This window comes from Mus caroli, unplaced genomic scaffold (genome assembly GCF_978045245.1).
Source record: "Mus caroli unplaced genomic scaffold, Mus_caroli_1 scaffold_1, whole genome shotgun sequence".
NCBI classification, from domain to species: Eukaryota; Metazoa; Chordata; class Mammalia; order Rodentia; family Muridae; genus Mus; species Mus caroli.
The window spans coordinates 157,670,691-157,814,869 of record NW_028227256.1 but is presented as its reverse complement, the minus strand read 5'-3'; the positions used below and the strand labels follow the sequence as shown (position 1 = coordinate 157,814,869).

At 43.9% G+C, this 144,179-nt stretch overlaps 2 protein-coding genes across 3 annotated transcripts; one reads left to right on the top strand and one right to left on the bottom strand.

The window, feature by feature from the left end:
* The first annotated feature begins 32,614 nt into the window (after positions 1–32,614).
* Positions 32,615–99,462, top strand: Tnn (tenascin N). Its single transcript, XM_021168992.2, has 22 exons — positions 32,615–32,699; positions 38,317–38,758; positions 39,960–40,334; positions 41,131–41,394; positions 45,609–45,794; positions 47,071–47,160; positions 55,411–55,674; positions 58,683–58,946; positions 59,663–59,926; positions 62,314–62,577; positions 64,475–64,738; positions 66,627–66,890; positions 68,924–69,187; positions 70,680–70,943; positions 75,210–75,473; positions 78,525–78,655; positions 80,146–80,278; positions 80,699–80,850; positions 87,265–87,361; positions 88,229–88,396; positions 96,007–96,170; positions 98,409–99,462. The coding sequence occupies exons 2-22, from the start codon at positions 38,350–38,352 to the stop codon at positions 98,544–98,546; spliced, it is 4,683 nt and encodes a 1,560-aa protein (XP_021024651.1). The 5' UTR covers positions 32,615–32,699; positions 38,317–38,349; the 3' UTR covers positions 98,547–99,462.
* A 6,463-nt stretch (positions 99,463–105,925) lies between these two features.
* Positions 105,926–143,959, bottom strand: Kiaa0040 (KIAA0040 ortholog). Of its 2 annotated transcripts, none has more exons than XM_029482016.2 (2): positions 143,602–143,959; positions 105,926–109,479 (listed from the first exon to the last, which is right to left on the bottom strand). In XM_029482016.2, exon 2 carries the CDS (start codon positions 109,346–109,348, stop codon positions 109,049–109,051), a length of 300 nt encoding a protein of 99 aa, XP_029337876.1. In that variant the 5' UTR covers positions 109,349–109,479; positions 143,602–143,959; the 3' UTR covers positions 105,926–109,048. The 2 variants fall into 2 exon arrangements, with proteins under 2 accessions (XP_029337876.1, XP_085698575.1); XM_085842449.1 differs by lacking the exon at positions 143,602–143,959 and adding an exon at positions 140,739–140,854.
* Between the last annotated feature and the right edge of the window lie 220 nt (positions 143,960–144,179).

Here is a 144,179-nt window from a genome sequence, read left to right as displayed (position 1 = left end):
AAAATCTGTTTAAAAAAAAGTCCAGGACTGGGTGTAGGGTGCAAGCCTTTAATCCCAGCACTGGGGAGGCAAAGGCTGAGACTGTGAGTTCATGGCCAGCCTGGTTTACAAAGCAAGTCCAGGACAGCCAAGGCTTAGAGAAAGCTTGTCTCAAAAATCTCTCCCCCTAAAAAGTCTAATGGGTTTCAAATACACACACACACACACACACACACACACACACACACACACACACCCACACACACACACATGCTTATTTCTGGCAATCTTATGATTGAAAATTTTCCACATCCCCTATAATTTACATATATTACTTTAATACTTACGAGTATACAGAGGTTAATTTATAAACAACTGGTTTGCATCATCTAATGACTATCATTTCCACATAACATATTTTAATTATTTGATTTTGTATTTTCTGTGTATGAGTGTTTTGCCTGTATTGATGTCTATGTGCACACTACCTTGTGTGCCTGGTACCCATCGAGGCCAGAAGAGCAAATCAGGTACCCAGGGACTGGAATTACGGATAGTAAGTGCTAGGAATCGAACCTGGGCCTCTGGAAGTGCTCTTAAGCTCTGAGCCATCTCTCCAGCACACACCCATCGCCATGTTTTTAAAGTGTGTTTTTCAGTGGTGAAGGAAACGGTCATTCCTGGTACCAATCAGCATCCTTTGTTTATCCCCAGGGACAAGGCTGTCAGTGCCATGCCCAAAGCATCAAGAGATTAAATTTAACAAATGTTTGCTTCCTTCACATTTATTATAGTGCAGAGTCATCCACCCTCTCTTTTGTCTTCATTCTCTGGCTCCTCTGCTGTGTCCACTCTGCTGTCTCTATGGTTTATAACTTACTCCAGTACAGGATGGATGGTTTCCTTACTATCTCTGATTAGGGAGGACTAAAGAACTGTTCCCTTTTTAAATTTTGTAACGAGGAAGTAATGGAACTAACTTAGTCCCAATTAAGAGTGTCTATGTGGTTTGTTCTTAATCCATGTCTGTGACCATGATAAGTCACCAACATCCTTGGCTCTCCTGTTCCCCATCTGCCCTTGTAGAGCTTTGCAGGGCTGACTTTTTCTATGACCAGGCCTTTCACACTAGAGCTGGGTGTGTCTGCATTCATAAGAACTAGAGTTCTTGGACAGAGGAACAAACTCCAAACAGGTAGAAAGTGGGATTGGAGAACACGTGGAGGATAACAGAAACGTGCATGCACAGTCTTTCCCCCTCCCCCTTTCCCTCTCCCCCTCTCTCCCCTCTTTCCTTCTCCCCTTCTTTTCTGCTCTCAGCTTGAAAATGGTGTATATAGATGAAACCACTGTTCTCATTATGTATCTGCCTTTGTTTAAACCCCACCAAATAATAATTCTATTGGTTAACTAGCATGGCGGCAGTGATCCCGGAGGCTGCCTCTTGCTTACGTGCCTGTGAGACTCCTCCAGGAGTTTAGTGCTGTGAACCATTTTGGACACAGGATGGCAGTACGACCACATCTGAACTCTAACAGCCAGGGTCTCTAGGCAGATTCTAGGTCTCTTCTGTGTTTGTTTCCCTGCTCCTACCACCCCCCCCCCAAGCTGCATTCCAAATAAAATGATAACACCGTGTCTATCATTAGATAGGATTCATGTCTGGGATTAATTTGCTGCCTTTGCCAGCAAAAGAGGCCACATATTGTGTAGGGGCCTGTGCTCAATAAAAACTGCAAGGGAAGCACTGTCAGGAAGTTAACATGAAGCATTTTCCTTTCTTTCCCAGACTCTCAACTTGTCACAGATTTTTATTTGCTATTTAATAAAGAAAAATGAAATCATTAAATTCAATTTTAAGCCATTAGCAGGAATTGAACCACTCATTTCTAGATTATGAAATGCCAGTTCACAATGCAAAGTATGAACATTTTAATTGCATGCAGAACCACTGAGATTATACAATTCATATTTAATAATGTGTGACTGCCTATGCATCTCGTTCCTACCAGAACAGTGTGAATAGTGCATAAAACTAACTCAGCGGCTTTAATTTCTTTTCTTGATAGGCGTGTACTCATGCTTGTACTCAATGGGAGGTTAGGGAGGAGCCAAGTCGCAAATAAATCCACGTCAAGTGGAGATGTGTTCTGGGGAATGAAGCAGGAAAGAAAGAGAATTATGGTGGGAATCTCTGTGAGGTTATATAATAAGAGAAGGACTTTCGTTGACATTTAAATGGAGATCTGGAGGACATGAGGGATCAGGCCTAGAGGTTTCTAAGGGAAAACATTCCAGGCTTCAGAAAGAATAACAGATATAAACATGTAAAGGGTGTGCAGTGGGAGATGCTTTAACAAAGTTAAATAAGGTAGAGAAAGCAGAAGAGGTCAGAACAGCGGGGCTCCTAGCATCCCACAAAGGGCTTCGAATTCCCAACATGAACTGCAGTAGAGTTCAACACCTCCAAATTGCTTATGAATTGATAAATGGCCTCACCAGGAACAGCAATAGCTGTCTTCTTTTCTTACCTACAGTACTAGCCACCACTGTGAATTCTCTGGTCTCACCTCCTACTCTAGCTGCTGTTGGGCTGACAAGTCCTAAACAGGCAATTTCTAGTTTAGTTTACTTGTATTAAAAGGCACCATGCATTTTACATCAGGTACCTCTCAATTTTTGTCCGTGGATTTCTCTGATGCTGGCTTGGATATCCAGTGAGCCAGAAGCCTGTTTGTCACTCACTCATGCACAGCTTCCCATGTCTAGTGAATTGACACTGGGGAAATACCATAAAATGGGGTATGGGGCGCCTGGGAAGGCCTCAAAAAGGTGCTGAGCAATGGTGACCTGCAGTGGCTAACTTGATACTAATGGCAGCTTGGTATGGCTTCTCCATTCTTTCTCCCCTCCCCCGCCCCACCCCCCACTGTCCTCATCACTTATTTTGTTCTTCACAAATTACTTGCAAACAAACTTTTATTTTGGATCCCACTTTGGGGAGTGGAGAGGGAAATGTAGGTGAGAATTTAGAATATCCCATCCAAATGATTGCCCTCATCCCATTGATTGTGCCGCGACTCTTTCATGTCTTTTGTTCCTATTCTTGGTCCTGAGTTCAGAAAGACTTCACTTCTCACCTGTGCTAGTTAACTGGATTTGAAACTTCTCTTTTAGCCTTGCCTTTATACTTCTCTATGGTTTTGTTTTCATTTTTGAGACAGGATCTCTGTACTCCTGACTGACTTCAAACACTCCTTGTAGACCAGACCGACCTTAATTGTATGGTGAACTTCCTCCCCCTGTCCCCTGAGTACTGGCATTACAGATGTGTGACACCATACAGACCTTCCCCCTATTTTTAGTTGACCCATTATTTCTCCAATATTAGCCCCTACCTTCTTCTATTGTCAGAGACAGTACTGTCACAACACTGCTTGTTTTGGGGAGGTAGTTGCTCAAAATAAAATCCAAAGCCCCTAGTGTAATATCCATGACCACAGTAGAACTCCACCTTCCTATCACTTTCCCAAATGCCTCCGACCACACTGGGCCTTTCGTTTCCCAGCTCTTCCCTCGGGTGGTTTCCCTCAAAGCCATTCTTTCAACCAAGCTTTCCATTCAGACCAGCTCAGTTCACACTGGTTTCTGTTGACCACGAGGATGAGGAGCAGGTGAAACGGTTAGGATGAGAGTGTGGTATACAGGGCGTGTCCTGTGTGAGCACTGTTCCATAGATGTGTTTTTTAGCTAGTCTGATCCTGCCTATGGGTCCTGAAGCTTCCCCACCCCTCCAGGGTAGAACTATTGCTTTGAATTTTATAAAGAGAAAAGAAAAATCTGTTTTTTCAGGTCTCGTGGTAAAATAAAGTTCTGAGTGGAGCAAATGTAGGAAAAGCCTTTTAATTGGTATATTATTCATAATGGCTAATATCTAAATATAGTCAAAGCATTATACACTGGCACCTTTTGAAGTGATGGTAATGGGTAAGATAGTTTCCACCTAGCATGCCCAACTAAGACAGAGCTTCCAGGAGAAGCTTGCATATTTGTTTTGATTGGTTACAGATAATAGGCATGAAAGAGGTTTCTCTTCCTGAGTCTCATTTTCCATCTACATAGTCAACGCTTTCTTGACTTGAGGCCTTGGAACTCTTTCCACCTTCTCTGGTTGTGTCCACAGGGCCACTGAACACAGTATTCAAGTTGGCAGTGTAGGACAGGGCCAGACTCATGGGCACATGGAGCTGAGCCGTCATCCAGTCCATGATGTTCCGCAGCTTGGCCTTCCTGCCTCCCTGACTCACAGTTACAGTAATCAATCTATCTATCTATCTATCTATCTATCTATCTATCTATCTATCTATCTATCTATCTATCCATCTATTCTCATGCCACTCATCAAGTATATTTTAGGCAGGTGCTCTGTCACAGAGCTATACCCTTAGTGCCACATTTTTTTTTCTGTTTGTTTTTTGTTTGTTTGTTTTGGCAGGGGGTTTATAATTCTGCCATGATTCAGATATACCAGGTAAGTGGCTGCTTGAGATAGAAATGGTTTTAGAATAACCTTGTTCAACTAATGGGGCACAGCTAAGTAGTTCATTCTAAACCCTTTTGTCCAACTCCTCGAGTTTGTAATCTCAGCCACCACGCCTGGGTGTAATACACTGTTCGACTGGGTGTGACACACTGTTTGCCTGGGTGTCACATACTGCCTGTTCTTTTCAGTGTGAGCAGCTTCTTCCTCCTAGACTACTTCCCCATGCTCGTTTGAGCTTTTCTTTATTTCCCTTCATTAAATTACTTTCTTATAGTCCCGTAAATGTTGCCACAACATCAACAACTTTTTTTTTTAATTTTTAATATTTTTTTATTACGTATTTTCCTCAATTACATTTCCAATGCTATCCCAAAAGTCCCCCATACCCCACCCCACTTCCCTACCCACCCATTCCCATTCTTTTGGCCCTGGCATTCCCCTGTATTGGGGCATATAAAGTTTGCAAGTCCAATGGGCCTCTCTTTCCATTGATGGCCGACTAGGCCATCTTTCGATACATATGCAGCTAGAGACAAGAGCTCCGGGGAACTGGTTAGTTCATCACAACATCAACAACTTAAAAGGATAGAAATACATTCTCTCACAGTCCTTCTGCCAGATGCCTGAAATCAAGTCACCAGCAGGGGCTGTGCCCCTTCAGAGGCTCCAGGGCAGGCCGTCTCCTTGCATCTTCACTTCTATTTCCTTCCTGGAAATCTCAATAATTTCCCTCATCCTCTGGCCCTTTTCTCTGTGTGTGATTGTCTGTTTTGTTTTCTCCCTTTGATTAGAACCCTCTCATTTGGATTAAATGTCCATCCTAATCAAAACAATCTCATTTCAACCTTTACCTTGATTATACCCAGAAAGACTAATTTCACACAGGCTTACCTTCTGAGGTTGGGGAAGGGAAACCAAACACGCCACAGTCACCTTAGACTTCAAGGGAAGCTCGTCAACTTCTCTTGTCAGCTGCTTTTCCTCGTTTACAGCTCCCCCATTCCTCTTTTCTTAATTAACTCCCTTAGGGCTGATTCATAATTTATGTGCACAAGACCTGGCAGTTTTAAAAGCATATGCAAGGTAAGCACATAAAAAATTAGAATTTTTCACAGAGGTAATGCCAAGTCAGGGAAGGAGGGGCGGGGAAACTGCCATGGTCACATACAAGTCTGACAGTGTGTTTGCAGTGTGTCTTCAGCTCACTGGAACTTCAGTTCCTAAACACACACACACACACACACACACACACACACACACACACACACACACATTGCTTTCACATTCCTAGTAGAGGGGATGCTCAGAAAGAGTTCTGGATAGACGATTGAAATTCTCACTTGTTATTATGTCCTAACTAGATCATCAACCTTGATAAGATCAGACCAGACTGATGCCAAAGCCTCTCTTCATTGCTTTTGAATTTCTTCCTCAGTTCTCACCTATATCGATACAACCTGCTAACCTGAGATTTTGGAAGTGCCCTTCTATCTCTTTGCACAATGGCAAAAATCACACAACCATAGAGGGGCAACCTACATGTTTTGTCACTTTCAGAGAAAGACCTGAACAAAAGTATCCATGGGAGGTTAACAGGGGGAGTGAGGCTTCTCTGTGCCCTCTCCTCTGCTCTGAAACAGAGCTGTCAGATATGTATCTGTTCCTCTGATAAGAACACAAAGTCCAGAAGTCAGAGATGAGACTCTCAGCTTGGTATTCCTCAGATCAAGTGCTCTGTCCTGCCCAGAGCTAGCACTAACAAGTCTTGTAGAGTGGTGGCAGTGTTGACGTTCCTAAGCGTTCCCCAGCTGCCTGAAAGCCCAGCAGATGTGCTCCCTGGGAAACCCTCTAACACAATGGTTCTCAAGCTTCGTAACACTGCATGAAACCTTTAATACAGCTCCTCACGATGTGGTGACCCTAACCATAGAATTAGTTTCAATGCTACATCATAACTGTAATCTTGCTACTGTTATACATTGTAATGTAAATATCTGTGTTTTCTGATGCTCCACCCAAAGGGGCCAAGACCCACAGACTGAGAACCTCTGTTTTAGAATGTGTACGGGAGCTTAGAGAGACGGGGATACCAGGACTTCCTGGCCTCTGTGAGTTTCAGGTCACCTCAGCGGAGTTGCTGCAGAGGCTCACAGTGTTCCCTCTGCGGCCTCTGCCTCAGACAGACCTGATTGTCAGGCTGGTTCCAGCACTTGCTTCTGCCTCTGCAGATGAATGGGTGACTCTTCTTACCCGAGGAAAGTTGACATTTGGAGGGTTTGATTCTGACTCAGTGTCCTTTCAGACACTCTCCGCCAGCTGCTTGTGGCTCCGTCTGAACAGAATGTTTTGTGTGGTTGCAGAGTGAAGGCCACACCCATTTCCCCTTGCAATGTCCATAATGGGTTTTCACTTGAAGGAATAAACATTTGATAGGAAAGCAGCTTTTTTTCCCCCACATTGTCTTTCTCCCTCCTTTTCTTTCTCTGCTTCCTAGTTCTTCTAATCCCAAACCTAACTGATATAAAGGCAAATCATTAGACTTTAATGTAAACGCACCACTTTCTGTAGCTATGAGGACAGAACTACCATAGAGCCGTAAGCTAGGAATACCTGAAGGTAGAAACATGTGCAAGGCCACAGGGAGATGTCCCCATTCCTGTACTTGAAGGTTCATCATTCATGTGACCCGTTAGGCCCAGAGCAGTAGAACAGTATCTTGTGTGTATCATACCCATGGCCCACACTGGGGCCTGGAAAGAGCATGGGGACAGAATGTCTATTTTATATTTCATGTTTATCAAAGATACTCTCCCCACAGCTTTCTCTTGGGGTCTGATCTAAAAACAGATAAAGAATTTCTTGGATTTGACTTTCCCCATCTCTATGCTTGTTTCTGTTGGGGAACTAGAACTGTTCCAGAGTTTCCTGGTCTCGTGGATTTATCAGTTCTAAATAAAACCAGGTGAATCTGTAGCTTGACACATTTCAAAAAGGAAACTGAATTGTATTTTGAGACCTTTTCCTCATGTGCTCTGTGCTGCAGTAGAGGTCTAACCTTGTCTTCCGGTGTCTCTCACTGATTGTTGATTGTTTTCTGTCATTCCCAAGAATAGACCTCTTCCAACAGTCTCACAAGTCATGGGCCTTAGGCACGTGGAAGCTGCCCAGCCTTCCATAGAACCCCTTTGATCAAATAAGTTACAAGACCTCGCTCTCCTTGCTAGGCATCTGCTTTGAGACCTGCTTTGAGAGTTTGATTTTTCTTCTTTGGATGCAGTTCATTCTGAGTGGGTGCTCTCAGCGTCTCTGCTGTACATAAGGGGAGAAGGGGAGGAAAAACAAATAACAGCAACCACTTAAATGGTTCCACCTCCACAAGTCCTGTCTTCTCAATGTTCTTTCATACCCTATATAGTACTGAGAAATATACAGTATGTTCCTTAAAAGATACACGGAGATTATGAACAATCATCATTTCATTTAATCCTTTCATAAAATAGAGGGTAATGCTTTATGAATTTTGACTCCTTTCTATAAGAATGCTGCTTTGCCTGTCCCTCTAGAATGTGAAGTCTGTAAGAACTGAGCCATTGGTGGCAATGACTTTGCCTTGTTCATTTCTATACCTCCACCTTATTGATCAATTTCTACCACATACTATGCACCTAAGATCTCTTTAGGAACAAAGTCGGATTGTATTTGCTCTAATCTTACACATCATGCTGGTTGGTGAAGTAGAAATTGTCATCCCTTCATACACTTGGAGTCTATCCTTGAGGTTTGATGTCAGACTGTCTCTCAGGCTTGTTTCATTGGGATTGTATACAAAGCCCCACTCCCTGCTCTCCTCTGTGAGGAAACCAATGGGCCTGCTCTAGCAGAAGAAGAACACATGCCCTATGAAGCAGAATGGTGACCCAGCTGGGAAAGCTGATGTCATGAAAATGAGAGACTAGGCCCACCCATGTGGGTTCTTCCCTGCTGAGCCCATCTATCTGTGTGGGCCATCTATGGCTACCATGGAGGCATAAACTTTATCCCCTTATAGTAATAGACTGGGTTCTGATTATGGTTGCTCTGAATGCTGGGAAAATTCGAGGGAGGCTGGCATCAGTCCTTTACTAATGATCTTATTTGGATAAATACATGCTAGTAATCTTTGCCGCCTCTAAGAAACTCTAGACTACTCAGATTACAGACGTTGGTTTGCTGATCTTTCTGTGCCCCAATGAGGCCAAAATTTTATCATCTCCATTTTCCAGATGGTGAGACCAAAGCACACATAGTAACTCAGTGCTGGGAAAGCTAACCCTGACGTTGTGTTTTCCCTCTGACTCCCCAGGTCTGTCAACTCGTCTTTAATATCTGACGGGGAAATGATGAGTTCTGTGACTCTAACATTATTTTCTTAACAACATATATTCACTTGGGCACCATGAGCAACAAGCACTTTGGAATTCAGGACCTATCACTTTCTTCTAAGAAACAGAGGGACGTTAGGGGGAAATGAACTGGTAAAAATCACTGAGCTTAAAAGGGTGTTTAATTTTAATACTTACTGACCTCTGACCGGTATATTGGGGCAAAGCTCAGGTCACCACTGCCCTTAGTTTTCAGCTTCAAGTGTGGGATGCAGTCTGAGTGGCAGGCTCTGCAGCTGACTATCATAGCTCTATTGTTTCCTTACCATGTGTGCTGAGTGCCTGCGTGGAGTGCTCCCCACCATGCTGAGTTATTGTGAGGATTCAAGCCTTGAGTCCATTTCCTACTTAGGGCAGCTGCTGCACAGTGAGGATCCGATCCATGATCGAGGATGATCACTAAGACAACGTTTTCTCTTTGAACTGCAGTCCACAGGGATCCTTTTTAAAAAGTTGTCTCATGGCATAAAACAGCAATTTCTATGACTAATTGATGTCTCATTTACCAGATGTTATTCAAAAATGAAACGCTCCAGGCATTTCCAGAAAATAGGAGTAAGATTTAGGAGGAATGCTCGACAAAAAGTTAATGAAAAAACCTTTAGTATGACTATGCCAGATGCAAATTATTGCTTCGGAGACATATACTATGTACCTGGGCATAGGCACATGCAGACAGTATTATTTTCTGACCTCAAAACACATACTTATTTTTATCTTAGCCAGGAGGCTATGCTGGGTCTTCAGGCAGAGATAGTTTTCTCTTAGAATACTTCTGGCACTAATGCCACTCAAACATGTGTGTGTGTACACAGGTATGTGGAGGCTCCAAGACAGCATCTCCCTATCTTTAGAAATGCTGTCCACTTCCTTTGAAACAAGGTCACTCACTAGCCTAGAACTTGCCAATTAGTCTGTCTGTCTGTCTAGATAGCACAGAGATGCTCCTGCCTCCTCCTCCTCCTCCCAGAGATGGAATTACAAGCATGGGTCACCATGCTTAGTACTCTCACTTGGGTTTGGGGAATTGGACTCAGATCCTTGTACTAACGTGGCCGTCCTTTATCACTGATCCCTTCCCTCCAGTCTGTATATTGTAATTTATGAGCCTGGGAACTCGGGGTCAGTTCTTTCTCATCCGTAGCTTTACTAGATACACCAGTAGTAGAAGCTAGCTTAACTAGCTTTACTAGCTAAGACAGAGCCCACCTCCATTGTGTGTTTCCTATTCTCCATGGTATTGATACCCTGAGCCTTAGATCTCACTTTTGGATTCACTGTTAAACTTAACTCCTTCATGAGCTCTGTCCCCTGTGACCTTCCTATGGGTAGTTTGGCCTCTTTCACGACACTGATTGGTCATCACCAGTGAGCTAACAGAAAAAGAGGGGCTTTCTTCTTTAACATGGGGCATCCTGAGGATGTCTAAAAGGCTAAGCTCAGGCTTCCTATGCTTTCAAAATCTAGAGGCAGTCTCTCTGCTCTCCAAAAGTTTCCTCTGCCTATTAACATTGCTTCCATTGAGAAGAATGATCCAGTACAAAGTTAAATTGAGGTCTAGAGGAAAGATTGGCCATAGTTTCAATTAAAGAACATTTTGATCAACTATACTTATCTTCCTTTTTCTTTCCTCAAAGTTCCCAGGGCCAATCATTTCCCAAGGGTTACAGATCTGCCCAGCACATCTCTCAGTGGAATTTTGTAGCCTCTGACTTTGTCCAGGAACTTTAAGATTTTCTGAAAGTGACCATACAGTACGTGCTATCAAAGTGTATGAGCCAGTACATTCTCCTGAAGATGACCGTGAACACCCAGCCAGTTGTCAGCCACCTGACTGTCATTCTGAATCGCTGTCCATCTCCTAGACGACAAAACAGATCATCCTGATGTGACATACATAGTTCCAAACACATGCCATCTACCAAGATGTCACTGCATACCTCGCTGCACAGTCAGAAACACATACTCACCATGGACCCTGATGCCTCCTGCAAAGATACAGCTCATCTCTCTCCCCTGCTGTGGTTATGTCTAACCAGGTCCTTCATGTATAATTACTTTTGAAGCATAGCTTTAAACTTCTCCCAAAACCACAGTGGCATGGTAGAAGGTAGGGCTGCCAACATTTAAAAGAGTCAGGATGTCTGCCTTCTTTTTGCCTTGGGCCATTTTCTTTGTTTGTGGGACATTGTAATGGAAAGGTGAACAGACATTTTTCTGCTCTTGTCTGATGGCTTCTCTGGAATATAAACCAAGAATCCCAGGGTTCATTGTGGCGCCAAGACTCCATGACAGAGGTTCCTCACAGAGGCTGTGGGATAAGCTGCAATTGGTTTTGGACTTGGCTAGGCCAGCAGGATTCTTGGGGAGCCTGTCATTGTCACTGGCAACATGCTTGTAAGAACTAAGTAAAAATAATGACAGCCCTGGAAATTCTGGAGTTTCCTTCCAGCTTCTTCAAGTCAGTGGTGCTGTTTAAGCGACATATGTCAGAGGCAGATATATTCATTCTCTTCACAAATTTTATTCATTTGTTTTTATGTGTATAAGTGTTTTTGCCTGCATGTATGTTTGTGCACCACATGTGTGTCTGGAGCCCACAGAAGCTAGAAGAGGGCATTGGATCCCCTGAACCTGGAATTATGGATGGTTTCTGACCTGCCACGTGGATGCTGGGCATTAACCCTAGGTCTTCTGGAAGAGCTGAGAGTGTTCTGAGATGCTGAGTCCTCTTTTCAACCTCATGGTCCAGACACTTAAAGGATTTTGTTTCTAAATTCTCCTACAGGGTTAGGAGGCTCAGCTCACAAAATCTAACACACGTACAGTGACTTTTACCACTGATCACAGAGGTGGTGAAAACAGTTGATTTTTTTTTGTTTGGCATTTAGTGACCTCCAAAATCTGGCTCCAATTTACCATTTCAACAAACTACTTCCTTCTTTTAACTCTTGCTCTGATCAAAATACCTCTTTATTTTCATATAATTTCCCAACATTGTAGTCTTTCTAACAGTGTGCTCCCAGACTCTTCTTTCGGAAGTGTCCGTCTACCAAAGACTTGCCTGTTCTGTCTGGTTTTTCTTTTCTTATTTTATGACTGTTCTTGTGCATTCTGATAGCTTCAACTGCCATTGCTACATCTGTCTGTCTGTCTTCATTCACACATCTCTCCTGAACTTCAATTTCTCTGCAACTTCAGATCCTTAGCATCTCATTGGGTATATTGAGTGTATCACTGGACACATCCAACTGATTTCCAAGACTTAACTGACTTTTGTCCTGGAGTCTCATCTACTGGTAATACTTCTAGCTCAAGTGAGTGAGTCCTAAGGGGGAGCCTGGGATTCGCCACGGTATTACTGTCTCCCTTCACACCTGCCTTCTTATCTCAGAAGCTCTCGCTCCAGTTGTTTGGAACCCACATGAAGACCAAGCTGCATATCTGTTACATATGTGTGGAGAGGCCTAGATCCAGCCTATGTATGTTCTTTGTTTGGTAGTTCAGGCTCTGAGAGCCCCAAGGGTCAAGGTTAGTTGACTCTGTTGGTCTTCCTGTGGAGTTCCTGTCCCCTTAGGGGCTGTAATCCTTGCTCCTATTCTTCCATAAGAGTCCCCAAGCTCCATCCACTCTTTGGCTGTGGGTGTCTGTATCTGTCTGAGTCAGCTGGAAGCAAGCCTACCTGCAAGTATAACAGAGTATCAACTAATAGTGTCAAGGATTGGTGCTTGTCCATGAGATGGGTCTCAAGTTGGGCAGGTTATTGGGTGGCCATTCCCCCAGTCTCTGCTCCATCCTCAATTCCTGCATTTCTTGTAGTCAGGATAAGTTTTGTGGGTTGGTTGGTGTTCCTATTGCTCCACTGGGGTTCCTGCCTAGAGAGAGGAGGCAGCCTCTTCAATGCAGTGAGTCACAGCCAAGGGTGCCTCTCCAATCCCAGGTCTCTGTCTCTTCCTGGAAATTCTCCCTACCTTCTTCTCAACTTCTCCCCCCCAATCAGTTACATCTGTGAGTGTGTGTGTGTGTGTGTGTGTGTGTGAGAGAGAGAGAGAGAGAGAGAGAGAGAGAGAGAGAGAGAGAGAGAAACAGAGAGAGAGAGACAGACAGACAGACAGACAGACACACACACACACACACACACACAGAGAGAGAGAGAGAGAGAGAGAGAGAGAGAGAGAGAGAGAGAGAGAGAGAGAGAGAGAGATGTAAAAGTAGAAGGAAGCCTATAAGAGGGTGAGGAAAGGACTTACAGGGAGGGGAGAGGAGAAAGAGGTAAAATATTATATATTTACTCTTATACATGACAGAATAAAAAACACAAGGAGATTTAGAAGGAGAGTGAGATTCATGAGAGGGTGAAAGAGGAATGGGCTGGGATGAATATGAGCACAATGCAATGATGTATGTGTATGGAATGTCATAATGAAAACTAATATTCTGTGTGCTAATTAAAAATTAATTTAAAAATCTTCCTACATTAAAAATATAATATTTGTTTTTTAAAGGAATCTTCAGTAGCTTCCTGTTGTCTAAAATCCCACACTCCCAGCCCAGTGTTTAGCAGTAGATATTAAATAGGACAGTAAAGGTTCCAACTTGTATGACAATATCTGTACTTAAACACAGATTACATTACTTAAGTCCTCAGTAAAGATAAAGCTGCTTTGGAATGTTGTTTTTCTACACTTACACTTAAAATTCTGTGGTGCTAAAATATCTACTGACAACATCATGCCATCTTCTCAGTGTCTCCTTTTATTTGTTTATTTTAATGACATTATTATTGTTTCATGTGTGTGTGTGTGTGTGTGTGTGTGTGTGTGTATACATACCACTGCTTTTGATGATAAGCCTCAAATTCATACTTAGACCCTTCCCTTTGGCTTTTAGGTTATCAAATTTTTCTTCACTTGAAAAATTAATGTATTTAATAGGAATGCAGAGTCTATGAAAGGTTTGTACTACCCACCTATAGGAAGAATGGAATACTTTGACCAGTTGTGGCTTCCTGTGATGGTCTCTGTCTGTTGTAAAGAGAAATGTTTTTTTTTTTTTTTGGTTATGGGTGGGAACTATAATTAGTTGTGGATATAAAGATAAGTATTTGGAAACTATAATGGTTTAATTAAATGGCAGTAGTTGATTTGCCTCTAGGATCCTTGGTCTTACCAGCTACAGGTAGTGGATATGTTTATATCATGCCTGTAATGAATGCCCTCCTATTGAGCAGGCCTTAAGTCCAATTAGGATGGCTATTCGTCACCCACTGGATTTGAATGCTGCTCTTGTTCCCTTTAGAACATCTTGCTAACCTGGTCATTGTTGATGTTCACAGGTGTTATAGCTGATGAGGACTATTGATTGCTTTTCTCCCTTAGCAGTTTGCATGGCTCCTTCTGGTACCCTGAGAGCTTGTCCTTAAGGAGAATGCTTCCATGTCTGTTCTAGCTCAGTTCCAAGTCCTCTGTCTGAAGTAAGTAGTATCTGCAGTAACAGGGTTCTACAGTAACAGGGTTCTACAGTAACAGGATGCCATCTTCAATTTCTGGGTGACAACCAAGGGCCCTGGCAGTAACACACACACACACACACACACACACACACACACACACACATATTGGTGGGGTTTCTCTTGGACGCCTCTGACTAACAGCTTGAAAGGGGGTTGTTGTGCCCTGTCCCAGCGGATCTATCTACAACATAACTTTTATACCTAAGGCTGAAGGAATGTTGTAGAAGAGGGGACAGAAAGACTATAAGAGCCAGAAGACTGGGATAGGACATCTGCTGAGACATGGTGTCTTCTATTTATGACAGGGTCGCTATACAAAGGAAGCTCAACAATATGGTTGTCTAAACAGGCTTAAAAATGACTGCACCAGCCGAGCGGTGGTGGCACAAGCCTTTAATCCCAGCACTTGGGAGGCAGAGGCAGGCAGATTTCTGAGTTCGAGGCCAGCCTGGTCTACAAGGTGAGTTCCAGGTCAGCCAGGGCTATACAGAGAAACCCTGTCTCGAAAAACAAAAAACAGAAACAAACAAACAAACAAAAAACAAAAACAAAAAAAAAATGACTGCACCAATTGACATGCCATTATTGATGGGGAATTCTCACAAGGCTTCACCTCTAGAACAACAGCTACAGGACTTGTGGTTGTTAAGATAGGAAGAACCAGTCTTCTCTGTGGATTAGCTCCCTGATAAGTTAGCCAAGGTTATCCCAAAAGGTCATCCTTAAACACGTATGAGCAACATTAAGTGATTTCAGCAGGCTGTATATGTATATGTGCACACACATAATAAAAAGATAAGAGATGATGAATTTGAGAAGGAATGGAAGGGACACAAGAAGAATTAGAGGAAGGTGGAAGGAAAGATACAAATACAGTATTTAGATAGAATCCTCAAAAAAAAAATGAATTAAACAGTTTGAATTATGCACAAAGACCTTTCCCAGGCCCAGAAAAGATGGGAAACCTACACCACCAACTCATTTACATCAATTATTTTCTTTTAGAATGCAAGAACTCTTAAATGATGTTTTTTTTTCTCTTCCAGGACTTAAAAAAAAACCAAACAAACAATAAACCAACCAACCAACCAACCAACCAACCAAACAAACAAAAACTAAGCCTGTTGGACACAACCTGGTGTCCAGGTCTAAATTTCCACCCCCTACTCTCCATCCCTAAAAAGGACCAGTTAGCTTATTTTACTGTTTACAGTTAAATTTACAAATTTTCCTGTTTTTTTTTTACTTTCAATTTTCATTTTTTCTTTTTCTTTTTACCTTTTTATTTTATTTTTTAAAAATTACCCAGTTCCCCCCTCGCAGAAACCCCTATCCCATCCCCCCCTGCTTCTATGAGGGTATTCCTCTGTCTACCCACCCACTCCTGCCTCCCTGCCCTCGATTCCCCTACACTGGGCGTCTATCGAACCTTCATAGGACCAAGGACCTCTCCTTCCATTGATGCCTGACAAGGCCATCCTCTGCCACATAGGCAGCTGGAGCCACATATACTCCTTGGTTAGTGTTTTAATCTCTGGGAGCTCTGGGGTGTGTGTGTGTGTGTCTGGTTGATTGATATTATTGTTATATAGCTATGGGGTTACAAACCCCTTCAGCTTCTTCAGTCCTTTCTCTAACTCCTCCATTGGGGACCCTGCACTCAGTGCAATGGTTGGCTGTGAGCATCCAACTCTGTATTTGTAAGGCTCTGGCAGGGCCTCTCAGGAGACAGCTATATCAGGCTCCTTTCAGCAAGCATTTCTTAGCATCCACAATAGTGTCAGAGTTTGGTGGCTGTATCTGGGATGAATCCTGAGGTGGGACAGTCTCTGGATGGCCCATTTTCTGGTCTTTATAAGATGACCATGGGTTCAATGGAGAAGAAACTAAAAAACCCCTTCTTTGGCTAAACTGAATATAAATTCACGTGTCCCTTTTTAGTATCTGCTTCCTAACCTTTTAAAAATATAAAACCATGAAGTAGGCTTAATGAATCTAAAGGCCCAGTAACACTTCTACCAATGAGAGACACTCATCTGAGCTTTGGAGTGAGGTGGAAGGCAGAAGAGCATCATTGGTCCCCTGACTTTGGAGGTGTATGTGAAGCATGGTGTTCCTCTGAAGAACTTGCTGCTTTGATGCCACAGGCCACTGGGATCAACGGTGCCTGCCTGCAACTCCGGAAGCTCGGGGTTTCCTGAGAGGTAGAGGCAGATCTGAGTGCTGGCCTTTGGACCATGTTGTCTTTGATCTGTGCCTTAGCTTTCCTGTGTCCCTCAATGGTTTTCTACATCCTGTCTGAGCTAAGGCTGAGTCTTCTGCCTTTCATACCTTTGTACCTGGCTTAGTTTCTGGATCTATAGCTGCTAAGACAGACAGCAGCCTCTGATGCTTTGTAACGTCAGGCAAGGCATCTTATTCTGTGAACAGAGTTGTAATTTTTAGTGACTTAACTTTCTCCTGTACAGTGGTTTATTGAGGATGCGTGCAGTTACACGACTACAAGTAAGGATTACAAGACAGGAGAGTATCTGGCAGTCACTCAGCACCATCACCATGAGAAAAATTCCAGAGTCCCTGGTGTCTATTGCATCTGTAACTTCATGAAAAATAACTTGATGGAGTCATTTTTAGGTGAGGCTGTTCCCCACTCCATAATCTGCAAAATGATAGTTTTTCAGGCCATATCTTGCCTCAAGAGACTTCTTTAAATGAGAAGGTTTTTTAAATTATTTTATGTGTATGAATTTTTTGTATGTCTGTGTGCCACATGCATGCCTGGTGCCTACAGAAGTCAGAAAAAGATGTCAGACACCGTGGAACTGCAGTTACAGATGTTTGCAAGCCATCATGTAGGTGATGGGGATTAGACCCTGGCTCTCTGCAAAAGCCAAAAATACTCTTATAACCACTGAGCCGGCTCTCCAGCTGTACGAGCAGCTTTTGACTCCATTCTGAGTACAAACAGTGAGACAGGATGACTGGATGTTGGTGGGCACACCAGCAGCAAGGCACCCCCTGCCAGGCACAGAATAATAACCAATTTATTCCTAAAAGTAAGTAGTGCCACAGTATAAATCTCTCAAGGTAAACTAGGACCACATGAGCACATGGGTCTATTGAAATCATTTCAGGAAAATGGTGCCTAAGAACTTACAATATACCAGACTACAGAAAGACTACAAGTCCCTCATCTAGACCCCATGACACTGTCAAAGGTGTACACATCAAGAGACTGGCAGTCCTGACTAACCCGGGGCCTTCAGCCCAGCTTAGGCCACTCAGTTGACACTGCTTCGTCAAATTGCCACGTGGCCACGCACCTGCTCACCTGTCTGGATGTGTCTGTTCATCTGTCTGTCTGCCCACTCATCATCTGCAGGCTTTTCTGCTCTGTTCCTACTTCTGCTGCTTGCCTCAACCCTGAGGCCTAAAACACTGAGTTTGTAGACTAAAAAAAGAAGAAGCCAACCTCAGGACTATTGCTACATCCGTGTTTCCTGAGTTCAGTTTCAGATATTGGAGTATTTTACATCAGAGACTTTCAGATTCAGGAGACTCACCTATCGATGTCTCTGGTAACATTCTGAATTTAAAGGTGATTCCGAGGCACCCCTATTCTACGCATTTCAGGCAAGGGATACTCAGCCTGCACCGCAGGCCGAAAAGCTTTCACAGTGGGAGTTTGTTTTTTTCCAGATTTACAGGGTAGAGGGTCAAGATCCGGGTTAACTTCTTTTGAGGCTCTTTCTGTAGTTTGCCTGTGGCCAGCTGCCTTCGTGCCGTGACTGAACAGGCTTCTCTGTGCCTACCTTTACCATACTTTCCTTTTCTTATAAGGACACCAGTTATGTTTGATTAGAACGTACCTCAATGGCCTATTCAAATTAGTTATATCTTTGGAGACCTTACCTCCAAATACAGTGACATTCTGCAGGACTTAGAGTTGGATTTCATTTCAACATAGAGATGTGAGGAGCCTACGCCAGTCTCTGAACTGAACTTCAAAGGGAGAGCTACTCCCAGCAGTCCCAGTGAGGCTTTTCATAGAATTTGGCAACCTGAAAATTGAGATGGTGGGACAGACCTAATAGAACATATGGATTTGGTATAAGACAGAATAATTTAGGCACTGTTGGATGCTAACCAAATAGACCAATTGACCAGAGTAGAGAGAATGGAGAGGCTAAGTGCGTATGGAGCCTTGGGAAAGGAGAGGGGATGTGAAATACCCAAGGAGCAAATACATATTTTTCTTTACAGATGTCCAGTTCTTTTAGCGTCATTTATGGTCTCTAGATATCCATTTGGAAAAAGTACTGACTACTTTTTTTTTAACCTTGGACAAAAATGCATTTTAGACATAGAACAGACCTACATGTGTTAAAATGCAATTTAAAAACCTCTGTAGAACAATATAGCTGACTATCTTCATGACCTAAGGGTAGGAAAATGCTTCTTAAATAAGCCACAAACAGAACAAACCATAAAGGGAAATGATGATAAAGTTGAGCAAATTAAAATGAAAAACATCTGCATAATAAAATACCAGGCAGAAAGGAACAGAGAAGTGCAAATAAGGAGAAAAAGCCAGCGATGTGAGAATATACTGCGCTCCATGCAAACAAATTAGCATGAGATGACACAAAAACCACCTTAAAATATAATCATTAGTTTGCTAGCACTGGATATAGGGGTTTAAATACCAGTTTAGTACGATGAGAAAAATCATTTCAAACTTGTAATTTTCAAAATTAAAATGTTGGAGAATATGAAAATAAAATGTACATCAGAAAAGAGGTTATATTTAAGCTTCCTATAGACATGAAATAAAAATATAAAGAGAGCCAGGCACGGTGGCTCATGACTGTAATCCTAGCACGCTTGAGGCTAAGATGGGAAAATTGCCTTGAGTTCAAGGCCATCCTGGGACGTACAATGACTTCTAAGCCATCTTGGGCTACAAAGTGAGACCCTGGGGTAGAAGAGGAAGTAAGTAAGAGAGAAAGAAGCACTGGAATAATAATCCCATTCAAAACACTGTTTCTGCACCTGATGCTCCAGCGTGCGTTTGTGCAAGTGTATGGAGGTCTGAGGTCAACTTCGCAAGTCATCGCTCCGCTGCTGTCCCACTCATTAAAAAGCAAGCAAACCAACCAACCACAGGGTCTCTCACTGGCCTAGAATTCCCTGCATTCATTGGCTGGCTGGCCAGCCAATCTGAGGGCTCTTCCAGTCTTTGCCTCTATAATGCTGGGATTATAAACAGGTGGCACCAAACCTGACTTGTCTTTTCCCCACATGGGGTTTGAAACAAAGTCCTTGTGCTTGCATGGCACACATGTTATGGGACGGAACTGCCCTCCAGCCCACATGCTTCTCTCTCGGAGGGGAGGAAGTCTGACGGATAAGGCAGTATATGAAGAGACTTCAATAGTGTTTTACTTCTGAAGCTAGGCAGGACTTTAGCACCTTTTGTTCTCTACATCTTTTCACACCTGAGATATTCCACAGTTTTTAAAGGGGCTGGTTTCAGCTTCAGGCTCTAATGGGAATGACATTCGACAAGGAATTTTGTCTACTTTTCGACAGTCTACAAATTTATACAGTAAGAGTTTTGATATCTGAAGGCAAGGATGGATATGGGACAAAATGGAACTAGAGGCAGATGGGAGGAGACAAGGGTGGTGGTGTGTCAGTCTTCAGAGGTACCTACTGGGCTCCTGTTTCTCTGTCACTCATGGAACTGCTCCTGTACCACAGATGGCCTCATATGGGTGACCTCAGCAGTTCCACAGGAAAATCATGTCATTACCGTGGCTTTGCCCTTATGTGGAATGGAACAGTTTCTATAGTGTAGCCTAGCTGTACAAAACAAAATGACAAACACTGTCTATTAGGGAGAATTAAGGTTGTCTTTTTCAAAAGTGTGAACAGCATGGCCTTGGGATGAACATTGGAGTTGGGAGCCGGAGACGAAGCGGATAAGAAGATGATGGAATTTTTCTATTGTTACAGCTGTTAGTCATCTTCAGGGAATGGTAGTGAAGTCTCTCATCTTTCTAATTTACATTCTTAAAGTTTGATAGGTATTGCTATACTTTGGTATAAAAGTTCTTTCTATCACTAGAACCAACTTAGAGGGGATTTCCAGTTGTATTTAAATAATGATAAACAGGCAGCCTTACAAAGGATGAAGGCTCTTTACTGAATTCCACACTGTAAATATTCTCACAGTGACCTGATTTTTACGTGACATCTCTGAATGTGGCTTTTGAAAGTCCAGCCAGGCTGGCTTTGACACACTATTTCAAAGTTCCTTTCTGGGGAGGAAAACCGTCAGGGCAGAGGAGACTCCTGCATCCAGACTCCTCCCACTCCCCTTCAATTAAAAGTATTGAGATTTCCTTGTTCCACTTAGACTATCAAAGCTCTTCTTTCACTGCCAAGCAGTTTAGAGGATGCCTAAACTCTGTTCTTGTTTAGAAAGGAAGGAGAGGTTTATTATCCTCTGGATGTCAGCAATGACCAGAACTGGTAACAAAATTCGCCTTATATACAGCTCTTTACAAATCATCACCTGCCACAAGGACAGGTATCTTTGCAAGGCTTGGGAAGCTTCTAATCTGAAGAGCTGTGCTGGTTAAAGTGACCTGAGAACAGCTAACAAACACCCTAACTCCATTTTCTTGTGAAGCAAAGACAGAAATGACCATAGATAATGAGAAACTTCAGGAAATTGTCAAGATTGATTAATTCAGGGGATCAAGAATGCCATAAGGAATTCAGTTGCTTCCTCCTCCTCCTCCTCCTCCTTCTTTTTAAATTTATTTACCCTAAAGGCTTTAGTGAAGAATATATCACAGGTATATAATACTCTTCACTGTAGCTGAGTTATAGATCCAATGCACTTTTTTGATCCATAAAAAAAAAAAGAGTGAGGTTACATTGTTTGCAGAAAAATAGAAGCAACTGCAGATAATCATAATAAAGAAATTAAGCCAGTCTCAGAAAGACAAATATTGTGTGCTTTTTGTCATTTGTGGGTCCTAGATTTTGTACAAGCACATGAAGTTAGCAAAAATTCTTTTTTTTTTCTTTTCTTTATTTTTTATTAGATATTTTCTTCATTTACATTTCAAATGCTATCCCAAAAGTTCCCTATACCTTCCCCCACCCTACTCCCCTACTCACTCACTCCCACTTCTTGGCCCTGGCTTTCCCCTGTACTGAGGCATATAAAGTTTGCTAGACCAAGGGGCCTCTCTTCCCAATTAGGGCTGACTAGGCCATCTTCTGCTACATATGCAGCAAGAGACACGAGTTCTGGGGATACTGATTAGTTCATATTGTTGTTCCACCTATGGAGTACTACTCAGCTATTAAAAACAATGAATTTATGAAATTCTTGGGCAAATGAATGTATCTGGAGGATATTATCCTGAGTGAGGTAACCAAATTGCAAAAGAAGTCACTTGATATGCATTCACTGATAAGTGGATATTAGCCCAGAAACCTAGAATACCCAAGATACAACTTCCAAAACACAAGAAAATCAAGAAGGAAGATCAAATCGTGGATACTTCATTGCTCCTTAGAATATGGAATAAAATATCCATGAAAGGAGTTGCAGAGACAAAGTTTGGAGCTAAGACAAAAGGATGAAACATGCGGAGACTTTCCCACCCGGGGGTCCATCCCATAATCAGCCACCAAACGCAGACACTATTGCATACATCAGCAAGATTTTGCTGAAAGGACCCTGATATAGCTGTCTCTTGTGAGACAATGCCGGGGCCTAGCAAACACAGAAGTGGATGCTCACAGTCATCTATAGGATGTAACACAGGATGTAGGAGCTAGAGAAAGTACCCAGGAGCTGAAGGGGTCTGCAACCCCGTAGGTGGAACAACAATATGAACTATTCAGGTTCTTCTATATTTCTGCCAAGTCATCACCCTTTTTCCTGCTTAGGACAGGAAAAAGGACATAGCTGGAAGATGGCAGCTATGCTTTAGGCAACCATGACAACACTATCTAGCAAGAGAATTAAAGCCATTTAAAAAAAATAAATTAGACCTTACAAAAGAAAAAAAATAAATCTTTGTACTCCAAAGAATGTTATAAAGGAAGTAAAAAGATAATTCAATAAATGAGAATGGGTATTTGTAAGTTATTTTTCTATTAAAAGTTTAGAAGCCAGCATGGGTGTACCCAAGTCTTGAAAGGCTGAGGCAGGAATGTATTGAGTTCAAGGTCAGCCTGGGCTATGTAGCAAAACCGTGAAAACAAAAGACCAAAACACAGCCCTAGAATATTTAAAGAAGTTATGTAATTCAACAATGAAAATACAAATAATAAATTTTAAATGGGCAAAGGATTTAAAACATAATTTTTTTAAAGAACATACATTAACATCCAGTTTACATGAGTAATGTTCAGTATCATTAATCATTGCACAATGAAAATCATAACTACAAGATTTCACTTCACATCCACTAGAATGTCTAAAATAATAATAAAAAGACAGAAAATTGCAAATACTGATAGGTCTTGTAAAAACTGAAATGCTGGTATGTTGCTGGTTGAATTGTAAAATGGTGGGGCTACTTTGGAAGACATAGAATTAATATACAGTCCAGAACAATTATATTCCAAGGTAAATAACCAAAATAGACAAAGATACATATCCACAAAAATCTTTATACACAAATGTTCACATCTACATTACTTATAATAGCCCAAGTTGGAACTAGCACAAGTATTCATTAAGGAATTAATGGGCAAACAAAATGTGGTGAAAATATAATATAGTAAGCAGTATATAATATAGTAAATAACATAATATAGTTATTCTACCATAAGAAAGTTTGCAATTTTTATGTATGCTACAAGAATGAAACTTGACAACTCTGTTAAATAAAGAATCCAGACATAAAACAACACATATTCCATGATTCCACTGATATGAAGTGTCCAGAAAAGGCAAATCCATAGACACAACAGACTAGTAGGTGTGGTAGGCAACAGGAATGAGACACAATGCTAATATGTTTGGGGTTTCATCTGGGGTTCTTGACATGTCCTCAAATTAGCTCATGGTAATGGCCATGCAGCCCTATGAATGCATGATTGCTTCAAACCACTTATATCACACTTTCAGCGATTAGTGTAATAGAATATGAATTGTACCCCAGTAAAAATCATTTACATGACTATTGCACGGCTTTGGGGAAACAGGACAAAAATGTCAATGGGATAACAAACATTTTGTTTTGTAAAATTTTGAAAACTATTTTGTGATTGTGAATCTTATTCATTTTAGTTGATCCCTTCCTGACTCTTAGTCTTATGACTTAACTGGGTCTAGTGATCCTCAACCCAAATGGTACATTTTAGAACCACAAAGGGAACTCTTACAGAGCATTGTGCCTGGCTCCCATACAAGCCCAACTAGATTAGTCTCTGGTTTGCTACCCACAATGTTGCTGTCTAACTTGGTTAAAATCTCCCAGAGGGCTGGGGAGTTAGCTCATTAGTAAAGTGCTTGCCATGCATGTGTTTGTAATCCTAGTGAAAGGGAAGTGGAGACAGAAGGATTCATGAAGCTTGCTGGACAGCCAGCCTGGCTAGATCAGTGAGCTGTGAGTCCTACTGAGAAACCTTGTCTCAAAAATCAAGGTGGTTGGCTCTTGAGGAATAAAGACCTCTGGCTTCTACAGACATACCTACATGAACATACACACACACACACACACACACACACACACACACACCTTATAGCCATTCCTTTGTGTGACAAGACTTAGATAATTAAAGAGCAGCCAAGAGTATAGGCAACTCTGGCATAAATTGTATGGACAGGGACCTTTTAATGAAACCCATGTTCTTCCTAAGTCATGTTGTGATAATTTGTATGTGTTAAATTCTATTTGTTTAAAATATTCATTTAAGAATACTTATTTTCATTCATGTGTATGTGTGTTTTGGGTGCCTGTCGTGTGTGTGTGTGTGTGTGTGTGTGTGTGTGTGTGTGTGTGTGTGTGTGTGTGTATGTGTGTACATGTGCCTGCATGTGCTCACAGAAACAAGGGGCCAAAAGAAGGTATAGGATCCCCTGAAGCTGGAGTTATAGGTGATTGTCAATCCAGGGATGGAAACTGTGGTCCTCTAGAAGAGCAGCGAGTCTTCTTGTCCATGGAGCCATCTCTCTAGCCTTTCAAGTATGCATTTTGATGAATCCTGACAGATAAACATTTCTGTAATAACTTCTATGGTTAATACACAGAGCATTTCCATATCCCACCCAAATTTCTGTGGTCCTTTGTAGTCATCTCTGTCCGCGATGTAGTAGATACTCATTTGAGAATGTTAGGCAACATTAGAAAGCAAGTCTTGAAAATATAGGTAAGAAAACAGAGGACAAAACTGCTGTACAAAGAGTAAAAAGAAGCAAAAAAATCCATATACTGCAATGGTAATTTTCCCAGTGAACATGTGTATAGATATGCATATTTCCCCATGCATGTATTCATTTGCAGGAAAAACATTAGTGTTGAGAATTATAGGAAATATTAATTTTCTTCTTTCTATTTTCTGCATTTCCTATTTAGACTATAGCAGTAAATTGCATTTATAATGAAAACAATAATATTCAGAAAATAGCAACCACTGCGCAAGTGATACACAAAGAACTTCCTAAAGAAAGCTGCGATCCCCACTGGGTTCCAGACCCCAGCTGTAAACCCAGCTCTCTGGCCTCACACACCTCAGGCAATTGGCTTGTAGCAAACATTATTGACAAAAGAGATTAATAAGAAGATATTGACTTCCAGTGGGATGGCTATCAAAATATATTGACCTAGGAGGAGAAAATATTGATGGGAAAAGTATCAAGGTCTTGCATTACCTTGAAAAGAAAAAGAAACCTTTCACTTTGCTGAATTCCACATTCTGTTCATTTTTTTACAGGAAATTGCACATTTCAAGTCAAAGATTGCCCATCTCAGGAAACACTGTGAGAAGCTCAAATTTAGAATTTACTAGGTAGGAAACAAGGAAGAAAAAGACAATCTTGTAGGTACAGAATAAGCATAATTTACAGAATGAGAGAGAGAATGTGTGACAAGAAATCTTGACAATAAAGTCTGTTCAGCTTTGGCTTCAGCTCTGTTGGGTTCAGTAGCACACTAGTTAAAGACATTATACCTATAATATAAGATGGAGCATAGCAACCATCTCAAACAGACCAGCTTCAGCTTTCCAAGTGAGACGTAACTGACTTAGTCTCCCTCAAAGGCAGTACACCAATCTCTTGTGTTTACGGTGATTTCTTAGGACAAATACGATGGGACATGACTGTAACTGGAATGCTTTCTTCTACATACTTTTCAAATAAAAGAAGATAATATAATAACATGTTGGTCTAGTCATTTGAACCAGAGACGTTTTTCCAGGTTCTTCTAGAATGAGCTGTATTTTAGGACTGCCAGACAAAATGATGAGTTGAAATTCATTTCATATTAAAGTCATACCCTAGTTGTGTGTATTGTAGTAGCAGTTGTAGTTTTGTATTGTGTTGTTGTTGTTGTTGTTTGAGACAGGACACTATGTAGCCCACACTGGCTTTCATTGTGCAATCCCTTTACTTCTGCCTTCGAATTGCTGGCATTACAAGTATGGATCCCCAAGCCCAGCTCTCAGTATAGATTCTGTTGTCATATTTCCATTGTTACATTGAAAACATCTCTAAAATGTAGAAATTTCAAATAAGCATTGCTTTCTCACTGTTCCGTGTTTGGTAGTTGGATTGAGCTGAGCTGGGGTTGCCCAGCAGGCATTGGCTGTACTTCCTCCAGTGTCTGGTGTTTCAGTTGGGATGGTCAGGTGGGCCATCTCTCTCTCATTTTCCCTTTCATCCTCTGGAGGACTCCTCAGGGAGTAACTGAACTTTCAGGGCCAAAGAGCACAAGTCTTACAATTATAGTATCTATCCTTTTGCTTCAGTCTATTGGGAAAGAGAAGCCAACAGAGCCAATAATTCTCATTCAAGCAGTGGGTAAACAGACTCATTCTGTGTGAGGAGAAACAGTGGCGAGTCCATTTTCAGTGGTTGTGAACTTAATTGCAGAGAACACAGTGGACTTCAAAGAACAATGAACTTTAGGACTGGACTTTCCTGTGTCTAAGTTATGGACTGCTACTAGATGTGTCTCCGTCACCTCCTGAAGTCTGTGGTCTTTGAAGCACATCAATAAACCCAGTTGCTACTATGAAATGTGATTTTTTTTTTTGGTAATTCATAGAATAGTTGTGGTTCTAAGAAACGAAATTCTGAATTCAGAAAATTCTGATATTGGAAAGCACCAGGGGTCGTTTCATTTAGTAGCTCCGCAATGTCATTAAAACCCAGATCCCTTCCAATTAATCCCTTCCTACCTTCTCCCTCCCTCCCTCCTCTCCCTCTCTCTTTCTTAACAGGGTCTCATAAGTAAAGGCTGTCCTTGAACTCCTCATTTTCCTTCTTTTACTTCCCAACCTCAGCTGTGATTCCAAGTGTTCCTTCCATTTTCTGTTCTGTCTCCCTTGACATTTTCCCTTTGTTTTGGCCAGTACTCTCTCTGGTCAGTTATAAGGCATTATATATGTCACAACTTAAGGCATTCTATACAGGTGGGAGTGTGTGTGTGTGTGCAGTTTTCATTGCCAGTATATTCTCCTTTACATTTAGTTTACTCTGAATGCATTTCATGATCTTGACTGAACTGGCTGCCAGAAACTGCTATGGAATTATCCTGGTTGGCTTAGAGGAATACAAAATATCTTTCTATTCTGCTTATACCTGTATCAAGATAGGAAGAATTACAGGCACATGTATTCATTATCAGGAACTCTGATATTCTCCTTCCCCATAGTGCTGGACTCAACCCTCTCAAACCATGAACCAAAAAAAAATTCGCCTCTTCAACTTTATCTTGTCAGGTATTTAACCACAGTGAAGAGAACTCATAGTAATATAGAAAATTGGTACTGACATATTTATGTGACAAACCTTTGACATGTGATTTATAGGTATTCTGAACTGTTTTATGGAAGGAATGTTGAAAAGAGATTGGAGCTGTGGGCTTGAAAAGTTCTGGAATGCAAGAAGCTGACCTCAATGGAGCCAATCATGGAAGTCTGAAAGACCAGAATGCCAATAGAAATGCAAATACTAAAAACTGTGTTCATGTGGTTTCAGGGGATAGCAAGCACTCTACTGGGAACTGGACTGTAGACCATTTGTGTTATATCTGGCAAAGAATTTGGCTATGTTTTGTGTCCTGAACACATGATTAAGGCTAAATTAAAAACTAATGAACTAAGTTGTTCCGTGAGAGGAACTTTAAGGCAATATAACACTCAGGCCACGGAATGGCTGTTGCTTGCTTTATTTGCATGTATTTACAGAGAGATGGAGAAAAAGCAGAAAATGAGATAGAAAAATATGCAAAATGTGCAGCTTAGCAAGGAAAAGAGTCCAAACCCAGTTCAAGTTGTGAATGGCACTTATTTAGACAAGTGTCTATAATTGTTGAAGAGATTCATGCCAGGAAGGAGAAACTTTGGACTTTGCATGGGGAAAAAAGAAAAGATGCCTTGAAGGCAAGACTCCACCCATTGAAAAAGTTTAGAGTTATCCTAACGCAAATTCATTTGAAAGAAGGATGCCTGAAAAGATAGAGCCCTCAAGGTGCCCTGCTGGTTGGACAGGCAAGGCTGTTGAGGAAATCAGCTAATAGTGTCTACCTCTGTGGCTTTGGCTTAGCTTGTTTGGTGTCTGAGTAATTTGCTTTGTCCTTTGGTATCTTGAGGAACAAATCTGACAAGATGTGATTACAGGTAACTTATTACATGCTTTGGATAAATGTTAAGTAGTGAAGGAAAACAGGTACCTCTTTCTCTAGGACTCATACTGAAGTGAAGAAACTTCTGCATGAACAGATTCATCTAAGAGTCCTTGGGCACAGGAGGTGTCTAAATGGGATTCTGAGAAGAAATCCTATAATGCAAAGGGCAATCAGGGTTAAATAAAATCAGCTCCAACCTCTATCTTACAGCCTTTGAGAAATCAAAGAATTTCATGTCCCTACCTCTGTCACCAACCTCTGTGACCTCTGTCCTGAGCATGGCAAATGGACTCTGAATTCTGTCACAGTGCCTTAATCACTTTGTCATCTCCTGCCCATGGTTAGCCAGTGCTGACCATCATGTGACCCAGTTCCTGTCTTTGGTTTATTTATGTTCCTCAAAGCAGTTGAAAAGTGTTGGTGTGTGTAGAAAACAATTAAAGTTTGGGACAATGGAGAGAAACTCATATAAAATATAAGTCATCTAATACTGAAAAGGCACTCTTGTTCTAAAGGTAATTTGATTTTTTTATGTTTGTTTGTTGTTTGTTTTTCAAGACTTAGTTTCTCAGTGTAACCTTGGCTGTTGTCCTAGAACTCGCTCTGTAGACCAGGCTGGCCTTGAACTCACAGAGACCTGCCTGTCTTTCCCTCCAAGTGCTGGGAATAAAGGTGTGCGCCACCATGACTGATCATATTAAAGGTTGTTCTTGCTGACATCATCCCATCTAATAAATACCGAAGGAGGGATCAGCATCAACTTTCACCATGGCAACTGCTTCAGGTAGGAATCAGCAATAGTTAGCAAAAGCTATGTGTTTTATTTATTTATTTATTTATATTTATTTATTATTATTATTATTTTTTTGAGACAGGGTTTCTCTGTGTATCCCTAGCTGTCCTGGAACTCACTCTGTAGATCAGGCTGGCCCAAAACTCAGAAATCTGCCTGCCTCTGCCTCCCAAGTGCTGGAATTAAAGGTGTGCGCCACCACAGCCTGGCAAGCTATGTGTGAAAGTATAAGAGGTGGGCTATCTAAAGATTTTAAAATGCACAACTACAAACAGAAAAACATTCACCTTGGTGAAGCTATCAAGGCTGTAGTAGATAAAGACAGAAGAACTACTTTAGGTTAAAGAAGGGTGAATGCCATGAATTATCCTGGATAGGGTCTTAGAACAAAACAACCAAAACAAAACAAAAACAAAAACAAACCAAAAAACCAAAAACAATCCAAAAACCACCCCCCAAAACCCCTACAAAACAAAACAAAACAAAACAAAAAACTCCAACCAACAAACTAACCAAAACAAAAACAAAAACCACCCCCCCAAAAAAAACAAACAAACAAACCCCAAACCAAACCAAATCAAAAACACTTTAAAAAATATAAAGAACATTAGAGAGAATGTTCTCGTTTGAATGCAATGTATAAGGTAGACAATCAACACTATTGTGTCAGCATCAACTCCTGATTTCTGTCATCACAAGGAAATGATGGGAGAGTATGTCTCAGCTCAGAGAAACTACTGTGCACTGAAGTCATTTACAGTGGAGAAGGTAAGAGGGCAAACAAACCGCACCCTTAACTTAGTCTCAAAAGCTTTAGAAGAACATGGATAGATGGAAATTCTTTATAATATTTTGCCATTTTCATTTAAGTCTGAAACGACTATGAGATAAAGTAGTTCCACTTGTGCATGCAGTGACTGTGCACTTCTCTGCTCCTTCGCTTGCCCCTGTCACTGTGGCCGAGCTATGGCTCTAGAGATTGTCACACTGCTCTCCCTGTCTAAATGACCTTGTGCTGTTGTTTGAGATTGAGCCCTCTTTCTTGTTAGGCTGCTGCAATGAGGGCACCCAGGAGCTTCCTTCACTGATTCACTCACATCTACTGAAGGTGTAGAAAGTAGAATAGTGCAGAGAGAAGAAAGAGACTGCTCGTGTGTGTGTGTGTGTGTGTGTGTGTGTGAAGAACTAGCAGGAAAATTAAGGATGGGAATGCCATAAAGGGCATCTGGCATTAGGAGAACCTCCTGAGGGTGGCATGCAAAGTTAAGAAGCAGAAAAGAAGATCCAAGGGGGAAGAAAGATGTTTGGGAATGGGAATCTTCCTGGTCATTTGCATTTCACCACCCTGGTCACTTTTGTGAATGTCTGGTCCTAATTCCTTGGCCAGATAGCAGAACTGGTGTGGTTGTCAGTACAGAAGAGTGGAGAACATCTGGGCTGATATAGAGACACTCAAAGGGTATTTAGTGGGGTATATGAGAATCAAAATGGATAATAATCACAGTAACAGCAGCAGCTGATACAGGATCCCCATCTTGTCCTTTGGACTAGTCTACAACCTTAGTGGGTTTCATTTTGTTCAATCTACACAATATGATCAGTGTTCCTATTTCAGAGTAGACTGAGACACAATGAGGTTAAGCCAATGGTCATCTGCCCATTACAGAAACAAGCTTCACACTCTAAACTGAAGCCCAAGGGAATCCTAAGGACCCCCCCTTTAGACCTAGCACACTCCACTCATGTTTAGCTACTCACTTTTATGACCAATCTTAGAGATCATGTAACTAAGGGATATGTTATTAATATCCAGCAGTTTTGCTGCACATGACCTGTGCTGTGTGAGAATCAAAAGGGAAAACTTGGCTTATGTTTTTTTACTTTAGAATTTGGAGGTCATTTCTCAAATCAGTAGAAACTACTGGCCCCTTCCCCTGGGCCTGTGCAAAGTGGAAGACCCCTTGATGTCTGCTTTTTGATCTTGCTTATGCCATCATTTTCTGGACATGTGTCTCGTGAAGGGCAAGGATGTTTGATTATGCACGCGTTGGCCCCTGACCACCCTACTTTTCCTGACCTCTAACAAACCACCTTCCCCCGTGCTTCCTGCCTGTCCTGCTTCTTTTCCCCCTGAATAGTGAGTGCTGCGTCCCATTTGAGGGATTCAGTATGATTGAGGCTTCCTTTCTCATCTCCATCCATAACTGTTGTATCATTTATTTTCTTATTGCTAGGACAAAGTGCCTGAGAAGTGGAACGTAAAGGCGGATGAGTTTCTTTCGGCTCACAGTCCTTAAAGCCCAGCACGGCAAGAGAGGCATGGCGGCCGGAGTGTATGGAGCCTGGTCACGTGGGATCTGTGATCAGGAATCAGAAAGACATATGCTCCTGTTGCTCATTCAATCTGGGACCCGAGGTCACATGAGCCGCTCACATGCCGGATGGGTCTTCCCTCCTCGGTTAAGCCTTTTCCGGAAACATCCTCAGATAAACACAGCAGTTCATCTCCAGGGTGCTTCTAAACCCTGTCAAGGTTAAGCGTCAGGACCGACTTCTACATCAGCCCTTTCTCTTTTGAAACACTCCTTGCTTCAGTATAGAGCCCTGAGGGATGAGCAGAACAGGCCTGATCCAATAACAAAACTGAAGATCACTCTTTGATCCTTCTTTTCTTTTGTTCTCATCCTTCTCTTCCCTCTCCAGCAATCTATGATGGCAAAATCAAAGTCCTAGAAAGTATGGACCTTCTCCGTTGGGTTGTGGATCTGCTCTCTGGAACGTACTTTGGGCAGTGCAGGAGAGGCCTGGCAGGGAGGATGAAGCAGGTTGGCCCGTGACCCACTGGAGCTTCATGGGAAGGATGAAATTCTCAGTGTCTGATGGCAAGAGAAAACTGTGGCTCAGAAAGGCACTGCTTGCCTCTCCTGGTTAGAGTTCCCCTGTAGCCAGTGTGGGGGAGGCACCTGGCGAGGTGTAGGGCACAGTGGGTCTCATAGCCCCTGTCCTCAGCCCTCTTCAGAGCCTTGCCTCTCACCTGTGAGGTGATGGAGAAGGAGATGGGAGATGGGTCAAAGCAGGGATTCCCTTGGGGGCCTCTCTGACTTCTTTCTTATTTTAAGAGTAGTAGGCAGCAAGTTCCAGAATGTCTGGAACATGAAAAAGAGACTTAATAAATACACTTTCAAACCCGAGACTCAGCTCCTGGCCAGGAGACATGCAAACGTTTTAATATCCTTGTTCTGCATTTACTTAAATGGAAACAGCCCGTGGTATTTTTAGCTGCTGTGTAATCAATGTAAGAAGGGAAGAGGAATGTATACTTTTTTCCTTCTCCTAGTTAGAGTAAGAGAATGAATTGCTCAATTCTCAACAGAGTCCAGGAAGGGAGGAAAATCCCGGAGTCCCATTGATTGGCTCCTCCTCTGTCATAGCCTTGATTTAAACCCAGGGAGGGAAGCAGAGGGAGAAGATATTGAGGGACGGATCAGCATTGAAGTCTCCAGTACCAGGATCAGCTCACAGGAGGCAGGGGGATTGGAAGTGGTGCCCAGCAGCCTCCCAGGTAAGAGTGCCAGCATCTTGAGGTTTTATCATCGATTAGGAGGGGGATGGTCAGTGTGGGGAAGATTGTAGACTGAAGTGCATTGTTGCAAATCTAGGCAAGGCAATATAGATTAAGTTCAAACTATCTCCCAGGGCCTGTGAATCATATCCATAGCTGGTATCAGACTCTGCCTTTCCCAAGCCAGGAGACACCATCCCCTTACCTGCCAAGCTCAGTGCGTGGGGCACCAGATTCTACGCGGAGCAGTGCATTTTAGATGATGTGTTTTCTTTAAGTCTATTTGTGTTTCTTCTTACACAGACCTCTTCTCTCCGTGTAATCTCTTATGTGCTATAGTTCGTTGTTCTCTTAAAACAGAGCTTTCATTCTGGCTGTGTTTAGGAAGCTATGTCTAACTTTCCCCTCTTTGAGATTTTTGTGTGAACCGATGAAGATGATGCTTGCCGATTCCCCCGAAGGGGCTCATTGAGTTGTCTGTGTTTTAATCATTACATGAGAGAGGAGACTTTCTCTTCCCCTACTGCACTATGGTTACCCTCACAGTGCCTCAAAGTGGGCATTTTCAATCACTTCAAGAGTGATGTGGGACACTGATTTTTTGAAGATCTGACTTTTTATTTGTAATTTTTGTAGGGTGGGAGAGGGCTGGGTGAAGAGGGCAGAGGGAGACAGGGCTTCACCCTCTAAGGACCAGATTAGCTTATATAAGCATTGACAGAATCATAACTTCAACATAGAAATATCAGATTATCCACATCTGTGCAGGTAAGCCATGGCTCTGCCCAGTTGCAGACTCAGGGTGATGGTGACAGTGTCAAGAGAAGACTCAAGAGGAGGGAGTGAGTATCAATACCAGGGTCCTTTCCCTCAGAAACAAAGGAGAAACAGGGCCCGACTTTCTCTCATGCTACTCTGAATTCTTTTAATGTCTTCAAAGCAAAGAAACTGGGCAGATGATTTCCATCCCATCTTGTGGCTTCTGGCTTTCACTCTGGTGCCGTGCTGTAGGGTAGACCAGCTCCTTCTGAGGAAATTATACCCAGGCCCATGGAAACTCTGCCCCTTCCAGAGCCCTGGCTCCCATAGGCTCTGGCTGCAGACATGAGGTCATAGTTTAGGTTCTGTTGGAGCATTTGGAAACACCAGTCTGCAAGCTGATGGTGTTGTGGTATCAGGCCTGGCTCCTGATGGTCAGCAGCTCGGCCTGGTTCCACCCCAGACGACTCAGGCAGATGCCAGCCAGCTGCCATCTAAATATGTGCATAGCCCATGTAGGCAGAACAGCACAAATTCCTGGAAATTAGCATTGGCTCTTCAGCTTGATAGAAGGATGGAACTCTAAAGTTGTTTCAGTGTGTGGAAAACTACATTAAACTGAAGAGAGAAATTGTAACTTTTCATTATGCGTCTCTCCTCATTAGCACTCACCTGAAGCAAGTCCCCATCGTGGCTGTGGAGAATAGGAATAATTGTAGGTCAGCAAACACTTTATCATTTTTGGGGACTCGGTTGGTAAAAGAAGGTTCTCAAATTTAGATCTCTTGTCTATTTTATCTCCCCATTGTGGGTGAGCCCGGACTATGGAGGCTAACAGAAAACCTTTCTGTGAGAAATTAGTTCATTCCCACAGGGATAAATGATCATCTTTGCCTATTGTTCACAGACAGCTTTTAAGGCTCTTGACATAGAAACTGGTATATAAGGAGTGTTTAGAAAATGGTAGCTACTATTATCATCATTCATTGGGCCCTTTGCAAAAGGCAGATTAAGATTTAGTTGATAAAAGGAAATGAGCCTGTCGAAACTCCTGAGAAAGTAGTTGAGCCCCAGGGCTGATCGGGGTGCCTCATTCATTGTCCTTTCTGGTGGGTAGGCTACTTATATAGTCAGAGGGGTTGTTGCATAAGGTGTGAGAAGTCTTACAAACACTCCCTAGGGACTCATTCAATGGACCCAGTGGGCTTGGAGCCCAGGAGCACACAGCCTGGAATGTGCTGTCATGTGCTGTTGTATAGAGCCACATCTTCTTCATCCTTGACCTGTCTCGCATCCTGTACAGAGCCACAACTAAGAATGTTTGTATGCATTTGGCTCAACTGGAAGGTGACCTAGAGGAAACAGTGCTGTCTCATATCCTAGATTCTCTTGCAAATTGAAGAATGGGAAATGGGGACATTGGTTGTCTGAGGTCTCACATCCAGGATGGGTCATACTGCAGTAGGTTGTTTAGCTCCTTGAGAACTTGATTTTCTAGACCAAGTATTCTAGTCACAAGACTCAGAACCACTCAGGGGCCAGGCTGTAGCACACTGGCAAACTATGTTCAAGAAGAATAAAGGAAGGAGTGAAGGTGGCCGGTGATATTTGTGACATCAGGACATCCTTAGCCACCCACTCTTTCTTTTTTCTTCATTGTTTACCGAGGTCTACCCTATTATTTGGGGAGAGAATATCTTCTTAGTGACTCTACTGGAAACCCACCGTAATACAGCTTTTCTAAGACCCAAAGCAGTACACTCATTTGCTTGTGGTTAACCATTAGGCAGGATGAGGTCATGAAGAACAGAGAAAGGCCTGAATTTAAGTACAAAGCTCGTTGCCAGTGGCTAGAAGCTGGCAACTGCTCTATTTGATGTAAGTAGCATTTTTTTCCTGACTCAGTGTGTGTCTTTCTTTAGAGAAAATGAGGTGACACAAAGGCCATACAGCTCTAATGAGAAGTCCTTGTGAACTGAGGAGCATTCTCTCCTCCTAAGGCTTGGTTGACATATGCCCTCATGGATAGAGGTCTTGATAGTCTCTGCTGTTTCCTGCCTTGTGGTGGGAAGTGGTAGGGACCTTAGCTCTCTGTGAGGAAAACACAATTCATCTTCCCAAGCATCAGCTTGCTCTGGCCAAAGGCCAGGCAAGTCCAGGCTTCTGTTCCTGATTTATTAAGGTTTTGTTGAATACCTGGTATACCTTGGCTTTCCTTTCCTTTCAGAGCCTCTCTCTTGAAGGAAATATAGCAGGAAAGAGGATATTTGGTGTTTTTCTTTCCACATCTACAGTTTATATTGCAGAAAGATGAAGAATCCAGACACGAGGAGTGGATAAGTCTGGTGTATGATCCCAGCTCTGCTGTTTAACTAGTTGAATGCCCTGACCAAATTACCTAACATTTTGAGTACTTATGACAAATAATATTGTTGATTGACTGTCATCATTTTGAGGATTAATTGAAGCTAATTTTTTTACTTGTTTGGCCCAGTACCCACGATCTAATAATCACACACAAATCTATTGTCCCTTACTATGTAACTCACACACTATTTGGCCAAAGCTATGCTGTGTAGCTAGAAAACAGGAGGGACCTGTGTCATCCTAGCCTCTACCATCCATGAGCTGACAGGCATTCTGGGCAGGGAACAGACTTGGATTTTTACATGGTCTATTTTGGCTAGAAATTAACACCACAGGAGTGGCTGCAGCTATGAATAAGAAAGAGCATAGAACCCTGTGATGCTAGTGTATCGCAGGCAGATCCATAGCACCAACCATCTAGGTCGCACTGAGCAGTAAATCCAGAGCAAAGCCTTTCTCATGGTGGCCACAGTGGCAGCAGTTATTACAGATACTGTCTCAGTCCTCCTCACCACTCAGTGCTCCTCCTCCTGCAATGATGCACAGCTTTAGTGAGACAGTAGTTCCTGGAGGACCCCTGGTTTCCATGGTTTCCCGTGTATAAATGCCCTTTGCTTCACGAATTCCCCCAGTATCTCTCCCACTTTCCATCAGGAGCTTCGTCACAAAGAATCATCTTTATTCAGAAATGTCTCAACTGTTGTTTTTCTTGGGGAACCGTCTGTGGTGTGCCATGCATATTAATACAGAGGATGAAGTCATGCCTTCCTCATGCTGTTCAGCAAGGAGAGGCTCTCTCCTGCCACACGTTGGAGCCAGAGCCAGCAGCTTCCCTTCTTACTCACACTTCACAGTGCTAGATAGATTGAGGATTTCCCTTGCTCGTCTTCTTTCTAGCAATCACTCTGCCCAGGAAAATCTGAGCTCAGCGTGTGCAATCTGAGAGGCTGCGATTAGCAAGGACATCTTGTTACAATTCGGGACAGGCGACACAGAGGGTTCCTTCAAGAGCTTCTGGGCCTTCTCATATTCCAGGCTTCAAAAGCAAACAATGTAAGACAGGGTTTTGGACAGCGCTTCTGTGGTTTATGGCAGGAGTTCCCCATTTTTTTTCATTTGTTAGGAACTCCTCTGGGGGGAAAATCTGCATCCCATCTAGGGCTCAGGAGCAGTGAGCATGCGGACCGTGGCACTGCATGGTAGGAATGAGCAGAGAAGTTGACTTGGTTGGCTCTATTGTTGCCCAGAGGGGATTTGCGGTAGTACAGTCCATGCCTTGCTATACCCACAGTAGGTGCTTGAGTGGGCCCAGCAGATCTCAGAAGCGAAGGCTCCATTGCTCACTGAGTTCAAATCTGTGGCCTTGCACTTGGTAGGCACATAACCAGCAGCAAGTTGTTATGGCCGCCACTCCTTAGCTCCCGACTTCAGAGTCAAGTGGACAATTTGTTTTGCTTTATCACTAGGATAAAATTGAATGAATCTCTATTCCGTATTTCTATTCCACACCTACCCTCCAACTCCTTTTACTGGCTCCCCCGATTCCACCTTCTCACTCACATAGGCCTCAAGCAGAGTCCCTGGCTTTCCTATTAAATCACTTTCCTGAACTCAAGTCTGTTTTCTTGACAGAACCCCCATCTACTCCGGTGGACATCCTTTCTTATTCCCCGGATCAGGTTGCTAGGAGCTGCACAATACGAATGTCTGTGATGGGTTTGTGTGTGCTTGGGTGTAGTCCTTTCTCTTCTCTCAACTTGTACCGCTGTTCTGGCGTTTCCAGGTTGCTTTCTGAGGTACAGTATTATACAGGGAAAAGGACACCCCTCTACCAAGGCCCTATCATTAAATTGCCTCTGGCTAGTCAGGTACCCATCTCTTTTTCTGCCACTCAATTCCATTCATTCTGGCCTCACCAACCTTCCAAACTTTCAGGAGATGCATGGATGCTTGCTATCTACTCATTAATGGAATCCTGGCAGTAAGAGAGGTCCCCTGACTGTCCTATTTCATCTGGAGAGGGTCCCGGTGCCTAAAATATAGAAAGAGTTTGGAAGAGAACTAGTTTCACTGCTATTAATAGCACATGCCTCAAAGGACAGCAGAGTAAGGACTGAGTAGCACACATGGGTCATATGAAGAGCCCTCTTTTGCAACCTAACTAAATGGATATGAAATCTCCATCACACAAAATAGCTAAGGTGTAATGATATGGAAGTGCTTCTTGCCCCCATTGGATCAATACACACTGTACACATGTGTTGAACTACCACACTGTGCAACTATTACTGTTGATCAAAGACATGGTTGATATTCAGGCTCCTATAAACACTAGGGACTAGGGAGATGAAAGGCTGGCTTAGGCAAGAGAACAGGAGCCCTTTTTGATACTGTGAACAGTGTGTGGATGCTTAGAATCTGTTAAGAGAGGGTAAGTTCCATTCAGCCAGCCCTCATGGCGGTCTTGGTTGTTTTTCCCCTCTGGATCTAGGCCTCCTGGAGTGTCTGATACCTTTCTCCAAGAATGGGTCTCTGGGGGATGCTCGCCTTCCCCCTGGGATTTCTGCTTGCTTCTGTGCTCCTGGTGGCTTCGGCCCCAGCCACTCCAGAGTCTCCTGGCTGCAGCAACAAAGAGCAACAGGTCACTGTTAGCCACACCTACAAGATTGACGTGCCCAAGTCTGCTCTGGTTCAAGTAGAGACCGACCCACAGTCACTCAGCGATGATGGGACGTCACTCTTGGCTCCCCGGGAGGATGGGGAGGAGCAGAACATTATCTTCAGGCACAACATCCGTCTTCAGACACCGCAGAAGAACTGTGACCTGGCAGACAGTGTCCAGGACCTGCTAGCCAGGATGAAAAAGCTGGAGGAAGAGATGGCAGAGCTGAAGGAGCAGTGCAATACCAACCGCTGCTGCCAGGGAGCTGCTGGTGAGGCTACCATCTGGTATTCAGTCTACAAACACTTAGTGTGTGCTTATGTGCTGGGTCCTCCACTAGCCTCATGGGTGCTGTGAGATCTTGGTGCATGTCCCTTTTGCACTTGGCTTTTTTTCAAGGTACAAGCCTTACCCCTCCTCTTTATTCTCTAGAGGCGTCTAGAAGCCTAGGCAGGGAGGACCCAGCAGGCTGGTCTCCCAGACTAATGACACCAGATGGGAATGATCCGAGGGCTGTTCTGCTGACAGGCCAAATTGCTATTGAGGAGGGAAGGGAAGGTATAAAAAGAAGAGAAAGGAAGCCGAATGCGATGTTGAGGAAATTCTCAAAGTTTCTTCAACTGTCCAACAAGGCTGATTTTATCAGCTAGCAGAGTTCTGTGTACTAGAGAAGGTGTATATTAGAGTCCTGGTCAATAGTAGGTATTCAGTAATTGTTAACGCTATATTAGTAATAAAGTACAAAGGACAACTTTTTTTTTTCACTTCTACCGTTTAAGAACATGGATGCCCAGGTGACAATGAGTGGTGCTTTTTTGTTGTTTTGGTTAAGAGTACCCCTAAACGCCAGATATAAACCTAGGAACCAGGGACAACACAACCACTGTGAAGAAAGCATTGTGAACCCCTCCCTCCCACCCCTCCCCCCAACCCCCAGCCAGCAGCCCCACTTTGGAAGTTTCCCTAGGAAGGGAAGACGACATTCCAAGAGGCAGAAGGCACTGCATTGGCTGACCTGACCTCCAGCTTCCCCGAGCTGTGTAGGAGAGCCCTGGCCAAATGCCCTGGCTCACTCATCACTGAGCCTAGGCTACCCTGCCATTTCTGTACACTCAGTTCACAACCAGCAGTGCTGGGTCCAGCTCCATTCTCCAGGATAAGATAAAGTCCCACCTGCCTCTCTCCCTGGAGCACTGGAGCCCAACAACCAATGAGGACCATTTAAAATCCCTTTATAGAAAAACAAAACAAAACAAAACAAAACAAAACAAGACAACAGCAAACACTAGTCACCACTATTCACAAGGAAGGAACCCTCTTTTAGGCAAACAAAAGAGAAGCTGAGATTTGGCTCAAGTAGAAAATATTTTCCTCACAAAGACCCTATAAGATCCAGAAAATGTCAGCCATCTCTGACTAGTCTCCAAGGAAGGAGACCTCCAGTCCTCACCCATGTCTTCTTTTCCTGGCAGATCTGAGCCGTCACTGCAGTGGCCACGGGACCTTCTTCCCTGAGACCTGCAGCTGCCACTGTGACCAGGGCTGGGAGGGCGCAGACTGTGATCAGCCCACCTGTCCTGGGGCTTGCAGTGGCCACGGGCGCTGCGTGGATGGGCAGTGCGTGTGTGATGAGCCCTATGTGGGAGTCGACTGCGCCTATGCCGCCTGTCCCCAGGACTGCAGTGGGCATGGCGTGTGCGTGCAGGGTGTCTGCCAGTGCCACGAGGACTTCACAGCAGAGGACTGCAGCGAGCAGCGCTGTCCTGGCGACTGTAGTGGCAATGGTTTCTGTGACACTGGCGAGTGTTACTGTGAGATGGGCTTTACTGGCCCCGACTGTTCCCAGGGTGAGAACCAAAATGCACGTTGAGGGCCACCCTTCCTTCCTAATCCGTGGTCTCAGTTGCATTAACTCTATTACAGGTTGTCTTACTCAGGACTCTTGCCCTTTACCCTAAATAATGATTGGAGAGCCAAACAATAGAGCTGGCTGGTGGGGAGGGGGCCCCCAAGTTTCACCCAGCCCTACTGGAGGAGCTATACAATTGATGGCTGCTGAGTGTGGCTTCTAGTAGGGTTACCCACAGTTCAGTGGGCAGGCCGCATACCCAAGTGCAAACAGGAAGCACTAACTGGATTATTCAGGAATATGCAAAAGGAAAGAAAGGGAGGCAGGGAGGGTGGGAAGGGGAAAGGGTAGAGGGAGGAAGTACAAGAAGCTGAGAAGGAATGTGTCGAGGGGAGGAAGTGAGGGGTAGATATGATTGAGATACATTGTATCCCTGTATGAAATTTCCAATGAATTAAAAAAAAAACCATAAAAGAATAAAGTCCTGGGTCTCCTGCCAGAGCTTAGAGGTCCCTGGGAGGATTCGGAGAATATGCATTTGTACAGATTCCTCAGGGGCTAGTCCTGGTGGCATCGGTGGTGGTCCTGAGTCTGATAGAATGCACATGTTCCATGTTAGGGCAACCAAACAGTAACTTCCAGGGGAATGGTGTCAAGAATGGTGTGATACTTAATCTGCACCCTGCAGGTCTACCAACATAGCCTTAAGTGAATAGTAGGTGCTAGAGAATATTCATTTGGCCACCCAGTCTTACCCTCTCCACCCTCACCACCTGCTCCTCTTCTGCCCACAGTGGTGGCTCCTCAGGGCCTGCAGTTGCTCAAGAGCACGGAGAACTCTCTGCTGGTGAGTTGGGAGCCCTCCAGTGAGGTAGACTACTACCTGCTCAGCTACTACCCTCTGGGGAAGGAGCAAGCTACAAAACAGGTCCAGGTGCCCAAGGAGCAGCACACCTATGACATAACCGGCTTGTTGCCTGGAACCAAGTACATAGTCACCCTGCGAAACGTGAAGAAAGACATTTCCAGCAGCCCTCAGCATCTACTTGCCACCACAGGTGAGGAGCATCCAGGTACAGGCTGTCTGCAGGGACAGTAACTCTCTCCTGTTCTAGCTCTGATCTATTGCTGGTTCCTTCTGGCTGGACCCAAGGTGAAGGGCCTGGAAGACTTAACTCACAGAGTCCCCGAACCTTGGATACAGAACGGGATGGAGGATGCAGGAGACTGGCTAGACTGGCTTGCAGGGCATTGTCACCACTGCATCAGCAGACAACACCAGACTGATAAAAAGAATCAACATCACCCGTATGTCACTAATGCTTCAGGTTCATGTCTCAGTGAACATCCAGGGAATTAAAAGAATAGGGAGGGATTTATGACTTGCATCAAATAAGGAAAGCTCAGGGAACAACTCTCAAAGCAGTGTTCTTCTCCAAACAAAGAAAGCAGGGGAGGGGTGGGGACTTCTATTCAGAAACGCATATAGTAGATTGCCCTGTCACACACATGTAATGACAAGTACATTCCTGAGCATTGAAAAAAAAAAAAGGCTAGAGTCTTGGGAGTCCTTAGAAACCATGTTAAAAATGGTTTCCACGTAAGCACTAAGCACTTATAATCTGAATGCTGGGAAGGAGGAGCCCGGTGGCTCGCTGGCCAGCCAGTCTAGCCTACTCAGTGTGCTCCAGGCCGATGTGATGGCCTGTCTCAAAGACCAAGGTAGAAAGATCTTGAGAAAGAATCCCTGAAGCTTTCCTCTGTCCTCTATGCACCTGTGTAAGTGCACCAACACACACACACACACACACACACACACACCATGGACACGCACCATGGACATGCACAGCGGCTAACATTAACGTGTTAAGAATCTGGACTTATAATGCAGATGATGATTCACAGTGACTGGACCATTCTGACTGGCTCCTTGTCAGTCACTTTAAAGGCCTTTAGCTGCAAATCCACCACACTGACACCACCACCATCACAGCCACCACCATCAGCTGTATTGGCACACGTCTGTAATCCTAGCCCTTAGGAGAAAGACGCAGAAGCTTGAGATTCTGAGAGACCCTGTCAGTATAGTAAGTTATTTTAAAAGACAGCTTTCTTCCTCTAGGTGTGGGGAGGAACTACATTATGTAGCAGTCTAGCAGCTAACACTGTAGAAATCCAGTTTTTCATGAATATTCTTTTTTTTAAGTTTCTATTATTACTATTATGATTACTATTATTATTATTAAATCTTTTTTACAGTCTAGTCATTATTGCCCTCAGACTGTTCTTCATCCCATTCTCCCCACTCCCCGCATCTTCACGAGGATGTCCCCACACCCACCCCATCGGACCTCCCCACTCTCTGGGGCCTTCAGTCTCTCAAGGATTAGGTATGTGTTCTCTCAGTGAGGCCAAACCAGGCAGTCCTGTGCTATCTATGGGTCAGGACCTCATATCAGCTGGTGCATGCTGCCTAGTTGGTGGCTCAGTGTCTGAGAGATCTCCGGGTCCAGGTTAGTTGAGACTTCTGGTCTTCCTATGGGGTCACCCTCCTTCTCAGCTTCTTCCAGCTTTTCCCCAAATCAACAAAGGAGTCCACGGCTTCTGTCCACTGGTTGGGTGTATGCATTTGTATCTGACTGTTGGGCCTCTCAGAGGGCAGCCAAGCTAGGCCTCTGTTTGTAAACACACCATAGCATCAGTAACATTGTCAGGCCTTGGAGCCTCTCCTTGACCTGGATCCCGATTTGAGCTTGTCACTGGACCTCCTTCCCCTCAGTCTCTTCTCCATTTTAGACAGTTCTTTTAGACAGGAACAATTCTGGGCCAGAGTTTTTGACTGTGGCATGGCAATCCCATTCCTCCACTTGATGCCCTGTCTTTCTACTGGAGGTGGACTCTACAAGTTCCCTCTCCCCACTGTAGGGCATTTCATCTAAGCAGTTTTGACATTTGAGAGTTTGGATCAGTCTAGTTGTCTGAGTGACTGATTCCCTCCATTGCCCAAGGGTCCCCCAGGTGCCAGGTGCTGTTCTAGGAGCTGACAAATGCACTGTCCTACCCTACTCTAAATCCCCGGGGAAGATCTGGATGGGTAGGATGTTGGCCTGTAGTTGTCTTTGCTGAAACAGAAGGCTGCCTTGCCTGTTTTGGTAGGAATGTGGTGAACTATGGTAGATCAGTATTGTAAGGGCTTTGAGAGGCGTGGCAGGATTTTGTTAGCAAGCACTAAAAATACCCCTGCAGTTGAACAAGTTGGGTTTTGTTGTTCATTTTATCCTGGGAAAATACATCATGGGGGAACTCCAGGAGTGTCTCAGTGAGAATGGAAGGAAGGGCTGGTTCTAGGATATGGGGTTTAATTAGATAACCTGGGGGAACAGGGATTTGCTTTGATTGGGATATAGCCAAGGAGTGTGTGTTGGGGGAGAAGTGGGCATCTTAGGACTCTTCTCTAGAAAGAGGGCTCACTAGAAGCAGCCTAAGCGGTGGTTGGAAAGAAGTAAGCACCATGTCTGTTAGTCAGGAGAGGGGACATTTTGTCATTTCTGTGGACAATAGTCTTGCTTTGGTCTGTGTTCAGACACTGTCATAGAATGGCTTTGTTTTTGTCTCAGTCTTGCATGTTTGCAAAGTGTCCTTGGCTAATGCTAATGTTCTGTGGAATGACTTATGAGCACGGGAGAATACTAAGCATAGCTATGAGAGCCAGGCCAAACTTCTGAACAGTAGGGGCTGCTTTTGTCTGTAGCTACATCTGCTACAGACAGGATAGTGCTGAAACTCCCAGGGAAGGGCTGGAACATCTGTTCGAAAGCTTCAGCAGCTCTTCTTAGAGGCTTTCTCTGAGGATTTGTAAGATCTTGCTACAATGAAGTTTGTCTTTCTGTCTAAACTGATTCAAGTTCAAATCTGTCTTCCTTGCCCTTCAGGGAGCTTTAGGCCTACTAATACATATTCCCACCTTGAACATTCTCCTTAATTCCTTGCTTTAAAAAAAGTGTGAATATTTCCCAATTCTTTTAAGCCACATCAGACCTCTTCTACAATCCTGAAGTCACCTTCATTAATTTCCTATTGGCTTTTCATTTGGAGAATTCTTTCTTTGAAAGAAGTCTCAAAGCAGAGCCTGGGCCTAGCAAGTAGGGGCTATAGGTGAGAAGAAAGGCTCTGAGAGGTTCTTGTCTATAGAAGAGAGAATCAGAGATACAACAGAGGGACCTTGGGATAACTAGGTTCATACTCTGCCTAATATAAAAGTTCATTGTCATACATCCTTGATGAATGGTCAGCCACAATGGGTGGCAGTGCCTCCAAGGTAATGATGACAAGATCTTGGAAGGGGGCAAGGCTGGGAATCTTGGAGGTTTTCTTTTTCTTTCTTTCCTTTCTTTTTCTGTCTCATACTGTAAGAGCAAGTTCTATCAGCCTGGGATACAGCTATTGTAATTCTAAGTGTTCACAAAAGCCCTCAGTTGACCCCTTCCAAAAGATTTTCCCTTAGAGTGTCATCCATTTGAATTAAAATTTTAGGGTTTGTTTTCCAATTGGCAGGGCAAATGTTTAGCCCTCTTATTAGTCTTATTGTGAACAAAGGAATATGATGAGTGTCCTTTACAGGATAGAGCAACAGGGCAGCATGAATACACTGGGGACCTTGTGGAAGTATTATAATTAGATAGAAGGTTCAAAGAAGATGAAGAGAAAGACCAGGTTACACATCATCTGCTTTGCAATTTTGTTTTGGGTTAATGTACAGAGCACATGAGTACCATGCGCTCTAATTTGAGAGTTAGAAGAAGGATCTAGTTGCATTAGCAATGTTATATTTTGAAAAGTTGAAATGTATTGTCCCAGTTTTTATATGTATCTATTCCTGTGGCTAGTGCAAAGGACAGGGACTCTGTAGCTAAAGGGAGAACACCCATTAAGAGCAGCTGAGCCTTGGGCTAGGCACTTTGGATACTGGCCCGAGAGGAGCAGCTCTAATGTGGTCAGAGTCTGTATGGAAGGATGAGATGCATGGTGCATAGTGGAATGAGCAGTGGAGTCTTTCTAGGAAGAGTCTGCCTTCTGTGGAGATGGTCCAGAGCAACAGCCAGCTGTTACCTGGGTTAGCTCCAAGATTCCTGTTAAAGACTGTGTCTTTAGCTGAAGCCAGCTCTCAGTGTGTCAAGAAAGAGGACTGACTTAGTGGCCAATGTACTGTCTCAGACCTTTGTGACTTCTGCATTCAACCATTTTCTCTTGTCTTCTCTGATTTCTGCTCTAGATCTTGCTGTGGTGGGCACAGCCTGGGTAAATGAAGAGACTGAGACATCCCTCGATGTGGAGTGGGAGAACCCTCTGACTGAGGTGGACTATTACAAGCTTCGGTATGGCCCCTTAACAGGGCAGGAGGTGACAGAGGTCACTGTGCCCAAGAGCCGTGATCCCAAGAGCAGATATGACATCACTGGTAAGAGTCTACACTGGGAGATTCCAGATGTTGGCTGAGAAGCAAAGGTGGAGTGAGACAGTGTATCCTGGGTCTTAGGAACCACACTGGATTCCAGACTCCTAGATATAAGCCTACCCTGGTGGCCTGCTGTCTCTGCCAGCATTTAAGGGCTGCAATCCCAGGGCACTTCATTTACAATGTATGTCTCAAGTGTCCTTCCAAGTCAACATATTTTTTGAGGTCCTATGTATATTTTAAGATGTATTTGATGCTGTATACATACTTCTTTTGGAGGAATATTGGGATAGAGTGGGGAGGGAGGAAGATATATATATATATATATATATATATATATATATATATATGTGTGTGTGTGTGTGTGTGTGTGTGTGTGTGTGTGTGAGAGAGAGAGAGAGAGAGAGAGAGAGAGAGAGAGAGAGAGAGAGAGAGAGAGAGAGAGAGAGAGAGAGAGAGAATGAGGAAGTTGATTTGGTGAGAATCATGCCAAGAAGGGTTGCGTTATCCACAGGATATGGAATCCCTTCTTAGATGACTGAACTAAGTCTACTGAGACCTGGAACTCAGAAAATAGGAATTCAGGGATAGACCAAGCTTTGTAATACTTGAAGTTTCTACACTTTTCAAGGACTTCTTTAAGAACAGTGGTACATGTACACAGCCACGAATACCACAGGTCATTAGAAGAAGCCATCTAAACGAAAGATCCTCAGGCTCATTAGCCTCATGGTCCATCCTCTGGGTCCTCACTCCGCTGTCTACTTCCTCAGCTCCGTTTTGAGAGATGAGCTCACAGCTCTCCATCTTTGTGGAAAGGAGAGAGTGTGTGGGCTTCATAGATGCGACTGTCTGTTTTCATTTTACTAGTGGAGTCTGAATAGTTGTGTCATGAGGAACAACCACTCAAGTTGTTTCCACAGGGAGATAACTTAGCCCAGATTCCCTTCTTTCTTCTATTATAAGAAAGAAGTTTTGAGTGAAACTGGTTGTTAAGAGCTGGAAAACATTTGGGCTATAAATAAAATTGTGAAGTAAGTACTCAGTAGCCAACAAAGGACAGGAGCTCTAAGGACTCGATGCCATCTGTTCCCCACCATGGGGAGTCTACCGATCCCAAGGCTTGTTACCTGCCTCAACTTTTAGCTTTGGGGTTAGCATAAATCTTACCCTTCATAAGAGAATCCAGGTAGAAGCTGAGTGGGAGTGGGTTGGGAGCCTGTCTTCACACTCATGTTGGCTGCTTTTTTTTTTTTTTTTTTTTTTAAAAAAAAACTAGGTCTGCAGCCTGGAACGGAATATAAAATCACAGTTGTGCCCATACGAGGTGATCTGGAGGGAAAGCCGATTCTCCTGAATGGCAGGACAGGTATGGAGATTTTATCTTCACGTTTTCAGATTTTTCTTGTCTTCGTGTGACAGTTCTAGGATTTCCATGGAGAGGAGCTATGGCTGCCTGGATGGGTGTCTATACTGAGGGGCAGAAGAACAGAAGCAAATCTCTCCCTTTTCACTTCTTTTCATGTCCTGGGAAAAAACATACCTGGGATCTTGGAGTCAAGGGGAGATGCTATCCCTGATGCCTTTCTTCTGACTTTAATTGCTTCAATCCCTGAATCATTATGGTCTCAAGGCACTTAATAGGCATACAGAACTTCATTCCCCGAGGACAAATGAACTAGACTATTTGTCTCATTGTATTTGTTTCTAATATCCACACTCAAGCAGTCTGTTCTGAAGTGGGAGATGATATTTAAGACCCTCCCGTGGGAGTCATGGTATAGTTAGCATTTGTCTATCAAGAATAAGATGTTATACAGCAGTAATTTGTCAAATATCAACCAGAATGGAATTTGAACACATTGTAGGTTTAAATGCATATTGAACTGTGTACATCCTGCATAGAGAATAATGCTCCTGCATACACAGATTGAGACCTGGAAGAGGTTGGTGATTGGAGCCTGCAAAACAGGAATCTTTCAATTTTGAGTTTTTTTTTTTAAAAGAGTGGCTTCATTCTTTCCAGTTAAGTCTTAGAAGTAGCTAGGTGTGGTGATATAGTAATGGCGCTGAATGGTTGGAGTTAGAGAGCTGGGTAATTACAATGAAGAGCTGTAATTTAATTTATGATCCAGACAAGATGGACTGGGTAGTTTGCCTAAATGGTTGATGAGACATTTGAGTGAGTCAGAAAATGGCAAGTACTTCCCTTGCTTCTGAAAGCTTTCTCTCTGGCTTGATTGAGAGGTTATAGATCAATTGAAAGGTTGCTACGTGCCAGGCAGCAAATTTCCTCAGCATTTTTCATGAGTTTTGCCATTTAGTTCTCACAGTCAGTCTATGGATGAGCTACTACTATTATTTCTAGGTCACATGCATAGAAAAACTAAGACTTGAAAACATAAAGGTCAAGATCACCCAGCCAGGAAATGGCAAAGCTGGGTTCTAAAGAAGGCTGCTCACCTCTAAGCCTTGGTGCTTAGTGACAGGAGCAAATTGCTGCTTAGTTGATCCTTCTGTTGAGAGATGAATATGCTTTCTCCTCTTACACAATCAACACAACACACAACCATTGGCCATTGGTGTGTGTGTGTGTGTTTGTTTGGATTATCCAACAATTCTCCATCAGACACCAACTGGGTGTCACACAAGTTAACTCACTTCTAATAGTACCTACTAAACATATCAATAGATTTGGACTGAAGGGTCAGAATTTAAAAATGGGTTCAGGAGGAAACTGGAGGACTTCTTTATTAGAATTTGAAACAACATCAATAGGGAGGCCAGTTGTGAACCTCAACAGCCTTGGGAGGAGGTGGATAGAGAAGAGGAAGAGAGTCTTTTTGAGTTCTAGTTGAAGAGAACTGGCATATTCAACAGTGCCCGCTAGCAGGAAGCTGCATGGTCGAAGGGGAGAGGTGCTTCAGAGAACAGCGAGAAAGCCCAGAATGTCAGATGTTGGTTGGTATTAAAAAATAATTTAAAAAAGAAAGAATGAATGAACGAACGAAAAAGGAAAAGTTTTTCTTTTTTTAGTCTGAACTCAAAAAGCAGGCAGAGATGTAGCAGAGCCTGACCCTCTCACCACCTTATCATGTGTTTGGCTGAATCAGCTTTCCTGTGGGTAAACTCTTGGTGAGGAGATTGATGCGGTCCAGTGGGTTAACGTTTAGGGGAAAACAATAGCATGCTCTCATCTTTCCAGTCCATAAGAATGTCAATCTCCACCTAGAACAACCAGGGAAAGAGGAACCTCAGCTTCCATTCTTTTGACAGTGTGTTATGCTTTCCCTTAATAGGATTCAGGGAAGCCCTGAGACCTCCATCTTTTCATGTGTTATTTTAAACCCCAAGGAGGTTAATTGTGAAGCTACCCTTCCCAATGTTACCGAGGGGAAACAGGATGTAGAGCCCCAAGCATGATCAGGAGGGAAGATCCACCCTCATTGGCCTACACCACGACTAATCCTGGTAACACAACTTCTACTTCTTGACGAAAGCCTTTTATAGTCACATTAAATGTCACAGCCTCTGAGTTCTTACAACAATTAATTGCGTGTGCCATTGAATTGGTAGTTAACCTTTCAAGTATATTATCCCAACTAGACTATTAGCATCTGAGAAGTGTTTTTATTGTCAATTATATCCTAACATCAGGATGAGATACTTCACTAGATTTCAAATAAATCTATGGTGTGTGCACTACTAAAATAAAAATGAAAAAAGATCCTATCATTTCTGAGGTCAGGGAAGACTATGGGTTAATTTAGGAGATTAAAAATTTGTTTTCTCCAAATTTTTTGTTTTTTGCAAGATGAGAAAGAGCGCCAGGATTTAAGAGCAGTGTATGCGTATGCAGGAAGGGAATGTAGTTCCGTTATTTTCCACTTAACAAGTCAACCAATGGAACTTGTTAAAACAAAACTCTTAAAACTGAAGGGTCTCCAAATAAAAAGGTTTATTGAGCTGTTACAGCTGCTAGACAGGAACAAAATAAAACAAAACAAAACACTGACCAGGTTCTTGGACAAGTTCCTTTGACTATTAGCAACAGGGCTAAAGAGTAGTCGAAATTATGTGAGTGGGACGCAGAGAGCCAAGAATACATTTATAAAATCCTGGGAAGGAACACGTATGTGCTTAACACTGAGTCTACACTGACAATAGATAAGAGAGATCAGATTATCACGGGCCGCGGGAGATGGAATTCTAGCCCATAAGAATGTAGCTTGAGTAGTTCTCCCAAGAACCTCTGCTCCTTCCGCTACAACCAGGACCTTGAATTATGCTGGAGGAAAAAAATGAGGACAAAACAATGAAGCAAACCAGGCTTTATTAAGGAAAGTAGAGAACACAGTGAAGGGACAGGTATAGGCTTCTCAAGAGACAGAGACTAGCAAGGATTTAACAATATCTACAAAGAATTTTGAGGCCAGATCGGTCAAAGAACATGATCCCGTATCTAATATAAAATCTAAAATTAAAATATTGAATTAAAATATTCGAGTATACTTATTTTTTAATTCAAGAATTGTTTTTAATTAATTCAAGAATGAGATTATAAGGTCTTTTATGAGTGTATTCTTCAGGTTTATGAATGAGCTAAGGGGTTGCTGAGAAGAGAAGTTTAAGTCAAAAAGGCCAAAGGAATTATTGCTGTACCTTAGATCAAAACCAAATTATGACCTTTTGATTGTCAACTCTGTTCACAACTTTTTTGAGACTTTTTTTTTCAGAAAAAAGAAAACCCTCAGGTTTACAGACAACGAACAATCGGATATGGTTGAACTCAAAGGGCACTAACATTTTGTCCTTAAACATTAAACATGGTTCATTACTTGTTTTAACTCTCCAGTTTCATATATCTCTCAGGAAAAGTGACGTTGTCTCCCTGCAGGCAATCTTTACAATGTGGGTATATGAAGACTGCACCATTCCATTCTCCCATCCCCATAAGCTTTTCTGTCTCCCTGTCCTGCTTTGGGATTATTCAGAGTTGAGAAAACTTTGGAGTAAGAGCAATGTTTGTCGCTCTGAATTATTCAGTTTTAATACTTCTGGAAGCTTTCAAGTAGACAGGGCGTGGTGACTCTGGTCAGGGACTGTATTTAAGTCAAGGTTTTTATGTAGCATTCAAGACCAGGGAGAGATCTTACCGTTAGTTTCACCCACAGTTATTAACAGATTCACTTCCTTTACCATCTTCCTCCTTCCTCCTTTCCAGTCATCCCTTTATCAAACTAATATCTTGAAAAGGACAAGGCTGCTGGGCGGTGGTGGCGCATGCCTTTAATCCCAGCACTTGGGAGGCAGAGGCAGGCGGATTTCTGAGTTCGAGGACAGCCTGGTCTACAAAGTGAGTTCCAGGACAGCCAGGGCTATACAGAGAAACCCTGTCTCGAAGAAAAAAAAAAAAAAAGAAAAGAAAAGGACAAGGCTGATAGATGTCAATGAGGACCGCCAGTGTGCGGCAGGTGGGAAGTTGTAGCTGAAGGAGGCCTCTGGGACCAGGTTGGAGAGAGATCCTGTTTTGTAGATGAGGCTACAGCTGTAGTTCATCTACGATTTGGCCCACCACCACAGCTACTGGAAGATTTTGTTGCATGGAAAAACGACTTAATGTTCCCCACATCCCCTCCTGGCAGACATGGAGGTTTTGGTCTTGCAGGGCTGGCTTCGTGCAATTGTGTAAGTGTGTGGGGTCCATCGGTGGGGTCTACTTCTCATTCTCGGATGCCAGCATCTGACTGCTGTCTTTGTTCCACCCTGTGAATGATCAGGGATCACAGCTCGTGAGGATCCCCCTTTCTAGTCTATGCTGGTAAAGAGCTGAGAGAAAGAGAGTGGGGAAGAAGGCAGACATCACTGAGTTCTAGGCTGGTTCTGTCTGGCAGGACTTCTGTGTTTTAACTTCTCGATCTAGAGTGGCTGTAGATATAGAACTATCTAGATATCTATTTATATTTTAAACGCTAGTGTTCCTTAACTCAGGTCTGGAAGCTCACCCCACAGAAAACCCAATGTTGGGAAGATTAGTTTTTCATGGTTTTTTGTTTTTGTGTTTTTTTTTCCTTCGAGACAGGGTTTCTCTGGGTAGCCCTAGCTGTCTTGGAACTCACTCTGTAGACCAGCCTGGCCTCAAACTCAGAAATCTGCCTGCCTCAGCCTCCCAAGTGCTGGGATTAAAGGCGTGCGCCACCACTGCCCGGCTGGGAAGATTAGTATTACAGTGAAAGAAGTGCTTTATTCATTGGGAGCTTTACTTGAAAATCACCCAGGAGGCGAAAGGACCAGACCAATGAGGGAGAGACACCCCCTCCAATGAAGAAGAGAAAGGCTACTGTCTTTTCTCTGAACAAGCAGAGCTCTTTCAGAAACTCAGGTGCCTCGTCTTTTCATGGTCTCTTGTTTTCAGTGGCATCTGATAGTTTTTTTTTTTCTTTCTATAAACCCTGAAGGAGAAAGAGAGACTTAGCAAGGTCTAGGTCAAGTTAATCCTGCATTATAACTTTAGGCAAAGCATTTCTCAAATGATCAATATCTCTACATGCAGAGCGGAGTAGAATCTGACCCAAAGGTTAAAGCAAAAAAGAGGACAGACACAGAATGAAGGCAGAGATAGCAAAACTTTCCATCCCACATCAATCACCCATCAGACACGTGCACAGAAAAGCAGAGTCAGTGTTCTCAAGAAAGTGTTCCTCAAGTGCTTGAAAAGCAATCTAGGCTACTGTTAGCATTGCAACAATGCACTGGACGCTTTCTACAGCAAAGCAAATGGAAAACTACAGTGTCTCTAGCTAGATTATGTGACTTATGAGGTTAGTGTTTTTTTAAATGACGGGCAAATGATTCTAGAGGGTTTGCTTAGTGTTTTCCTTGGCAACTACTCCATCTCTTCAGTGTTCTGAGGCTGCTGAGGGAACACAAGCTCCAGGGCTGGCCAGGTTGGATCTCTAAGTGCACATAGACAGTTCTGATGCTACCAATCCACTGGCCTGTGCAGAGTGACAAGATGTTGCAGGCTAAGTACTGATAGGGGCAAGGTGCGGGAATGAGAGATACTGCTAGGATGCTGGACTTTGTAGGTGTGGGTGGGTCACTTTGGAGAGGGTGAGAGTCAGGGCTTTCAAGAGCTGGATTGCACTCCTCTCTCTGTGTCTATAATCTTCTCCTTTCATCACTATTGCTGAGACTGAGCTATGGCCTGGGGGTGGGAGTGGGGCTGTGTCAGCATCCCTGCCTAGCAAGCACAGAGACATTGGGGTAAGAGGTCAGAGAGAGAATCCTCTCTGTTGTATACATGTCTTCTTCTGAATGATCTCTTAGAGCCTCCTGTTGGCATTGGGGTTCTGCAGGCTTCTGCATCCAGACACCCCCTCTCTCATTCCATGGAACTCCCTTTGCCCATGAGATGTATCTAGCACCCCAACAGCCCAAGCTGTTTTCTTTCTCTTTAGAATTCTCCCCAAGTTCTAATCAACTACTCCTATGTTATTTCAGGTTGCAGTCGTCTTTCAGAGCATAGTTTATTCCATCTACAATTGTTAATGTTTATCCCACATAGATTGAAGAGATGCCAGTCACATTGGATTGGATCCACCTAAATGACTCCATTTTAACTTTATTATCTTTGAAAAGACCTCAGATGCAAGTTGACAAAGATTGTTAGCGTTGTTGCAGTTGCTAGTATTTATTACTGTCGATCTTACAGAAGTTATCTAACCTGTCTGGGCCTAGCGTATGCGTACTTTTCTAAGAGGGGAAGACTATTAGTTTTCCTAACTTGTGAGGCACCTGGTGAATGCCTTGTGTTTTTACCATGGGATTTGGTAACTAATGTATGAAAAGCACCATGACCCTTGGTATGTGCTTGGTAAATAGCAGTTGACTTACTAAATGAAATATGAACTGCCTCTGGTAATGGAACACATTTCATCTTCTCTTGCAAATAAAACAGTGCCCTTATGTTTGATAAAGGTGCACTGTAGCTAAGGTTGAAAAATGGGACTATGTGAAATTGTAACTTCTCTCTGAAAAATCCTTGGCTGAGAGACCAAGAATAGATTGAGGTGGGTAGGGTGGGAGGAGGAGAATTTAGCTGCCTTAGACCAAGAAGTTGTTTTGTGGCTTTTTTCAGTTAAAAAGTTGTAGATCCATATACAGAGGACATTCTAGGGTCACGTCTTAGCGTTGTTCTGTTTGACATCTTTATCAGTGGCCTTGACGAATGTGTATTGATGGCTTGCTTATAAAATTCTCCAGTGTCTGGAAGATGGACAGAAAAGTGAGCATATTTAGACAAAAGATTAAAATATAAATGGAACTTTAAGAAGGCAAAACTAATGAGTATAACTGTTGGCCAAGGACATTATTAAACATGCATAGATTGGAGATGGTGGGATTTAACATGGAAGTCCTTATTCTTTGATGTCTATCAGAATCACTTAAAAGTTTTGTTTATGTGTTTACTAAATTATTGCATATTTTTAGATAAGGCTTTACTCAGTGGATCAGTCTGGTTTTGAACTTCATGTATAGCCCCGGTTTATCTAGAACTCATGATTCTCCTGCTTCAGACTTCTAAGTGCAGGAATGATGGGCTTGTCTACCACAACCAAGGAGGTGTGTGTTATGTGGTGATTCTTGTTTCTAATCCCAGCGTTCAGAAAGCTGAGTTGAGATACAAGGATTGTGAGTTCAAGCCAGTCTGGGCTATATAGTAAGATTCACTTTTTAAAGAACTCTCATAACTCCCCAAGCATAAAACAAAACCAAAGAACCACAACCAGCCAAACGAACAATAGTCCCTGAAAGAAGCTAAGCGATGCTAGGGCTTACTCTGCACTTCTTGAAGTGGAATCTCTGCTGGTTGTACTTAGCAGGGACCTAGTGTTGGCAGAAATTGAGGAAACCTAGATAGGGGGACTCCTGAGGCCACAGGTACAGGGTGTGTGTCCAGGATACAGTTGGAAAATTGTTTTGAACACCAATGACCTCAACACAGACTGCTGACTGTCTTATTTATTTATAACTGCTGAATGCCATCCTATTCCCTGTCACATACATTGTTGTGGGGTAAATAAGTTAAATTTTTGGCCCTTTTATTTCAGGAAAGAAAGAAGGAAACATTATATAGATAGATGATAAATGCCTGGTCAAGAAACTTTCATTTGAAAGGAGTAGATAGATGAGGTCAGTTTTGATTTCAGGGGAATTGAGAAAAGAAGGGATAACTGTTCTTGAAGAGTTGCTGAGTGGTCTCCTGAAAGGGAGTTAGAGGCAGCCCACCTATACTTATAGTAGACATGTTATGGGAGTTATATTTCACAGAAACTACTATGTCAGTGATAGCATTGATTACTTTCCAGTTTATCAGCTGCACCTAATAGAGTTTCTTCTAATGTAGTCAGTAATCTGAAACTAGAACAGATTTGATTTTTAATCTACCAGGGACCTATTCTCAGTTTAAGATTAAGGCAGAGGCTAGATATTCGCCTGTCATGGTTGAAAGAGAGACTCCTTTGTACTGTTGAGAGACCATTGATCTAGACCTTAAAGTGACTGTGGATTTTACCAGGCAACTTGTTTCTCTAATTTTTGTTTCTTATGTATGAAGAAATTGATGGACCAACCAATGTGGTCACAAATCAGGTGACAGAAGACACAGCATCTGTCTCCTGGGATCCAGTGAGGGCTGACATAGACAAGTATGTGGTACGCTATATCGCCCCTGATGGGGAGACCAAGGAGAAGGCAGTACCGAAGGACCAGAGCAGCACCGTTCTCACAGGCCTGAAGCCAGGAGAGGCCTACAAAGTTTTTGTGTGGGCTGAGAGGGGCAACCAAGGCAGCAAGAAAGCAGACACCAAGGCCCTCACAGGTAACGGGAGAATGGGAGTTAGGTAGGTTTCCTCAGGGTAAGGAGGAAGTTGCTTTTGAAGGTGAAGATCATTACCATTTTGGCATCAGCTCTTTTATTGGTGGGGTTGGAGAATATTTACAAAAGCAATTTTAAAAGAGCGTTATTTTTAAAAATTTTTAATACAATATATTTTGATTTTATTTGATGATATTGTTTTCTCTTCCCATCTACTCTCAGATACCACCTCGCCTCCCTGCTCACCCAACTTCATGTTTTTCTCTTGCTCCAAAAAGCCCCCCCCAAAACAAAACAAAACCTCAAAAATCAAAACAAACTAAAAATATAAACAAAGCACTTCCCCCCCCCCTCTCTCTCTCTCTCTCACACACACACACACACACACACACACACACACACACACACGGAGTTTGTTTGTGTTGGTTTCTATTCCTGGGCATAGGGGCTGCTTGGCATATATATGATTGTTCTACCCAGTGACCCTCCATGGGAAAATATATTTCCTATTTCCCAGCAGGTGTGAATTGAAGTTAGCTCCTCCCTTGGGGTGGGACTTTGCATCTATTTTCCATGCTCAGTGCTGAGATTTTATCCTAAAGCAAATTTCAAATGTCACATTTATGATCTTTTCTTTTCTTTTTTTCTACATTTTAACTTCAGATGGAGCTATAAGACTATTTAATAGGAATAGTCATATTTATTTGGGATGAAATTCCATATACATCTGTCTTGGAGTAGAGTAAAATGTTGTAATTTTTACTTTTTAATGACAACTGAAGACTTCGGACCAACAATAAATTTGAATGTTTATCTCAGATTACAGTGGTGATAGAAGTAGTTTGCATGCAGCTAGGAGCTCTCTTTCAGACAAATGGTTTGCATTGGCATCAACATTTGCCAAACGCACGGATACTTCCCTTAAATCTTTAGAAACATAAGATCTCCAACTGCATCTGCTTGGTCTGCTCAGCTCAGGCCTTCAGATGTTCTGAGACATACTGAGACAGAGCATGGCCAGTCTTTGTGTTCAAACACTCTGTTGGTCATCTCTGAATTCACAACAGTCTAATTGGTACCCGCCTGCTCTTCCAAAGCACTTAGTAGGAACTCAGAGGGAAAGGATCCGCTGATTGTGTTTGTACAGTCACTGAATACAGAGAACGTCAGAGAGGCATGCATAGGAATTAGGAATATGGTTTCAGATCCTTGACCATTTAAAATTTAACTCCAGTGTTGCCATTTATTAGCTGAGTGGTGGTGGGTCAATTACTGGTTTATAAAATGGCTCAGGAATGTCTGCACTACAGGAATATGGGGAGGGTTACATAAGTGTCTTAGTTAGGGTTACAATTGCTGTGACGAAACACCATGATCAAAATCAAGTTGGAGAGAAAAAGGTTAATTCAATTTACACTTCCACATCACAGCTCATCATCAAAGGAAGTCAGGACAGGAACTCAAGCAGGGCAGGAACCTGGAGGCAGGAGCTGACAGAGTGGCCACAGAGAAGTGCTGCTTCCTGGCTTGTTCCTCGTGGCTTGCTCAGCCTGCTTGTTTTTTAATAGAATCCAGAATCACCAGCCCAGGGTGGCACCACCCGCAACGAGCTGGGCCCTTTCCCATCAATAGCTAATTAAGAAATGCCCTCCAGCCTTGCCTACAGCTCAGTCTTTTGTGGGCATTCCCTTAATTGGTGCTCCCTCCTCTCAGATGACTTTAGCTTCTGCCAAGTTGACAGGAAACTGTCTAGGTCAGTGAGTGAACTCACTTAAAGCGACGGGTGCACATCACGCTTGTTGCTGTGATAGAACACTGACCAAAACCAATGTGAGGAGGAAAGCATCTGAGAAGGGACCCTGAAGAGAGCCTGCAAGGACAGGTGTGAGCTCACGGGAAAGTCACCTGTGCAAAGGCCTCAGGGATGAGGTCGAGCAGTTGGTAATCTCAAGTGTCCTTTATGGTAGGCAGGTCTGTGAAGTGGTACAATAGTAAGGATGGGGCTGTGACATTAAAGTGTCCCAGGAGTTAGACCCTTTATTGTTCCATAACAGACAACAGCGATATAGCCCCATCTCTGTGCTTCTTAAGGTCAGTTGTCTCATGGGACTACTTGTCACTGCTAGGTCTGGCCTGTGGTGGTGTGCAGGGTGAAGTGCTCTTTCTTTCTGGGAATACTCTTCAGGAGCTGGCCTCTGGAGCGGGGTTATGAAGGCATCATGTTTAGGAATGCCTTTTTGTTTGTACCATACTATTTGGAGTTTTGACTCTAAGGTCTTACATTTTGAGGAAGAAGGGATATCCCATCCCTTATATGCCATTCTTAATGGCAAGCCTTATAAGCACGTACCATGCAGACGTTCATCTATGAGGAAGGCTGGCTCTTTACTTCTTTGTAGAGGGGCAGAGACAGAAACTTAAGTTATGCAGTTTGTCCTAAGTGAGGAACCAAGAAAACCAGAGGCCAGCTTCTATCAGGTTTCATCACACAGATACTCGGGCAGATACTCCTAGGCTCCTTCTCATGAACCCACACCTTCGTACCACCAGTTTAAAGCTCACCCCGTTCACTGGACACAACATAACGTTCTCTGTAGAAAGCACTGACAGCTCCTACTTCGAGAACATTTTTCATCCCCAGAGCGGGGAATAGCAGAGAAGATTATTGAAATATACTTATTTTCAGGTGCAAGGGGTCAGAGAACTGCAAGAGTGCTATGTAATTTATGATAAATTACACATAAATGGCATGTGAAAGCCATTTCTTTAAAGAAAGAAAAGTTTATGGAATTGATCTATTTATTGGCACTGTCTGAATTCTTCCTTTCAGTCGTACTAGCAGTTTATTCTTAGAATACCTGACTTGTCTACTTAGAGCTTTAAGCTCTCTCAATCCCCAGCATATAGCTGACTGTGGAGTTATTTGACATCACTATTTTGGCTATGCCTTTGGCCTTTTAGGAACTAGAGAGCAGTAAAGCTTACCCTCCTCCTTTGTATCTTCCTTAAAGAAATTGACAGTCCAGAAAACCTGGTGACTGACCGGGTGACAGAGAACAGCCTCTCTGTCTCGTGGGACCCAGTGGAGGCTGACATCGACAGGTACGTGGTAAGCTACACTTCCGTGGATGGAGAGACGAAGCAGGTTCCAGTGAGGAAGGACCAGAGGAGCACGGTCCTCACCGGTCTGAGTCCTGGTGTGGAGTACAAAGTTTACGTGTGGGCAGAGAAAGGTGATCGGGAGAGCAAGAAGGCCAACACCAAGGCTCCCACAGGTAAGCAGAGAGAGATGCACCGTTGGAATGAAGTGTGAACGTACGGATTTGAGTGTGCATGGTACCACAGGTTGGGACCTGAGACCAGAGACTACAAGGATGCATGAGAGGTAGCTCAGCCGGTGGCGTGCTTGCGGCACAATCTAAGTCCGATCCTTAGCACAAGCTGGATGTGGGGGTGCACACTTGTGACTCCAGCTCTGGGGAGGCACACAGGTGGGATCCCTGGGGCTCACTGGCCAGCCAGCCTAACCTAGTCAGCTAGCCTCAGGACTCGGTGAGAGGAATAAGATTGCATAGGAGAGATTCTTTTAGCAGACTCGGTGGCAGTGCGTAGAGGGTCTAGTTTTGGAAATACTTGTGACAATACCCTCAGAGTGCTCACCGGAGAGGCAGCCCTTGATACAATGATAAATTAGTTACCCTGACAGTGTGACAGGTGTTTAATTGGCTGTCTTGATGTGCCATATGTTACTATGAAGAGAATATTCCTTCTACATTTTAGGGAGCCCAAAGTCAAGAAAACATGTTAAGTGTATAGCTAGCCCGAGATTGAGATAGAGACCCAGAAACTGCTTCCTCCCTTGACTCCCACCAGAGGCTTGGCGTGGTAAACCATTGCCTTGTGCTGAATGTTCTGGAAGATAAAAAGCAAGATAAGGGGGTGTGTGGCTTCCATTGTTATAGCTTAGACTTCTCAAACATTTTCCTTTCAGACATCGACAGCCCCAAAAACTTGGTGACTGACCAGGTGACAGAGAACACTCTCAGTGTCTCCTGGGACCCTGTTCAGGCCAACATTGACAGGTATATGGTGAGCTACACCTCTGCCGATGGAGAGACGAGAGAGGTCCCAGTGCCTAAGGAGAAGAGCAGTACCGTCCTGACTGGCCTGAGGCCAGGCGTGGAGTACAAGGTCCATGTGTGGGCCCAGAAGGGGACCCAGGAGAGCAGAAAGGCCAACACCAAGGCCCCCACAGGTAATGGGACATGCATTGCGCTGTTCATGAGATGGTAAGGTTGGCTTTTCCCTCTTTGACTTTTGTTGATTAGCGGCAATGATGCTCCCTCAGGAATTGTATACCTCCTTGTCTTACAATGAATGTCTTACACTGTAAGTCTCCAAACCATGGTCTTTACAGACTAATGCTTCCTGCTTACAGCCTCCCCCGCTTGCCTCTTCTTCTGCCTCTGAAGATGATTTGTTATTAGAGCTAAGTGTTTCACTCTGGCAGGAAGCAAATATGAAGGGAGCGCAAGCAACTGTCAGGCGGAGAGAGCCAGCCTTGTAAGGTTGTGATCCACCACCAACTTCTTCTTTTTAAAAATTCCGCGCTTGTTTAGACCCTTCCCGTGAAGTTTGTTCCTGTTTCTGCCCTTCGGATGAGTGCTGTAGGCAGAAATAATTGCAGTGTTTTGTTATCTACAAACAAGCCAGCGACTAGTCCCCCCTGTGTTGACTTTTTTAGTAATGAAAATGTCCATTTCCATGTATGGGTCCATCCTTCATTTGAGTTAGTCGTTTGCATGCTAACTGCATGCCATGGGAAGCGGTACTGCTCAGCTTTTCTTTTGTTTTCCTCCTTGAACGTTAGGTCCCGTTCTTTCAGCTGGCTAACTCTCATTGTTTTCCTTCCTGACCCGTTACCACTCCTTCCTCCTAATCCCCTAACACCCTTCATTTAGTGGTTGGTTGATCAAGGTTGGTTAGCTGAGGACCCCCAAACTGCCCTGATGGTGTCACCTCAACCCTCTAGCTAGTCCTCCAGGACAGCTCCTAACACGACCCCAAGCACTTTCTCTACTGATGTTTAGTTCATGGGAACTGCACCCCCTTGCTCTTTGTGAGAGCATCCTGCCATTTTCTCACTGATGAAGAATTTTAGCCACATGTCAAACACCTGCTGATGTGTTCCCCATGCTTTAGAAAGGGCGTCTCAACCTCAGCACTGCTGACATTTGAGCAGGACAATCCTTTGTTGCAGGGCTCTTCCTTTTGTGTTGGAGAATGCGTAGCACACCCTGTATCTCCCTTCCCTCTGCTGAGTTGTAGCAGTTAGAATGTCTTAGGCATTGCTAATCAACCTGGCTGAAATCTTTTGCTCTATAGCAAACACAGTAAGCTCTTCCAGGGATCGAGGTGAAACAGATTAAAGTTCAGACCTCACCCAAGGTACACAAAGTCTTCTCACATAATTCCATTCTCTGAGTCCTAACATACTGGCCTCTCCAACTTCCTTAATAACTGGTCATGCTTGGTCAGCCAAGGACCTTAAAACTATTGATCCCTCCTTACCTGTGGGCTTCCAGGTGGGAAGTTAGATACCATTTTTCTTGAGGTCATAGCCTAAAGCAACATATGAAATAGAACCTTTGAACAAATGACCTTAGGAAAATGGCGTTTGCAATAAACTTCTTTTAAAAAAAGAAAATATTACTAGTTTATTGATAAAATATATTTTCAATTACTTTCTATTATGTAGTATGGAGGACAAAAATCTCTTGGATTTATAGTGTCAATGAATTGATTTCATCATAGTAATGATAGTTGAAGGTTTGCACATCTACTCGGTGCTAAGAACAGTCCTAGCACGTTATTAACTCATAGGATGTAACACTAGGATGTAACACCTTTATAGGATATAAATCAATATCTCCCATATTCCGTTTTTGTTTCCTCTTCAGAAGAAATTGAGGCATAAGGGCTGGGATGCCTTTTATTAAGTTTTGAATCTCAGGATGAATCTTCTGTGGTCCTGAAGCTGTAAATATTGTTTTTATCTTAGTTGACAAAGTTAACCACACACACATACACACACACACACACACACACACACACACACACACACACCCTTAAACATTTTCTACTTTACAAATGCAGAACAGAGTAAAGCAACTTTCCCAAGTATTAAAACTAAGTTAATAATTGATGAAAATAGATGGACATGTTGAATATTGGTACCTCAAAGTCTATAGAAAAGCCTCTCTATAATCTTAGAGATGAGGAAGCAGAGCTTAGAGACAGGCAGCCGAATTGCCTGAAGCTGGCTACCAACTGGATGATGGCAGAGCTGAGGTGAAGTTCTTGGTCTGCTGACTGGAACCCAAGGGGCTTCCTCTCCCTTAGCTCTGCCTCTGAAGGTAGAACACACTCTTCTTGGATGCAGTATTCATTCTACTGTCCTGTGCTGTCCTCCTGAGGCTCTGAGTTCAGCTGTGGAGACAAGGTCTCTGTCCATGAAGCACTGAAGATGCATATCCAATACGGAAAAACCTTAAGAACTGGAAACTCTCCCAGCCCAGGCCCAGTGGTCTCAGTTTCTGGAGCCTGTTACTAGTATCTATTGATCATCTCTTTCTCTTGTAGATATTGATGGCCCCAAAAACCTGGTGACTGACCAGGTGACCGAGACCACTCTTAGTGTCTCCTGGGACCCAGTGGAGGCTGACATCGATAGGTACATGGTTCGCTACACGTCTCCTGATGGAGAGACCAAGGAGGTGCCTGTGTCAAAGGATAAGAGCAGCACAGTCCTGAGGGGCCTGAGGCCAGGTGTGGAGTACAAGGTGGATGTGTGGGCCCAGAAGGGGGCCCAGGACAGCCGGAAAGCCAACACCAAGGCCCCCACAGGTATGAACATTGTAGCCTGAGCATGTGACATATTTCATGGTAAGCTTTAGGAAGGATTCTTGCTATTCCTTCTTTGCTTCTGGAAGAAATAAATGATCATAGAAGACCAGAGTGGTACACTTTTGTCATAATACCCACACCCTCCCCACATGACATTTACATTTAATCTAGAAATATGGACTCATGCTTTGGTCTTACAAAGGTTAGTGATTGTTCACATCAACATATTGTTCTTCGAATTGTATATTTCCATCACTGTCAAACACTGAAGTATTTCATCTTGAAGATAAAGTGACATCAAGATGCCTATGCTTTAGGGTCTAGGAGCTAAGTGCTTTAGGGAAATGGTGCCTGCTGAGCTTTCCTCGGAACAGGAGAATTTATTGTTCTCTTCGTGAGTAGATTCTCTTGAGTACTGTGTGTGCGTTCCACTTTCACAGTCCTAGAGTTGCAGTACATACCTAGCATACACAACAACAATTGGTAAGTTCAAGGCTTACCCATTTCTGTTTCATTTGCAGAGAATAGTGTTATGAAGATATGTGTGTATGTATAAAATGCAGTCCTTAAAGTATACAGCTCAGCATTTAGTATGACATATTGACAGTGCTGTCCAACAATTAGCACTCTTTAGAACATTGTTGTCACAATAAAGAACATGACATGCATTTCCAGTTATTGCACTTTCTCTTTCCCTTCCCATCAGTAGCAACAGCTGTCTGTTCTAGATTTCTCTGTTCTGCACAGTTGTAATACATGGAGTCACACAGCATGTACTGCTTTCACAGAATAGAGTTTTCCGGTTCATCTGTGTTATAACATATATGGACATTTATTTTTATTAACATTAATATTTCCTTGGATATACACATTTGTTTACTATTTTGTCTCGGTGGCTATTTGTTTTGTTTCCACATTTTAACCATCATGAATAATAACACTGGGGCATTCATTTCTCTTAGGTAGATGTATTAGAAATGGACTGTTAACCCTATGTGTTTAATTTTGAGTTCCTTCCACAGTAATCTCCAAAGCGGCTGTGCCCTTTCATACACCCACAAGCAAAGATCAGGGCAAATGTCTTCATGAGCGTGGTCCTGAGGAGAATTTGTTATTGGTAGAGCAGGAGTTCATGCTCTCATTCCTAGCTAAGAGTCCTCAACCTAGTGGAGTACATGATTTCTATAATTCACATAAAATAGAGATCATAGTGTCTGACTCATGAAATACTCATGAAATATTGTAGCAGCTTACTGTATATGTTTCTAAAATCCACTCTTACAGGTGAGGAGACTGAGGTTTAGTTAGAAGTTGAAGTCTCCAAAGCTGCTGGGCTGGGAATGTTTTCACTATCCTGGGCTACTTCCTTGAGGATCTGAGAGTCTAGTTGTGGAGATAAGATCTCTGTCCATAAATCAACATCAGTATAGGAAATGGGAGAAACAGTAAGAACAAGAATAAATGCTCAGTCCAGCCTTAAAGATGTCTAGTGTATGTGCATGTGCATGTGTATGTGTGTTTAGACCAGTGGTTCTCAACTTTCCTAATTCGGCAACCCTTTAATATATAGTTCCTCATGTGGTGATCCCCACAACCATAAAATTATTTTTGATGCTATTCTAAAACTTAATTTTGCTACTGTTATGAATCATAATGTAAATATCTGTGTTTCCCGGTGTTCTTAGACAACTCCTGTGAAAGGTTGTTCAATCCCCAAGTGGATTGTGATCCGTAGGTTAAGAATCTCCTGTTTAGACAGAGTCTTGTTGGGCAGCCTATACTGATCTCAAATTCATGATCTCATGATCCCAGGCCTCAGCCTTCTGAGTACTGCGACTATAGACGTGAGACACCACACTCAGTTTACTAGTGGTTACTGATCAAGCTTTTCTTTTAGATATTGACAGCCCTAAAAACCTGGTGACTGAGCAGGTGACAGAGAGCACTGCCACCGTGTCCTGGGACCCAGTAGAGGCTGACATCGACAGGTACGTGGTGCGCTACACTTCTGTCGATGGCGAGACCAGGGAATTTCTCGTTGGGAAGGACCAAACAAGCACCATCCTGACAGGCATGAGACCAGGTGTGGAGTATCAGGTCGACGTGTGGGCCCAGAAGGGGACACAGGAAAGCAGGAAGACCAGCACCAAAGCCCCAACAGGTAATGGACAGTGTTCCCTGAGAAGGTAGCAGTTATCATCCCACACCTATGCGAAGTCATGTTTGGGTTTCTTTCGCTGCTATGATGATCAGTGATTTTGAGAGAATCAGGATGGCAGATCACTTTTGTATAGCTTGCACCATCTCTAAGTGCTGGACACATGTCTCTTAATAAGGACCTCATGTTCAGCCTTCCACTTCAGCCTCATAGAGGTTGGTGATGAGCTGTGGATATAACTCAGTAGTGAATGCTTGGATAACATTTTCAAGTCCCTGGGTTTGATCTGCTGGAAAATAAAAGGGCCAACAGTGGCAGGTGACTTCTGCCCAGTGTTCTTTCAACCATGTTTCCCCTTTGTGTTCAGTCTCCAAATATTTCTCTTCATGAAGAGATGGAAAGGAGATGGATGTTAGGCCCTGTGAAGTAAGTACTTTAGGAAAATGGCTTTCACTGTGATCACTTTGGAGCAAGGAGAGGATGTTAATTTTTAGTGACAAATCCTCTCCTGAGTGCTGTGTTTCATTCTGGGGATCACACCATTGCTATTTCATATAACATTTGGTAATCATAAGGCCTTCTCATCTGTGCTTACACATTTTGTCAGAACAATCATATTAGCTGATATTTACATATTGAAACTCACCTTTTAATATGTATGACTTGATTAATTTAGACTACTCACAGAGTTCTGTAACTACTACTACTACTATAGTCTATTCTCACCACTGTAAAGAACTAAGCTCAGACTCACAGCCATTGCCAATCAGTCTCCAACCTTACTACCTCCAATGCTACTAACAATGGCTGCCTGTCTGTATAGTTCTATGTTCTGGACATTGTTTATAATGGATTTATCATCTATATAGCCTCTGGTGAGCTCTCATTCATTTTGGTTTCTTTGTATTATAACACATATCAGTATGTAAATTAGTATTTCACAGTACATGTGAGCACATTTGATTTTCAGTTTGCTCCTTGTTTGATATTTTGATTATTTTAACTTTTAAAAGTCTAAGATGAATAATGTTATAAGGACATTTGTATGTATATTTTTGTGTGTGTGTGTGTGTGTGATGCTAGGGATCAAACCTAGGACCTGGTCCATGCTAGGCCAAATAAATTATTTTGTTAGACTAACAGCATTTCATGTTGTCAGTAGACATCTGACTATAGTCTCATCCTTCTGTGCACAAGAATTTTTTTTGCCATCACTTTTCTTGTTATATAACTAAGAGTGGAATTACAGGATCATTTGGAAATTCTAATTTTAATTTATTAGGCAAAAGTTGAGATAAGATTCTAAATGCTGCCTAGCAACAAATAAGGACTATTTTGTCTGTGCACTTAGTCCTTAGAGGTGTTGGCTACATTGGTAGATCAGGACTGAGTTAGTGTCTTCATTTCAAGTCTGAGAATCCCTCAGTTCCATGAAGTGAGTGGTTTCTGTAAGTCACATAGCTGATACCTCGTGGGTTTCATTTCTCAAGTACTCATGCAGTCCTGAGGTATCTTATAACTTATTAACCCAGGCCCACAAGTACAAATAAGAAAAGTAGTCAGGCTATTACCCAGTTACCCAGGCTGATGGCAGAGCTGGGATAAATTTCTTGGTCTGCTGATTGGAACCCAAGGGCCTTCCTGCCCCTTAGCTCTGCCTCTTAAGGTAGAACACACTCTTCTTGGATGCAATGTTCATTCTACTGTCCTGTGCTGTCCCTCTGAGGCTCTGATTTCAGCTGTGGAGACAAGGTCTCTGTCCATGAAGCACGATGATGCATATCCAATATGGAAAAACCTTAAGAACTGGAAACTCTCCCAGCCCAGGCCCAGTGGTCTCAGTTTCTGGAGCCTGTTACTAGTATCTATTGATCATCTCTTTCTCTTGTAGATATTGATGGCCCCAAAAACCTGGTGACTGACCAGGTGACCGAGACCACTCTTAGTGTCTCCTGGGACCCAGTGGAGGCTGACATCGATAGGTACATGGTTCGCTACACGTCTCCTGATGGAGAGACCAAGGAGGTGCCTGTGTCAAAGGATAAGAGCAGCACAGTCCTGAGGGGCCTGAGGCCAGGTGTGGAGTACAAGGTGGATGTGTGGGCCCAGAAGGGGGCCCAGGACAGCCGGAAAGCCAACACCAAGGCCCCCACAGGTATGAACATTGTAGCCTGAGCATGTGACATATTTCATGGTAAACCTTAGGAAGGATTCTTGCTATTCTTTCTCTGCTCCTGGAAGAGACCAATGATCATAGAAGACCAGAGTGGTACACTTTTGTCATAACACCCACACCCTCCCTCCATGCTATATAACACGTTGGTTCAAAGTAAGGACCCCATATTCTCCTCCTCTTTTGTCTCTTGAAGGTTAATGGTGATTGACACATCCACCCACTGTTTATCAAGATGTGTATTTCCTTTGTGGTCAGTTTCAAAAGGATCCTCTTGAAAAGAAAGAACATATGCTAGGATCTGTGAGCCATATACTTTATTGAAATAAATGACTTTTGCTGTGCTCTCTTTGGAACAGAGAAGGACATTGCTTTCTTAGAAAAGAAGCCCTCTTGAGTACTATGTTTTCTTCTCTGAAGATCCTGTGACTAATTATATCTAAGAACAGCTGATAATTCTAAAGCTTTTCCATCTGTGTTTCCTCTTCATCAAGAATAGCCTCCCCAAGATGGCTTTTCACACTCCAATTCACCCTCTTGAAGAGTCCAGTTCAGGGCATATAGTATTTTCTTGACATAGTCTCAGAATTGCTCAGTGATTGCCATTGTTTCAGTGACATCACCAGCAAGAGGAACCTCCTCCTGTCCATCACCAGCAGCTTCCCATCCCCATTCCTGCAGCCATAAGTAATAAGTGCTGTCTGTCTCTGTGGAGGTCTCTGCTTAAATAAAAAAGTATATTTTTGTTAATTCTTGAGAATTTCATAATGCACACAATGCACTGTGATCATTCCCCACTCTCCCCATCTCCTCCCAAGATAGGATGTTGTCTCTTCTTTCTTTTTTATAACCCACTAAGTCCACTTTATACTACCCATATACTCAGGGATGTGGGGCCATCTGTGGTTGACCTACCACATCCCCAAAGGCCCTTTTCCAGAACCTATAAATTGTCAATAGCCTCTCAGCTGGGGGGCGGGTTCCCTGAGCCCCTGTCCCATTCATGCTGCAGGGAGTTCAAGATTACAGTGGTCTGGTCATCTCCACAGACATGTTTTTGTGCAGGTGCTCTCCAACTCTGACTCTTACAGTCTTACTGTCTCTTCTTCGTCAGTGGTCCCCAAGCTAGAGTGTGTGGGATATAGATGTCACATTTGTGGGTGAGCCCTCCACAGACATTTGTTCTCTGAACTGTGACCAGTTGTCAGTTTCTTCATCAGCTTCTGTCCACTCCACAAAGAAGCCTCTCTGACTTGTTATAGATATATGTCACATTTGATGTGGCCTTTAGTGATTGACTTTTTTCATGAAACACTATTCCTCAGGATCTGTCTCATGTAGCATGAATCCATTCTAAATTTTATCCTTAGTGAGTGTTTCATTGAATGGCCGTATGACAATTTGTTTCTCCATTTGTCACTTGTGAAATTGTGCATTGTGCCATAGCATTTGTCCGAGAGTTTGTTTCCAGGACATAAATGCCTAGGAGTAAAATTTCTGGATCACTCTCTTATTCTGTCCTTTATTTTTCACTATATTACATATGCCAGTATATTTCCATAGTGTTTACCCCACTTTATACATCCATTAGGAGGAAATAAGGGCTTTTTTTCTTTCCTCAGAGGAATTTGCTGAGTTGATAGCACCCCTGTTTTACAATAAAAAAATCCCCAAACCAGTGGAATCTTCGACTTCACCAAGACATATAGAGAGCTGGTGAAGGTAGAATCTGACTCATGAAGTATACACGGAATATTGACCTATCTATCTTATAACCTAGTCCAAGGGTCACATTTATGCAAACGGAAACTGGCTGTGGTGGCCATCCCATTGTCCTATTCTTTCTCTCTGAGGAACCAAGAGTCCAATTGTGGTCTCTGTCTATGAGATCACATAATGAGAGTAGACATATGGGATGGAAAACTCTAAGATCAGGAAACTCAGCCCAAGCACAATGGCTTCAGTCTTTGTGTCTACTCTAGTTAGTGTTTATTGACCAGTGCTTATCCTTTCAGATATTGATAGTCCCAAAAACCTGGCGATCGACCAGGTGACAGAGACCACTCTCAGTGTCTCCTGGGACCCGGTACAGGCTGACATTGACAGGTATGTGGTGCGCTACACCTCTGCTGATGGGGAATCCAAAGAATTCCTGATTGGGAAGGAACAGAGGAGCACAGTCCTGACAGGCCTGAGGCCAGGTGTGGAGTACAAGGTTGAAGTGTGGGCCCAGAAAGGAGCCCGGGAGAGCAAGAAAGCCAACACCGAAGGTCACACAGGTAATGAACAGCATGGGTTAGCAGTATGATGGCTGCCAGGCCAAGCTTAGGGGAAGTCAAGCTTTAATTTCTTCCTGTGATACAGATGGTTATTGATGGGTTTTGGAAGAGCAGCTTTATTTCTTGCATGATCAGTTTCACGTACCATTCCTTACTCCCTGCAACTGGTTTCCTTATGTGCTAGACCAGTGCTTTACAACCTTCCTAGTGCTGCGACCCTTTAATAAAGTTCCTCATGTTGCAGGGGTCTCCAACCATAAAATTATTTTTGTTGCTACTTCATAGATATAATTTTGCTACTGTTAAGAATTATAATATAAATATTTGTTATTTTCCAATGGTCCTAGGTGACCCCTATGAAAGAGTTAAACCTGCAGGTTGAGAACCACTGGGCTGTGTTCTCTCCAAACTGCTCAGCCGAATGGTTTGTGATTTCTCTTCCAAGTGCTTGGGTTTCTTGCCAGAGGTATTATTTTCATGAGTAAGACCGGAAAATGAAAAAAATATCAAAATCTACTTTAAGATTCTAGATTTTACATCTGCTGTCACAAGTAAAGGTTTGCTTCTCTACATCCAAATCATATTTTAATTATAAAACGAATTTGTCACAGTAAGTGATAAGTCCCATGGGAGAGCTCTATTGTCATGCTAATGGACACAAACTTGTTTGCAAAACCAAGGTCTCCAACTTGAATCTCTGTATGTTGCCTGTCGCATGCCTTGCATATAGAGCAAAAGCTTGATAACCTTACTAAATGAACGAGAAATTAGGTTTTTTTTTTTTTTTTTTTTTTTAAAGATTTATTTATTATATGTAAGTACACTGTAGCTGTCTTCAGACACTCCAGAAGAGGGCGCCAGGTCTCGTTGCGGATGGTTGTGAGCCACCATGTGGTTGCTGGGATCTGAACTCTGGACCTTTGGAGGAGCAGTTGGGTGCTCTTACCCACTGAGCCATCTCACCAGCCCGTTTTTTTTTTTTTAAACTTTTAGTAGAAGTCATACTCTCGGTTGTCTGATTCTGCTTGTTTAGGGTCTCCATGTGGGTAGGGAAGCATTCCTGGGAAGAGATGTGCATGTATGAAGACAAGTAAGAAACAAACAGCAAATGAACTAACCCCCACCAAAATAGAGTGTCTGAGATAGAAAAGAACAGAAAATGAAAACTCACCACTCACCATAGCCAGCAGTGTCTGCACTCTGGGCCTGTTAATGGTGCATATTGATTTCTTGTTGTTGCTGCCATCATCATCACCAACATACCACTACCATCATCACCATCATCATTTCTGTGCATGTGTGTGCATGTGTGTGTGTGTGCACACATAGGACATGGTACATGTGTGGAGATCAGAGGATAATTTTCTAGAGTTAGTTCTCTCCTACAGTGTCAGGGATGACAGTCAGGTTGCCACACGTGTGCAAGCATCTCTACTGACTGAGCCATCTTGCTGACCCAACAGCACATACTGACTAAGACTTTTCCTTGTAGACATTGACAGCCCTAAAAACCTGGTGACCAATCAGGTGACTGAAAATACAGCTACCATCTCCTGGGACCCGGTGCAGGCTGATATTGACAGATACATGGTGCGCTACACATCTGCTGATGGAGAGACCAGGGAGATTCCAGTGAGGAAGGAGAAGAGCAGCACTGTCCTCACAGGCCTGAGGCCGGGTGTGGAGTACACGGTCCAAGTGTGGGCTCAGAAGGGGGCCCGGGAGAGCAAGAAGGCCAAAACCAAGGCCCCCACAGGTAATGGATGCTGCTCATTGGGACTATCAAACCTGTCACGGAAGAGCAAACATTCTTTTCCTTTTCTTACATTGATGTAAGATAGGAGGTGAGGAATGAACATGCTGGGTTAATAATAGAGGTTCATCTATTACTGCTGTGGGATGGCATTGGTGATTTGGGATCTGTGACCTCAAAGACTGGACTGTTTTAGGAGGGCACCTTAACCCATTTCCTCTGACATATATAGTGCCTCTCAGAGACAAGGTAAAATTGTAAACAACAAACGTTTATTTTATTTTATTTTATTTTATTTTTGGTTTATAGTTGTAGAAAAGAATCCCAGTGTTTGAGTTGTCTTGCATCGTCACACACATGGACAAATAAACATGTAAGACAAAGAGAAGGCAAGGTCTTGAACTTAAGCCTAGATCTGAGCTGACCTGCACAGTCCTGTGGGGGTATCAGTCCCTTAGTGAGGGCTCTGCTCTCAAAAGTTCTACTTCTTAAAACCTTACTGAGGGTTTTGATGTAAAATAGAAAGGAAGAAAAAAGAAAGAAAGAGGAAGAGAAAGAAAGAAAGAAAGAGAGAGAGAACGAGAGAAGAAAGAAGAAAAGAAGGAAGGAAGGAAGGAAGGAAGGAAGGAAGGAAGGAAGGAAGGAACCCAGACCTCTCATTCACTTTCAAAGAGAGCAAAGTAGAGCAACAGATCCCCTGCTGAGTAGTCACCCTAATGCCTTGAAACTTTTCCCGTAGCACATGCCCTTAATTGTTAATGTTCCCCAGCTACTGAAGATTTCAGGAACTAATGCGAAATTAATATAAAAGTTCTGGGTTAAAGAACTGTGTTGAGGCAAGCTGTTCCATGTAGACTTGACCTAATAGAAAGCATGTGGTATAAAGTTATAAATGTCACCCTGGGAAGCAGGAGAGCCCCGTGTCTAGTATGAAGCTAACTTTTCATCGCCATCTTTTAAGAGCGTGACGGACCTAGGGATGGAGTGACGAACAACTAAGTATGACCTGTGCTCTCCTGCTAGCCAGTGGGAGAGACAGGCAATAGATGAGAAGGAAAATATGTAACTGTAAATTACCGTGCTCTCTCCGAAGGCCATGAAGATGGTGGAGGTTGAGAGAAGAGTGGAATGGAAGATGTAGTGATTTGATGGAGTGAGATGGTTATAGGTTGCGCATTGTCAGATGCACCAAAGAACTGACTATTAACAATGCAGTTTATACAGAATAATAGAGTGTAAGTGCTCAGGACTGACATGGTAGCTCCCTCTGTGCAGAAGACCCAGGCTCCTTATCTGTTGTATATCTGTCACCCTTAGGGAATTGGTTTCATTTACTTGGTGAACATACATTTGCATTCCAGCTCGTGAAAAGAATCCTTGGAAAGGGCAGGGCATGACTGGAATATTCCATGCATCAGTTCTCAGAAATCTTTCTAAGATCCAAGATACAGTGCCTGGCCTCAGTGATAGGCAGCCTAAAGAAAGAGGTCCTCAGACAGATGACCACATGCTCAGCTTCAACTCTGCTACTCTGCCCTGTTAAGTTGTCCTCCCAAACTAAAACAAAGCAAAACAACCCCCAAACCCAACGACTTTAATTAGACAAATATAAGTAACCAAATTATTTGGTCAGACTAACCACATTTCACGCTGTCAGTAGACATCTGACTAATGGCTCAGTGATGTATTGGACAATCTGGAGGAGAAGCTGGCCATTTCTGGTATAAGTAATTTCAGGACTGTAATCTGTAATGAGATGATTGAGAAATGGGGAGAGGTAGGTATCATTGGAGCAAGAGGTGAGAGAGCAATTGTCCTGAGATGAGGTGGGAAGGAAGAAGTCATCAGGTTACACAGGAGCACATGGTGCCTGAAGGAGAAACTGTGCCTTAGCTATAGGTTAGAGACACAGCACAATATTCATCTGAAGACATGTTTTCAGGACACAGTGAGAATAAGTTGAAGAGATGACAAGGGAAGAAATAGATCAGTAAAAGAGTTACTATTAAAATCTGGTTAGTGACAATGGAGGGGTGACAACAATGGGATGCAGAGAAGGAGATGGCTGACAACATATTTTGGAGCTACAAGCAATAGTACTTGATTGATAAGACATGGAATAAGGAAAATAAAGAATCAAGTGTGACTGTGTCTGCTTTGAGCAATATGGAAGATTGCAGTAATATTTCTTTCTCTGAAAAAGGAGGCTGAGGGGTGTTTATCTCTTCAGGGAGGCAATGAAGACTTAAATGTTTAAATTTGAAATACCTGTGAGATTCTTTTGCTTAATACATGGTTTGCTTTTATTAGTTCCACAAATACATACTGGGGATGAGTCAGGCATTATAGTAGTAGTACATACAAACCAGGGGCTTGGAATTGTTCTCTTGTTCCACAAGGGTAGCCAGTAAATATTTCAGAGCACAGATATGACACTATCATATTTGTGACAAATGGGAAGGGAGGGAAGAGAGAGAGGGGGGAAGGAAGAAAGGAGAAAGGGTGAAAGAGAAAGAGGAGGGAGAGAGAAAGAGAGAGGAGGAGGGAGAAAAGAGAGAAGAAGAGGGAAAAGAGAGACAGAGTGAGAAGCAGAGGGAGAGAGAGAGAGAGAGAGAGAGAGAGAGAGAGAGAGAGAGAGAGAGAGAGAGAGAGAGAGAGAGAGAGAATATGAGAGAACTTACAATCCAATCTTTAGATGTCCCAGCATATGCAGGTTACAATCAAAGGGCTGAAGAGGCAAGGCAGAGGTGCCAATGTATTAAGCACATTGGAAGAGTATGAAACTATGGAAGCCAAGAGCTGAGAGTTTTCTAAGAATGGAATGGATCTGTTCTGTACAATGTCATTCAAAGATTGAGTAAATTAAAACAAACAAACATTAAAACAAAAAGACTGAGTGAACTGAGGATGTCCGTGTCCAGTAGAGAGCTGTCCATATAGAACATTTTAGAGACCTATACTCACAGATTTGGTGGTATGGTACAGGGCCACAGTGGAGCTGAGCTTGAATGTGAGGTGAGCGATGTTGAAATACACAGATCCTTCTCTGGTTTATAGAGAAATGACATGAAATGTGAAAAGAAGGGGGATCCTTGATACTGATTTTCTGAGACTGATGGTGGAGGGGAAATACTAATAATCAAGAGATAGAGAGAGAAAAAGAAGAAAGCCCTGGAGGTGGAGAGAGACTTCAACATTCAGAGCATAGAGGTCTTTGTTTGAAAACAAGAAATAGGGATGAGGGTCTTCATTGCTCTTCTTTTATAGGCCAAGGGGCTGGAGGATATTTGGTGAAGCACAGTAGGTACAATGGAGAGCATACAGGAGATTGTTCCAATGACAGTTTCAGTGGCTTAGCTAGTTTTGATTTTCACTGTGATGCTGATGAGAATGGAAAGGACAGAACATTTCCAGAGGAATAGATGTAGAGAAGACATGGCTCTGTTGGTTGTAACATCCAGTGTCTATTTCCCTGGAAAATGGAAACTGGAGGATTCTCATTTACATATCCTTCCTTCCTTCCCTCCCCTCCCCTCCCCTCCCCTCCCCTCCCCTCCCCTCCCCTCCCCTCCCCTCCCTCCCTCTTTTCTTTTCTTTTCTTTTCTTTTCTTTTCTTTTCTTTCCTTTCCTTTCCTTTCCTTTCCTTTCCTTTCCTTTCCTTTCCTTTCCTTTCCTTTCCTTTCCTTTCCTTTCCTTTCCTTTCCTTTCCTCCTTCTTTCCTTTCCTTTCCTTTCCTTTCCTTTCCTTTCCTTTCCTTTCCTTTCCTTTCCTTTCCTTTCCTTTCCTTTCCTTTCCTCCTTCTTTCCTTTCCTGTCCTTTCCTTTCCTTTCCTTTCCTTTCCTTTCCTTTCCTTTCCTTTCCTTTCCTTTCCTTTCCTTTCCTTTCCTTTCCTTTCCTTTCCTTTCCTTTCCTTCCTTTCCTTCCTTCCTCCTTTCTTTCTTTCTTTCTTTCTTTCTTTCTTTCTTTCTTTCTTTCTTTCTTTCTTTCTTTCTTTCTTTCTTTCTTTCTTTTTCTGAAATAGTGCCTTACCATGCAGCCCTGACTGTCCTTACTGTCTGTGTTCCTCTGGATTCAGAACTGTTAGGATTGCAGGAATGGGCCACTATATCTTCTTTGTTTCTGTATTTACCACTGTTAGTGATACAATTGTACCAGTCATAATTATACTATTATTAGCTCTCTTGAATGGAGGAAAAATCTTGTGGAAGGGGGTGGTGAGATGCTTTTCCATGGTTCTAAACTCAGCCTTTTCTAAATCTTAAAAAAAAGAGATCGACAGCCCCAAGAACTTGGTGACCAACCGAGTGACAGAAAATACAGCCACCATCTCCTGGGACCCGGTGCGAGCCAACATTGACAGGTACATGGTTCGCTACACCTCTGCGGATGGAGAGACTAAGGAGATTCCAGTGTCAAAGGATCAGAGTAGCACCATCCTGACAGGCCTGAAACCAGGCATGGAATATACCATTCATGTGTGGGCCCAGAAGGGGGCCCGGGAGAGCAAGAAGGCTGATACCAAGGCCCTAACAGGTACTATGATACTTCACTCTTTCCAGGAGTGAGTCTTCCTCTATAAAAAGGGTGAGGGGGGGAGGAGGAGGGATGGTTGCTTTATCTGAAGATGTTTTCCAAAGTGGTTTTCCATTAACCTTGCTTGTGTGTGTTGTATGTGTTTACATGTTCAAGTGCATGTATGCATATGTTCATGGGCACGGAGGTCAGAGGTTGACATGAGGTGTCTTTCTCAGTTGCTATCCGTATTATTTTTTTGAGATGGTCTCTCTTTGATTTGGCTAGGCTGTTTGGTCAGTAAAGCTCAATGGATCTTGTCTGTCTCTGCCTCCTCTGTCCTGGTATTACAGATATATGTTACTGCCCATGGCTTTTTATGTAGGAAGTAAGGATCTGAACTTAGATTCTCACGCATGCATGTGAAGCACTTGACCCACTGAGACTTCTCTTCAGCCTCATTGTTCTCTTTCTGAGGTAGTGCTTTGACAGGTTAGGTATGACTGAGGGCACATAGTTGTATAAGTTATTCTTCCCCAGCCTATTGGCTGAGGCCAGATGCCAGGATCTCTGTACCTGATTTGTGTTAGAAACTGGTTGGGTCTCAGCTCCCGCTGGGAGAAGAAACAGGAACTGACTGGGCCTCCATGGGACCCAAAGTCTGTGGTCCCTTCAGGCATTTTGAACAAGGTCCATTTATCTTCTCTATGACCAGTAGAGGTACCGTAAATTTCTTGATGGTTTTTATTAGTTAAAATTAACCCCCCACACATTAAAATATACTAAGAACAAAAAAAATCACATTAGAAATATTTGTAAAAAAAAAAATTATAAACCAAACCCCAGATGCCGTTTTCCCTAGTTCCAGACTCCCTAGAATCTGGCTCCCTAGAGGCAATGGATGGCCGTTGTCCTCCCCTTCATCTCCCCCACTACTCTTCCTCTTCCATACTCCTCTCCTCGCTCCCATTTATCTTCCCATTCCTTTACTTTCCCCAGTTTAAAACCATTAAATTACATTTCTCCTTTCTTCCCCCTTCACTTCCCCCCTCCACTCCCCCGCTGTGTATGAATGTTTGCATATGAGCATGCCACAGCACACATGTGGAGGTCAGAGAACAGCTTTCAGGAGTTGGTTCTCTCCTTCCTTCACGCAGGTTCTGGGATCGAACTCAGGTTGTTAGGCTCAGTGGCAAGATGTTGCTAGCCCCACTTTTTCCAAAATTTAAAGACAACAACGAAGCTATCACCTTCCTGCTCCATAGAAACAGGAAGTTAACCAAGTCAGACATCCCAAGTCCACAGCCAGGGGACAGTGGTTTATCAAAGAGGAGGGAGAAACTGCCTCAAAATATGTTAATAACTATAACTATGTGCTGGTTTGATTCTGAAGGAAATCCAGTCTCTCTGTGTGATGGATAGCGAATGATCCATGCCAGATGTTAGGCTTTACAAAATCAAACCAAGCTGATATTACAGAGACTTAGAATTTGTCAAAACAACCTAATTCAAAACAACAGCTGTCTGATTTCTATTAAAATACTACAATTCAGTTCTCAGCTGAAATGCTACTGGGTAGGAAATAGCCTGGAGATGTAGTTTTGGGAAGTTCTAAATTAGAATCGCCTTTTATGATTTTTTTCCTTCAAAATGGAAATTTCCATTCATATCTTATTTGCTTAAAAATATGAACATTCTGACCAGCTTTGGTGGGAATTAGTATTTTTGCTGAGCTTTCGTTTTCCTGGTCTATGGTACATGCTCACATATTCATGCACACCATTTGGTGTGTGCTCACACCCCCATGCCAGCCCTCTGGTGTGTGCTCACACATTCATGCACACCCTCTGGTGTGTGCTCACATACCCATGCATACCCTCTGGTGTGTGCTCATACCCCCATGCACACTTCCAGTGTGTGCTCATACCCCCATGCACACCCTCTGGTGTGTGCTCATACCCCCATGCACACTTCCAGTGTATGCTCATACCCCCATGCACACCCTCTGGTGTGTGCTCACACCCCCATGCATGCCCTCTGGTGTGTGCTCATACCCCCATGCACACTTCCAGTGTGTGTTCACACCCACATGCACATTTCCAGTGTGTGCTCACACTCCCATACACACCCTCTGGTGTATGCTCACAGACCCATGCACACCCTCTGGTACATGTTCACACACCCATCCATGCCCTCTGGTGTATGCTCACACACTCGTGCACACTCTCTGGCACATGCTCATTTTTGTGCATGCCCTTGAATCTTTGATCACACATCTGTGCATGACCTCTAGCTTTGTTTGTACCCATCTTAGCCACCAGTCCTTCCCCCTCTGTTTCTGAGAAAGAGTCTCATAGGAAGGTCTCTGGCATCAAGCTCTCTGAAATCCTCCTGGCTCTGCCTCTTGAATGCTGGTCTGGCAGGTTATGAGTGACCACACCCACTTTCTTTTAAAATATCTAAATATTTAACATATATATTTCTGTACTGGTATATATTGAAGGCCATACACTTAGATGCTTGCTTAAGAAATAAACCTTTGTATTTTATACCAACTTAAATTTATCCCAAGTCCCCTTACACATTATGGTTCCTAATCGCAGTATCTAAGTCTTTGGGGCTCTCTCAGTGCTAGGCATAAGTAGATGCCAGTTTTTCATTGCTTCTCCAGACAGGTAGGTGCCTTTGAGTGATCCCTGGGTTCTCTGTGCAGGGCCCTTTGCAATCTGTGGTTCTCACCTTTCCAAGTCACTCAGGAAGCTCTACCACCATAGAGAATCTGTGCGCCAAATTAGACTTCTCAGATCTGCTGCTCTTGGAATCTACTGGGGAAACAAGGCCCAGAGTTCCTTCCTCTAGAGACTACACAATGCCATATTCCTAGACCCTCTTGAACTCCACAAGTCCGTACTTCTGGAGGCAAAGGCTAGGGAGACTCTGAGCAAGAACAGACTTGCCAGCAGCTTGAGGGCTGGATGAGAAATGGGACAACTCGTAGGAGGAAAAGAAAAACAGATGACTTAAACTTGTGCATGGCTTAGGAACGATAATTATGTGGCTTCTCATTTACAGAAATTGACCCTCCCAGAAATCTCCGTCCGTTCGGGGTAACACATTCTGGTGGGGTTTTGACCTGGTTACCCCCCTCTGCTCAAATTGATGGCTACATTTTGACCTACCAGTTCCCAAATGGCACCGTGAAGGTATGAGGACTTCTTGTACTTCTCTTGGTGCCTTCTCTTCCCAGCCTCCCTGTAGAACAACTTGTTGGCTTGACCTGCTGATCTGTCACCTGCTAAGGACAGTTCTTTGTGAACGCCGTGCTCTCAGTGTAAGGACTAACCTCTGTGTCTGCTCCTAGCTGACTACTACACATTTGCTGGCATATTCTCCATTTTATTATTCTTTTTTTTTAACTGCTTATTTTTAATTTCTAGTGGCTCAAACTCAAGGTCTTGTGCATACTAGGCAAGCTCTGTATTGCCAAGCTCCACCCTTTAGCTCTGCTGTTTCCTACTTCCTCCTGCTCTTCCTGCACTTCCTCCTGTACTTCCTCCAGCACCAGCTCCTCCTGTATCTCCTGCTTCTCCTGCACCTCTTCCTGCTGCACCTCCTTCTGTGCAGCTCCTCCTCTTGCTCCTTCCCTTCTCTATCTTCTCCTCCCCACTTCCCCTCACCCTTCCTCTCCTTCTCCCCCACTTCTCCTCCTCCTCTGTAAATTGTTGGGCCTGCTTAATATATTTACATTCCAGGAGGACTGAGACTTTTTTTTTTTTTATCTAAGGCATTTAGATTAATGCTTCTCATGCGAATATTTTCTTTTGTTTTATTTTTGGCTTCAGCGAGGCTTGAACTCAGGGCCCTGTACATGTCAGGCAAGTGTTCTGCCCCTGAACTATGTCTGTCCCTAGCCCTTTTTAGTATTTTTAGTCTATGACAAGGTCTCACTAAATTAACTGAGGCTGACTTCAAGCTTGAGCTCTTCTTCCTACAGTCTGGAAAGCAGCTAGGGTCGGAGTGTGTGCAGCCACACACCAGGCCACCAATAAAAAATCCACTGAATAAACAGTTGACCATTATTTTAAGGGCTAGCCTTTCTCGGGAATCTCTGAAGTCCAGCAAACTTGGCCAGTAGAAAATCATTGTTCTCTCTGTAGCAATAAACAAACAGATAAAAAAAGAAATAAGAAAGAAAAAAAAGAATACTTTGACTTACTCATTATTACAATGACTGCATCTGACTGTCCAGCTTGGAGAGTTTAGTCCAGTGTTTACAGAGTAAGGCATATCCAGGGTTTCTTGAAATACCAACTACTTCAGTGTCTCACAGTTATGATGGCCAGTTTGCCTTCTTTCTAAAACCATGTTCTTAATCAAACATTGTCAGCCTATTGCTGATAGCAGTTGCTATCATCAGTGCCTCTCCAGGTATCTGAAGGACCAAGTCCCTAGGCAACCTGGCTGGGGCTCCTGTGGTGGCCATGCACAGCCTCAGTTCCCAGTTAGCCCTTCTAGCAGTGTGGACTGTCCATGGCATGGCCCTCCAGGAAAGTGACTGACACTGGCTGGGATTTTGGGCTGCCACTGAGCACTTGGAGCGCTTTTAAAGTCATGCATGTAAATGCTGCTGATGCCTAGGGTGCTGGGGAGAGAAACTGAGTTGCTCACAGTCTGTTATCACTTTTGTTTATAGGAGGTGGAGCTCCCAAAAGGCCAGCAGAGATTTGAATTGCAAGACCTGGAACAGGGTGTCACCTATCCTGTTTCCTTGGTTGCCTTTAAAGGTAATCAGCGGAGCCGGACTGTGTCTACCACCCTTTCTACAGGTAATGTGGAATCTAGTCCTTTAAGTGACAATACACAGAGAGGCATTGGAGCAGCCAGGGAGGAGAGTGGAGTTATGGAGAAGTAAAAATGGGGTTCTGGTTTGCAAACCAACCCACCCCACAGTGACGTGACTAAAGAGGGAAGTAGGGAAGCTAGGAGAGTTGACCTAGGACACTGAGGGACATGAGCCTAACTTAAAGGTGCCTTTGCAGAGGCTGATGGGAGCAGAGTAATGGCTGGCTTGCCTTCCTTCTAAAAACATGTTCCATGATCAATATGTGAGCTAAGAATTGGAAAAAGCAAAGTAGTGTAGGAGGCTATGAAGTAATCTCCAGACCAAGTGAATTGTCTCATAATGGGGAAAGCTGCAATGTCTCTTCTTTCCCGTCTAACAACACCGTCCTTCTGCTTGGTCTCAGTGGACGCCCGCTTTCCACACCCCTCAGACTGCAGTCAAGTTCAGCAGAACACCAACGCTGCCAGCGGGCTCTACACCATCTACCTCAATGGCGATGCCAGCCGGCCCATGCAGGTGTACTGCGACATGGACACCGACGGAGGCGGCTGGATTGTGAGTCCTAACGGTGCTCAGAGGAGCTCCATGGAACATCTTGTTTCTTAGCCTAGGGAGATGGTCATAGCTGCTCCTTGGAGGTCCTATTTCTTCTCTGCCTATGGGGGGAGGGGAAGGAAATTTGCTGGCTTGTAACTGTGTGGAGGGAGATCTTGTTCCATTGCAAGGGCTTAACACTCACTGGTCACAGAACAGGCTTGGTTAAACCAGAGTGAATGACTATGAGTTTAGCATCATCTAAAAATGCCAGACACGAGTATTGTTTCTACCCTCTTCAAAGCACTTTGAAAACCACGATCTTCACATGATGCGTTAGTATGAGAGGATTATCATTCTTGTTTTGCAAAGGGGGAAACTGAAGCTTACAGAGAAAACATCTTTGGTTGAGTCAGTCACACATGTCAGTGACATTGCTGAAGCCACCATTCCAGGAGACACATCTGCCAGATCCTCGGTCTTCCTGATGGCTTGTGTCAGGTCACACAAGATGCACGGTTTCTTTGGGGGAGTCAGTCCTCTGAACTAGAGCCTCTGGTTTTTGGTCTACACCTTGGCTGTAGGACAGAAACAAAATATTAGGGCTTTGATTTGAAAGAGTAAGGCCAGAGCTAGGGAAGCTTAGGCTGTGTCTAAGCTGTCCCAGTCTGCCAAGAAGTTTTACTGTCTTGGGCCACTGACTCCTTGCATTCTGAGAGTTCTTTCATTGCTTGCTGATTCGGTTCTATGATGAATCTTTGAAGATTGCAGGTGGGTTATTCGATCTTTCTCTCTTACTTGGCTTCTTCCTGTGTCTGAGCCAATTGAGGGTCTTACTTTTCTCTAATGATAGGTAGTTTTCACCTGCTGCACATTGGAACCAATTGTGGGAGAGAGAAAGCATCGCCTCATAGTGTTGAGCTATATTCATTTACACGTTTTCTTAGGGCTCTGGGAAGCCAGCTAGTTTTTGAGCAGTCACAGGTAAAATGAAATCATCTGACGAGTGGCAATGAAGAGCACACAGTGTCTGCCCAGTGACAAAGAATAGTGGGACATCTGTTTCATCCAACAATTGGTTGGATGGCAGAAAGTCTTGATTTATAAAATAACACAACAGATTGTAACATGGGAGGTCTCCCACCTAAGCAGCCCTGTATGTCTGTGCCTGCTGCTTTTCATCAGCACCATTGTACCTGAGTTCAGTTCCCTCAGGCCCACAGCCCAATTTACCACAGTTGTGCTTGTAATTGACCACTGGCAGGATGTCTGTACTGTTTAGTGTGGTCTTTTTTTTTTTTTGAAAGTGAAGCTTGTACAGGGAAGGGACCATTTATCTAGGGAAGAGGAGAGAGAGAGAGAGCGAGAGAGAGAGCGCAGAGAGAGAGCGCAGAGAGAGAAAAAGAGATACACAGAGAAGTAGAGAGATAGAGAGATACACAGAGAGAGAGACACACACACACACACACACACACACACACAGAGGTAGAAAGAGACAGAGAGAGATGGAGGGAGAGATGGAGAGAAGGAGAGGTGGTGGTGGTTTGTCTCTCTGCACAATCCATGATATAGTGTACAAATATTTATTGAGTACCTACTGTGTGTCAGACATAAATTAACCATCCAGGAATGAACAAATGAGACGAATCTCTGACTTGCTTTCTGTATACCCATACAAATGAGCCTTCCTTAAACACTGTCAGTTATAGAACTGCTGAATCCACTCAGTACTGTAGCCAGTACCAGTCTCATCCCCACACCACCTCACGTTGTTTGCTCCAGCCTCCAGTAGGTAATACATGTAGGCTGTACAGAGGTCTCCTCTAAGTCAGGGGCTCCACAACATATATAGAGTTCTAAAAACTTCTACTATATACTTCACTCATTGTTTGGGGTTTTTATTTGGTTCAAGAGTCTTCGAACTCTTAAAGATAACTCAGGATTCTATCAAGCTTTTAAAATCCTTTTATGGAAGTTGTTCTCTGGTCCAGGCTGCAGGCACCTAATTTGATGAACAGGCAGAAGGACTTTGCCCCCAAGGCTACCCAGCGAGCCAGGAGGAGGCTGGAAAGAGCATCAGGGAACACTTAAAAGTTTCAAATCTTTCCATCTTGGAAGTCTAAGGGCTGCACCAGGGGCTCTTTCCACAGACAGTTCAATGCAAGTTTGATTTTCCCCTCCTGATTTAGTGAGAAATTTCTCCAGGACGATGACAGTGCTGGATTGTAGACCCCAACATAGATTTATTTCCTTTTACTATTTTTTTGAGTAGTTCATTGTAGAGCATTTAAATTTTCAAAATTGATTAAAAGCCTCAATCAAAGCCATCTGATTAAGATGTATGAATTATCTGTGTGGGTAAGTATACTTAAATATGATATAATACAAGGCAAATCAACAATTATTAAGATATAATAACAGTTTATTGTTATCTCTTTGTGCCAGACTCTGCTACGGTATGACTTGCTGACCGTACTGAAGACTTCCTCTAAGCTCTGAGGTCATGGGGCCTAGTTATACTTTGACCTGACTGTTCAGAGAAGCTTGGGCTGTGGGCATGGCTCAGTTGGTAGAGTGCTTGCCTAGCATACTCAGAGTCCTGGGATTGTTCTTTGGTAGCACTGAAAACTGGACGTGATGCTACACAACTGTAATGCTAGCACATAGGAGGCAGGGGCACAGGGATTAGAAGTTCAAGATGGTCTTGGCTATGTATGAGTTTAAAACCAGCCTGAACATGCTGGGGCATTTTAAAAATACCAAGCAAAACAACAAAAACCCCAAGCCCCAAGCATACTCACTGGAGATAGAGAAATTGGTATTGCATATATCATTAGAAAGGCATGCTCAGAATCAATCCCAGCCTTATGGTGAGGATGCTACTTAACACAGTGGATAGACACATAAGGAATGTCGGCACCATGTCCAGCCTAGATTACACTGTGAGACAAGAAGAAATCTGAGAGCAGGTTGATACAGGCTCCTTACTAGGAAACAAATCTCCCAAGTCTTCAGAAATTCTACTGAGGTAATTTACCTGGAAGAGCTGGATTCTCAAACTTTCTGACCAAGACTGGACTGTGTATCATCCTTGTTTGAGCCACCAAATGGTTGTGTGGATATGGCTAATTTTCTTGGACTTTGTCATCTATAAAACAGCATTGTTATTTTTTTCCTCAGAATCAACATTCATTAGATCATTAGATGTCCAGTAAATGGTTGCTATGTTAAGCACACAAATAAATGAAGAGTGAAGGAAAAAAAAAAACCCAATCAACCAAACAGAAAAAAAAAAAAAAAAAAAAAAAAAAAAAACCAAACCAAGTGGGGGAAGCTTTAACAAGTGGGCGACAGGGAGAACAGGAGCTTAGAACAGCGTGCTAATTAGCAGTGTTACTTCTGTGTGCAATGACTTGCTGTGATTTTCCCTAAATTCTTCTGGTCAGCTTATGCCCATTTATGGGACATTTTTGGAGGACATGTACTGTTCCATCTAGTTTTCCCAGAAACGCTGTGGCAGACTTCTCTTCCCCACTCCTCTCTGCTTTACAGTGAGCTGGCTGGGATCAGAAACCAAAATGACTGACTCACTATCCCCCAGGCCAGGAAGTGTCTGTGGCTGACTTGGAGCCTGGAACATTCTCTTCCCATGGGTGTCTTTATTCAGCACCTCCTCAGCCACAGAGCTGTAGTGGTGCTGAAGGGAGTTAATGGTGAGCGGCCACGTGTAACCTCAGCTCCTGTCACTTTTAGAGAAAAATGTAAAGATTCCACAACCATTAGGTTTCCTTTACCAAATTCAAGGCTATAGATAATAGAATTTCATGTTAGGGCTTCCTCCTTTAGATCAGTACAGGGGAAACAGAGGTAGACATACAATTCTAGACTTTGGTAAGTGGTTGCTAATTATCATTGAATGGGCCACAACAACTTTTAGTTTGATCTCAAGTTCAAGTGGAATAATAGCATTACTCTTTTCAATACTGTGTGCAGGTGTGTTTGGGTTTAGGAAAGTTCTCGAGTTTATCTCGTATAAAGGAGTCTGATTTACTCTGAGGGGGAAGTGGCCTTCTTTTCCCCAGTAGAGATCTTTTTGTATACAAAGCAGCTCATCTTTCTGAAACAGAACCAAATCTCTAGTTCTCATTTTTCTTACTCCTCAGCCCAGCCCAGCCTGCTTCCCGCCTCTCTCTAACACAGCCCTTGCTGAAGTAATTGGGGATTTCCATGTCACTAAATCCCAGGGAGTTTTGATCTTACATCCCTTCACCCCTCATCAGTACTGGGTACTACTGACCATTATTTCTCGGTTATTACACAATGTTTTTTAGTTTCCTTTCTCTGCCCCTAGCTGCTTCTTCTCTCCCTAACGAGATCCTCCATGCCTATGAGCGTATTGGAGGTCTCCTTGATTTCAGTTCTGACTTTCTTTGTATATGGCAGCATCTTCCCCTCCTCCGACCCCCGTACTTTCACTTTGAATCTCAGTGGTTCCCTGTGTTCATTAGGACAGCATGATTCCACTGCAGTGACAGTGACAAGCCACCCTCCCACTCCCATGCTCTAAGAATACACATGCAGTCACTTCTGAGTGCTGTCTCAGCAGTTCAGGTTGCTTCTGATTTGTGGCTAGGCCATCGCAGCAGCTGGCTTTTACCAATGTGCGTGCCAGTGGAAGACAGCGTGGAGAACCCCACCTACTCTGGTCCTCGTGCTTACAGCCTTTAGCCTAGGAATAGTCACATGCTTTTTACTTACCTGCAAAAGAAGATGAAAACCGTCCTGTGTTCTTGGGACAAGGAGAGTGAAGTAGGACTTGGTGAACTCCTGCCATTTCTCCCAAATACACTTCCAACTTAGAGACCAAGCCTAGGTCTCTCATCAGCACCCTACCCCCCTCTGCTGGTTACATGAAACCCTGCTTCACCAGGAAACCTCAGAAGGAGTTAATACTGGACCAGGGATGTAAATCGGTGGTAGAGTACTTGCTGGGCATGCACAAGACCCTACATTTGATTCCAAGCACAGCTAAAAGGAAAGGAGAACAAACAAACTCCCAACTCACACAGTGTCCCCAAGTGAGCTTGATACAGTCACAAAAGCTGTCCCTCTCAGGATCTTTCTTCTGCAAGAACAGCTGGATAAGTAGTTATTCAGTGCTGCAATCAAAACTCCTACAGAACAGGACAGCCCTGGTGGGGTGGGTAGTTTCTCAAGTCCTAAAAACACGGACTGGAATTCCAACAACCGATCAACTCCTGTGTATGTGAACTCTTAGTGTTGACCCACTTTGTCACCATGACTGTCAAGTTTCCTTCTGCCGACATCTGTCTATCTTCAGGGTAGTTTCTTGTCTAACTCACCATCCACTGTGAACAGCACAGTACAGTGGTCTTCAAACTGGTTACCATGTCTCACTCCTGCCACTGGCCAGGCTATTCTCTACACTGTAGCTAGAAGGATCTGGGGAAAACTGTTTCCTGTTTAGAGTCTTCCAAATTTACCATTGCTTTTTACAATGGACCAACATCTTCAACCAAATTGAATCCCACCAGGGCTGACCTTTGCCTGTTTTCCAGCCTCCTCTCCTAGTCCTTCGTGACGAGCACCCAGAACCAGGGTCAGCAGGCTTTCTTTCTCTTCTTGATGCTCCTGCTCACCCTGCAAGCTTCTGATATTTTCCCAGGAGAGTCCTGTTGGCTCTTGCTTAGGTGCAGTCCCACTGTATCTTTCCTCATAGCTCTTATTGTTGGTTTAACTGCATTTTTCTTTGTTGGATTACTTAACTCATGTCTATCTTATTTACTGGAATGTTTGCTCCATTCAGACAGGAACCATTTCAGCTTTATTCATGTTGGCCATCACCTTGTGTGTTTTCTACTTACACAGGAGATGCTCCTGCTGTTCCACAAATACTAAATACTTGCTCTGTTAGGATTCTTGAGAATAAAAATAATTCCTCCTTTCAAATTGTTTAAGTGGAAGATAAAAGACAGAATATATAGAGACCATGCTCCAAATGAGTTGGAATGGTTGACAGTTATATGCCATAGACAGTAAAGATCTGGAATCTTCTGTCGTACACAACCAACAACTAACAATTTATCACCAGCTTTCCCAAGTTTTTCTGTGCTCTAGGATTAAAATTTCTTAAGAGTGGAAGTGTTCCCTGTTAGGTACTATACATTTTCATACCTGGAATATATATTTTACCTAAAATTCTTATTAATGTAATAGGCAGTATACTCAATATACTGAGATATAAATAAAAATTGCTTTTAAAGAATTAAGATGTATTATTGCAGGGTCAGTTTATGTGCAGGTCAATAGTGTCCCCTTGCCTCCCAGGGCCACCTGGAAAACACAACTACCATTTCTCTGCCCCTCAATAGTATCTGTACAATGGCAGAGCAAAGCACTCATTTCCTTTTTCAGGTCTTCCAGAGACGGAACACTGGGCAGCTGGATTTCTTCAAGCGTTGGCGGAGTTATGTAGAAGGTTTTGGGGACCCCATGAAGGAGTTCTGGCTTGGTATGATCTCAGAGAATCAGGAAGGTGGGGTTGTGGGAGGATAATATCCCTCTTGTTGGGCTGGTCAGGGCATTTATGGAAGCTTCCCATTTTCAAGGAGCCGTTCAAGGGACAGGGACACTGTGTTGTATTGCCATGCTGTTGGGAAGGGTCTGACACAGCAGGGATGGGTGAAGAGATAGGATTGCCTGAGGTGGCTTTTATTCCATACCTAAGCTCTGCAGAATCATCTCTGAGCCTGGATTTCATATAACTGCAGTAGAAGGACAGTTGATGGATTTGGATCCCAGGCTCTCATTAAGAGGATGTACCAGTGGTCCCTGTAATTCTGCTGGTACAGCCAGACATTAAGGGCCCATTTTCCCTCTGCTCTCTTTTGGAGCAGATGTTCATAGAGAGTTAAATAGCCAATAAAACATCTACTGGGAAATACAAAATTTAAAAAAAAATATCGAATCTGGGTATTCAGTGTCTTCCAGAGTAGATGATGTTTGTGCTTAGCTAGGTACAGAGTTCCCTTTGAGGTCTGAGGATGGGCAGTTATTTCATCTATTCCTTTACTTGTGAGATGTGTGGACACACAAAAAAGGGCTGGCTTCTGCTTTGGAGAGATAGAGCCAGTGGGCAGATTACCCCAATACTTTGTCCTCCCTGATGGCATCCCATGATGTCATTAGCATTGCCATGCCAAAGAAATAAGGGTGAGAATATTATTAGCACCCCAGGAGAAAGAGTTGGGAAAGCTCTTTATTAGCAGAGAAGATTAAATATGAAGATGACTTTTATCTCTAAATGTCTCAGATGCAGACAGTGAGAACTCTCACACACGAGTTGATTGGTTATGTGAATTCTATTCCATGTTTTTAGGACTTGATAAACTACATAATCTCACCACTGGTACCACCACTCGGTATGAGGTGAGGGCAGACTTACAGACTTTCAATGAATCTGCCTACGCTGTATATGATTTCTTCCAAGTGGCATCCAGCAAAGAGCGGTACAAGCTGTCGGTTGGGAAATACAGAGGCACAGCAGGTAAGAGAGATGTCTCACTATGGCAGTCTCCTTGTTACTGTCATCTAAGGATTGACTTGCCATGTGCCATGGATGTGGACTGTGGGATACTGGTATGCAGAGGTTGGGTGTCTTCACTAACAATGCTCTCTGAAGGGGCTTGAGGGTAAAGGAAGCAAGAATAATCTTTAACTATTAAACTGTATTGTTTTTATATGTTCTCTCCCCCGCACCCGAATCTCCTTTTATTCTCCCCTGGTTTAGGCTGTTTATACGTTTTTGAGCAATTTTATTCTGAGCCTTTCAGTGAACTTCCATACACAGTGGGACTGTGATGCTTGTGTGTGTGTGTGTGTGTGTGTGGTGTATGTGTGAGTCTTATTATAACATTTTGTGGTATTTTGATGTGAATTAAGACAGAAAAATGAAAGCACTAAGTCAAGCAGTAAGAACTTTAGATCTCATTAACTTACACGACAGGGACAACACAAAGGTGAGTAGTTTAGCCAAAAGCAGGGACTCTTTAGCCTTCATTAGCTGCTCATTGGCTTTTGGCCAGTGGGTGGTGTATTCAGTTGTACCGTGAAAGGAACACAATTAAGCATCATGACTGAACTACTGCGATTATACTGACAAACATTTTAAGAGGGGATGGTGTGGTTGTTGGTCTAATATGGATATTTTAAAGATGATATTTATGGCTTCTCTGCCTTTGGTCTGATTCTGGCTTTGCTGTAGCCATGTCTAAGTGTTTTACTGGCAAAATTAGCTGATTTTATAGGAAGCACATGGAAAGAGAAGAATAACTTTTGCAGACCAAGTGGTATGGTAAATAAAGAGCTAAGGAATGGGAATGGTGGGTATATCAAGGACCTGAGTGGCTAGGGGAAGCTTCCTGGAGGACATGGGGATGGGATTGGCTCATACAGAGGGCCAAACACAGACAGGAAGAAAGGAGAGGCTTACCACATCTGAGGGTACCCAGGAGGAATAGAGGACCAACCCAAGGCAAACAGATTGCTGTGTACTCCAAAATCGTTGTAGGGCATCTCAAAATTGTATACTCAAGGATCTCTGAGGTCTGGGGTTATGATCTGAAATAGTCAACGATGAATGGAAAATTTTGGGGTTCTTTGCTATGTATTGTAATGCTGAATACTGGCCCTCAAGACCTGGTTGTCCCAGGGATGAGAGAATCTTCATGTAGACTCAAGTGACACATGTAACCTTGACCCCCAAGTTATTCCTGATTGGTGAGTAAAGAGGCCTACAGGCTATAGCTGGGCAGAAGATAGGTGGGATTTTGGTTTTTGGGCTTGGGGCTTAGTTTTGGGGGGCAGGGACCATAAAGGGGGGGGGAAGAGAGAGAGAGAGAGAGAGAGAGAGAGAGAGAGAGAGAGAGAGAGAGAGAGAGAGAGAGAGAGAAGAGTGGAGAGATCTCATGGGGTAGGTGAGTTATGAATACATACATGGTCATCAGGGCTGATGACTGGAGTTAAGAGTGGCCCATATGCAACATGGCAAGTTAATATCGTTATTGGTAGAGTAGATACCAAAAACATAGAGGGTAGATAACTGTTCAGCTCTAGTACATAAGGCTTATTATAAATATAAAGGTTGTGTGTATTTTATCTGGGAACTGAATGGTCAAAGGTGAGGTAGAAACCTCTGATTGGGATTAAATAATTTCTATAACAGGAGGATTTCTTTGAGTTCTATAATTTCATTTCATAAAACCATCATATAATTTTGCTCATTTCATAGTATCTAGCACCAAACCTGGTACAGAGTTAGTGAGTTTTAAAACAATGAGATTTCCAGCAGGATCCCTCGTGTCTAATCTCAAGGATATTTAGTACCTTGAGAGGAATAGATCCTGAGTTTGTTTGACAATGGACTGTGGGAGCAGGTGGGTGCCTGTCACCAAGGTGGTTGCACCTGGTCAAGTTGGAACTGTTCAAGGATTCTAAGCAGGAGTTACGTGGGAAAGAGTGTGCAAGGAATTGTTTCTAGGGAAAAAAAAATTGCAGTGAAAGGCACCACAGCTACCAAGGTCCATGTTGCTTTGGATTCACCCCTTCCTTCCTTAGATGGTCTGTATTTCTCTGGCCTAGAAATGGACTGTACAGCCTGCCTTCCAAATGGCACACAAACCGTGGGAGTCAGCTCTGAAAGCCAGGCTACTGGGAAAGTGAGTGGAAGGATTCAACACATTCTTAATTAATTGACTCTCCCTAGGTACATTATCCATATTTTCAGTCTGACTAGGCTCTGGTAACTCCTGTTCTAAAGTTGCTCAGGCCAACGAGGCCAGTCAGTGAGGATTTTTCTGTTTTTTGTTTTTTGTTTTTTGTTTTTTAATTCAAGGAGAAAGAGGCAGCTCGGATACAACTGGGAGACAGATTGACCTTTGCTCATGTGATTATCAGGGTAGTTAGAGAATGATTTAAATAATCGTAATGGTTATTATTTTTAAGACGGGCTCTGATCCTGTATCCCAGGCAGGCATGCAACTTGTAATAACATTCCTGCCCTGGCCTCTGGAGTGTTGGAATTAAGGAATATACTATCACACACAATGATCATAATAATTTAATACTAAAATAACATAAATTCATAGTCTCAGGGGACAGAGCCCATTACATAACTCTTACCCCATCTTTAAATAAGGTCAGGTTGTGTTTCTGATGGCTTCAGTCTCTCTAATCATTTAGAATAACAAAGGACCGGCAGCAGGTCAGCCCTCAGTTTCCTATTTGGGCCTCCTCCTGCTCAGGTTCTAGTGTACCTGTAGTCTATCTGACTATCTTTCATGCTTTCAGTGAGACTTAGGCTTTCCTTTCAGGTTAGAGTCTCAATTTTTACAAACCTCATACCTGAGATCTTCCTGGACACGTTTGAAGTCAGGTGTTTCCATGCCTTCTGTTTCCCCCAAACCTGGCATCCTTCCTGGCTTCTTGGTCGAGACTTCATTCAGACTCATCTTTTCATTTTGTCCCTTTCTTTCCTGTTCCTTTCTTGGACCATTAGACATTGCCTTTTCTGAGTCTAGTTAACATAATTCAGCAAATGAGCTGATGCTAATGGGAAAGGGAGTCAACATATTCTTAAATTACTGCGACTCTCCTCCCAGGTACCTTATTTCCATTTTAACTGTGACTAGGGGGTAATTCCCATTCTAAGGTTGTTCAGGCCAATAGGGCCAGCCAGTGGAGGATGTCTTTTTTTAATAGGAAGCCTTGGGAGACTCTCAAATCACATAGCATTTATGCAGCCAGCTAGTCTTCCTGTGTGTGCCATCAGTCAGTCCTACCTTGATGTCCTGCATTACAACAGTGGGGTCAGTGCCATTTTAGCTTTCCTTGTATATGCTTTGGTTCAGATGAGGGTTTTAAAATCTAGGAAGCTTCAGGCTATGATGTAGTATAGGGTAGAAGACAGATGTTCAAATGGAAGGTGAAGGTCTTCCTGTCTCTGTGAGTGCCATCTATTCCTGTGTCTCGCTTCATTAATGCTTTTATTATAACAGAGATGCACAGCATTGGTGGAAAGATGAGGCTTCAAGCTTGTCCCGACCTCGAACTGTCCAGCTGGACTGAAGTCATACTGCTTTTTGTTTGCTTCTGCTTCTTTTCCTTCTCCTCCTCTCTTCTGCTTCTCCTCCTTCCTCTTCCTCCTTCTCCTCTTCCTCCTTCTCCCCTCTTCCTTCTTCTTCCAAAGGAAACTTCAGCAAGGCAATAGAATGTTTGCTTAATTTCTGATGATGAATCTTATAGGCTTTCCTATGAGTCCCACCGTTGGGATGCTTGCTTATGTAGAGATGGCAACACAAACATAGACTCTGTCAGAGTTTCCGTTGGGCTACCCAATTATTTCCAGCTTATCTCATGCCCATCTTGCATGGGGCTCAGCCATTTTAGGGTACTTAATGGATGGGTTCTCCTCCTGGGGACACTTGGCAATGTGACTGAGGATCTCTAACAACACTTAGTAGTCCAGGAATGACAATGTGTATATAGAGCTGTCTTAACCCAAAGCCAGTTTTTCCTATATTTTGAAATGGGCTTTTAATGGCTGGTGTTTGAGAAAAAAGAATTAATAGATTCACAGAGAAAAAGAAAGGCTAGATGCTCACCACTACCCTTTCCTTGCTACCTTCAGTGCCAGGGAACAGATACTCCAGGTCTAGTCTCACAGCCCTTTGTCTGAATGTGACTCATAGGGGCTATGATGTTTATGGCTTCTCCTGGTCTTAGGTCTTAGGTGGTAGCTGCAGAATCTTTATCATTCTTTCTGCACTATAAAGCACTGGAGGAGAGTGGGACTCAGAGTGACATTTTGCTGAGATGGACAGTCACCAGCTCAGTGGCTATACTGGCTAGTTTTATGTGTCAACTTGACACAAGCTAGAGTCATCACAGAGAAAGGAGCCTCCCTTGAGGAAATGCCTCCATGAGATCCATTTTCTCATTTAGTGATCAAGGGGAGAGGGCCCAGTCTATTGTGGGTGGTGCCATCCCTGGGCTGGTGGTCCTGGAATCTATAAAAAGGCAGGCAGAGCAAGCCAGAGGAAGCAAGCCAGTAAGCAGGACCCTCTATGGTCTCTGCATCAGCTCCTGCCTTCAGGTGCCAGCTCTTCTTAAGTTCCTGTCCTGACTTTGAACTATCATCTGGTAGTGTAAGCCGAATAAATCCTTTCCTTTCTGACTTGCTTTTTGGCCATCCTGTTTTGTGTGTTTTGTTGCAGCAATAGAAACCCCACTTAAGACAGTGGCTATACCTTGAGTGTGGGTTTAGACCTTCTATGAGTCTTCTATAACCCTCCCAACCCACACCTAAGAAGACCAGTTTCCAGCAAAGCCAAAGAACAGGGCATTTTGAATAGAGTTCATTCGCAGTTTCTCCTAACACTAATATGAGGGAGTCTAAGCATGATTGGCTTAACTAATTTTTATTCATTATTTCTGAGCCTCTATGTAGTACAGTTGGACCTCAAATTTGCAGTTCTCGTGCCTTAGCTTCGGGGGCTAAGGAGTGTCCATCACACCCAGATTTAACTTGGTTTTACTTAGGGAAAATAAACTCATTGATTCAGAACAATGCCTCGGCTAGGGCCAGTTATTTTCTGATTCATGAGCATAGTCATTTTCTATACTCTGAACAATAATTTGGCTTTAGTTTCTCGAAGGTAGAAAATCCATATTCAGAAATAATAATAATAATAATAATAATTAATAAAAATGTTCCAAACACATCAGAGCTCACTTCCTTTTTCTAGTCCGGGGTCCAAGGTTAGGATAACTGAAGATATCTTCAAGAAAGCATTTGTCTGGGTCTTGGAAAATAAGCTCTGGGAACTTCATATTCAGTCTAGGAAAGCTGTGCTTATTAAAAGAATGTTACTAGGGGAGCCATTGTGTGTTATTTCAAGCTGTAGTTAACTGTCTGTGGGAAATCTGAAGGGAGGAGAAAACGTAAACAAATAAAGCCACAGGCTGTCTTTTTCTTTGACTGGAAGAAACTCATGGAGGCATGGCCATCTTGGTGTCGAAGCACCAAAGGGTCCTGCCTTTGCTGGTCAAGGCATGAAGGGAACAAGGTTGTGCTTACAGACGTGGAAGGACAGATTGCTACCTTCCTGTCATAGTGTTTCCATTGCTGTGAAGAGACACCATGACCAAGGCAACTCTCATAAAGAACATTGAATTGGGGCTGGCTTATAGGTTCTGAGGTTCAGTCCATTATCATCATCTCAGGAAGCATGGCAGCATCCAGGCAGGCATGGCACTGGAGGATCTGGGAGTTCTACACTTTGTTCCAAAGGCAAACAGGAGAAGACTGGCTCTTCTATGCTGGGCATAGCTTCAAAGCCCACCCACACTTCCTCCAAGGCCATACCTTCTAACAGCACCACTCCCTATGAGCCAAACACTCAAACCACCATACTTCCCTTTGCACAAGGGGGTATTAACTTTCCAGAAGGGCAGGGGATGCTGGAGACTGAACTGGTGGCCTTGATTTCCTAAGTGTTCGCCTACCTCGTGCCATGTCTCAACTCCTATGAACTCTTTCCGTACCTGCTCTAACTCACCCTAACAGAGTTCTTAAGAACAAGAACCTCTTCTGCTTTGTATTGCCAGAGCCAAGCATGGGGCTCACCCATCACAGGGAAGTGTACATCCTCTGACTAAGTGTGTGGATGAAGCTGTAGCTATGCCAGGACCACATGAAGGGCTGTTGAAGAACACATGGCATGCTCCCAGGGTATTTCCAGTTCTGTATGCCTGGGTCAAACCTAGAATCTGCATTTTTTTGTAGGTTCTCAGGTAATGTTGGTGATTTAGGTTTTGGGGACTGCCTCCAGAACTATTGTCAAAGGTTATCAGAGATAGACTGCTCTACTAGTAGGAATGAAGCCCTCTGTGGGAGTGAGGAGGCCCCAGGAAATCTGTGTTTCATAAAGAACTGACATTTTAGAATCTGAGGACCAACAGTTGAGTCTTGGCAATCTCAGAGTCTTGGTGTCTGGGACCTTCTGTTGCTGTAGGTGAACCCCCAGGATTTTATTTCCATATGGGATTCAGAAGAGCCCGGCCTACCTTGCAGGCCTGTGAGAGTCACAGCAATTAGATGTAAATGTGAGTGTCATTGTTGCAGGAGGGGAACTTGATTAAGCCTGTGATTGATATGGGCTCTTATTGCCTTTTATGAGCTGAAAAAGCAAGTAAACTTCTAAATGGATGACGAATGTGATAGGGGAAAGAGGTGCCATATGAGTGAAGTAATTAAAGCAGATTCCAGACAAGATGTAACGAAGCATTAAATTGTACATGTGTCCCCAGAAGGGCTCTCGAAGTTCAGGTGTGTGCATGTGAATGTGTGTGTGCGTGTGTGTGGGTATGTGTGTGTGTGCTCGGATGAAGGGAAGATAACTAGGAGAATCTTCTTTTATAGTAGAGATGAGTTAGACTGTAAGGGAGATGAGGGTTTGAACAATGGAGGGCAGAGGGCAAATGGGCCTGCTCACCACACTAGTAGAGGCAATGGGGTTGGAGGCTGTGCATAGGAGGCAGCCCAGTGACAAGCCTGCAAAGCAAGCAGGATGAATTATCTTCTCCATGGTAGTAGGTAGGATGCTAAGCTTAAGACTGTGACATGGGTGCTGCCACAGGGGCTGGAAGATGGACTGAGATCCAGGAAAGCTGTTAGGTGAACACATGTCCTCAGAGATGAAAAGAGACCTTGGTGGCTGCTGTGTAGAGGCAGGAAGGATGTTTTGAGAAAGTAGGTTAGATCAAGGGCATGTTATCAAATAAAGTGCATGGATTTTGGGTCAGGGGCGGTAGGGAGAATGGTCACTGTAGTAAACGCAGAAGGACACAGAGTGTTTATATCAAGTGAAGGGTAGTGAGACCTTCCAAGTGAGAATGCTGTTGAAGGTGATGGAGAAACAGGTCTGGTGTTTGAGGGTCAGGTTAGCAAGGACAACCTGTTCATCTATATCGTGTTCCATTCTGAGTTAGTTGTGACGACCTGATACACAACTGGATCCTTGGTGTTTTGGTCCTAGATATTTCCTGTTGGGACCTCTTTTCTCATAGTTCTTGACTCCCTTCTTATCTCTCTTGCAGGGGATGCTCTCACCTACCACAATGGATGGAAGTTCACGACTTTTGACAGAGACAATGATATTGCCCTCAGCAACTGTGCGCTGACGCATCATGGTGGCTGGTGGTATAAGAACTGCCATTTGGCCAACCCGAATGGCAAATATGGGGAGACCAAGCACAGCGAGGTAAGCAGCAGGCGAAGAGCTTTTCTATCACAAGCTTTGCCTGTCTCCACTCCCAAAGTGATGCCATCCTGGTGAGATTGATAGTTCCCTCTCTGTCTGAAGCTTTCAGTCAGACCAGGAGATTGTGCCTCAGTCTTCATAGTGTCACCAGACAATGGACACTACACAGTGTGCATCGCACTATCACACAACCATTCAGCTGCATGTGGGTGACTCATCACTGATATATGACCTATGATGTGAATTGCATGCTGTCTCATCTCATAATAAGTTTCTTTTGTAATATTTTTGAGCCCGGGTGGGTCTCATGTAGCCTAGGCTGAGCTCATACTTGTCTTGTAGTTGAGGAATGGTCATAAACTCATGATCCTCCTGCCTTCGCTTTTTAAATTCTGGGATTATTATAGGCATCTGTCACCACATCTGGCTAAATTTTTGTTGTTGTTGTTCATCTGTTTATACAGACTCTTGCTATATAACCTAGGTTGGCCTTGAACTCTGAATCTTCCTGCCTTAGCCTCCTGAGGGTTGGGGTTATAGGTGTGCACCACCATACCTAGCTATCAGACCCTGTTATGGATCAGGTTGTGGTAATGAACTACCACAGGTTAGGTGGTTTAAAAACAGACTTGCATATCTTACAGTTCTAGAATTTCCTAATCCAAGACCATGGTGTCAGCAGATTAATTTTTGATAGAGCCTTGCTACTTGGTATGGAGACAGACACCTTCTAGATAAATCTTCACATGACACAGAGAGAGGTCATCTGACCTCCTCAATGACCCCCCCCCTCCCTGAGAGCTGCCCCTTAATACTACCAAATTAATTGGGCCAATAAAATTTCAATATGCAGAATTTGAAGAGAACACAAACAATTAAATCCAAAACCAGACACTTGGTTGTCTTTTCTAGTTGCCTCTCCATTATAGCAGAGCTGTTTCTCTGGGTCCCTTGATCACTAGGTAAACAGGTTCAGCTTTGGGTCAGACTCAGCCTTGGCTCCACTTTAACCTAAGCCACCAAGAGCCTGCTGCACCCTGTTCTTGTCTCTCTGTAAGGACAGTGTTCAGGGCTCAGTGTATGTGAGGGCTCCTCTCTTGCAAATTTTCCTGTCAGTATTTTCTGGGACTTCCATGACCCTTGTATGTCATGGTGACTTTTTGCCAGCTACAGGTTATCTATGACCCCTCCTGGCTTCCTGAAAATTACACTTTTCTCCTATTCATGTCAATCTCTTGCCCTCCATAAACCTGCCTTGGGTTTCTAATTTCAAATCCTAGGTCCTGATCCTGGCTTTCAGGAAGCCACCTCTCCCCAGAACTCACACAGACCAATATTACTTTAAATATTAGCACTGCTCAAACCCAGGTGCACTCTTATTACTTTGGTTCTTACCACACAGTCAGGACTCCCAATTCTTATGTGATATTTTTTTTTAAAGGGAAGAAGAAATTTGCCCCTAGGGCAATGAGGAAGGTTGGCCCAATGAATCATGGTGGCAGCATGTGGGCTGACCAGGGAAGCCGGTGATCAGAGATCAAATATTTGAAATGAGCAGTCAGCATTCCCTAAACCATCCCTGTATTTGCTAATAAAAGACATTCATCTGGCTAATGTGCTTCTCTCAGTCTGCAAGCCATTTAGCTTCTTGTTTATTATTTACTTCACAAATTAAAATACATAAAATTGGTCACTTGGGCTCTTTATTGGCCAGGTTGCAAGGTTATTAAGTGAATTAAATATTATTGTGCTCACCAGTCAAAAGACATAAAATGAAATTTAGTTTTCAGCAGGCCATTTGTTACCCCAGTGCTAATATCTAAACAGTCTAAATTGAAAATGATTTTACACAATTGGCTAATTAATATGTTTATTTTTGCCTTTAATTTTTTTTTTTGGAAAAGAACAGGGTATGGCAATGGCTGATCGGCTGCTCTCTGCCTAAGTTGACCCTCTTGTCAACCTTGTGTTCTGGCCTTCCCTACATCTTGGGCACCCACCCCATCTTCCCACCACAGAGGCTTCTTTCGCTCTCCACTCAGCTTGTCGAATGCCAGGAGAGGGTACATGATCTGGACCTCGTAGTTTGGATCATAACCCATCACTATTAGAACTTCCTCTTCTTTTTCTTCCTCCATCAGAGACAGAGTGATTTCTTGTTCCCTAGGATTTCCCCCCCCCCCCTCAAACCATCTTACTCTTCTCCCAAATACTTGATGTTTGATGTTTGTTTTGCAGGGGGTGAACTGGGAGCCATGGAAAGGACATGAGTTCTCCATTCCTTATGTGGAGCTGAAAATCCGCCCATTTGGTTACAGCAGAGACCGTTTCTCTGGCAGAAAGAAGCGCTCCATAGGAAAAGCAAGGATGTTCTGAAGGCTTGTCTGAGCTGTCTTCACAGGAGACAAGAGAAACTTGGGGTTGGCGGGGTAGATGGTGCCTAGGAAGCTGAAGTTTGAGGGATGCTCATAGCCTCCGACTTCCTAGATTGCTGGGTACACCGTGCTAATGATGTCATCACACTTTGACATTTAGAGGTATTTCCATGTCATCTGCAAGTTTGCCTGTCTCTACTGAGGGCTTCATTGTTGGCTTTCAGGAGCCAACAATGTTGTAACTGAACAGTACATATGGATAGAACACGTGTTGGAATCACAAGGTTTTTCAGCCCATCCTTAATGACAGATGTATTGAATTAGGGCAAAAAGGTGAACCATCCTGTAGACCATCAATTGGAAATCTCTAGAAATTGGTGGAGATCTCTGTATCCATCTGATAATATAGATCTTTGTAGAAAAAAAAAAGACAAAGTGAGGTTCTGATCCCCTGGGGTGTCAGAGCTGAGGCGACCTGCTACTTCTTGTCTCTCCTGGACCTCCTGGGTTTTGAAGGAAATGTTTATATCTTACTCCTTTTAAACTTCCTGTGTGATGAAGAATGAAGAGACTACAAAGGGGCCACGATGCAGTCATAGTTAAGTTCTGACTAGTCTCTAGCATTCTAGAGACCAAAGCTCCCATTTTATTGCTATTTTTAACTGCCCCTTTTCCAGACATTTGCATAAGTTCTTTCATAGATCTGCATATGTTGTAAATAAATTTGCAGTCATTTAAACTTTAAATAACCCATCTCTCTAAATAACTGGTACCCTCAGCTTCCCTCCCCCCCACTTCACTCACCTCCATGCCTCTCCCCTCTCCTGGGTCCATCAGCCCTCAGCCTCCCTCCTTCCCACACTGGAAGCTTCCTCACATCATCTTTCTTGCCTGTTTGGTATCATTTTGGAAAGTTTTCTGTAGCCAAGTCAGTGACCTTTGAAGTAACTTAAATTCCTACTCAAGAAAACACAAATAAACGGTTGGATTTTTAAAAAGCCGTCTCTCATTATTTTCTCCCCAGAGAGATGACCCACAGTAGCAATACACTCAACTTTTAGCAGGCTTCCTAAGCGTGCTTAAGACATTGTCTTGGTCAGTGTTCTGTGGCTGTGAAGAGACATCATATCCACAGCAACTCTTATAAAGGAAAGCATGAAATTGGGGCTGGCTGACAGTTTCAGAGGCTTAGTCCATTATCATCACTGCAGGATGCATGGGCGGAGGTAGCAGAGAGTTCCACATCCAGATGCACAGACAGCAGGAAGGGAGAGAGATACTAGGCCTAGCTTGGGCTTTTGAAACCTTAAAGGCCCCCCCCACCCCCCAGTGACACACGTCCTCCAATAATATGCCTACTTCAACAAGGCCACACCTTCTAATCCTTTTCAAATAGTGCCATTCCCTGATGATCAAACATTCCAATATATAAGCCTATGGGGCCATTCTTATTCAAACCATCACAGGCTAGATTGGTGGACTCCCTCTTCAGATGTTATGACTCATTCTAACTGCTCCTAGGATTGCTGGCCTCTCTATGTCTGTGCAGATCTATAGCCAAATCAGTGACCCATAGTCTTTGTTCTGGAGGAGGCTTTGATGGCATCAGATGGCACCATGCCCATCTTAGGTTCATTAACCCCAGGGTTTGGCCACTGAACTGACCTGTGTGGGAGACTGAAGCTGTTTTAGCATCTTTTTTCTTATAGGTCCTTTGTTGCCATGGAGAAATATTCAGCTGACCTTCAAATAGTTTACTCTGAGCAGAAAAGGAAATCTGGGAAGTTCATTTCAGAGTGTTTATAGAGTGGGCAACATCCCAGCCCCCACCCTTCCTGCATGCTGCCCCTTGCTCTAGCATGGTCGGTCCAGCAGTTCATTCCAAGCTTAAAGGAGGCCATCCCATGATTCAGGATGGCCCAATGTGAAAGGGGACTTGAGAGGTGAGGATACCCTAGAAGCCAGGAGCAGAGCATCTGTCCTACAAACGGTGGTAAAGTTTCCAAAGTGTTATCTATTCTGTGCATACACAAGGCAGAGAGGAGCAACCAAGCTGCTGGCCTTGGTCAACTCTTAGAACTTCCGGAAGATAGAAAACGAGTCAGGACGGTGGTGGCTTAAGGAAAAAGTGAGTCACTAAGTGTGTGTGTGTGTGCATCTAATCCCACCACAAAGGCTTTAGGGGGCTGTAGTGATGGCATCAGATTTAGAAGTGCGGGGCTGTGGGTGTGGGGGAAAGAGGGGAGTGGGAGAAAACCCGCGTTCCGCCAGAGTTCGGGTGCTCTGGGTAGGCAGATGAGAGTGGACTGCTTTTCACATGGCCCCGGGTGGGCATCTGGCTGTGTTAAGCCACTGACCCCACATGGCAGGTGGTGGACAAGGGGCAGCCCCAGGGACCAGGTTCTCAGCCTCTGGTATCCCGCGCTGGATATGGTGGAGGAGCTGAGAACAGAATAGGGGCCCCAGCAGCACTTGGCCCTGGAGATGAAGGGAGGAACGGGCAGGGGGAGGGGGCGCTGGATGGTTCCCTCGAGGGTGAGAGTCCTTGGTCAGGTCTGTGGCTGGAGCACAGGATGGCCTTCTGGTGGGAGGTTAGACACGGCCCATCCCATCCTTCAAGCACGGTGGGCCTTGATAATCAGAGACATATGGTTTTAGAGCTTTATTGTAGAAAGGCAGGGAGAAAGGAGGGAAGGTAGAGAGAGAGACCAGCCATGGCCACGTGGAGAGAGGGGGGAAGGGAAAGAGAGAAAGAGAACTAGAGAGTAAGAAAGATGAGGGCTTAAGAGAGTGAGGAGGGGGCCAAGCAGCCCCTCTTATAGTGGGCTGGGCTATCAGGCTGTTGCCAGGTAACTGTGGGGAGGAGCTTACCTGGCTATAGTCAGGTAACTGTGGGGGTGGAGTCTAGCCAGAATGCCAGAAGCTTGGGACATTGTTGGTGTGACTTATAGTCACAGAATTATGGACAGGCACCTGATTCTGGGAATGTGGCTTGCCTTTCTGTCCCTTGTAGATTTCTCTATTGGGTCACTGGAGTAAGCCCCATTCAACCAAAATAGGCTGCCCATCACAGTCCCACATAGAAAGACTGAGTCATGAGGGAAGCAGCCAGACATCAGGCTGCACATGGACAGTATGGGGGAGGCAGTGTGGCTTCTCAGTGGTTGAGGAGCCCAGGGAGCCAGTGGGAAGGACAGGCAGGGGGTCGTTGCTGCAATGGCTGTCAGGTCACATTGCCATTCAGAGCCAGCGCGAGCTTTGATGTGCGTCCTTCTGCTCATTGCCCCTTCACAGATCCCGCTCCAGTGGGTCTCTGGTGAGTTCTACGCACCTGAGCTTTTCAAAGTTCCCCAGGGGCCTCTAACATCAACTCAGGGGTGAGAGCCATTGTTCCCACATAAGCCTTTGAATGGTGGAGAGCTCTCAGAGGCTTCGAAACCTTGAAGTGACACGGGAGGCTTGTATTTTGGAAATACTAGTTTGGTGACAGGTTGAGGAGGGCCACATAGTGGGGATTTTGAAAACTACTTAGAAAATTGTGTGTGTATGCATGCGTGTGCATGTGTGTTCACATGTATGGACATGTGTGTATATAGGACATTACCCTGGGTCTCCTTTTGCTACTTTCTACTTCATTTCCTGAGACAGGCTCTTATTCTGAACCCAGAACTCACCGATGTGGCCAGTCTAGCCAGCCAGTTTGTTCTGTCTCCAGAGTATAAGGATTTACTTCAGGTGGGCTGCCATGTCCAACCAGCAGTTACCTCAAGTCCTCACACCTGAGTAGCAATCGCTTTATCCACGGAGCTATCTCCCGGTCCTTGTGTTATCTTTGGTTGACACATATCTGTGGGGCAAAGCATGCCATTTCAATATGCACGTACAATGTGAAGTGGTCAGCGCAGGTGACTGGCATCTCTATCACTTCTGACACTTCTTGGTGTGGAGAACATGCATAGACCTCTCTACTGGTTGCATTGGAATACACAGTTAGTCCTTGTCAGCCATAGTTACTCCACTGTGATTCAGAAAGTCAGAGTCATTCCTTCCATCTGTGCCCCTTGCCCATCCACAAGGGGTGTGGTCTAGGGGAAAGGGGGAGGCTCACAGACCAGCTCACAGCTGCTGTAATAGTTCTCCAAGCAGTATTGATTCCCTTGGTCTGTGTCAGAAGGAGATCTATAGAATCAGCAGGAGGGAGGGAGGACTGGCTTCAGAGGCCAGCCTGTGACCACAGAGCTTGAAGATGTTTATGTGTCACGGCTGCTACCTCTGGAAATGGCTTGGCATTTGTGTTTGTTGAGTTGGAGTGTTCTGTTTTATAACTTACAGTTATTGGGGATTCAAGGGTTACCGAAGCTGGAATATACCACAGGGGAGAGTGAGGAAGGGGGAGAAAGAGAGAAACAGAAGAAAACAGAGAAAGAGAGAGAGGCAGAGACAGACAGACACACATGCACACAATTTAGGTGTGGGTTGTGCAAAGAGAGAGCATGCAGACAAGGAGGCATGCAAAGAACTAGAAGAAAAGGTGGTGAAAAGCTGCTGGTGAAACTTAGTTACTAGAAAAGGTCCCCCCATTTAAAAAAAAACCTTACATGTCTTCACTACCTTAGGCCTTCCACCAGGGTCAAGGAGGGTATCAACAGAGATGATGGGAACCAATCAATCAGGTTGGCGCCTGCAGTCTGGGGCAAGCAGCATGCTATACCCACTCTTGCCAGTAGATGGCAGTGTTGTCTTATCAGGTGCCTCTCAAATCAAGAGAGACTCTCGCACAAAGGGAGGTTCTGGAAGGGTCCCCACGTCTCTGTTCCTTCCTGGGTAACTCTGTCTTAAGAGGTAGCCAGTGGGGCCAAGTCAGCATCCAACCTGCACTTAGTGGTTTCTCCAGCAGTGTTTTTACCTGGATTAACACAACAGGTAAGCAGGCACCCCCTGGAAGGGGTTGCCTAGCTCATTCTTGGTTGTGTCTAGCCTGCAACCTCTCTATCACAGTGTGCTAGGCTGTTCAGTGTGTAGAAAGTTCCAGGGATATTTCAAAACTCTTCCTAAAATGCCCCTGTGAGTGACTTGTTTCTGAGGATACTTTAAGTTCCAATTCTAGTGTTATATAAATAAGGTTCCCAGGTTAGCTCATAAAACCCTGCTTTTTTATAGAAGACAAACTTCTATATAATTATATATAAAGACAGCAAAGAATAGTTCTGAAGCCTGTAAACTTTAGCTCTTATTATATTTGGCTTGCCAACTTTTTAAACTTTAAAAAAATTATTTTAGAATTACTTATTTGATTTTATGTGCCCAAGTGTTTTCTGTCTTTGTATATGTATATACACAGGTACATGCTTGGTGCCCATAGAGGCTAGGAAAGAATGTTGGATCCCCTGGAACTGGAATGACAGATGGTTCTTAGCTGCTATGAGGGCCTGGGAACCAAATCTGAGACCTCTGCACCAACAGCATTTGAAACTTGTGCATGCTCTTTTTCCTCACTAGGAGATATGAAGAGCCAGTTGTAAGGCTGGTTTTCTGTGACTTGTCAAGAGGACTATGACAGATCATGGGTGGGAGAGAAAGGCTAGTGAAAGGCAAGGAGGTTGCTGGAGTGTGGGTAATTCCATGCCTTCCTCCATAAGTTTCTGCTTTGATTTCTAGAACACAAACCATGGTTTTCCTTCATTAATGACACTTAACTTGAGCACTTAAGCCAGGCTCAGTGCTAAGTGTTTTTTTTTTTTAAATGTATTTCTCCATTTAATTTCTGAAGATAAGTTTTAATATGGAGGTAACATCACAGGCATAAATTACATGACCGGTGAGAACTGGTGTGGGTCCCAGGATCTGGACAGCCCTAGTCCTCAGCGCCAGCCCTCGGTGCTCAGGGACTCTCGGCTATTCTGCTAATGATAGCCTCCTCTCTCCGCTCACCCAGTGCAACTCCTTGCCAGCCCGACTTGATGCCAGGCTTGGTGGGTGTGTCCCTCGGGGAAAGCGACAAACACGTTATCTGGTTGCGGTTTGTTCCTTTAGGCCAGTTGTGACCCCTCAGGACAAATACTCTTGTATGAGCTCAGTGGACTTGGCACCTCGAAAGAGCTAAAAATCCCTTGATATGCACGCCCTGCCATGACTGAATAAATCGTGATGCTTGGCCCCATGGGAATCTGAAAACAATTCAATAAGTTGAACCTATGACAGATACAGTAACTTGTCCGAAGGGAGTTTTGTTGCTGCTGCTGTTCAAGCTTGTGTGCCTGTGACTTTGAATTCAAGAATAATCTTAAGGGCAAAGGGCAAGCAGCCAGCAGAGTACTCCAGTCAGTTGAGAATGCTAATGGATGATTGCATTGCACAACTCTGTCCTAACACTCCAGAGTGTGGGTGAGCCGGAGCAGCCAGAGCTGATGGAGCTGGAAGGGTGGTGAGCCTATGAGATGCCTGGGAGTTGTGCTATGGACCTCTGGGTGGCCCCTCCTCTGCATCAGAAACTTTCGCAATATTCTAGAGACTTGAATAGCAGGTTGAATGAAAATACTCTGCCCCCTGGTTGTCATGGCTTTGTAGTGATAGGAGAAAAGCTGAAGGATCAGTTGAAACTGCGAAACAGCCTGCCTTGGGCAAGACAGGAAGTGTGCAGCTGCGCCGTGGGTCTTCCTTCTCAAGCTTCCGTTAAACAGTGCAGCTGTTCACTAACACTGAATTACTCTTTCCACAAGATGCTAGCCTCTGCCATTCAGGGTGGTGTTCCTAGCCATAGGGTGGCTATTGAGTGCTTGAAATATGGCTGGCATAATTGAGCTCTGGACTTTTAATCTAATTTTAATGAACAGAGCCACATGTGGCTAATAGTACCAGATTGGGCAGTGCCAATAGGGAACATTTCACCATCTTGTTTCTGTTGGCCCGCACTCTAGGTAAGCATTGCTGGGAGAGGAATCAAGAGCATCCAAGTCACTTCATTTTCTAACTAGCGCAAAGTTGTGGTTGACTTAGAAAAAGGATATATGTGCTTATATAAATACATGCACATAGACACAGGTATCTGTGTCCCTTGGTCCTTTGTTTCTTAGCACCAGATTAACCCAAAGGTTATTTCTTCCTTTTCGTATGAAAGACACGGACTTCACTGGAGAAATGTTTTCTAAGTGTCACCAGGGAACATCAGTATGTTTTCTGCAGCCACTGTTGCTCAGTTCAGCTTCCAAAGTCGCCTGCTTTGCGTAAAAGGGAGAGATACCACATTTCTGGTCCTCAGACCTGAGATTCTAGGAGGCCAGGGACCAGGCAAGAAGAGCCTCTGCTTCTGTTAGTTCTGTGTGAGAATAATATCTCAGTGGTAAGCCAGTGACTCAATCCAACGTGCAAGGAGGATTTCATTTTCAAAACATTTATTTAAATAAACTTTTATATGTATTTGAATTTTACAGAAAACAAAACACTGACAAATACTGTACAGCTTCGATCATTCATATATTCTTGAAAAAGTGACTGGCTTTTCTTTACATTTTCCTGTTCTTTTTCCTCTTCCCAAGAAATCAAAAAAGTCTATTGAACACTGGATAAAGACCCCTCTGACTGTTTCTGACTGTGACCAAGGCAGGCCAGAAGTCCATCGTGGGTGGGGACAACCCCCATGCCCAAGCCCATGCCAGTTGAGAAGTTCTCTTCTTTATGCATCTTCTTTTTAAATTTTTGAAAGAGATGGATTTTATGTGTATGAGTGGTTTGCCTGCATGTATACATGTGTAGCACATGCATGTCTGGTACCTGGGTCTTTTACAGAAGCAACAAGTGCTCTTAACTGCTGAGCCATTCCTCCGGGCCCCCTGAGGCCTCTTAGGTTCTCCGTTAACTTACTATCTCCAGATGGATCAGGTAGGCACAGGTCCCAAGCACCTTACCCTAGGACTGTATTCGTGGCAACTCTGGAATAGACCAAGGGAAACAGTGTCTGTCGAGTCATAAAGGAATGAATTGGCATGATGCATGGAGAAGCAGTAATATGAGAAGAATTGTCAGGGTGAGGCAGGGAGACAGGGCACCAAGCAATACTTTGGGCTTCTGCTCTCTGGTGTCTAGGGGAGGGCCTATCACATCATGGGCCCTGTATCATCCTAAGTGCTTTATCAAGGCTGTCGGAGAGTCTGCGACAGGAACAGGTAATCCAGTCACGGTTGGGATTCCTGGATTCCAGGATATAAAAGCAACTGGGAACTGCCTTTCTGGATGTTTTATGTCAGGAACTGGCTCAAGTCTATTTGGTTAGAAAGCAGTAGGTACACTTGTGCCCAGAGTCAGGGGCTTTGTTATGGCAATCAGGGACAACTGACTGCTGTCTTAATTCAAGCTGGCAGCCAGTTTTCACTGAAACCATGCAATTTGTATGGTCCCTGATCCCGGTGATCCATCCTTGCAGACTGTTATCTGACATCCCATTTCTGCTGTGTCTTCACCTCTACCCCCAAAGTCTTTTGTCTTAGGGCAACTGAGAGAAGTGGGAAGGGCATCTGTTGGTTACCAATTGGCAGAGAAGGGGAGAAGACTGGTCATTCTGTGACATGCGGAGGACAGCCAGGTAATCCACAACCAGCTCCCTATGTGACAAGGGGGCAGAGAATCAGGAAGTGTTGCTTTGGTCAAAGAGGTCTGTGGGTGGAAGGCTTGAGTGCCTAGTGGCATTGAGGTTACGTAGGATGAGCGGGTGAATGTGACTGCTCTGTCTGTTAGAAGACCCAGGTAGCCACCATTAGGTAGCTACCCTCCAAGGGCCTGGAGCACATCGGGAGTAGACATGAGTACCAGGTGGCCCAGCTGAACAAGTAGAGTACAACTTTACATTCATACAGTCTCATCAATTTTGGGAATTTTTTCTTGCTGCTGTAATGTCATAATTTGGCTATGTCATTAATTAGACAGTGATTTTTCTACTGTCTATAATGGCCTCCATGGGGACAATATTTATAGAGCTCCCCAGTAGATGTGCAAATGAGCTGTTGGAGTATAATCACTTCCAAGCTGGGAATTCTCTGCCTTTGTAACATGGCCACAATACAATCAAAATGCCAAGCAATTTGTTTTCTTAGTCTTTGACTGGGGAGGAAAGGCTCTCCTCCACTCAGAAAGTGGCATGGCTTCAGGTACCACAGGACACATATGTCAATCAACCCTGGTCTCAATGCCTTGCCTCACCTTCTGTAGCAGTTAATGGCATGTCTTAAAAGAGTAGGTCACTCAGGTCGAATTGTGAGGTATTACAAGTTATCCTTAGCATCATTGCATATCCATCCACAGTTATGAGTACCTACTGTGTACAAGACATTTGCCTGAGCATCAACATAAATAGCAACAGATACCTTTATAGTTTTATCTTTCACTTAAACTATGGCTTCTACCTCCCACTGGCAATGCATTATGCACTGCTACCAACACAGGATTGCTTCTGGTATGTGTTGTGTTGTGTATGCGTGTGCATGTGCAAGTGTATGTGTGTATGTGTGATGGTTATGAGACTGGACTTGGGATGACCTTACTTGGTTTCTTTCTGAAAGCCCTTGGTCACATGGATTATAGCTAGCTCATGCGAGGCATCTCCTTACGCTTTCTATCTCTATATTACATCTCATGGGTACACACCTGCAATCCAGTGAAGTGAATATGTGGGTTTCCATAGCTTTCTCATAGTCACTGCCAAGAGCTGTTCATCACTGCTTAGAAAAGGGCACCTTGCTGAGTAGTTATGGGGTAATGTCCCCGAGAGGTCTTGGGCCACATTAAACATCTGTTAGAGGTAATGAGGACCTTGTCGTGAATTGCAAGCAAAGAGCTTTGAGTGTATCTGGAGCCATGCTTTTAACTTTTAGGTACAGGCAAAAGGTCAGAAGCCTATAGAAACCAGTAGCTATGTCTGTATCAATATATACTGAAGTGGGGACTGTACCAGGTTCTTAGAATGTCCACATGTATTTCCACTAAAACATTATGTAGGTATAGGAATAGAACTCACCCATCTCCAACCTGAATGATATACAGACAGTGCAGAGGGCCTTGTACCATGGCTACTTAATTGCACATAGGTGCCTAAATCTGGACATATCTTCTCATAAGACATTTCTGCAAGTATATATATTTGAGCAAAATATATATTACATGGCCACGTGATAAATAGAATATCCTGTCCCATGTACCTGTTGTCCAAATGTGCATACATATGATACAAACAGAGCTGAAAGCCATCTAAGATGCATGTGTACATACTTTGTGTGCTTTTGTGCTGGACTATACCAGAAACTGCTGTCCATGCTTGGGGCACTGATACTGGACACATAGCTGCCAAGACAAAGAATTGTCTGCACGCCCCCACCCGCTGGGATGCTTAGTCTGAAACTTGTCCCTTGGTTGAGTGATCTGTAGGAGTGAATGCATCACTTTAAGGCTCCTCCAAGTCTCTGTGGTTGGAAGGAGGCTCGGCTCCACGGGGAGGACACGCTGCTCCCTTGCTCACTAGACCAGCAGTGATGGTCTCTTCTCCATCTGGAGGAGCTTGGGCTGAGCAGAGATCCAGAGGTCTTCATCTTTCTTTTTCTTCTTCTTTTTCTTTTTCTTCTTGTTCTGGTCTGGCTGTTGGTTGCTCTTAGGTGGCCGGCTACAGCAGCAATGGCAACAGATGAAGAGGAGGGTGAGAACCACCACCAGGGGCAACCCCAGGAGCACAGCCAGGCAGACGGTGTTGAAGACGCCTCTTTCGTGTCTGGCCCGGATGGTTTCCCAGACAGAGTTGAAGAAAGAACTGTTTCTCTCCATGGTGCTGGCCTAGTGTGGGGCCAGAGGATCCTCAGTTATCCAACAAGCCTTCGGTGTCACAGAACACAGCGTTAGACACTTGGAATTTATTTTTCTTTCAGCTTCACATTTGGGCATGCCACCAGGAGCACCTGAAGAAAGCAAAATGGACAATTCAAGAGAAATGCAATAGCAATGGTCTGTCTATTTTCATTGTCTTTATGCTTAGAAAAGAGAAGGAATCAACGAGTTGCAGAGTTATCTGAAATTGTATTAACACTCAACATACAAAGTGTACACAATTAATCAATAACCTTTAACCCATCCTCATTATGTACACACGTGATATTGGGCTTAGAATAAAAGAGTTACTACTATGTCAGACCTGCTACACACTAGGTAGTCAGCAGTTGTTGGATAACTTAATCAGTGTGTATAGCATGTGCCTTTTGGTTAATTCTCCTCCTGTACCCTACCTACCTCACCAGACAGGTGATGAACACGTATTTCCTATATAGTAGCCCCTTGTCTGAGGCCCTAGGAACATAGCTTATCATTTTTGATATTAACTAAAGCTTAAACACAAGATGAGATGGCCTTTTTGTGGCTAAGAGGTTATCAGTCCTCATCTTGTCACATGCCTGCCACCCTCATTGGGTGCTGGCTCTCTTCCCAACACTCTCTCCACCCCCACCCCCTTATACTTCACTCTGCATCTGGCTCTCTGCTTTCTACCTTCTCTCTCTTTGTCACATCATTGGCTGCTTCCAAGCAAACCTTCCTGGTCTCTTTTCTACCTGTTTTGTTTTATCTTAGGGGGAAGAAACCTAACATCTCAGGGGAAAGAAAACCAATACTGTCCATCAGTGGACAGTGGCCATCCTCGAATTCTTGTACAAGTATCTTCTCTTCTGTCACCCCTCCACCTCTTCATGCATATCTTGGGGATCAGCTCTCAGGTGTAAAGTCCTGTGAATCCTGCAATCCTGTGTTCAAAGATGACTTTGGGAACAAACATGATTCAGAGAAATTTAAGAAATCTCTCGCTGTGTACCACATCACCTACCCTGGACTCAAACAGAGAGAGAGTAACCAATTTTCTGGCTGGAGACTTCTGGCCAGCTGTTTTACTTAAAAGTGACAAATACAAGGTCTACTTCGGGGAAGCAGGATGTCTGAGGTTGCACGGAGTTTCAGCGAGCACCCAGAGTTTTGGATAATGAACCCAGCATTCTCCCAAGGATGCTGACAACCAGATAGTGAGAATGATGTGAATTATATTGTAGTACTTGGTACTCTCTCACCAACAGGGTCTCCAGGGTAGGCTTGAACTTACAATCATCCATTTACAGGCTCCCGAGGGAGCACTAGCATAGTGCTGTGAACTTTGGACCAAGAGGCCTGTGTGTATATTCTGGGCTCAGAATTCTAGATTAGTTCCTATTTAATTCTATTGCCTGGAGGTGAAAGCTGTGTTCCAGACATAGTGGTAGGTTACATGGTGCCCTAGAGGTTGTCCTAGAGGAGGTCTAGTTCCTTGAATTACATGCCTGATAATTGCCCCATATACTCAGTGGCCATATGTCCATCTCAGCTCCATCTGGCCTGGTCTGTTGATGTGTGGCTCCAATCCTAATGGTATTATTTGCATAGTCGTTGTAGCTGCACAGATTGGCACCTAGCACTGTACCCCTTGGTTCACAGGAACTAAAGCAATGCTATGAAAGTACAATGATGGTTTTAGCCTATGTTTTCAAAGCACTTATTATATGCCAGGCACTGTTCTCGGCACTTCCTACTTAGTCAATCTACACCCACTGACTTATTATTGCCATATTCAGTGGATGCTTATTATTCTCCATCCTTCAGCTAGAGATGGAAGCACAAGTCACAAGACACATGAGTAGCAGGGCTGGACTCATTCTGAGGAGTTTGGCTTCATATCTCCAGTGCAGGAACTGTTCACAGGCATTGCTCTGGGCCTCCTATTCCTTTGTACAGAATTAACCCATTTTTGGTGAGCAGCCCAGGATTTGCAGAATCTTACAGTCATTGGCTATTCCACAGACTGACTGTATTAGTCAGGGTTTTACTGCTGTGAACAGACACCATGACCAAGGCAAGTCTTATAAAAAACAACATTTAATTGGGTCTGGCTTACAGGTTCAGAGGTTCAGTCCATTATCATCAAGGTGGGAGCATGGCAGTATCCAGGCAGGCATGGCGCAGGAGGAGCTGAGAGTTCTATGTCTTCATCCAAAGGCTGCTAGTGGAAGACTGACTTCCAGGCAACTAGGGTGAGGATCTTAAACCCACACCCACAGTGACACACCCATTCCAACCAGGGCACACCTATTCCAACAAAGCCACACCTTCAGATGGTGCCACTCCCTGGTCCAAGGATATACAAACCATCACATTCCACTCCCTAGTCCCCATAGACTTGTTCAAAAACATGAGTCTATGGCGGCTATACTTAAACATAACATAATGCAAAATGCATTTAGTCCAACTTTCAAAGTCCTCATAGTCTATAGCAGTCGCAACAATGTTAAAAGTCCAAAGTTCAAGGTCTCTTCCGAGATTCATTCAACTTAATTAACTGTAATTTCCAAAGCAAGGTAGGAAACCAGCTGGGCAAACTCCAAACTCTGCATCTCCATGGCTGATGTCAAAGCGATCTTCAGATCTCCACTCCCTTTTCATCTTTGTTGACTGCAACAAACTGCTTTCTCCTGGGCTGGTTCCACTCCCTGTTAGCAGCTTTCCTCAGCATGTATCCCATGGCTCTGGCATCTTTAACATCTTTGAGTCTCCAAGGCAATTTCAATGTTACAGCTTCTTTTTCGGTGTCTGGGATTCCACTTGATCTTTTGGACTCCTCCTAAGGGCTGGCATCACTTTTCCAGCTCTGCCCTCTGTAGCACTCTAAGCTCAGGTTGATCCACTCCACTACGGCTGCTGTTCTTGGTGATCATCCCATGGTATTGACATCTCCAATAAACTGGGGTGTTCCACTCCAACTAGGCTTCACCAATAGCCTCTCATAGGCTCTCTTCAGGGTGCCAAGCCTCAAATCCTTTACATGACCCCATCAGTCCTGGGCCATCAACTACAGCTGAGGCTTCACCTTCTCCAATGGCCTTCTCTCCATGATCCCTTCATTCCTTCACAAGCAGTACCACCTGAGTGACTCTTACACATTACCAAGTCCAGCCACAGCATGAGGTACAACCTTGGGTATCTCTGGAACACAGCTTCTTTGTGCTCCCAGAAAACAATTTCCAGAAGATTTCACCTCAATGATGCTGGTCTCTTCTTAATCACCAATAATTCCTTAGCTCCAGCTAACCAGCATCAATTTTCCCAGTAGTTCCTTCCATTCTTAACTCTAGAGCCAGAGCCACATGGCTGAAGCTGCCGAGTTCTCCTGCTTACAGGAACTAGAACATGATCCCCTTGTACTACAACATTGTCACTAGCTTTATGTTTTCTAAATCCTTCACTGCCTAAGCTTGGCTATCCTGGTTCTTGCTCTATATATTGACCTTGAATGCAGAGATCAGCATGCCTGTCTCATGGGATTAAAGGTGTGTACCACCATGCCTGGTTCTAAATTCAGCTGGGTAGGGTCTTGCCCCAAGATCCCACTCCCTTAATCTGTTATTTCCTAGAACACAGGATTTTGCTCCATTTCACTTCCTGGTATGCCTTTAATACTCGAACCATATATTTTATATTTTGCCTTTCTAAGCTTGCTATGCTTGTTCAAATTTCTCTTTGTGAGACTTAACCAGAGAACAAAGTCTCTGCTGGGCTTTTTTTGAAACTTCCTTTGTCAATGCAATTAATCCAAGTCTCTTCACCTTAGCCTCAGGCAGACTTTTCAGACGAGGGTAAAAAGTAGCCATAGTCCACCAAAATACCACAAAACCAGTCTTTATGGCACATACTGAAATTCTTCTCCTTTGAAATCTCTTGGACCAGGTAAACACAGTTCAAATTACTCCCAGCAACAAAGTCTTCCATATTCCTACTAGGATGACCCATTAAGCCCCATTTAAAGCATTACACTGACTTCCAAATCCAAAGTCCAAAAATCTACATTCTTTCAAATAAAAGCCTGGTCAGGCCTATCACAGCAATACTCTACTCCCAGTACCAACTTCTGTATTAGTCAGGGTTTTACTGCTGTGAACAGACACCATGACCAAGGCAAGTCTTATAAAAAACAACATTTAATTGGGTCTGGCTTACAGGTTCAGAGGTTCAGTCCATTATCATCAAGGTGGGAGCATGGCAGTATCCAGGCAGGCATGGCGCAGGAGGAGCTGAGAGTTCTATGTCTTCATCCAAAGGCTGCTAGTGGAAGACTGACTTCCAGGCAACTAGGGTGAGGATCTTATACCCACACCCACAGTGACACACCCATTCCAACCAGGGCACACCTATTCCAACAAGGCCACACCTTCAGATGGTCTTATGTATTTTTGGTTCACTTGGAGCAAGTTTCCCATTCTGCTGTGGGAAGATTCAGGTGGCGTCCTCTCACTTGATCACCCACATAGTCATATTGGGACAAAGGGCTTCTGACACCGTACCTGAGATTCACATTCAGTGATACCAACACCACACTGTTCTACATTAGGTGGGCTTTGCAGGCAGGAGAAGGGCATCAGGGGAGGAAGGAGACTGAGCTCCTGGAGACTATTAGGGCAGCTTTTGGCCATTCCGTTAAAGAGAAATAGGCTTTTGATAGAGAACTTTGAGGAAAAAATGATATTTAAACATCTCATGCAGAACGATGTCTAGGACAGGAATGGGGCAACATGGTGCCTTCCAATGAACTTGAAGCTCAGGGTGGGAGAGGAGGAGTCTGGAAGATGAATGAGAAGGGTGACTGGTGGCTGGGGTGGAGATGGGTCTTACATGGGAGCTTTGTAACAGTCACCATGAACCGAGCTGACATTTAGGAAAAGATCCCAGATCTCAAAAGCTCTGGAAAATATTGTAAGAAAGTCTTTTATCCATTTAACAAACATTTATTGGACATTTGATTTGTGCCAGAGCCTGTGCTGGGCATAGGGGATTCAGCAATGAATAATAAAGTTATAATTTCTGACACCAGCTTTTAGAGTCCAGGGCAATTATTATTATTGAAGGTTGTGTCATAAAAGACAAATATAATAAGCATATTCCAACTTAGATTGCTTAGTTGGCTGAAATAGAGGCATGCATTTGAATTATGTGTTTATCACAACGTCCCAGGCTCCCCTACCCTCCCACCTTTGTCTTAAACACGTCCATCCCAAGGCACCTAAAATAGCCTTTGAATAAATAGATTTCTTTTCAACTAAAACTAAGTCAATAATTTACTTCTGCATTCTTAAAGGTACTTATTAGAATCAGCTCTCTACACAGCCAGAGAGAGTACTCATTAACATTTGGGAACCCAGTCTGGGGGAAATTCGATTAAAAAGTATTCTTTATATTTTTTAATCTACGGATTCTTGTCTAGGCTCCCTAGGTTACTTGCTGAGCTCTGCTAATCTATAGCGTTTCATTAGTATTTATGAGCTTTGTGTTATTAGCATTTCCAGGAAACAATCAAATATCTCCTTAGTGGTATGAATGAAAAGTTAGGGCTTCCATGGGATAGGACGCAAAAGAAGTCACACGGGGTGGGCTGAATGTACTCTGGGAAGACCTTATCCTTTTGTTGCTTTCAAGTATCACTGACACAGAAATGTCCTTCATCTAGTCTCCTAAACAATAGGTGCGGATCATTCTTTGTGGCTGTGCTTGAGGCTGTAGGTTTGAAAGAGAGAATGGAGAAAGCTACCTTCCCTAGAAACAAGATATTATTGATCTCTACAATCCTCTGTAGTATGTAGTTGGAGAAAGAGTCATTCATTCACTGCTGTTTCTCCTCAAGCTTCTTGCTGCCTGGGTATGAGGCAGTGGAGCAGAGCAGTGAGTGAAACAAGAGCCAGAAGAAGCCTTGGAAGAGCCTGTCTGACTATAGCACGTTCCTGAGCCTTAACTACAGAATGGAGCTGATCAGCATCTCTATGATGTTGTAAGGATCAAAACGGCCCTGTCTATTTCATGCACTCTCTAAACTATAAAATATGCAGATAGGATCCATAAGACAATGGGGTTAATTCTAGCCTTGAGCTTTTGATTCTCACCACGTACTTCTCAGCCCAGTCCTCACTGTTAAAGAACTACCACCCCAGACAGGTGATGGTGGTACATGACTTTAATCCCAGCACTCAGGAGGCAGAGGCAGGTGGATCTCTGTGAGTTCGAGGGCAGCCTGAACTTACAGAGAAAGTTCCAGGACAGCCAAGGCTACATGGAAAAATCTTGTGTTGAAAAAAACAAAACCAACCAACCAACCAAACAAACAAACAAACAAACAAAAACCTACCACCCTACCTTCCTCAGGGAGGAATCTTTCAGTCTAGATCCAGCTCAGGAGCTTCTGGATTCTGTGTCTGAAGTGAATGGTGTCTTCAGCAATAGGGATTAACCTTGCACCTCTGAGAGGTAACCAAGGGAAAGAGCAATATGCTATATGTCTTATGAGTCTCTCGCACAGTTTTGACCAACAGCTCAAAAGAGGGCTTTTAATGCCTGGTATTGGGTTTTTTTTTTAAAGGTGGTCTTTGGCTCTTTGAGGGAGCATTGTCAATCCAGATGGAAAATTTTCATTTAAACTATAAATGCATATTTGTATATAGATTTATGTATTATGTTTTTTGTAGATTGTTACTAGTAAGATTACTTGTGACATTTTCAGACGTCATTATTGTTATTTTACCCTCCTTCTATATTGATCTTCCTCCCCATTCCTAATTAACACTCCCTCCATTTTTTCTCTTTCCACCATCAGATCATTTATTTGTACCCTAATATTCCCCTTTTTATTGATCCCAACACAGAAATGGTCTCGTTTTTAACTTTAAGGTTTCTGTCGTCACTCTAGGATATGTACTCACATCTAAAAATGTGGAGCTAGGAGCCTCATATGAGAGAGAACATGTGACATTTGTCTTCCTATAGCTGGGTTACGATGTCACTCAATATGATCTTGTCCAGTTTTATTCATTACCTGTAAAGTTCATGATTAAATTTTCCTTATAGCTGAGTAGTTTTCCATATGCATGACAGTTCCAAAAGAATCTACCAAAGGAAGTAGGCAACGCAACCAACAGCCTTATCCAGCTATGATCCCTATGAACCACAATGAGCAGCATAATGCTTGCCAACATGCATGACCAGCATGTTAACCCTAAAGGTGCAGTAGTGTCACACACACCTTGGTGCTAACCAACAGTTTGCTAAATTGGACTTAAAGCCTACTCAACAGGAGGGAAACGATGCCTGGGATTGGAAACCTAGATAACTACCCAGGGCTAATAAAGTCATAGATTTTGGAGAGGATCCTACAAGTGCTACTTTACTAATAATTCTTAACAGAAAAGTCAATGACCTAATAGCCTTAAGAGGGTCAAGAAACACTGGACAGGAAAGTTTACAAATAACACCTATGAGCTGTCTGGATCTGGAAAGCTCCTGACAAGGGAGTCTAAAGGATAGTGTTGCCTCCTAAATGAAGGACTTTCCCTTCTCTCCAGAAAAGCATTCCTTCTTGATAAAGCCAACACACCAACCTTCTTTGGAAATTATCACTTTGTGACTACAAGGGAAACTGACTTGAAGATGGAATCTTCCATTTTCAAAGTCCCCATTTGTAAAATTCCAACCCCCTGCATCATATGCACCCGGTCTCCACTGCCAAGGACTGCCTGGTGTCCTTCATCGCTCTGGTAGGAGAACAACCTGCTTCTGGAGAGGTTTTTATTTTTTCTTTTATTTCCACATAATCTCAATCAGTCCCCGTCTAGCATTAACTGTATTAGAATCATTTGTCCTTATACCCACAGGGAAGTGTAGTCCTCACCCTCAAAAAAAAAAAAAAAACAAGCAAGCAAACAAACCCTGCTCTTTGCAACAAGTGGAGACCACTACAGAAGACCATAATCTATTTAAAATGTAGCCTTGTGGCGCCCAGTTCCAATGAATACATCTACAGTACAACTCCTACACCTTTGGCTCAGGGATTATTGTAGAAGAGGTGGTGGAAAGGTTGGAAGAGCCAGAGGACCATACAGTTTGTGAGATTGTGTCTTTAGGGATGTCAGAAGCTGCACGCACAAAGTCTCACCAATGTGGACCATGTAAACATGATCTGAACAAGGATGATGACACCAGACATCCTAAAATGGATGGGGAAAGACCATGAGAGCTCAACTGTACACAAAGGATTATAGACAACCAAGGGATGCTAAGAGCTGAGACACAGTCTTCCCCAGGGAAAGCACATCAGCTCTTAGCATCCCTTGGTTATCCAATGCCAAGTGCTCATCCCTGAACATACAAATAACATTATACAGACTGAGCATGTTGTACTTATGTATTTAGGAATATATATATATATATATATATATATATATATATTATACATATATATGTATAAAACTAATTAATGAAAAGAGAGGCCATGAATTTGAAAGAAAGCAAAGAGGTGGACATTTATAAATATACAAATGATGTAATTATAATCTCAAAAATGAAAAAAAAATTACAAAAAGATCCCCTCAACCCCATCAAGTTAAAGGGCACTTTCGTGAGCAGCCTTTTTGCCTGCAGACAGCCTGCAGGTCTGTGGCTTTAGTTCTAGACTCTGGCATCCAGAGACAGGAGAGAAAAAGGTCACCTGAAGAACTTGCTTAGAGGACTATTGAGCTCATAGGTGAGGCTGCAGAAAAGTGACTAGCTATCTGCAGGCTCAAGCCTTACTATCAGGCTTTGGGACTCATGGGAGTCAGTGCACAGGCAAGCATGACTCGTTCCGCAGAGAGGGAGAAGCAAATCTCCGGGAGTCGAAAGCTGCTACATGGCTGTGCTCAGGCCTGGCGCATGCTGTGTGGGCCGTGGGGCTTTAGGCAGGGAGAGACTCTGTAAGGAAGCTGTCACCCAGTGGGACAAAGCATACTGGAGAGAAAGAGGAGAGGGAGGGCATTCTGGTTTATTCCAGTTGTTTGGAGAGAATGGCATCAGTAGACAGGGTGATAGTGGTGGAGAGGTTGGGACAAAAGGCCTACATAGGACGAGGAAGTGTTTCTGGGCTCTATTTTCTTCTAGCGCTGGTCTCCCATGAGGAGTCTGAATGAATGCAGGAGCACATGCGTGTGTGTGTGTGTGTGTGTGTGTGTGTGTGTGTGTGTGTGTGTGAAATATGTAATATACATTTTCTTTTCTCTGCAAAGAACCCCACTGAGCAGTTCCTGACTCCCATCATCTCTAATACCTTACCCGACTCCGGCTGCCCAAACCTTGTCTCAGCTCTCAAACCACCCACCTTGTAAAATCCCTGAGGTCATGATATCACACAGTTCACAAAACAAGCTCCCCTGACTGTGAGGGCTCAGTACAGAGCCTTACTTAGCCAGTGGTTGTTGACTCTGCTGATCTGTGTTGTATTTTAGTTACAGCTCTTAACCTGCTAATCTGGAACATACAGATACCCTCTAAGGCTTGTTAAGAACTGCATTGTACAAAACCTGCTGGATCTCGGCAAATAATCTGCTTGCAGAACACTATATTTACTTCTGAATCCCAGCTCTGGACATTATAAAAATAAGCATATTTCTCCAATTTAATTAACTACTTCATATAACTAGTTATAATACAAGGTGGAGGCTCATTCTTGCCCTAAAGCACACATATATGATATATGACTAGAATTTGATTGTTGAAAGAAAATAGATGGTATTTTTCTCCAGAATCAATGCTGCAATTATGCTTACAATTCTGAACAAAAATACAAATTGATCATCAATATTGAAATGCTTAAGGTACCTAGAGTTCTTAAAAATAACTGTGGAAGCTTGAATATGATCGGCTCAGGGAGTGGCACTATCAGGAGGTGTGGCCGTGTTTGGAGAAAGGGTGTCACTGTAGGTGTAGGCTTTAAGACCCTTGTCCTAGCTGCCTGGAAGCCAATCTTCCCCTAGTGGACTTCAGATAAAGATGTAGAACTCTCAGTTCCTCCTGTACCAGGCCTGCCTGTATACTGCATTGATGATAATGGGCTGATATTCTGAAACTGTAGCCTCAGTTAAATGTTGTCCTTATAAGAGTTGTCTTGGTCATGGTGTCTGTTCACAGCAGTAAAACCTTAGCAAGGACAACAATCAAAAGCTGCTTTATTATAAAGCACTTCCTGGTTTAGAAGACTCTTGAGGTGGGCCACTGGTGTGACTCCTTTAGTTTGTTAATGAGAAGTCTAGAGTGTATTTGGCTGGAGGTTAACCCCTAGCAACTAGTACAGTCAGGACCAGGACCAGTACTTTCTTGCTCTCAGTTCACCTTTTCTCAGTTCACTTCTTTTGACTTTCTCCAAAGAAGTCCTTAAAAATTGGCACCTGGGAGGTGTTTTGTAAAAATGCAAGGTCCTCTCTGTTCTGCTTACTCATATGGCCAGGGAAGGACTGCAATAGCTCAGGGACCACGGAGGTAAAGATGTCTCTGAATCAGTATGAGGCAGAACTCAAATGTTGATGAATACACCTTTGTTGTGAGCAGGTGCTGAGTTTGGTTTTCTCTCCCCCCCCCCCGCCCCCCCCCCCAGAGCAGCAGTTAGCTTCTCTCACTGTCTTAGTCAGGGCTTCTATTCCTGCACAAAGCATCATGACCAAGAAGCAAGTTGGGAGGAAAGGGTTTATTCAGCTTACACTTCCACACTGCTGTTCATCACCAAAGGAAGTCAGGACTGGAACTCAAACAGGTCAGGAAGCAAGAGCTGATGCAGAGGCCATGGAAGGATGTTACTTACTGGCTTGCTTCCCCTGGCTTGCTCAGCTTGCTTTCTTACAGAACCCAGGACTACCAGCTCAGGGATGGCACCACCCACAATGGGCCCTCCCACCCTTGATCACTAATTGATCACCCTTGATCACTAATTGAGAAAATGTCTCACAGCTGGATCTCATGGAGGCATTTCCTCAACTGAAGCTCCTTTCTCTGTGATAAGTCCAGCTTGTGTCAAACCGACACACAAAACCAGCCAGTACACCCACCCCAGATAGCCAATGAACAAGCTTACATTGATACCGCTTACAACACAGGTGTGATGAGTTCCCACAGTGCTCCTTGGTAGCTACTTTGACCCAAGAATGGGTCACCTCAGTGCCTTAGAGAGGTGGTTCTCAGACCAGATATCCTGGTCTGAATTCTGGCTCTTCCACAAGTATAGCACATGTCAGGCCTCTCCTCTCTCTCTCTCCTCTCTCTCTCTCCTCTCTCTCATCTCTCTCTCTCTCTCTCTCTCTCTCTCTCTCTCTCTCTCTCTCTGGGGCTCAGGATTCTCACTTGTAAAATAGAACTGACAGTGATAGAGTGTTGTTGTTAGAGATAGCTGTACCAGATTGGGGAGTGTCTCAGAGTCTAACTAGGCAATTAAATATGATGATTTGACCTCGGACAAAAAGGCTTGCTGGCTAAAGTAAATGGCCCCCAGCTCCTTGGCTAATGATGCTTTGGTTTGCCTTTTTAAAATTTTAGTGTGTTTCCAATGTCATAATTTTGATATGCCTCTAAAGGAGACACTCTTCCTCTGTCTAGCTTTCCTGAGGCACGGAGGCTCTCTCTAAACATCTCACTCTCTGTTGTTTTTCTAACCAATGAGTCCAGATATGTGAATGGACATCACTGTGAGACAGAAGTCTATCACTTCATCCTCTCTCCATAGACTCACTTGACTGTGTGGAGTGGTACCCAAGTCTTTTTTGTCACCTCCATATCACATTACCCTTTATCTCCTCTTCCTGTCCCCTTTTTCTTCTACGAGAGTAATCAGTGGCTTGCACGTGCCAGTTTGCATCCTAGGCACTGCGTATAGGCTCATGAACAAGAGAGATGTGGCTAAGCAACTTATTCTCTACAGGAGAGGACAGTAGACAAGGAAGCAGAGAATAAACCCAAATGTGTCCTCACTTCTATAAATGAAGTGATTACAGTGGTCTCTGCAGAGGTGACTCAAGGTATGACAAAGATCTACATATGCATAGAGGTATGGACAAGGACCCCCCCAAAATGCAGAAGCAGCAAGCACAGAACAGGGCATCCAAGAATTTGGGAGGTAGCACACGTGCCAAAGGTGAGAATCAAAGATGAAGCAGGGCTTAGAGAGTGAGCTCAGGCCCTGTGGGTGGGAAGAATATCAGGGGAATGGTCCTGAGAGGAAGAGGTGCGGCATACCCAAACCCCTTGATGATATATTCATCCAAGTGCTGAAACCCATCTTGGTCTCCAGTGTTTTTTTTTCTTCCTTTAATTTTTCTAGACTCTAAATGTGACTTGTACCCACTGCTTGACCCATGATGATATGGAGATCTCAACTCCCTAGCATCAACAGCCAGTCTCCTGCGACCTGCTCTTCTTATCACCCTAGCCTCATCTACCCCACTGCCATCCTCCATTTGTTACTGTATTCTCAGGATCACCTCCCACTTTCCCTGTTGCCCTGCTTGGCAGTGCTTCATCTGTCCCATGTCTTCACAGCTCTACCTTCCATTCACTCCTCAGTTGGACTCCTGGCTATTCAGGCCTTCCCTTGAGGTGTGACTCCAGACCTCCTGTCTCCCATGAACTGATTGCTGTCCCTTCTGAGTTTCATGGAGGCATTCCCATACTAGAGCTCTGATCTCAATGCATTACAATTTTATTTTCTGTAAGAAATTACAGGAATTCAGAAAAATTGAAAGGGTTATGCAAGTCTCACCCATTTTTGTGTTTGCTGACTTGTTTTCTGTACTCATGTCAAGCCCCCAAAAGCCGAGATTCTCACTCCTCTGTGTGACCTGAAGATCTAGCCTTGTGAGTATCATATAATAAGTGATAATGAATATTTGACATATAAAGGGATTCTGTTAACATTGAACAAAATAATGACCCTATCATCTGAATTCTAACTCCAAAATACCTTCCAAACCCATCCATGTCGCCTCACTTCCAAGGCTAGGTCACTGCTCCCTGTTAGTTGGGTTTACTGCTGAACCTCCTTTCCAGTCTTTCCCTTGTTTCCCTTGCTCTTGTTCATGTACCCACACGAACAGACCACTGTGCTCCCAGCCCTAGCTTACCTTCCAAGTCAGCCCCTCACACGAAGTATAAGAGATACATGCTACATCAGATTCCACAAATTAACCCCACCATCTGCCCGCCTCCATCATCTGGTCTCACCTTCATCATAACTACCCCGGCTGCATCCTTTCGTCCCTGCCTCCATCATCCATCCCTGTTACTGTTTCTGACACTGTACTGCATTCCTTTCTATTTTGTTCATTGTGTCCTATCCCAGGACTCTCTATTTGCTCAAAACCCAATTTATCTCTTTGCTCAGTCCATGTAATCACAGAGCTTGATGTAAATATGCTGTAATAGCCAGGTCTAAGCACAAATGAATTTTGAGTTTCCTGCAATGATACCTCAACAAGGGGCTCCTCCTGCCATCGTCTCTCATGGCCTTTATGGTGTCTCACTTTGAAATTTGCTGTTAACTCTGGTTCTCCTTCTTCTCTCCCTCTTCCTCTTCTTTTTCTTCTTCCTCTTCCTCCTCCTCATTGTCTTTTCTTTTTTCTCCTCTTCTTCCTCCTCTTTTATCCTCTTCTTGTCCTTCCTCCCTCACCTTCTCTCCTTCCTTTTCTCTTCTCATCCCTAACGACATGATTCCCTGTTGGTAGAGCTGTACCTGTTTAAAGCCCGACTTCCTCTTCTGAAATACACACGAGAACAAGGCCTTTTGCCTGGATACTCTGTTTCAACGCCCAGATTTGGGCAGGTAGCTATGTGAATGAATGAAGTTAACCCAGGGGTTCTGAAAAAGCACATGAGATCCTGACTGGACAGGAGTCAGTCATTTGGGCCGCTGGGGAGGAAGTACTGCCTGGAGCCTGTAAAAGGTGAGCAGTGCTCACGGCTAGAGCCGAGCTTTGATGATAACTGCCCACCCATTTAGCACTGTCCAGTCAGATACTCCAGCCACAAAATTCATTTGAGAGGGAAATAATGACCAAGAAAATCCCATTATCAGGAAAGCAGTAGGGAGTGGTGTATGTTTTATCAGCTCCTAAATAACCACCTACCTACCATGTGCTCAGTTACAAAGAGCCCATTGTAGCTGGGACTTCCAGATAACAAGGGGCCCTTGCCTAATTACTATATACTCGATTTCAGGTTCAGCAGGAAAGAAAATTAAAAAGCTCCATTTCACTTCAGGTTCAAAGGAGTCAATCTCTCAATCAATCAGGTATTAATTAAGCTATGCTAGGACTTACAGGGAAAGTCAGAGATAGTCTCTTCTTGAAGATGATACCAGGGAAATAATTAGTGAATGATTTAGGAACAAAGAAAAGAGTTTAAATGGGTTTTATTTGAACTTTCTTTGATTTTTCTATTATGTGAAAACTGAAGGTCCGTAGTCTCCAATTCCTTGATTTTTTTTTCTTTATTTTTCACTGTCTTGATCCCTCCCTTTCTCTGCTCATCCTAATTGTATTATCTCCAAAGGGTTTGTGCCTTGGACCCAGAAAACAGCTCATTCGTCTTGGTCTGCTCTCAGACACACTTCCTGGGAAGCCTGTCTCTCTGATTCCTTGGAACGTCCAGCTGTGCTCGTGTGGAGAACACAGCATCTCCAGCCTTGAGCAAGTTATAAGAAGATGCTTCCTAACCGTTCTTCTCATACGCCAGGAAATGTATAGGCAAGGAAGGACCTCGTCTCTGCTGCCATCATGGTAGAGGGTCTGGGAGCATTCATTCCCAGGCTTTAGGTTCAGATTGTCCCTCTGGCAAATATACCTCAGAGGGTGGGGCGTTTATCCATTGTGCTACAGTATTTGGCCCCAAGTCTAGCACAGTGCCTGGTGGAATGTGGACTGCCAGGATCTTCTGAGTGGCTTACCAGAGAACACATTTCTAGGCGGAAGGAGTCGGATGGTATGTGAAGCGCGTGCTACACCTCATGCAGTGGGTGCCTTAAAATTACCCTGAGCATAGTATTTAATGGCATCCTTCTGTTAGGAAATCTTTCTGTTCAGATCCCTGTTTGATCTGTTTTCCACTGAATTGGTTTAAAAGGTGCATTAAGCAGCTCTCAGGAAATCAGGGCAGGGACAGTTGGCTCTTTCTTTCTGCTGTCTTGGTGTCTTTATTCCTATCCATCCCTCACTCTGTTCCCTCCCTTGGCCCTCCTGACCTCCAGGGTCACTTTTCCCGGGGGTTTGTTTTGTACATCAGTGCCAGCCTTTCTCTTCTCTGTTTCAGCCAGAATACCTGCTTGTTTTCATTTGATCCAGCTTCTGACTTGGATACCTCAGAAGGCCAAAGCCTTCAAAGAGAGCACTGGCAAATGTCTTAGGACCTCAGGAGAATAGGTGATCTGTAGAATCAGATGCCACCATTTGTTGAGTTCTTGCTAAGTGTACAGCTCTCTCCTCCCTATCTCTGTGTGTATGTGTTATCAAGCCTTTATATTTAAGGTTTAATTCAACAACTCAAGTTAATCCTTTTTATTTCCATCAAGGGAACTGAGGCCATCAGAGATTAAGAAAAAGGTCCAAAGCCTTGGAGCTACCAAAGGGCAAAATGAGGTTTCAATCTAATCCCAGCAGAAGGCAAAGGTTCTTCCGTAGCTCCTCTGTCCTGTGATCACCATTCTCAGGAGACCAAGGACTTCAGTTTCTGGGCCTGTTTTGTTAGGATGATGGGTTCTCACCCAATAATTCCCTGGAACATGTGAGAACTCCTGCATGTGCCACATCCTGTGGAAAGTCCTGATGATATGTATGTTGTGATTTTTATTTTATTTTATTTTATTTTTATTTATTTATTTTTGTTTTTTTCGAGACAGGGCTTCTCTGTGTAGTCTTGGCTGTCCTGGAACTCACTCTGTAGACCAGGCTGGCCTCGAACTCAGAAATCCGCCTGCCTCTGCCTCCCAAGTGCTGGGATTAAAGGCATGCGCCACCACTGCCTGGCTATGTTGTGATTTTTAAAGAGTTCACACTTTCTTTCTTTCTTTCTTTCTTTCTTTCTTTCTTTCTTTCTTCCTTCCTTTCTTTCTTTCTTTCTTTCTTTCTTTTCAGATTGTCACTAGCTTTTATTTCCAAAGTTATTTAGAAAATGAATAATTACAACATAAGCAATATTTCATACATGCACATACAACTATTTTGTATGAGTGAGATATGTATCCTTTTATATCTAAGTATGAATTGAAAATATCTAGGTAGTCAGTTTCTTCTGTACCATAGGCTGGGTTGTAACCTGTGATTCTTATGCTTCAGTCTCTTGGCTGCAGGAATTACTGGAGTTATACGGTCACTAACTATACAGAATTTTCATATAAAATGTTTGACTGTGCAACTGGCTGTAAAGAAGATACAGAACACCCATTAGATTATCCGAGAAGCTTTCAAAACTTGAATACACAGAGTAAGCAAGGAACGATGCAGGAACAAATAGAATTTGGGAGATTGATGACTGCAGAGCAAGGATTTGCTTCTCACTTTTCTAGTTCCTAGCAATGACGTTTGCGGTCAGAGAAAGGAGGAAGAACTCTTATTTTTTCACACAATTGCTTAGGGACCCATGTTAATAGAAGACTCATGATTCCACAATGTACTCTCTGGGTCAGGGTCTGGGTTGGATATTTTTAATGACGTATTTGTGTGCTTGCCTGCTTTTCTGTGTGCTGTGTACTTGCAGTGCCCACAGAGGCCAGCAGAGGGCATCAGATCCCCTAGACTAGGAGTCACAGCTGGCTGTGAGCCACCTGAGGTAGGTGTTAAGAACTGAATTTAGGTTCTGTCTCCTCAAGAGAAGGGAGCACTCTTTAGCTCTGAACCATCTCTTTAGCCCTAAACTATACATCAGTAGGGGGGACCTGGATTTGAGCCAGGGCCTTTCTAATGTTCTATACCTCCTGAGGGCTTGGATTTTGACAAGACCACACACACATGGCAGGAGGGAAGTTCAATCCAGCACCACATATGTCAGAAGACAACAGTTCTCCAAGGCATGAGACTCCATGATAGGCATAATGTCCACTTGCATCTCAAGAGTTGTACCCAGCACACTTACGTCTTATTACAAAGATGACTAATCACGTTTCCTTTTCTCTTATATAAAATCCTCAATTTTTAGCTAAGTTTAATATTGAGCTGTACTAATTTCTCATGAAGTCTGTGGAGCTTTAAAAAGGCCAGAGTTCTCTCTGATACCCGTTTCATCTATTCCTGTTCACTACCTGGTCCCTGGAGGCATTTAGAGCTTGCAACCTGAATTCTAAAATTCCTGGAGTAGGAATTACACTGCATGTTCTCTGTGCTATCATCTCTGTACAGAGAACCACACAGCAGTGGGGAAATACAGATGAGGACAAAAGGCCAGCCAGTCTTACAGCAGGCACCTCCTCATTGGCTGTGCTTGGTCTCTGGTTGATCAGTCGAATGATAAAGCTGAGGGAGGTTCGCAGAAGACTTAGCACATATGGAGATATCCCCAGGCTCTGTGCAGAATGCTGGTAGCTCGGCAAAGTAGAGAGAATGCTAAGCTAGGAGCCAGAGGGACCAGGTCTACTTCCAGTTCAGTTGTCCTCATGTCTTTGACCCTGCACAACATCAGCTAAGCTTTCTGGAGCCCCGAAGGGCAAAGTGAGGTTTCAATCTAATCCCAGCCTCTCCTTTGTCTGAGAAATGAGATTATTACCTGCCCTGGATATTCCTCAAAACTCTTGTGAAGAACAAACCAGACATGAAAGAGAACACCAAGGGAGGCGGGGGGGACCCATAATCTAAATGTCACAAAATGGAATTTTAAGGAACTGCATTTAAAAGATGAAATTAAATGTAGAATTAGAACCCTGAGTAGGGCAGGGATTTTCCCCCACCCTGCACCCCCCTCCCAGGTCTCTATGAATCTCAGTCATCAGGAGCTGTGCTTCCAAGGTCGAGGGTCCATGAGTGCACACAGGTACCACTCATACTTTTCTGTACATCTAATCTGATCACATCCTTGTTTGAGTCCTCCAAAAATCTGTAGTCATGGTTACAGCGAAAGACCTCAGTCACTCAGCTCTCATTTTTATGATTCACAAGTGTTTTGGTGAAAGTTTGGAGCCAGTTTTTGTGGGTGTGGTAAAGTAGCTAGGTGAGGTTTTATTTTTGGAAGGCTCAAGCCTCTGAGGTCATCTGTGAGTTAGGAGTGGCTAGGGCGGGATGGTGCTGTTTTCTGTTCCATAAATAAAGGGAGAGAGCTCAGCTCCTGGGCGACTCCAGCCACTGCTGCTTAAGTCTTCCAACGTCATATCCTTTAGGAGGAAAGAGTGCTTTTTGAAAAAGCAAGTGGATGGCCAAACATGTACGTGATTCAAGGACTCCTACACAGGTGGCAATTAGAAGATAGACCTTAAATTAAAAAGTTACATAATTCTTCTTAATACCAGAGTGTTTAGAGTTCTGCAAACGGCTGCACTTACAGAATGACAGAATGATTTCTTTTTCTCTGTGGTGATGGGGGAAGGGCTTACAGGCTGGAAACTAATGGTGTGGCAAAAATGTACAATTATGTGACTTGAAAGCAGCACAGATAGGGTTCTATTTTCCTTCCCATTTCCTCCCTTCATTTAATGTTAACAGAAGTTCAAGGCAATTAAAAGTCAAATGCTACCTTATTACAGTGTTAAGGCTTAAAATGCCCATGCCAAATCTGGGGGAATGAGCAGAGATATTGTCATTTCAATAACAACTCACCCCTGTGGAATGTGTAGCAGAGGATGCTGTTTCTGAGTCACCAGGCTTTGGGTCACAGCCTCTGAGGCTGAGTCCTCACCTGTCCTCGGCCTGGGTGTAAATGTTTGTTTCTAACAGTACATGAAGACCTTTTCCTTTTGATCATCTTAGTAATAGTTGATAAATGCAAATGACATATATTATTGACCTAAGATATGGAATACCTCCAAGTGTCAGACGAAAAGCATCTTTTGAAAAAAAAAAAAAAAGCATCTTTTGTCTTACCTTTCTGGTTCCCTTTCTTCCAAAGATGTAACATTTCTTTAGTCTCAAATGTAGCTGCCTCCTCGTTAACTCTACCAGTTTAACCCCTTCCTCGATCTACTCTGTATGTCAAACGTATGCCTCCTCATGTCCGAAATGCCTTTTCCAAAGGCAAAGACAGTTACAGGAGTCCTCCTTCACCTAAGGCCCCACTTTTCTCAGCTCTAATAGTCTGCCATCAAAAAACATTAGTGAGAAAATTCCAGAAATACACAATTTACATTTAAACTGTAGGCCATTCTGAGGATTGTCATGACAGCTTGCACTGGCCAGGTTGTACTACTCAGGATATGAACACTGTATATGCTACCCATCTGTTACTCCCTTAGTAGCTTCTTGGGTTACAAGATTGACTGCCTAGGTATGGTGATATTATGTTGAAATAACATTCACTTAGTAATAGACTTATATAATGAAGGCCTTGGTGCTTGCCATCTTACTATAATATATAGTAAACTATTTTGGTATATTATGATTACTCTACTTCATTATTTTTACTGTCAATGTTTTACCACGAGTAATTTATAAACTAAAATTGACTGCAGGTATAGATAGATAGGTAGACAGAAGATAGATTAAAAACAGGCTCACACACTCATCCTTACCTTCATCTCCTCACCTACCACTTGTTCCAGATGTTTTAGATGGTGTGGGAGGCTAGGGACCTCCGATCTTACTATCCCTGGACGTTCTGTGGTGTGGCCACAAGGGTGACCTTTCTGGAGGCTGTGTATCAGCCTTTAGATTTTTATCTTTCTTAGGCACTCAGAAGCATAGCTTGTTAGATCAGCTGTCATGCCATTGGGTCTTTGAAGGAGTGGGAGGAGCATAGGAACATTTAACAGAGGAGACCAGCAGGAACTGTGGGTCTGTTCCTCCTGTGAGAAGGCAGGAGCGGCTCCTGGGGATGAGGCTTAGTTTAGAGCAGCAAGGGAGGGAAGTATTTTCCCTGGTTTCATTAACTTATATTCTTGTGAAGTTTTATGAGTCAAAAATCAAAATCCAGCTAATGGACAGTTTAGGAGCTACAAACTCACAGACTGATGCATGAAGAGGCGGTATGACTTACTAAGTATGTGTTGTGAGACAATCACTAGTTGCTCTGGGCCTTGGTTTCTTTGTCTACAGCAAGGGGATAATCTAGAAGAATACACTCGGAAGTCAGAGTAGGCACTGCTTCTTTAGAAGATGACTGGTGACATGGGCTGATTTTCATCTCAATCCTTTGGAGCAGGTCTAACAATACTAGATGATATTTGTGTACTAAAGACAGACACACTATCAGCTGGATGTGAAGACCTTTTCCCAAGGTCCTTCAGGTGAAGCAGGTAATTCATATGAAGTGCACCTCAGCTTCTAAATATCGAGTCATCTGGTAGATGACGGCACATGACAAACTACAGTTGCGGCAATAAGGACAATAGCAACAACAATAACGGCAGCAACAACAGGAACAGCAGCAGCAACAACAACAACAAAAACAGCAACAACAACAGCAGCAACAGCAGCAACAATACAACATCAACAGTAGCAACAACAGCAGAAGCAGCAACAGCAGCAGCAGAAAAAATACAACAGCAACAGCAGCAACAACAGCAGTAGCAGCAACAGCAGCAGCAGCAGCAACAGCAGCAGCAGAAAAAAATACAACAGCAAATACAGCAACAAGAGCAACAACAGCAGCAGCAGCAACAGAAACAACAACAACCACAACAACAGTTACTCCTTGGTTTTGCCCAGGGCCAGAGCAGCCTAGAGTTCTTGGGAAATTGGTGCCAAGGTGGGGGATCTCCTTGTATTCTTTTCAGAATGCGAGGGTAGGCATCAGTCTGCTTAATTTCAGGCAAATTTTTCCTGCCAGGGTAGTGGAGCTGAGGCCTACTTGATGTCTAGGTGATGGGAATTTGGGTTGTATGCACAATGACTCTTGTGTTTTCAAGGACTAACAGAGCATGTCCACCCTGTTGAACAAGTTCTGACATGCACATTCCATCCATTACTGAGAGGCAGTGGGGCTGCTCACGTGGGCAAAGGGACTATACTAGTGGCTGCCCTCTGGTTGATCTCTGATGTCTGTGGGTTAGAGAGGACCTGAGTCTACCTTAGGCTGTTTACTGAGTCCCTAGAATAAGCATAACACTACAAGTACAATTCTTTATGCTTGAAGAAGCTCATAGTGTCAATACTTACTTGTGTCAAATGCAATATGCCATTTGGATTATTTCCTTGTCAGTGTGTATGGATTGCATGTCAAGCAGGGGGAGTTAAGTATCTACTATGTGATCGGCATATGCTAAAGAGCAGGAGAGGTAAGAGCTGTGACATGGTTTTTATCATCAGGGAGTGTCTCCATACACCTTAGAACACTGCAAATTCTGGTTGTGCTTCGCCAGGGGCTAGGTCAAGTTCCATTGCCTCATAAGCCTCATGTTTCTTATCACTATCAAGGAAGATAGTCACAGCATTGGCTTCACTCATCATCCAGTATTAATCCCCAAGCCCAGGCAGTAATATACATGTGAATTCTATGTGTTGGAAAACGTCCTGCAGTGTAGGCTTGGCTGTTTGGAGCCAGAGCTCTTCCATATCCCAGGTTGGCCTCCAACTTGTTACTTTGCAGAGGGTGACCTTGAGCTTCTGACCTTCCTGCCTCTACTGTACCTCACCACTCTGCCCAAACCCAGTGAGGTTTTTAGTTTACTCATCATCTAAGCCTCAGGGAAAATCTTGTTCCTCTTAGGAAACTTCCCAGGCCATATTAAAGGCCAGAGTTCCAACTCTGTGCCCCTGATTGTCCCGATATTTTTGCTACAGTCTGTGCCAGTATCAGGGTGACTTCTTATTCCACATCTGCCCTCCTTTCCACATGGAATAGACTCTCATCATGGGATCCTCATTATTGGCCTTTCTGAGCACTGGGATTACACATGTGTGGCATCATGCCAGGTTTTATACTTTGCTTGGGGGAAATCAAACTTAATAACTTTCTGGATGGACGCTAGGCAGGCATGCTACTCACTGGGCTACATCCTTGGTTCCCCAACAAGTAGTATCTAAATGCTAACGTAAGAATCAGTGGTGCCCTAGTGTAAGTTCTATCAGATTGGAGAGAGAGACAGGGGCTCAGATTCTAAAGTGGGATGGCAAGAGGAAGTGAGACTATGTTGGCCTTGTTTGAATTTAGTCTTTACACAAGGGTTGAGAACGCTGATGGGGAGAGGGGCTCTGGGGTGAATTAAGGCTACATGGGAAAGTTGTGGCAGACAGACAGGGCAGTGTGCAAAGAGTCTGAGTCTGAGCTAGCAGGGAGGAAACCTGAAACTGTGGGAGACAACACTGGAAAGACCTTGAGTTCCTGATGCAGGCTCAGTGCAATGAACCTCACAAGGGTTCCAGAATTTGTGGGCAAAGGAGTCCTAATAATATACAAAGGTTTCTGCTGTCATATCTAATGTCCCTCATAAACGAAGGGACACCTTGCCAGAATTCAGGATTCCCCAGCATTAAGGACCCACCTCTGGGGGCCAGCGGCAGTCTGAGACAGAGAAATCACATATATCACAATGGAAAAAAAAACTTTTACAAATTGCATACTTTCTCCCTAAGACAAAAATATGATTATGACCTGAAATGAAATAGCAACAAACAAATAAGAAAGAAGCTGTTATGTATCTCCTGGTTTCTTGGATAAAGGGGTGGGAACTAAGAATACCAGTGAGCTTACATCTTACATATGAACTGACCCCCCCACCCCCAATGGGCTCTGGGTTTATTTATGATTAAATTAAGTTCTACTAAGACCTTACTCTTACAATGTTTGGAATTTTGGGTTGTAGAGGAATGATCTCATCATGTAGCTCAGGCTGGCCTCAAACCGGAACTCCTCCTGCCTCAACCTTCCTAGCACTGAAATAGTACACCTACACTATCATACCCAGCTCAGGGATTCTTTAATGAATCTTATAGTCATTTTTCCTTTGGTGCTTGGTAAGGTAGAAAAGAAGGGAATTGTTCTCCCTGTTTCCCAGGTGAATAAAGAACAAGGGTTTGCTCAGAACTATAAAGCTGTTGTGTAGATACAGGAAGACAGGTTATAGTTTGTGTGTCCCTGTGAGATGCTCTCTTCACTACATTAACCCCGGAGAAGCAGCAATAAGGGGAACAGGCAATGGCCACCAATCACTTTGGAAGTTTACAAAGCCTTCCCTTTCTCAAACCCTGAGACCTGGCTTCCCCTACCGCTTTGCAGGCTCACACAAGCATCTGTATTTGAATCCCACCACTCTCCCCAAACCCACCAACTTTCTTATCTACTCATCTTCTAAGCCTCAGCTAAAACCTTGTTCCTCTTAGGAAAGCTTTCTGGGCCACATTAAAGGTTAGAATCCCTGCCCTGTGCCCTGTCCTTGTATGCTTGCCACAGCCCATGTCAACATTAGGGTAGTTTCTTATTCAATCATCCTTCCTCCTTCCCACATGGAATCCACTCCCATCATGGGATCTCCAGTATCTGGAGTCTATTTTGTTACCAAGTCAGTGAATGGACTCATCTTTTCTAGATGAGCAAACTCTGAGGCTTATTGGAATTAAAAGTCTTGTCCAATGTCTCACAGCTATCAAAGATGCCGTGACAAAATCCCTACCTATTAATATACCCAGCACTCTTGTTCAGCCACACTGATATCTAGGTTCATGTACAAAACTGTAGCCAAAGAAAAGAAAATATTATAGAAAAAAAACCCTGAAAATTGCTCTATCAATATTCTGTGTTTGGAAGACTCAGCCTGGCCACTGCTCAGATCCAAGATGTTCCTGGGGTTCTCAGAGTAGATATACTCTGAAAGCAAAGGTGATTGGCCTCAATGGGCAGGAAGTGCCTTTTTATGGGATGCCGTGTGGCATGTTAAGATGATGTCACTTGAAGGGGGGCTGCTCTCAAGTTGTTGGACAGCCCTGCCTGCTCATGTTCTTGACATTATGTATGTGTGTATGTGCTTTCTCCCTACCCCATTGCTATTACTACAAAGTGTCTGCTCCCATTCTTCCCAGAGAGACTCTCTCTGCTGTCTTCTATCCTCCATCATTGAGCCTGTGTTGTTAACATCACTAAGGCTGAGGAAGCCAAGAGCTGCCGTTTCTGCTCCCTGTGGTACAGTGGTTTGTTTCAGTTTCATCTTGTTACCTACTATATACACGAAGTACATCTATCTCTCTTTGCTAAGACTTCCCAGGAAGTGCTACACGATAACAAATAAACCTTCTGCCAGCTCTCTGGGTAAAAGATTCAAAACTGAAGATAGACGTTTAAAAATTTGTTCCTTACTGGGGAACTGGGTGAGCACAGGGAAAGCACCCTAAGGCAGGATCAGTTATGGGTCCCAAAGGGGATTTAAACAAGTGGTTATGGGAACAGCAAGGCAGGATGAGGTAATCTCTGTGAAGAGTGTATGGAAGGATCCAGGCAGGTGATCTTTGAGTGGGCACCTGTAAGACAATGAGGCAGCAAGAATGGGAAAGGGAAACTAAGACAGGTTGCTCAAGCAAGGTAGTAACCCTGAGGAGGAATCCAATTAGGGCGGCTCAGGCTCCAGCTCAGGTCTGGAGGTTTCCAGCCGCCCTGTTCCTATGACAATACTCAAGCTGCTTCCTCCTCTGACTCCCCTTCCTGGCCCTTTCTCCAGCTGCTTTAAATGCCCAGGGCATTCCAGGGAGCAGCCTGGCACATGGCAGAAATTCCTCAGGGCTATGGCCTATGAAGGAGACTACTGGGAAACTTTCTTTCCCTCCATATGTCATGAGGTGTCATGACTTAAAAGCCCAGGGATGAAGGATCACCGCTGACACATGAAGCCTGAAAACCTACAAGTATGTTTCATGTTTGATCAAGGAAGTAGACTGCTGTATAAAAGCTTGAGTGAACATTGGCTGTTTTCTATTTCCTCCCATCACCTACTCAACCACGTTTTATCTCTTTGTACATCTTTAAGTTTGATGTAATCCTGATTTTAGATCAATCACAAGGGCCTTGGGCAACGAAAGCTGGTTTGGTTCAAAGGGATTCTCATACCCCCCCCCCATACACACAAAGACACATACACACATCCATACCCCCCATCTTCTCCCCCACACCCACACCACACCCTACACACACTTTCACACAACCCTCCCCACCCTACACCTACACAAACACACACACCCCACAACACCCTCCCCACCCTACACCTACCCCTCCCCACACCCTCCCCACCCTACCTACACCTACACACACACACACACCCCTGCCCCACCCCTACCTTCTTAAACACACACACACACACACACACACACACACACACACACACACACAGGGGGGTATGGGAGAGAGAACGAGAGAGACAGAGGCAGAGGGAAACAGACAGAGAGAGGGAGGGAGAGAGAGAGAGAGTAAAGGGACAAGGAGAAGAAGGGAGGAGAGGGAGAAGAGGGAGAGGGAGAGGGAGCTTGCATAGCAACATTGCCAACATTTAGCATAAGTTTGTGGAAACCAAATGAGGTTTTGGGGAATACCTGGACTAGTCTGTGGGTGTGAGCTGAGAGACAGGAAGTGTGTAAGATGGGTGTGCCCAGCAAAGGGGGTTTCTGTGATTCTCACTTCCAGCTCTCTAGTTAGTGCTCTGCTCTGTTTGTTATCCTACAGGGCCTCAGTTTCTCTTTCAGTGAGGACAGCCTGGGTCAGCCCGGCCAGCCCCAACTCTAGTTATCTGAACATGAAGTATCCATTGACACCCCCCACCCTCCCAGCCACTGGCCATGCTTTTTAGCTATAAAAGGAGGTTAAAGACAGCTGCTCTGTCTTAGTATTGTGAGATCAGATAAATTAAATACATACACTAGAGTTAAAATGGGGCTGGCAAGGGGAAAATGTTCAGTGACTGTTAGCTTTGTCCATCTGTTTCCCAGTAGGGTTTGTCCTTAAGGGCTCTGCTGTGGTCCTGCGGCAGGGAGTTAGAGTGTACAGAAGGGATCACAGTGATGATTCCTGTGAGTGTCATGGAACGATGGCTTTCACATTTCAGATCCAGGGAGGAATGGAGCAAAGACTGCCACTTGTAAAGCTCCCATCAGGTGGGGGGAGATAAGATTTGGTGGCTTGATTTTGTTTTTGGCAACACAGGGATCATGCTAGTTGAGACCCTCCTTGCCACCATGTCACCTCTCTAACAATGCCTGGATGATGGCGGCTTTTTCTGAAAACACAGGTGCTGCTCTTGTCTTTCCCCTGCTCAACACTGGGCTTTTCCTCTCGGCATCTAATGCCCAGTTTGGTACTAGCATGCTCATAAATGCTTTGTTGTTGATAAATGGATTGACAAGCCCTTTATAGTTTGCGGAGATGGAAAAAATGGGAGTTCAGAGTGTCTCTGTGAGGACTTTGTTGCTGTCACTGGGTCTAGGACACTCACATTGGACACTAAGCACATTATCCATATACACCTTTGTGGGCTTCTGCCTGCCTGGGTCATGGGGTGAGAGAGAACAGATAGGGCCAGGGTCCAGCAGGAGCAAGAAAGCCTTGGAGTAAGTGGATCTTTCTGTTGCAGCCCAAAGCAGCAGCTATGCACCAAGGAAAGCGGTTAGCTGTCTGGGGAGCTAGCCAGGCAGGAGTAAACTGGAACTTTTACTTTTTTCTTAAGGTGGCAGAAGTTCCAGAAAGCCATCACCTTGACCTAGACATATGGAGACACAGCAACAGGGGCAGAGACAGATAGGGAAGATGCTCTCTCAGCTCTAGAAGAGCTTTCTCTCTCCCTCCATTCCTCCCTCCCTCCCTCCCTCCCTCCCTCCCTCCCTCCCTCCCTCCCTCCCTCCCTCCCTCCCTCCTTCTTTCCTTCCTTCCTGACAGGATCACTGCATATGGCACATGGCCTTAAGCCCATCACGGCAGAGGCAGAGGCAGAGAGGCAGAGAGGCAGAGAGGCAGAGAGGCAGAGAGGCAGAGAGGCAGAGAGGCAGAGAGGCAGAGAGGCAGAGAGGCAGAGAGGCAGAGAGGCAGAGAGGCAGAGAGGCAGAGAGGCAGAGAGGCAGAGAGGCAGAGAGGCAGAGAGGCAGAGAGGCAGAGAGGCAGAGAGGCAGAGAGGCAGAGAGGCAGAGAGGCAGAGAGGCAGAGAGGCAGAAGCAGGTATATTTTTCTGAGTTTGAGTCCAGCCTAATCTACACAATAAGTTCCAGGAGATCCAGTGCTGCACAGAGGGGCCGGGTCTCAAATATTATGTTCCTACACCATCCAGTGGATGGGTGGGGAAAACAGGCCCTCCTAAGTAGCTCTGTCAGGCCTGGAACTCAATAGGTAGATTGAGTTGGCCTCAAACTCACAGAGAGGAATCCACCTGCTTCTGATTCCTCAGTTCTAGGATTAAAGGTGTGTTCCACCATGCCTCGTGACACTTAGTTTTGGGAGACACTCTAGAGCTCCCATTCCTGCTGGATGAGGTGCATATGCCTGTGCAGTCATAAACTAGGAGTCCAAATCACTCTGAAATTTCTAGAACAATGGGTTTTAAAAGCTCTCGCAGAAATTTAAGCTCAAAGGCATCAAATAAGGGATCAGGCATGGAAACTTATGCCACATACGGTGGTGTACTTTGGCACACAGTAAATTTGTAAGGATGTAGCTAAAATCATGGAGAAAAGGAAAGTAGTTCGGCAACTCTCGAAAAAGTCAAACATAGAATTTTCATATGATTCAGCAAGCCTACTTTCCCAACATACACCCACAATGAGCTGCAAACGTGTGTTCAAGGAAATCTGTGTATGTACATATTCCCAGCAGTATTGTCTACAATAATCAAAACTCAAATGTCCACAAACTGGTGGACAGATTGAACAAGTGGTAGTGTGTATGTGTAACCAAATAAGACTGGGATATAAAAAGGACAGGGTGCCAGCAGAGGCTCTCATAGTACAGCTGGATTTCAACAACATGCCAAGGGGAAAAATGCCAGTCATTAACTGTCATATGCTACATATATGAAATTCCTGGAATAGGTAAGTCCAGGTTGGTGGTTTTCAGAGACTGGGAGCATCAAGCAACAGGGAGAAGCTGCTTCCTGGGTTTCCTCTGGGGGCACCAAAGACACTTTTGGACATAGCTAGGAGTGGCTGGTTGTATGGCACTAAGTAAGTGCCTTTCGACTGCTCACTTTATAACAGTCAATTTTACATACTGTTCATTTAATACCAATAAAAGATACAGGGGATGATACAAAATTTCTTGAAGGCAAATGGTCATGCAGCTATTATTCTTAGTCATTTGAAAAGTGTAAAGTGTTCAAGATCTCTCAGTGTATTCATCCACTCCAGTATCAGATGCTGAACCTATTCGAGATGCCGTTCCTTCACTCCTGAGCCTGTCTTGAAGGAGTATTATTTTCAGAACACTAAACTCTTGTTCCTGGAAAATGTCAGTCAGGAACATCTGACCTTCCCTGTATGGCACATGTCCTGCAACTGTCTCCTCCCTTGGCCCAGGCAGTTAAGAAAGAGAGGTATTCTTTCCATGGGAAAGTGGCGCCATCCGTCCACTATAAATTAATAATTCCAGCTCTTTCCTCAGAGAGGCCAGGGGAAAAAAGCCTCCCGTTGAGAAGAATGCAGTCATTGGAAGTCAGCTTGTATGTCGAGGGGCATGGCTTTCTTCCTGACCTAGAGAAGGCTTTGGTCCAAATATCCTACAGGGCAGAGTCAGACTTTCTAATTTGGAATCCAGGAGATCTCCAAACAGGCTGTGTCTAGGTGGGGTGGCAGATTAATATGCCTCCATTCCTGGTGAAGGCTTCATTTCTGGATGGTGGGGGTCACCCACGTGACCAGCCTGGAGGCTTTCATTGAGGCCGCTCTGCGCTAAGCTGGCAACTGCTGCTCAGCGGACTGCAGGGCTGCAGGCAGCAGGTAATGTTTTAGGTTAGGAGTGAAAAGTGCACAGAGCAAAGGGAGGGAGGAAGCCAAGAAGTAAGCCTGCAGGACTAGATTTAAGAGTGATGCATTCTCTCTTGGTTCATTTTGGAATTCCTCCCTAGTGTGAAGCTGAAGAATGGAAATATATTATGATGTGTGCTTAGGCTATCTGAAGGGGAGGACACAGAGATGGCTGTTATCTTTGAGTGCCTCAAGCTCTTATCAGGACCCCCTGAAGAAACTATTGAGAGGTTGGTATGCACATAGAAGCTCTATGGAGTCTCGAAAAATTGGATGGGCATTTGTTTACTCCAGTTTCCATGGAAAAGTCACATCAACTACATCTAGTTCTTGTGTGGATTCCGTTAGTATGTCTGAGTGGTTGGCTGGAGCTTGCAAGTCATAGCCCAGGCTGTGGGTGTCTGAGGACCACAGGCAGAAAGGATATTGAAAGCCTGTACTTTGTCCCACTCACAGATCTATGCATGAGCCTAAGAAGAGGAACTATAGGAAGAGGGACACAGATTTGATGGGTTGGGGAGAAAACAAGGACGCTTCTGCTCAGACTGCTGCGTTCTCTTATTCACAGCTGCTGCTGTCACATGTCATTTAGGTTCATACAAGCATGTGCCTTGTCATTTTGCTCCATTTTACTAACACTGAAGGAACTTCCCGGTTCCCACTGCTCCGCTCCCTGCCTGCCTTTGGGCCTAGCCTCTCTCCCATCTCTATATCTATGACCTCTGACCCTTTTCCTGTTTGAATAATTTGAAGATGGAAAGTTCCCTTATATGCAACTGTCTGATCATAGTTATCCAAGTATTTTTCTATCTTCTGCCAACTTTCTTTTATTAATAGCAAAAACAGAAACACCCTAAAAAATAATTGCTTATGGGCTTTCTTTAAACCCATTCATCTTGAAATGAGAGTCTTTTGGGAGAGAAATAAACTCGGCTGAAAAAGACTGTATGGAGGGGAAGTTTCAGAGTTAAGAATGAGGGCAAGCCTGGAGTGGGTTATAAGCACACTCGTCTCTTCAAGTTTAAGTCAAGAAATGTAGGGGTGGGTTATGTTTTCTTTCTTTTCTTAGAGACAAACTCCAGGGGCAGCTTGCATACAATAATGGAAGCAAGTGCCTGTGCCTGTTCAGGCATGAGGGCTGGGCCTGGACACTGCCATGCTCCCTTGAGACTTTCCCATGACAAAGAAATCCCATGTTTGTGTGCAGTTCCTTTTAGAACTCAGCTTCCCTTCCCAGTCTCTACTGAACATCGACTCCATCACCCTAGATAGTGTTCTGTTCAGATAGCACTGGACAATGTTGGGAAAAGATACCTGAGCTGGCAGGTAGCCCTAGGGATTGTCCTGCAGAGAGTCTGCTGTAGATTGTCCCTTTGCTGCTTAGAGAGGGGAAAGGTCCCTCTCGTCACTGTCCTTATCTCCCTCATTGTAACCATGACCAGTGTTGTGTGCTACGGTGGTTATTCACCTGAAACCTTTCCCATCAAACAACCGAGTTATATGTTGGTTGTCTGATGAAGAAGGAAAGCTTCTTGCTGGTCTCTGAACACATACTAATCTCTGAGACCAGTTTTCATGATTATTTGAGCAAACCCTCGAGGGGCTTTAGTTACTTGAGTGAGACATGACCAGTATGTAGTCTCCCTGCACAAGCAGAGTTTGGGAACTCCCAAGGAAGTTAAAAGATTGAGGTTGTAGAAGCAGACGAGAGGGGGATAGTTTGGATATTGTCATAAAAGAGAAGGTCCAGCCGAGTCTCTTCACGATCTGGTGGTTGTCCCAGAAGCCACCCCAAGAAGATTCACCCTTGAACTGTGATCTTGTAATTTTTGAGTGCCACACTTGTCCTTGTATACAGAAGTCCAGGTGACATCGACCTCAGATGGTACTGGGTATTCAAGTGATGCCTGAGTTCTGGCCCCTCCACTGACCAGCTGTATAGCTGTGGCACTCACTTCCCCTCCCTAAATACCAGTTTGCTCATCTTCGAAGTGAAAGGGCAGGGTTGGTTCATCTATAGAGTTTTTTTTTTCTTTTTCCTTTTGAAATCTCTGACTCTGTCACTTCCTCTTCATCAGCAGGCCCTCTTCACACAATATTCAAACTCCACTAGTTGGAATATGAGACACACTTGAATCTCTTCAGGATACAAGCCTCACTGGTCAGGATGAGAGAAACACCGCAACTATACCCTAGCTGTAACTGGTGTCCAGATTTAGAACTACCACCTATTAAACTGATAGCGCCTCAGTGAAGATGAGAATAGTCACCTGTGTCTTGACTCAGCTGCAAGTCTGGTACATCAGTGGCCTATCAGATAGGATTCTGGCTTCTTTTAGCCCCACGAGCCTCAGAAGTTCTTGTGTAGTGATCAACCTGCATGCACACATAATACCACCACATTGCTTCTTTAGGCTCTGGCCCTTTAAGCTGAGCAGTAGGAAAGAAGACGGATGAGGTGAGGCTAGACTACGCATAGCACTGATAAGACAAAGAGACTTTTGTCATTACTGCCTTAAAATAGTTTATTAAAAAAGCACCGTCTACCCTTGATGCTGTTATGTCCTGAGCACACACACCATGTGGTTTAGGTAGCTTCAAGAGGTAATAATAATAAACCTTCACGTTTTATAAAGCCTTAAATTTTATGTAGCACATTAAATGTACTTACTTTTTCAATTGGATTCTGATTCTAACCACCACCCTGGGGTGTAATAATTATCCGTTTTAAATACGAAGGAAGCGAAGCTGAGTGAGTCAAAGATTTGTTCAAGGGCAGTTGATAAGTGGTCAAGTCAGGTACTGAGCACACACACATGTCTAGTTGATTTTTGTTTTCTGTGTTGTTGTTGCCCCTATGCCAAGTATATAAGCTCTGGACCTGGGGCTGGCATCCAGATCTGAAAGTGACTCTGCCAGGTTTTGCAAGCAGCCTCATCAGGCCATTCTCTTCATTCCAATGAAGACAAGTTCCTCACACGGGTCTGGTGACTAACATTCTGGAGAGGTTTTAGCAGATCTTACACCGGAACTAAACATTCCTCACCCTCCTTTTTAAGTGAGGAGGTGATTCCTAGAGATTCACTCACTTAGTTAAACAGATAAGTCATGCTTGTGCACCATTAATCCAGGATTAAGTCACAACCTTAGGAATTCCTTTACTGGGCATCCCAGGAAAGCCTAAGCTATCTCCCTAGCCTGCATCCCTCAGTGTCCATGTCCCCATATAGCTCCCCTACTTCTCTTCTTCCCTCATCTGGCCAGTAATTCTTTCTCCAAACACAAATCTGAGAGGACCTTTCCACTACCTAATAATGGCTTAGTATGCCTTGAAAGATATTCTGCTCTTGACAGGAGAGGACAAATCCCCATTCCATGCTGCTCCTGTGTTGACTTCGGGAAAGCCTTTTCTTTGCCCACAGTACCTCTTCCCTGGGAAATGCTAGTCATATTCAAGACCTTGATTGTGCACCACTTCTGAAGTGCTGTCTTCCCAGACGACCATTGCTCCATCCTTTGTATGGTTTCACTGTTACTATTATATGATGTACATTGCTCTGAACTGTGGTTTGTTTCCTAGTGTCTATTTGCCAGTCTGGGGGCTCTTTGAAAGTACAAACTATATCATTGCCTTAGATTCCATAGCCCTGGAACATTGCCCAACACACAGTAGGTACAGTGATGCTTAGCTAATGAATGTGCCCCTTCCACGTTAAAACTGGTGCAGAAGCTTGCTGACTGTTTATTATCTTCTTGGGTTTGATCCTGTGGCTTTCACCTCTTTTGATTCTGTAGGCAAAATGTTGACAGTGCCCGAAATGTTGTTTTGTAATGGGCCTCTTTCCTAGAACTGTGTCATGGGTATAGAAAGGTAGGCAGAATTTCAGAAGAAGGGAGGTACCAGGCCAAGGGAAGACATATCAGACTAAGTGGTTGATAGACCTGAATTTTAGCTCAAAGATAGGAGAGACCCTTGCAAAACTATCCTACCCATAACTATAGAATGTGAAAGTTTAACTCAAAAAAAGTACAAAACACAAACAAACCAGACACAGCTGCATTTAATGCAGCAGTACCTTTCAGTTGCAGGGCTGTTTAGGTGGCATTGATAAACTTTGTAAAAGGGTTAAGAACAGGATGCACCCGTGTCCATTTAAGACTTGTTCTTGGTCTCCAACAATACTTCAGAATGAAGATTCCCTAAAATTAGCTCCAGGTTCTCACTCTCTTTCTAATGGTGGATGTAGCATAACGGCTTTGGCAGGCAGGAGCTTGGAGTGGCTTGGGTGCTGCATTCCTAGCCTTCCTCATTGAGCAGTGGACAGAGCAGGCCTGCGGATTCTCATGGCTGGCTGGCTGGTGTTCTCTGTTACATTAGGGCAAGCGCTAGTCTTTGCTTTGGGTTCCCTTTCAGATAGTCAGGACTGGTGTTGAAAACAACAGCTATCTGGCTATCATTTACTAAACTACTGTTACACAAATCATTCCTACATAGCCCTTCAAAACGTAGACAAACAGGACCTGCTGTGTTTTCCAATCCACTTTTCTGGGTGGGAAGATGATCAAGGACCATTTAGAGAGTTGGGAAAGTTCAGGAAAAAAAAAAAAAGTGTCACACAAACTCTCTAGAGACTCAGAATGGCATACAGATCTCACTCCACCTCTTGGCTCCAGGCCACATTTTCAGTCTGGTCAGCCTTTTAGCCCCATTGAAATTATAGTTTACTTTAGAATGAGTTTTTTTGTTTGTTTGTTTTTGTTTTGTTTTTAAATCCCAGCGGGTATGATTTTAGGAGCATCTCAAATACTGACTTTGCCCGTTGAGACAGTGTCCATCTGGTCCTTTTCAAATGGCTCCTACCTGCAGCTGGTGTCAACTGGAGCTGAGGCTCCACCCCAAACTCCAGAGGAGCCCATGTGGCAGGCCAGGAGCGGAGAGAAGGTGAGAGACCTCTAGGAGGAAAGAATGAAAGCAACCGTGCAAGCGGCTTCTTAGAAATAACCCCTTTATCTCACTTCTCTCAGGGGCGGATTTCACTCTTCTATGGGAAAGTCCCCTTCCACAGCGGGGCAGCTCCCAAACTTATTTTGCAAACAACAGCACAAAGCGATACAGAAAGTTTTGAAACTCACCTTTGGGTCCGCTGGAAGGCTTCCCGCCGGCGGGACCGCTGGCTCTGTTCCGGTGCTGTCTGAAGTGACTTGGGCACAAGGGTGAGGTCTGGGTCCCTGCTCCTGCCTCTCCCTCCTAGTGCCAGGTCCCGGGAGAGAGGCGGCGCTGCCGGTCAGTGGGTGCCACCAGTGTGATGTGGAGGAAAGCGCCCCCTGCGTCCCTGGCTGAGGTTTCACCGCACCCAGCTCTGCTCCTGAGGTCAGGAACGCGACTTCCTGAATCTGACTGGCTGGCTCTGTCGCTTCTCAGCCCAACTCCTACCTTAAACTAGGACGCACAAGCCACAGCACACGCAGCGCGGGTGTCCTTCCTCCGGGTCTCCCGGCCAGTGTCCCCACTCCGCCCCACTGTGACGTTCTTTTGCCCCTCCGCCCCGAGCACGCCTCCTTCAGGAGGCCAGAGCCAACTTTGCTCACAGACGCACCAGTGTTCCAGAGACGTGGGGTGTAAACTCCCAACCCTGGCCTAAGGAAAAAATAACAGCCCCGTGCTGTGGAATAAAGTCACCTTCCAGGAAAAGGGTTGGGGTGTCTAAAGG

Bases quoted from the DNA above. Each gene is read 5' to 3' on its own strand.
- Tnn (XM_021168992.2), top strand. From the start codon at position 38,350: ATGGGTCTCTGGGGGATGCTCGCCTTCCCCCTGGGATTTCTGCTTGCT. The intron at 58,947-59,662 runs GTAAGCAGAGAG...TTTTCCTTTCAG, and splicing joins CAACACCAAGGCTCCCACAG to ACATCGACAGCCCCAAAAAC. The intron at 59,927-62,313 runs GTAATGGGACAT...TTTCTCTTGTAG, and splicing joins CAACACCAAGGCCCCCACAG to ATATTGATGGCCCCAAAAAC.
- Kiaa0040 (XM_029482016.2), bottom strand. From the start codon at position 109,348: ATGGAGAGAAACAGTTCTTTCTTCAACTCTGTCTGGGAAACCATCCGG.